The sequence below is a fragment of the Antechinus flavipes genome, chromosome 1, assembly GCF_016432865.1.
Source record: "Antechinus flavipes isolate AdamAnt ecotype Samford, QLD, Australia chromosome 1, AdamAnt_v2, whole genome shotgun sequence".
NCBI classification, from domain to species: Eukaryota; Metazoa; Chordata; class Mammalia; order Dasyuromorphia; family Dasyuridae; genus Antechinus; species Antechinus flavipes.
Genome location: NC_067398.1, coordinates 118525591 through 118669769, shown reverse-complemented (window position 1 = coordinate 118669769; position 144179 = coordinate 118525591). Strand labels below are relative to the sequence as shown.

The following is a 144179-nucleotide window of genomic DNA, read 5'->3' as shown; positions in this document are numbered from 1 at the left end:
CAAAAGAAATAAAGAAATAACCTGACTAACAAGAAAATAAAGAGGACTAAGGCAATTCATCAAGTTTGCCTAGTCTAATATTTGGATTAATGAATTTTAGCCAAATGTTTTGTATGATGAGTAGCAAGAAGCTACAGTTCTTTTTTTTTTTTACCCTTTTACTTAAATTTGCCAATTTACTTAGCATTTAAATAATATGTTTATTTATATTTATTATATTAGATATATAATTAAAAATAATATATAAATGCATATATACCAATATATATTTTATATGTATATGTATATATTTGAAAAAATAACTGAGTTGCTAGAATTCTATATTATAAATATATATTGTTTCCCCAAACAAATAGCTATCTCAGTGTAAATAAATGTGGACCTTTCCTTCAATTCTCTCACATTTATCTACAGTAGGAACCATTAACCCACTATATGACCTAAAAGAAAAAAAAAAAAATTTGACGTCTCCATGCTTTTGTCATCTGTAAAGTGGAAAATTTGTTCCCATTTCAAATGCTTGCCTTGAATACTTAGGGTACAATGAATAAGTCAAGGGTCCATATGAACTATGTAAGTCCAGGAGAAAGATATCTCTTTAGAGTTCCCAAATTCTTTGAACTTTGGGAAAATTAGTATTTTCCCAAAAATCCTCAGGGTGATGCTAGAGTAATTGTATAGGTGCCTGGAGAAGGTGGAGCTCATTACAAGAAAGAACATTCTTAACTATCTGGGGCTTGACTCTTTTTTTGTTGTTGTAATAAATTTATTTGATTTTCCATCCCTTGTTAGTTAGGTTCTTTTGAAAGGAAATGAAGGAAACTACCAAAAAACTAGAAACAAAGAAAATATAGGAGATGAAATGAAGCATATTTTTTAAATTATTAAATCTTCAAGATTTCACCTTCCAAGCTTCTTGGATTAAAAGGCTGGTCTAGGAAGAGGTCCTGACCTTCATATTGGGTTCTAAAGAGACAGAGTCTATACCACTGAAGTTATAGATTATAAGATTTGGAACTAGAAAGGATCTGGAAGGACATTGACTGAAGAGATCAAAGTGCATTCCAGAACCCAGCAGAGAAAACTTAGTGGAGGGGCCTCCTAAGATAGAAGAAGGCTGCATAGATTAACTGGGATGTCCTTTTTGCTAGCCCTGACTTTTATTTGGGTATAATTAGACTAAACTGAACATCCAGAACACACTTAAAAAGAGGGAAATCACAAAAAGCATCTTGAAAAATGTTTGGAATGATGAAGAGTGTGTGTGTGTGTGTGTGTGTGTGTGTGTGTGTGTGTGTGTGTGAGATAGGAGAGACTAGATGGGGGTGGGTGGGTTAGTACCATCCATTTTAGCTCAGATATGATGGAGATTTGTATCCTAATAATAAAAGGATCTAATATTTGTACTTAATGATTTTCAAAGCCCTGTCATTAACCTATTTCCTTTGATCATCACAACAAGTTTGCAAAATAAGTAAGGCAGGTATTATTGTTCCCATTTTATGGTCAAGAAAATTAAAGTTTTGAGGAGTAAAGTTACATGTCTACTAATCTGTACAATTACTGGAGTTTCAGATCTTTGGCTAATGAAGTCAGTTTCTTTCCCCCCTACTTTATTCCTGTTTTCCTTGTCATTTTTTAGTCATTATAGCTACACATCTGCTACAAAAAAGCTCTCCAAGCATCCAAGAGAATCTCCAGGCATGGGATTCAGGAGATCATCTTGATTTGATGTACTTTTAGTCTGCTTAGTTGTGGGGAAAAATGTATTCAGCAATAAGGAACCAAATTCAAAATAGCAAAAGGTACTCAGGCAACAAACACTCCTCCTTTCCCTCCAAAAGGGGCCATCGTGGAAGCAATGAACTTGAAAGGGGCAGGAAAGAGAACTTTTGAAAAATTTTGTTCCATACTTAATGAACAACAACAACAAAAAAAGAACAAACACTTCCACTTAGGAAGTAGAATAGAAAAGGAGAATTATGTGTGGAATCTGTTGTATATACTGTTGTTTTTTGTTTTTTGTTTTTTTTAAGTTCAATATAAAATAAATTCAACATGTTACTTTCAAAGCTTGTCTTTTTTCTCCTGAAGTTGTTTTTCTCCTCTCTCCTGAGTGTTCTTTAAAGTGCTTCAATGACCTTTTCTTTTTTTTCTTTCTTTCTTTTTTTGCACTGAGGAAATTGGAGTTAAGTGACTTGCCCAGGGTCACACAGCTAGGAAGAGGTAAGTGTCCGAGTTCAAATTTGAACTCAGGTCCTCTGCGCCACCTAGCTGCCCCTCTTTTCTTATTTCTTTTGATAATGTTATCAATGACTTTCTCTTCTCTCCCTCTCTCCACAAAAATAATAATAATAATAAAGGAAAATATAATAATCATGGCAAATAAGCAGTCAAGTTTCCTTCTTTATTCCATTACTTAGCTATTACTCACCAGGAGCACGCTTTTTATGGGTCCTCTGGAGACTCAAGGAGCTTTGGTAGTTCCCAAGTGTCGTTAGAAAAATATAAACTCTTTGACTTTTAAAGCTTTTAAAAATTTGGTTCCAATTTTTTTTTTTTTTTGCTTTCACTTTAATCTTTGGTTCATCATCTTCTGAGACTTCTTGAAACTTGCGTTTCTTAGGTAATGTTGGAAGAGTTGAGTCACCAGATGGATCATAAGTTTTTATTTCACTTTTATGGAGATACTTTTCTCCATCTTCCAGGCTGATTTCATGTTGTTCCTTCTTCACATATTTCATGTTCAGTCAAGCTGAATTCTTTACTGGCACCGTATATAACATTTTGTTCTTTCTCTGTGCCTTTTACCCAGGTTGTCCCCCCTTATCTGGAATGCTCTCCTTCCATATCACTGCTTTTTAGAATTCCTAGCTCCTTTCAAACACCAGCTCAAGTGCCATCTCCTATAAATGATTTTTCTGGATTCATTCAATTATGTTATTCAGTAATTTTTCCAATCATGTCTGACTCTTCATGACTGGGGTTTTCTTGGCAAATATACTGCAGAGATTTTCCATTTCCTTTTTAAATTCATTTTAAGCTGAGAAAACTGAGGTAAATATTTTTAAGTGAATTGCCCATGATCACACAGTAAGTTCTGAGGCTGGATTTGAATTCAGGTTTTCTTGACTTCAGGCTCATTGCTCCATCTACTGTGCCACCCTTCTCAATTATTAAAGCCCGTGTATATCTTGTCTTCTCCCCCTCCCCAAAAGTCTGTAAGCCCAATGAGGTCAATGACTGCTTAGTTTTTACTTTGTATCTCCAGAACCTAGCTTATTCCTGGCACACAGGAGGTACTTAATAAATGCTTGTTGAATGGAATTGAATAATGGGGTTCAGTAATTAAAAGAGATTTTTCCCGAAAATGAGAAACTTGGCACCCAGCACTGGCATAAAAGAACAAATCCCAGCTTCCTCCATTTCTGGGTACTATTTTAAAGCATGAAGACTCTATCAGTCCATTTGAAGAAAGTGAATTACTCTTTACTCTCTAGGGGCTCAGATAGAAGTCCTATCATTGCCTTGCTTTGGTAGGCTTGGAAGGGGAGTTGGTGGCCAACTTTCTGGAAATGCCAGAACTGAGATTCTCAGATTCCATCTAGGTAGAACAATGAGCCACTGAGGGTCCTCTCAGTAACCAGAACCGGTAGTAGCAGAAGTTGGATCTAGCAAGCTATCGCCTCCAAAGAGTAATTTGTTTGACCAAGCTCAACAACGATCCATTGACTATGACTTAATAGAAAGTGAACCTGAAGAAGGGTGGAGGGGGACTATTTTGTAGCAATGCCTCCTCCAAGGGAGATGGTAAAGAGGAGAGTATGTTTCTGGCTTGGGAAATAGTTCTACATAGGTCCTTGCTGTATATACCATCTCAGGAAATATCTCTTTGTGAAAACAAATTTTTGTTAACTGGTTAATATATATTGAGAAGATGCTACTAACTAGCACACTAGGTAGGAATTTGTGAGAGACCTTACTAGGAAAAAACCCAGACCTTTAAGGCTAGAACATTGGAGGAAGAAAGAGTAGCAGCACTTTAGAGAAATGACCAGCTAGTCCTAGTGTGGCAGGGAGAGTGATATTGTTGAACAGCTGTGAGTGATTTGGCTGTTTGGAAAGCTAAGGGCTTAGCATCTACTTTGAGTCCTGAATTCCTGGGTTTGGAAATCTATATGAATTGAATTAATCAGATGATTTGAAGATTTCTAATTCATTTGAATCTAGACAGCTCATTTCAGGAATCCATCAAGTTAAAATATGGATCATTTTGTAAGGCCTCAAGGATGAATCAGTTCATCTCAGTTTTACCAGAATATAAATGTCACTAGAAAAATTAGAATGTTATCTTATAAAGGGAAAATGTTGATATGCAGAGAATCTTTGATTAGAGTTTTTATCATCATGGCTGATAATATAATAGAGTTATTAGTGAAATATTATGCTTGCATATAATATTTAATAATCTTCAACATTTAAAACTTTAAAACTTAGATTGTATAATTTGCATAAGGACTTGTTGCTTTAAAATAATGTTTGAAAATCTTATACCTTTCTAAATTTAATTTTTTTAATGTATTGATATTTTTGTTTTTACATCAACTTTATTTTCCAAACATATCCCCTTCTTCCAGCCTGTAGCCAGAAAACTATCCAACCTAACAAAGAATGGGGAAAAAAAAGACTAAGGAAAAAAAAAAAAAAAAAAAGCATTGCATATCAGCTGTGTTAAATAATATGTGCAAAGTTCCACTTCTACAAAACAGGGAAAGAGGTACATTTCCTCATCTCTTCTACAGGGACAGACTTGGTCATTATAATTACATAGCATTCAGTTTCTTTCTTTTTTTTTCTTTAATCTTACCATTTATGTTGTTATAGTCATTGTGTGTTGTTTTTCTGGTTCTGCTTACTTCATTCACTCTCTATCAGTTCAAAAACACCTTACTTTTATTTATTTTTAAGAAGAGTGACTCACCCAGAATTACAGAGCAATTTCTGGCAAAATTAATAGGAACCGAACATCACCCTTTTTTGGAGAAATTTCAGAAAGGTCTTAGAGCTGCATGTGTTTGTTGAAAGAGAAAAACAATTTGCAGATGAGTGACAGGTACTGATTACATGTAGTTAGGAGAAAATGAAATTGAATTTTTTCTATTCAAGTCTGAGGCCAGGGGCAGAAACTACCTTTGGTCTTAAGAGCCAGGAATCTTCTACACTCTCAGCTCCAATCTCCCCTCCCAAAAGAAGGTGTGGAAATGGGATCAAAGGTAAAGAGAGAAGGTCCAATCCAGGTTAAAGGCAAACAGCAAAAAATAATAGTGTTAAAGAGACCAAATAGTGGTCCTACTTGTGGTCTCTCATCCATCTACATTCCAAGATCTCTATTCCTGAAGGAAGCCCAGGAGCTAAAAGTTATGGGATTCTAGGAACCTGATGTGGGATAAAACCACAAAACAAGAGATTCCTTTGGAAAGTTGATTTGTAGTATTCTGCATGTAACAGACACTTTATAAATGCTTTTTTAAAGTTGTTTTTCAGTCATGTCTGACTCTGTGATATTTAGCTGAAAGTTAAGGTATTTCTAAGGGCCCTTGATATATACTGAATTTTCCCAGTTCTTTCTTGCAGTGTGTTCAAACCCCATTTGCTACCAAGAAAGTTTCCTCCCCATTCAATATAGCCTAGGAGTTCTTAACTAATTTTTTTTTTTTTGTCAAAGAATCCTTGGAATTGTGTTTTTGATATATAAAATAAAATACAAAATACAATGGAAACCAAAGTTTGGTGAAAATAAAATTGTCTACTTTTTTCTCATCCAAATTCATAACACCCTGAAATCTATACAGATTCCTTGGAAATCTATAGGCTGAAGGTTAAGAACCTCTATTTAGCCAATATTGAAAGTAAAATCATAGTGCTTGAAAAGCTTAAACAATTTTCTTAAGATCCTGAAGACTTCAAGTGGAAGGGGTGAGATTTGAATCCAGGTCCTCTGACTCCACCCCGCAGTGTTCTTTCCATTACAGCATGTTGTTCCTTATCTTAAGCTTCCCTTCACTGAAGCCCACTAAATACTTGATTGATTCTTAATAGCATTCATCTAGTCAAGGTACTCATTACAATGAATTGGCCTTGCACAATGTCCCTTGATGAAGTACTTATGGTACATTAAAAAGTACAGAACATGAAAGAAAAATGATTAAGGTGAAGAGGGGAAGATATTTTAAAAGTTTAATTGTACATTTAGAAAAGAACTGAATCTGAAGTTTTAAAACTCAACATCTCCACAAGGAAAATTAATTAGACTCTCCCAAATTCCCAAAACTGCTCCACTGAATGTGTATCTAGTAATGTGCGTTTATTAGATGAACTTTGATGTGCTGCTATTTTTTAATCATATCTTATTCTTCTTAAGTATCACTGTGACCCCCACCACCAAAAAAATACTAGCATGGTGTGGTATAAGGAATAAAATAATTAAAATATGAGAAAATGAAATTTGAGGTTAACTCTACTTGTAAGATAATTAAACTAGCTCCCAAGAAAGCAAAGGTTTAAATCTGAAGATTATCTATAGGGTTTTTTTTTTTTTTTTTTTTTTTTTTAGATCAGACAATTGCTCTCACTAATTATCTCTGGTAAGGAGAGTACCCTTCAGCTCCCAGTAATTTCAGTAGCAAGATGGTTGGAATTGAAGAAAGATAATAAGAGACTGACTCTCAGGTGATTCTTTCTGGTCAGCATAAACCTTGAAGGGCCATTCTCTGAGGCACTAGTTGTATCTAGACAGCTTTTGAACCTCTCTCTTGGTCACTGAAAGGGCCTTTGGGGAAGCAAGGGATCAGGAAAGACAAAGAAAAAAAGGGAAAAAGAAAATGCCAGGCAAAATTATGACTAGCATGAGGCGACCTGATCTTTAAAGGCTCCAGGGAACTAATTTAAGTTAAAGGCTTCAGGTGGAGGTATTGTACAAGCTGAAAAACTCTCCCTGCTAGGTGAGCCGGCCCTTAACTGCCAAGTTGTTCACTGTTATCATCTGCTGGGCTGTTCTCTGCGGGTGCTCTTCTGCAGCCTGCTGGTATTTTGAGGAATTGCCTCTGCTATAGTGGATTTTTCCCTGTTCCTGTGAGAGGTTACCAGCTCCATTACTATGTAACCTCCTCTCAGTAAGCAGAAGACTTCAAGTCATATTTTGAGTCCTTTGACTCTATCTAAATTTGAACTCCACAAGTTCACTCTCTTATAAAATGCTTAAGTTCTTACTTGAAGTGAGAAAATACCATTCTTCTAATGGGGCCATATATATCATCATTCTGGGAATTTCATTTAGCAAGGTTGGAGTAGGAAGGTGGGACTAGTGACTTTATCACCATAGCTAGCATTTATATAGCTCTCTGTAAGATTTTCAAAGCACTTTACAAATATATTATTTGATCTTCACAGAGCAGCAGTAGGTATAGGTGCATGTTCAGAAAAGAGAGCAAATCTAAATTTCCTCTATACTGAGAATAAAACTTCAAATTTAACCTAGCTTCTGCACTAAGATAACCAATCACAGCACATATTAACCCACAAATTATTCAAGTAAACATGCTGGTAGTAGTAGTAGTAGTAGTAATGGCAGACTGTAGTCTGAACTGAAAACAAGTCAGTAATAAGAAATATGGATTTTATGTAATAGTCATCAGTAGGGAATCACAAGTTATAAAGCCAAAACAGAATTTAATTCATGAAAAAAATGTGTGGGCCAGTAAGATGAGGGTATTTATCTACAAGAATATTGTATAGGGAAGTAGCATCATATGAATGAGGATGAAATATGGGCCCAGCCTAAAAGCAAAGAACACTTTTAATGCTAACATCTATCTGACTACGTCAGTCTCTTTCTTATCTGTCCTTTTATTCCTTAATCTATTTGTTACCATGGATATGATACATTGTTCTCCTCTCCTACCTCTTCTCTCCCATCAGTTTCCAGGAACCTATCCTCTCTCAACCCTTCTTTTACTTTTGTTCAACCAGAAGAAAAGAAATGTAGTAGATAGTGTCTTCTGTGAAGAACAAATTAACATGCATTTCTTTCTCCTTCAATTTTTCTTCAAATTTGCCCTCCCCATTTAATTTTCTCTCGTATGATAACAACAGTTAAGAGCAGAAAGGAAGAGGAATATAAGGTTTTTCAATCTGAACTTTGGACAGTGAAGGCTAAGTTTCTTCCTACTCTAAATCTATGATCCCATAAGTACTAAATGCTTCATGAGAAGCTATTGCTCCAATATATGCATTATATATATGTTTTGACTTCATATAACTTTGTGTTAAAAATCAACATATTCATAAAAAAATTTAAAACTTTACTGATAGCCTATTATATATGTATAAAGAGATATGCTAGATTCTCAAGACTTCCCTCAAGGCTCAGGGGAGATAATACATACATAAAAGAAAAGGCAACCAATAATGATAAATGTCCTATGAGTGGTACAGATAAAAAGTACCAAAGATTTCAGATAGCAGACATTTCTTTCACTGTGATGATCAGAGGAGGATTCATAGAAGAGGTGTAATTTGTGCTAGACTTTGAGGTATAAAAATAGATTAATCAGAGATCCCATGATTGAACATCTTTCACAACCCTTTTAATGAAATTGCAGAATGAAAGGGACAGGTGCCAGAGATAAAAGATGCTAAAGTTTTTCTCCTTTGAGAATTGTACCTCATAAAGCCCATGAGACCCTAAGTGGCTCATGCCCTAATACTCTATTGACAGATCATAAAGGGAGCAAAATCAGGAGTGACCTATTCTCATATGGTAAAGTAAAAGTAAAGAAGTGTTTATATTTCACCACTTCATGTGGAGATTTAATGATAGCCTTTGGCTGCCTGAAGTTTTAGTTAGTCTGAGGGACTTTTAAAAAAGCAAACTAATAGCTTAGTGTTCACTTTCAAAAAAGACATATTAGCAATAAAAGAAAAATTCAGTTTTTGAGAGGGAATAATTTTCCCTTGGGTCTTTTCTAAGGCAGGCAAAGTTGGGAGGACTTTTTTCTTCTCATTACCTCATTCTCAGTAGCATCTTGTAGTAAAACAGTGTACAATAGAGAGCAGGCCCAGAGAGTCCAGCTAGAGAGGCAAGTTCAACTGCAGAGAGAGAGTAGGTCCAGGGAGTCTATGGTAGAACAATCCACTCAGCAAATATGCTGGAATAGTAAGGGAACATCACGAGAAGAAAATAAACATCTAGACCCTACAGTGCTGGAAGTGAAAACTGCCTTGACCAAGTATTAAGGATGTGTGCTCCTGGGCCAGGTTGTAGATTGTTCAATTTTCAGCACTGAGTATCTACACCTCAGAAATTGACAAACACTACAAATAATGACTTGATTTATGTTTTTTATTGTCTAGACTTAAGAAAATGTTGAAAAAATGTTAATAATTCACATTAAATTTAAAAATATGTTCTATCTATATTATTTTTCAGAGAATCTGTTGTTAAACATTCACCAGTTCACCTTTAATAATACCTTCGATGTGTGGCCATTCTTCCTACTATTGTGTGTATTTGTGGGAGAATGTGGCCCAGGTTTATGCAGAGCATATCTTGTAGCTTGTCCTATGCCATTTCAGTAAGTGCTCTTACTTTTAACCAATTGTATTAAGAATTTGTATTTGCGTTGGTAGGAGCCCTTGAGTTTTAGTTTTATAATGTGTAATACCCCTTCTCTGGAGTACTTCCATTAATTTACACTCACAGGTTAGGTCCCCAGGGAAAGGGGGGAGACTTCTTAAAGATCTGAACTACTTCACAAAACATTTATACTGATTTAAATCTATAACAACTATGTAATATGGTGCCCATTTTTCCTTAGCCCTACCAGCACAGAATTTTATTGTTTTTAATCTATCTCTGTATAAAGTATTATCTCAAAATTATTTCAATTTGCATTTAATTATTAATCAATTTTTTCAAGTGTTTTTGATCATTTTTGTTGCTTCTTTTGAGAACTGGCTATTCTTTTACACCCTTGATCTTTGATCCTTTAAGCACTTAGGGCTTGAGGAATTAATTTTATTCATATTTACATCAATTCGAAAGGCATAATTTTACATTTTCCTCTTTTAAAACTAAGAAAATCAACCACATACCTAAATACCTTTTTACTTTCTGAAGCTAGGGCTTGAACAGATAGAAATAAAAACAGAATAGCATAGTTTGCACATCAAACTCGACTTAACTAGTTCTTATAGCAAGATTATTAACATAGAATGAGTTCCAAATTTGTAACTGCTTTTTGAGTTTGAGGGGGTTTTTTGACATTAAAAATTAGACTTTCTGGGGCAGCTAGGTGGCACAGTGGCTAGAGCAGCAGCCCTGAAGTCAGGAAGGACCTGAGTTCAAATCTGACCGCAGACACTTAACACTTCCTAGCTGTGTGACCCTGGGCAAGTCACTTAACTCCAATTGCCTCAGCAAAAAAAAATTAGACTTTTTGTATATGTCTTCACAATACGTAACTAAAAATAATGAAAGCTATTTAAAAGGAGATAATTTTTTTTAAAAAAAGGATTCCCTAATAGTAAAAATTGTTATTGTTATTGTCGTTTGTCCTTTGTTCTCACAGATGACCATTTCATCAGGGAGGTGATGCCATGACATGCAAGTAAATTGAATTTCAATGAGGAAGGACTGTGCAAGGTCACCTGCCTCACTTTTCCCTCCAGAATCATCTGGTGCAGTGGCCAAATGTAGATCAGATATAGAATGTATCATCGAAAGAGATAGTGAGTTTCCCCATCCTTGGAGATCTACAAGTAAAATCTGAAAAGTCACTTGTTGGGAATATTGTAGAGATGACTCATTTTTCAGTTAGTAGATAGACTGGATCACTTCTCATATCCCTTCCAACCAGGGACCCAGAGAAAGTCACATTTCCATGCCCCAAGAGAATTTTCTAAGACTAATTGCAGGACAACCAATATTAATAGGGCAAAAATCCTTTTCAAGGACGATAATAGGTCTATTCAAAAATAAATCAGAGAATTTTAGCACCATTTCCAAGCCTAATAACTCAATTATTAATAAATCCTCATTATTTCCCCCCTAATCTGAAGACAATGTTAAGGAGAGACTGTTTATTCATATGTTGCCTTGTACTGTTATTTAAACATTTCATGTGTCTTTCTCATCTCCCTCAACTAGACTGTATGTCCTTGAAGGGCAGAAACAGAATCTCAGACTTTTCAATCCCTCAGAATGCCCAGTGCTGTGTTTAATAAACACATGGCTTACATTTTAAAATTAATTCTGATTCCCAAGTATATGCAGGCTGAATAAGGAGAACATGGTCAGATGGCTGTGACCATAATCCATCATCATGGAAAACAAATGCTCGTTAGCATAGCAATGTGACTGAGATTGTAGATTTCCATCACTTCCTCTGGGGTTCCAAATGCTATGTCTGTAATATTTTTACTTGCTAACTTTTCATTGTTTAGAGCTTGAGCCCTGGTTGTATTATAAAAATAACACAAACCCACTGAATATTAGCTGGGAAAAAGCTTATGGAAAAGTGCAATTGCTTCATTTTGCATATAGGGAACCTGGGATTCAGAGAAATAAAATCATTTTCCATATGTTCCACATTTCAAAGCAGGAGGATCAATCATATCTGTCTTGTGGTTATAGGCAAGCTAGTATGGCCAGAGGTATGCATAGTTAACCTAATGGATCATGGATAATGAGTTAGAAGGAATTTTATAGACCATGTAATCCAATCCTATCATTTTACAGATGAGGAAACTGAGGTCCAGAGAGATTTAGTCACTTGCTCAAGGTCATATAAGGAGAGAGACAAAGGTAACATTTGAACTTGGATCCGCTGACTATTATGGTCCCATCAGGACACTGAACGAATGGACTCATCCCTAGAAGAACATGGAACCAGGATACTTTAAATGGGGTGAAGAGGTGTTTCCCACTGTATCTGTCTGTTGAGCAAAAAAGGGCCCCTGAAAGACAGTAAGCTATCTGGATCAGAAGGCAAGAAGGGAAAAAAAGTCCTGAAAAGAATTTCTGACAAGTGAAAGAGTACCATAGACAAACTTCATAATGTTGTCTCAGACCAATCAATCATTGATCAATCAATATTTATCAAAGGTCTGTTTTGTGCCAGGTCCTAAGCAAGAGTCACTACTGAGTAGTCCTTTTAAGTAAAAATCCTCTTGATTCAGAACTTCCTGCTGTAGTTGACCTGAGAAAGCATTTAAAAAATAAAGTCTCAGTATGACATATTCCTGAGATATTCCATCTCCTTTCCAAATGATAAGTGTGAGACAGAACTATGTCCAAGCTGTATCACTGGTTCCTATGAATATCACACTGGAGATCTTTGGCTTCCTATCTAAAATACTCTTCAGACACTAAACTAAGACTTTTCTGAATTATTGCAAACTCCCACAAGCACAGAGTGCCAATGTTAGACATATTTTAGCTAAGTCGAATTGCTGTTCCTGGCTCAAAGCATCTAGAAAAGGCAGACAAAATGTAATTAATCCATGTGTACCAGAATAGTTCTTTCAGTTTTTTTTGTGTGTGATAAGAGTTAGAAATTAAAGAGATGCTCATTAATTGGAGAAAAACTGAATTATGGTACATGAATTTAATGCAATATTATTGTGCAGTAAGAAATGATGAAGGTGATAGTTTTAGAGAAACCTAGGAAGATAAGTGTGAACTGACACAAAGTGAACCAGGAGAATAATTTATATAACAACATTGTAATGAAAAATCACTTTAAAAGACCTAAGAACTCTTTGATCAACATAATGACCATCATTCAAGAGAAAAGATGAAGTAATACTACCTACATCATAATTGAAAGGAAATGAATTTAGGGTAGAGAATATATTTGGGGAAAAAAAAAAGGAGGGTCATGGACAATTTGGACATTTATTTTGCTTTACTATGTGCATTTGTTTAAAAGAGGTTTTTTTCCCTTATAAATTGAAGTGGGGCTGAAGAAAAAAATAAATGCTTATTAATTGATAAAAATAAAATAAATAAAATGTAATTAGTCTTCAAGAAGTTTGAGAAACACCAAATAGGTTTATATTTTTATTTAGGAGCTATATTGTACTCACTTTGCTCTTCAGTCCTAGGTTGGCCTTTACTGACATGTAAGAGATAAAAAAAAAATTATTCCTTCATTTGGATATTGTAGAAACTTTAAAATTACTTTCTGTGGTTAGATGTTCACCTAGTCTAAGGCTGAATAGAAGATTACAGCTATGGTAAGAAAAGCTACAATTTTTCCTTAAGGCAAATGGTGCAATGGATAGAGTGCTGGTTTTAGAAATAGGAATACATTTTCCTGAATTCAAATACAGTCTCATATTCTTACTAGCTGTGTCAGCCTGGGCAAGTCACTTGCCCTATTTATCTCAAGTTTCCTCATCTGTAAAATGAGCTGGAGAAGAAAATGGCAAATCACTCCAGTATCTTTGTCAAGAAAACTCCAATTGTCACAAACATGACTAAAATAGAAAAGTTGACTGATATCACTGATAAAGGATAAACTGTTAGTTATTCAGCAGAAAGATCCAAAACTACTTTCAAACAAACTTCAAACTTAAGTCTCTCAAGTTATCAGTTCCACATAAGAAGCCCTCCAGTTTGGCTCCTTTTCCTGACATTTGACATTATTCCCCTTCAAGATCTCTCTATTCCTCTGATTTCCCAGCTTTTCTCTATTCATAGTTTTCCATTTTCTATCTGGGTGCTTTTGAAGAGGAGGCCCTCCACATCTGATGGGCACCCACTTCTCACTTCCTCATTATACAATTGACTTCAAAACACAATTCAGACTTCTGATTTCCCCAAGTTAATAGTTTTCTCCCTCTTAAAATTACTTTTTATTGCTTTGTGCAGTCTTTGAATTTATTTACTCATGTACATGCCATTCCCTCCCCCTCCCCAGCAGAATGTAATCTCCTTGAAGTCAGGAATTAGTACATTTTCTTCTTCATATCCCAGAACCTAGTACATTGCCTAGCTCCAAAAAGAACACTTAAATGTTTATTAAATTGAATTATTAATTTATTATCAATTTATTAAATTGAAACCCCCAAGCTCCAAAATATTTGGTAGAATTGTCCAGTGAAAAAGACATCATTTGCTTCTGAGAAATGAGGAGACTTTTGTTCCAAAACAAAGCTTAAATGGGATGAATCAATAATTTTCATGACAATAACTGAAGAATATGACTTCTTGGGACTCAAAAAGTATCATGATTCAGTGGAAATAATGATGTCTCTTATATTAGGATTCAGTAGAACCACAATCCCATAGATGAAGAAGGATCCTTAGAGATCACTTAGTCTGAACCTTTCATTTTAGAGATGAGAAAACCAAGCCCCATAGAGATTAATTCAGGCTGAATTAGCCAAAGCATCCTAAAAACAGGCCAGTCTACTCAAAAGCACTTGGACCAACATGCCCCAAAGTGGCTTGGGAGTAGGTAGAAAGTGAGACAGTCGCAACCACTTCACAGAAGCCCAGATGTTCTTTCTTCCTTCGTGAAGCCCAAAGAGGTTCTGAGGATTAGTATTCCCTTTTAAACTCAGAAGTGTTTAGGAAAGCAGAATAAAAGGCAACTGTAATTTTCCATGCACCTCAAGTTTATACAAATCTCCTGCTGCTGGTAAATAAATTGGGATGCCACAACAATGCCAATGGATCATCCAAAATGGCTGGGGGGGGGGGGGGGGAGGGAGAGGGATCGGGAGTTTAAGATGACAACATCTATTTCTTGCTAAATCTTAAAGTCAGGAAAAGGCCATTTAGAGGGCTGAGCCACCTGGGGACCATATTACCTCAATAACAAAGTTATCTTGGCCTTTCTCATTTCTGGAAATTATTAGAAACATCCTCCATAGACTTCAGGTGACATTCAAATTATTTTAATTCAAAAAGCAAATACCAGCCTTTTCCACTGGAGTTGGGACAAAAGGTATTCCAGTATATGATATCAGACTGTCACAACTGACAGATTTTAACTTTTGTGGCAGGGTGGGCACAGATAAATGTGTGCAAATGTATTAAATTTTCTCTAACAGCATTGAGATCTCTGACCTTCAAATATAATTTTGAATAAATTGCTGTTTGGAAGTTAATTTTGAAGTTGCATATTTATCAGCCTTTAAATAATTGTTTCATTTGAGTTGGAAGGCCTTTGTGAATTTATTTTTTAGTAGAAAAGGGAGAGGGACTGGATCTGTAATTTCACTGGTATGCAAAAATTCCTTCTACCAATACAGATAAGCACATTTTCGGTAATGTACAGTCTTAAAGTTCCCTAGAGCACTGAGTAGTTGCCACTTGCCTGAGATTACACAGCCAATACACACCAAAGGCAGGACTGGAATTCAGGTTTTCCTACTTTCAGGTCAGCTCTTCTATCCACTGTGCAATGATGCCTCTCTTTGCTAGAGTACTGATACACATTTAGGATACTGGTTGCTTTGTGCAACTCTTTTCAGTTGTCCTAATCCTAATTACATCTCAACCACACAACAAAATAAAATGAGATTTAAAAGGAAAACACTTGCTATGTATGTCTGTCACTTAGAAGGTATTATGGCAGATTATAAAATATACTAGGAATGAAAATTAGGCTTTAAATTATACATGGATAACCTATACAGATTGTTTCCTGTCTTGGGGAGGAGGAAGTTAAAGGAGGGGAAAAAATTTGGAAAATCTTAAAAAAGTGAATGTTGAAAACTATCTTTACATGTATTTGGAAAAATAAGAGCGTATTAAGGAAAAAAATAGACTTTAATCCACTGATAAGAATAATATTTTCCTACTACTATCTCCTTTGAGGAAAGGTAATTTTTTCTTGGGAGGCAAATAAGTTTTTGCATAGTAAAATCTCTGATATGGTAAAAAGAGCAATAGATCGGAGGAGTTATGAGACTAAGGTTCAATCACCACTAATAAAGTATATGATCTTAGACAAGCTTCCTTTTCTGTGATATGACAATTATGGAATCAGTCACCACTAATAAACTGTATGATCTTGGACAAGCTTCCTTTCCTGTGATAGGACAATTATGGAATTATAGGATTATATTGCAAGCAGGAAGCAGTCTTAGAGTTTATCTATTTCCCCTCCTTCGTTTCCTTTAAGGAAGAGGATGGGGGAAGGTTTTGTTTTAATTTTTTAAATTAACAAACCTATTTTCTCTCCTTCCTGCCCCCCACATAATCAAGAAAAACAAATTCTCATTGACCCTGTTCAAAAAGTGTCTCATTCTGTACCCCAAATCTACTACCTCTGTCAGAAGATGGGCAGCTTACTCCATCACCAATTGTCTATTGATCATAATCTGGTCATCTTTACAGAGTTGTTACTGTTATACAAATTGCTCTACTCATTTTCCTCTTCAGTTTATAAGTCTTCAAGATTATTAATTTTCATAATTTTAATGTTATAATATGAACTGTTCTTCTGGTTCAATTCATGTAAGTCTCTCTATATTTCTTTGAAATCATGTTTTCCTCATTTCTTACAACACAAAAATGTTCCATCACATTCATATACAATTTATCCAATCCTTCTTCAATTGGTGAGCATCCCTTTAGTTTCCAGTGTTATTTTTTTTAAACCACCATAAAGAGATGCTACAAATATTTTTGCACATAAAGGACCTTTTCCTCTTTCTTTAATCTCTTCAGTTATAAGCCTACTAGTGGTATAGTTGAGTCAGCTTTGATGTCTAAGTCCAAGTTGCTTTCTGGAATGGTTGTACCAATTTACATGTCCACCAGAGCAGCATATCAATGTGCCTTTTTCTTTAGTATCCCTCTGACGTACTCATTTTTTAAATAATAACAATCTGGTGGGTATTAAATAGAAATAAGGTGAAGTGACTTGTCTGAAGTGAAAATTTCAGATATGAACCCAGATACTAGAATTACGTACTGTGTTATTTCCATTTTATTACCATAAACTTACCTAAATGGTCTCTAAGTTCTTTTCTAAGCTCTTAAATTTTAAGTCGATTTAATAAAAATGTTCAAAATGATAATTAATCTTGTTGTATGAAAGCATTTTATCATCTCTAATACAGGAAATGACCTCTAAAAATTAAAACAAAAATACCTTTAACTTTAATAATACTGACTCTGGACTGCAGAAACAGAGTTTGCTCAGAACTCCATAAGGATTAAAATAAAACTATGAAAATGTTTATTTTTCTGTTAGAAGATTGAACTGCAAAGTTGGTAGTGATCTTGTACACTGGGAAAGTTTTAGAATTCCTTGGTCATTTCTTAAGTTGCAACTTCTTTTCAAACTTCCTTTGTGTGTTATGTGCCAAGCTGGTGGCTCAAGAATTAAATTTAAAAGCCTACTAGATTTTTCAATCCCAGGAACAAATTGCTTAAAAGTATGCCAGAGGGAATAGCTAACTTAGAAATTAGTGAACCAAAAAGGGTGTCAGGTTCAAATCACAGCTCAGCCACTTTACAACTTGTTTGACTATTAGATAAGTCACACCATCTCTCTGAGGCTGTTTCCTCACCAACAAAATGATAAATTAGAAAAGTTTATCTCTAAAGATCCCTTCCAGCTTTAAATCTATAATCTGATTATTCTAAGTGTCTCATTAAAAATATTTTATCTTCTAGCACTTCAGTAAGTTCATCAAACATCATAATGCCTTTCTACTAAGAGGATGATGCAATCAATCAAAAGGGCTAGGATGCATTTTTCAGTTTCAAAGGATTTTGTATTTATCTATCCTCACATTATTAATATCTCAGCACACTAAGGGGTAGGTATGAGCAAAACTGTTTTCTAGGGATAAGTGTACTCTCTTCACCATGAAACAGAGCAAACTCTTAGATTCTTCAAATGGTTAATTTGAAGACCTCATTTCATAAAGTATGGTAAATGGAATTATTTCTTCCTCCTAAGGTCAGGTTTTTATATTTCAAAATCCCATCAAACACTATTGACCCCAAATTAAATTGTGATTGCATGCTAATAAAAATTAAAGTACACATTTACTTTTTTGTTTCTTGGCTTAAGTTAGAAAACAATATATTGTTGATGAAGATTTCATATATGGCAATTTCACTAAACATATGGAGAAAATCATAACAAAAGATCATGTTCCTGTTTTGCTCAGAAATTTTCAAATACTTGATTCAATGCACTTAAGATGCCTATAACTTAAAAGCAGTTCTAACTCAAAACATAGGCAAATATTGTAGCCTACAAAGATTTTAACTCTTTTAAAGAATATGTAATGAGCTTTAAATTTAACATATCTATCATGAGCCTGAATTGACTAATCTTTCCCTATATCACTACCACCACATCCCATGGAGTACTTAATCAGTTCAAAGCAGAACACTGGAAGGTCCTATGGATAAAAAATAGGATAGAGAGGAGGTAAGAAAATTAAATGTCAGTTTTTAACCATGTAAGGAATTTGGAAAAGGGAAAATGAAAAAGGCATGGATGGATCTTTAGGATCAGAAGACATAGAAAAACCAGTGAAAGATGAAAAAGCTAGAAGTTCCACACCTTTGGCTCAGATGTTACATCATTGGGCACATACCACAAGGAGTCAAAGACAGAAAATTCCCATGTACAACCAAGTATTACAGCAAAAAAATTAGAAACAACGTAGATGCCCACTGACTGAATAATGACCAAATAAGCTGTGGTACATCAATGTCATGGGATATTAGTATACATTAAGAAGCAATGAATATGAAGAATTCAAAGAAGTACGGGAAGATTTACATGAACCAATTTGGAATAAACAGAGTCAGTAAATTATTACACATGATGACAACATAGAACAACAAAACAAATCCTGCATAATCAATTATAATGACCAAGGTAAGTCTCAGGTATAGAAACTGCACCTCCTTCCCTTCTTTCCAAAGGTGAGGAATGATGGGTGGATGTATAACAATTTTTTTATAATATCAGAGACAGCTGATGTTTTGATTAGTTTTGCAGAACCATCATTTCCCTTGTCCCATTTCCTTTTATATTCTTTGTTACAAAGAATAGCTTGCTGGGTAGAGAAAAGGGCAAAGCTATATTCAGAAAACTAAGGTGATGTAATAATAGCTAGCTTTTATTTAGCACTTTGTAACATTTTATTTATATTATCTAATTTGACCCTCAAAATAAACCTAAAAATTATTTCCCCCCATTTTACAGATAAAGAAACTGAGGCCTAGAGAGATTAAATGATTTGCCAACAATTAGTAAGTGTCTGAGGCAAAATTCTAATTCAAGCCTTTCTGATTTTCCATTGTCATCTAGTTAATTTAATGTAAAATCAAAAAATTTCAAAGAAACATTTTTTAAAGAAAAAATGAGGAGGAAAAGCAAAGTAGGAATAAGCAGCCCTAAATAGAAAATTAAAATGTTGCCAACTTTGAACTAATAAACGTCAAATTCATTGTAACACATCAAAAACTGTTAAAGACCCAGAAAATTGCCATTTTGGTCCGTTATAGCAACCAATTCTAACAGGATAATTCTGTCGTGCACCTTAGACCTTCTAAGTATGAAAAGAAGGGATGACTTTCTTGAATAGAGACATCTCCTGTCTGTTTTTCCCCTTCCTGCAAAATATGGATTTTTGGAGAATGCAGTTCAAGATGGGTCTAAGCCCTACCTCTGAATCATTTGTTTTATTCAAACTGTGATTTGTTACTGACCTGCACATTTTCAAAGACCTGATAACATTTAGTTATAATAAACGTCTTTAATTCTGGCATCCTACTGCTTCCTTTTTCCTTCTTATTCTTTATCTTCTACCCTATCTTTTAGAAGCGAACAAAAACATCATTCTCATGTAAATCTAAAAGCAGCATATCAATAAAATTACACAGATACTGAATGTAAATCCAGAAAATCTTGTCTTAGCATAAAAACAGTCTCAGACATGACTAGAATCAATCCCTCTGACAGTCTAAAAAATATTCAATGTAGAAAACATTTTTGCTAAGAAATCACTTTACTTAATAAATTCTGAACCATCTGCTATTTGCTCCATCCTATTTTACAGTTGTCACTGTGCCCGGCGATAAAGTATAATATAAATGCACTTTTATTCAGCTCCCTTATTTCAAATTTCTTAACTAAAAAATTTAAGGAGCATGCAGTATTCATAATGCTACTAAAACATCAAGATGTAATAGAGCTATACCTTAACAAATTCTATCAACATCCTCTCTCTTTCCCATTTACCCATCTCTTTGACTAATACTTTAAACATTAATTTTAAAACCATATTGGGCATCTTGCTATTAGAAACAAAAAAAATAAGAGTCTCCTCCCCTAAGCCTCCTACTTGCCCCAAAGCTCTCCTTAACTCCAGCTAAGAAACAGAACTTAAAGCGTACTAAGATAAAGATGATTGGGTTGTTTAAAGAGAGAATTAGAAAACAGAACTGGAAAAGACCATGTGTTAAAATAATTTATTTCCCCTCTGTACATTTCTGACCCACACAAGCCAGAAATAAATCAAGAAAATGAGCTTTAGAGTATTTCACCCGTTTGAGAATTTCCATTCAACTGAGACAGCAAAAGTGTAATTCGGTCACTGAAATGTTTAAAAAAAATATATTAAACAAAAATGTTTATACAAGATAAAAATACTCATCCACGCTGCAAGAAATTGCAGATTCCATAGATGTGTTACATTTTAATAATTCCTTAAATCATTTTCAGTCCAGGTTTTGGTTTTGAATTCTAGAGACAAATCTGTTGAAGGCTTATCGGTTTTTACGTTTTTCTTTTTTACTCCGGGCACTGGCTGCATTACTTAGAGAGGATGTGGAAGGGGCTCTAGCATGGCCTGTAGCCTTCAGGTGTTCAAACAGTTTATTCCGAGATGAAAATTCACCATGGCAAGTTGTACATCGGATGGGAATATCATTCTAAAAGGAGGGAAAGAAGCAGAAATAAAAGCAGATAACCCAGAGACATTTTGTGTGTTTTATGTTAAGACTACATCAAAGTAGATTAGTTTCTGACACACTCAAGACTCAACTTTGATATTTCTAGAAAATACAAGATGCAACCTTCTCCACCACATTTAGAAGTTCTGCAAACATTCAAAAGATTACACCCATAGAGAAGAAAAAAACTTAACCCCAGGAAAATTAAGAATAGTGCTATTTGGATGCTTTTTTTTTTTTTTAATCAAGTTCTTTAAGTTTCACAGTGATTGAAATCACAAGCCATGAAGACCAATCCAGCACATTCAGCTTGATATAGAGAAATATGTCTTTGGCACATATTTAAACAATGGGCCCCAGGGCAGCACCAAAACTATCCTTATACTTAAACAACTAGCATTATTTAGAACATGGGGAATTATTTATGCACTAGACAAGATAAAACACCCAGTAAAGAAGGGCACCTTTTCTTTCCTCTGAAATTTCAAAGTTACTCAGATAACATTTATACTCATAAGGAAAACTCTTCAAATAAACACTGCCATCAAGAGGGTTTACAAAAGGTTTCTACCTACCATTATTTGTTGTTCATCAGACACTTTGATGGATTTTTTCAAATCCTTGGCTTTCTTTCCTTTGGGTTTTGGAATACTGAAAAGAAAATGGAAATATTTAACGTATTTGATTCAAACTGGGTATATTTTCATTATTTCACAGTCTTCAAGGAAGATAAAATTTAAAAGATTTATGCTTAATTAAACTTTTCCCCAAACATAAAAGTTAGTAGGAAATACATATATACTGTCATTTGAAATTGAAATTAAGTTTCTTAGAGATTTACTGTATCATTAAAGAAATAAAAATAGAAACTTAAAATTATTTAGAAAGCAAATCCCCAATATTTTTAGCACTTTTTTTTGGTCTTTGCAACTCTTATCTTTCAAAAAGCCTCCTCCCTTTTATTACCCACATTCAACTTTCGAACAAAAAATTACCTACCAATTCCCACTAGGCCCTTTCTGTTCTATATCCAACTCATGAACGCTCCTCTAATTCAATTATGCATTCTACTTTCTTGATTCATTTAGTGCCCTACAAAATGTAATGTGGGCAGGAATTGATTTTCTTGGAAACCCTAGTGCAAAACAGAGTCCTGCACATAATAGGTGTTTAATAAATGCTTGTTAAATAAACTGAAATGCCTCACTTATCTAAAAAGTTAGTCAGAAATCAAAACACACTTTGATTCATGGAAATACACAAATAAAAACAATGCATTTCACACCTTGAAAATTGGTAAAGATATGAAAGACAAAAATTGTAAATATAGAAAGGGCTAAGGAAAAACAAGCACTATTTGTGAATCTGTGAAATAGTCTATACATTCAGGAAAATCTGGAATTAACCCAAAAAATCACTAACTTGCATAATCCTTTTGTTTTAGCAATACCACTTATAGCCTTTTACTGAAAGAAAATCACTGAAGAAGGGAAACCTCTCATATGCACAACATTTAAAATGGAACTTTGTAATCAGTCCAAAAAAAACTTTACTATGTGCTAAGCCAAAGAACTACAATATAGGTACCTACTAATAGGTAGATGGCTGCACAAATTGTGGTATACAAATGTAATGGAATATTATTGTACACAAGAAATGAAAATTCAGAGAAATTTGGGAAGACTTGTATGAACTGATGCATAAATAAAGAAGAAAAATTTATCTAATGACCACAAAACTATACAGAAGGAGGTTCAAAAACTTGGATGAGAAAAACATTACATCTTCATTTTTGTTAACTTCTAACAAAAATTTAGCATTCCCTTCAAATTTTTAAAAATCATTCTGAAAAAAAATCCATAGGTTTCATTATACTGCCAAAGAGGGTTCACGACCTATAAGAACCCCTACTATAAAGGAAAATAAGACTTCAGAAATTAAAATGAATGCAATTTTTTTCAATTCTCAGCAGAGAACAACGATTCAGAAGCAACCACACACATTTGCTAAAAAGATTGAGGAATCACTGAAAAGTGACTTGATGTGGAAAAACAAAAAAACAAAAAAAGAAAGAAATCAACAATTTTTAAAAAGAAATAAGCAAGGCAATAGGGAATATTTGACTAGGAAAAAAGAAAGGCCAATCTATTGATAATCAATAGATAGCACATGTAACTATTAATATCCACACAATGTAAACGGGAAAGAGAAGGTCCCCAGAGCACTGAACAGACTTTCTGTAGATAATTTACAGGAAGATGTGGGCAAGAGAAAAGGAAGAAATGGATTGGTTTCTATTAAACATCTTTGTCAGGATCATCAAGCTTATATGGCATGCATTTTGAGTTCAAGACTATATGTGTCCAATTCAATTTGTATACTGTCCAGTAACCCACTCTCATATACCCCCACCGGAAGTGGCGGGGAACCCCGAAACTCTTTCTCTTTCTCTCTCTCTGACTTGGGGGTGAGCCATAAGGTAATGCACTTGAAAAGCTCCTTGAAGGAGAGATTCTCCTTGAACCCTGCCTCTGGGCAAGACCCACCCTAGGGAAAGTGGTTTCATTCAGTTATGTAGGTGGGACCTATTGAGTAGCTTATTGAATTGGAAATTAACCCAGAGACACTCATTCAACTCCAAGAGTTTCTCTTCTGATTCCAGCTCAAACTGCTCCCAGCCCCCACCAAGAACAACGCCTCCCCCCCACCCCCCTTTCTAGCCAAGGCTTCAATTATAAAAAGAGGCAACTTGAACCTCAGTCCTTGTAGAGGACCTAACATGCCATGCCAAGAAACTTCTCTCTCTCTCCTCGGCATAAGCTGCAACCCTCTGCCAGCTGAAATGATATTCTCTTTCAGCATTACCCCCTCTTTATCTTTATCTCTTTCTCACCTATTTCCCTAACAAGACTTTATACTTCTCTGTCAGGATTTCTCTGCTAGAAACTCTCTCTGCCAGGACTCTTCCACTAGAAACTTTATATCCCTCTGCTGGGACCTTGCCACCAAGGAATTCAGTCTTTCTACTCATGCATAGCAAAGGCTGACTTCCCAAGGCCAATAATAAACTTCTTTTGCCAGTCTAGCTTTTCAGTTTGCAAAGGACTTCTGCACTGCCAGAAGAGGTTCCCACAAGTCCCTGCCCTGCACTGAATCCTAGGGGGACATAACCCCGAACCTCTTCATTTGGTTCCTGACCTCTAGGAACCTCTAACCTCTTCATTTGGTTCCCTGAACCTGGAACTTATGGGATGGTAAATTTAAACTAAGAACAAAACCTCCGAGTTTCTTTGTAGATCTATGACTCCATGGAAGCAAAAATAAAATTATTTCAAACTAGTCCTGGTATGGGCTGGTTCAACCTTTCATTAAACATCCACCACATATACAGCATGGCTGGGTGGCAAAAGTCCTCACAGGTAGACTTAATATGAACATGATGTCAATGAGAAAAAAAAAAAAAAAACCAAGGCAAGACCTGAGTTACTACTGCTTATTTCGGAGTGAGGAACAGAGGTGGCATTTTTCTGCTGCAATTCCTATTGCTCTCTTCCTCTATCTAGGCACATGCTTACCTGCCTGATGAGGTTCTTAAGAAGGTGAGGAAACATTATTATTTCATGATAGAAAAGGGCCCTCAAACATTTGAGGTAACACAAAACAATTAACAAATTTAAGGGAAAAGCAGAGCTTACCTTTTTTCTGCTTTTTTGGGATCTTCAGACTGTTCATCAGCTTCGGAAACAATAACCTTTTCCTGGACACTATCTTCCAAGCTTTTGATGCTGCTCTCACTTGGACTGGTAGGTTCTTTTGATTCAAGAATCACTTCATCTATATTCTCCTCTTTACTGAAGTAGTCATCAAATTTCTATATAAACAAGAATGAACACCATTTTAATAGAATTAATATAAAGCAAGCTGTATAAGGGCAACTTTCTGATTATCTTCAAAACCCTCCTTCATTCAGAACTTTCAGCCTTAGCTTCTTCCTGCTCTTTTGACCTAGTACCTTTAACTAAGTGCTAATAAAAAGGGAGATTATTGAGTATTAAAGAAAAGTTACTGGAAAAGGAACTTTGGAGAGAGATAGTCAATTATATAGGACCCTGAATTGGACCATAACTGAGGATCTCAGTTTCCTATGATTAAGTTAGGCAAATACAAATAAATTTCTTTCCATTCTATTCCATGCTCAACTGAAAGCCACATGGTTTTATCAACAAAACAGGGGCAGCTAGGTGATGCAGTGAATAGAGCACCAGCTCTGACATCAGGAGGACCCGAATTCAAATGTGATCTCGGACCCTTGACACTTCCTAATTATGTGACCCTGGGCATCACTTAACCCCAATTGCCTCAACAAAAAAAGAAAAAGAAAAAAAAGGTAACATGTGATGCACAACAACAACACTATGATATGTAATAATATATAATGATACTGTCATGTTACTACTACTATCATGCATCACCTATAAAATTCCTATGTAAACACATTAAAATTTCCAAAACAAGAGACAAGATGGAATAATGAATAGAAAACTGGCACTGGAAGACCTGAGTTCAAGTGATGCCTCTGACATATATAGGTTGTGTGATTCCCTGGGAAAATAAGTGACTTTCAGTGTTCCTGGCAACACTATTAAGACCTAAATTGCCAAGAAGGTACTAATCTGTACTGAGAGATGGTATCCTCTACATAAATAAAATCACAAATCTTGTCCAAAAAGTAATTTGTTTATAATAGCAACTTTTTACGTTCTCTGATTCAATTTGAAAAAAACAAATAAAACTTTGCAAGGGAAAAGAAAATGACACTTTATTAAAAAGGCTACAGTAAAACAGGCCCACAATATACTGCTGATAGAATTCTGAATTGGTCCACAAATTCTGGAAAGCAATTTGGAATTATGCCCCCAAAGTCACCAAATTGCTCACCTTCTAACCCAGCAATATTGGGTATAATAATACATATAATAATTATATATAACATATATAATATACAACATAATAATAACCACCCCAAAGATATCAAAGATAGTGAAGAGAACAGAACCCACTAAATAATTTATTCAATAACACTTATAAACAAAAAATTTTGAAAGATTAGGAATTCTGATCAATACAGTGACCAATAACAATGATTCCAGAGGACAAGAAGGAAAGTTAACAAAGAAACATGCTACCCATTTCCTGATGGAGAGATAAAGAATTCATGGTGCAGAATGATACCTCATTTTTGGAAAAGGCTATTGTGGAAATCTGCTTTGCTTGACTACACACATTCATTATAATTTTTTTTTTTTTTTTGTGAAAGCAAAAACAAGATGTAAGAAATAGAAAAAATGTATGGCTCCATGTACAATTTTCTTTTAGTGTTCTAAATTGGTATAGAAAAATGATCATTTTATTTGATGTTTAAATTCAGAATTTTATTTTTAACAAAATGACTTCACGGGGTAGGTCAGATACTATTACCTTATTTTATAGGTAAGGAAACAAATTCAGTAAAGTCAAACATACTAAGCTATCGAGAGAATTGTATCTATAAACAAACAAGGACATATAACTTTCTGTGTAGTTCTACTATGAAAGATAAATATCTCAAGTGAAAACTAATCATAAAGAATATGGCATTCTATCTTTCCTGGAAAAGATGACCAAAAAACAAGCAACTAACATAATCTTTTAAACAAATAAGTTGTTGATCTTTAACCCAAGATTCTTGTACAGAAAGTTATTTTGAATGGATGCCCATCAGTTAGGGAATGGCTGAATAAGTTATGGCATATAACTGTAATGGAATATTAATATTCTATAATAAATGACAAGCAGACTGATTTCAGAAAAGCCTGGAAAGACTTACATGAACTAATGCTAAGGAAAGTGAGTAGAACCAAGAGAGAACACTGTACACAGCAACAAGATTTGATGATCAATTCTGATGGACGTGGCTCTTTTCAACAATGAGGTGATTCAAAGAAATTCCTATAGACATTTTGGAGAGAGCCATCCATATCCAGAGAAAATAATGGAGACCAAATGTGGATTAAAGCTTAAGACCAAATGTGGATTAAAGCACAGTATTTTTACCTTTTTTGGTGGTGGTGGTGTTTGTTTGCTTGGTTTTTTTTTCTTTTTTGATCTGATTTTTCTTGTGCAACATGACAAACATGGAAATATGTTTAGAACAAACGGCACATGTTTAACCTATATCAAATTGCTTGCTGTCTGGGTGGAAAGGAGGAGGGAAAAAAATTTGGAACACAGAGTATTGCAAAGGTGAATGTTGAAAACTGTCTTTGCATGTATTTAGAAAAATAAAAAACTATTCAAAAAAACTGTTCTCCTACCTCTGCTCAGCTCATTTTCTATTGGTTTCTATAAAGCTTCCCATGTTTCTCTGAAACTTACAGCACAATAATTCTCCAATGTATTTATAGACCCTAATTGGTTCAACCATTCCCCAACTGATTCCAATTCTTTGCAATTACAAAAAAACAAAACTATTGTAAATATTTTTGCGTGTTCATGAGTTTTTCCTCTTTCTTTTGTTTGAGGTATAGGACTAGTGGTGGTATTCCTGGTCACAGAATAGTTTAGTAACTTTGGAGGCACAGTTCCAAATTGCTTTCCAGAATGGCTGGACCAATTCACACACAGCATTACCAAGAGTATGTTAATATGCTGTTTCCTCCAGCATCTGCCATTTTCCTTTTTTGTCAATATAATAGGTATGAGGTAGAAGTTACTTTATTTACCCCTAATTATTAGTAACTTAAGATACTTTGAATTTCTTCCTTTGAAAACTATCTATCCATATCTTTTGACCACTTAACAACTGGAGAATGGCTTTTGTTCTTAGAAATTTGAACCTTATCTATCTTAGAAATAAGACCTTTATCTTAAAACAACAACAACAATCTTTCCTTTTTTCATCTTATTGTTATTGTTTCCTTTTTCATTTTAACTGCATTGGCTTTATGGGGGGAGGGGGGAACTTTTAAATTTTATTTACTCAAAATTGTCCATTTTTTTCTTCTGTGATTCTCTGTATCACTTGCTTGGTCAAAATCTCTTCCCTTATCTATAGACCCAAAAGATAACTAATGCTTTGCTCCTCTAATCTATGTGGCCTTTTATATCTAAGTTATATACTGATTTAGAACTAAAACAAATCTTAAAGTTAAAGGGACCAAAATTTCCTGAAGACCAAGGATTACCATAGGCTTCTAATCAAATGCCTACAAATCTTTTTTATGTAACATGCAACACAATTAAATATAAGAAAGATCTCTTCCTATGAGTCACCCCAAGAACAGCATTCTAAGCACACATGTTCATATATGCAAAAGGAAATCTCTTTAAATTTGAAAAAACAATAATATATTTGGGCCCCTTTGACTTTTTTTGTCAGTACTGAAAACCCATAACAAAAGGGTTTTTTTTAATCTATTCGAAAATTATAAATTATTTTGTATCAGCTAAACATCCTGAGTTTGATAGTAATGATACTTAATTTTAAAATTACTAAGACTTTTTTTTCAACATACCGGCACAGATTTCTGTTTCTTTTTCTTCTGTTTTTTTGAAAGTCTAAAAAGAAAATAAAAAAAAATAATGTCAAATACTTAATTATATGAAAATTTTAATAATTCCAAGTCAAAGGAAAACATTTATAACCTGAGAACAAAATATTTCCAGTATTATTCAACTTTAAAAAGATAAAAGGATTTTTACTTAAAAAAAAAAAAAATCACATGAGGGAATTTAAAATATTTAGTAATTCAAACTAAACTGCCAGTCTCCCAGAGGACCTATGATTAACTAAGAAGCAACAATTCTGATGTTTGTTTACCCACAAAGGAATATTTTTTACTTTTTAAAAATTGTAATTCAAGTAGAAATATGCTTCCATTTGGAAGATATATATCCCCACCTCATATTAGAGAGGAGGAAAATAAATTCTCAAAATTAGTACTATAAAACGACAACTTCTTTGAGATAATTCTACAAACAAATAAAATTTATCCCTAAACATTAACAACATTTATAGAAATTTTGAATGCTCAAAAGTACTTTTGCTTTGGTGTATCTTCTGTTTCTTCCTCTGCATCAGCATCCAATCCATTTTCATTTGCCTGTTGATGTACTGAAAAACCTTCCTCCTCCTCTTCCAATTGCTGTTTTAACAAAGCAACCATCTCTCGATGCTTCTTTGATTTTTCATGATTCCTCATGCTGAAAAAACATAAATGTGGTGTTATTAACTATGATGTAATTTATAAGGTGTAATTGTTATTACTAGTAAAGTGTTCTTATACATAGTGAAAACTAAATAATTCTTTTAAAGTGGTGGTGAAGATATCAGAAAGAGAAATGAAGCCCTAAGTTAGGATTGTTCAAGCACTGAAACACTGGAAAACTATGGATACAACAATGGCCTTGTTTTCTTGATTCCTCTAACCTCATTGTACCTCTTTCTTCTAGTCAACCTCCCTCCTTTTTAGTTCTTTTCTTTCTAGTTCTCTTCACTGTTCTGCCTTCTATTTAATGCTGCAATGTGACCTCAGTTCTGTCCTTTCTATCACTCCATTAACAAAAATTTACTCAGTACCTATTGTGTAAACAAAAACAATTCTGTGTGTTAGGGATATAAAACAGATAAAAAAGATATCTGCTTTGGTTAAAGAGATCATAATCTAAGAGGTCTAGGAAACACCATTCAAAGAAAAAATAAAGAAACTCTGCAAATGCCCAGTAGATTGTTATGAAAAAAAAAGCACTTTGTTCATCTTAAATTGCTATTTGTAAGGTAATTAGGTAAGGTAATTATGGCAGGATGCGTAGGACATCCAAAGAAGAATCAACTATTAATAATCTATAATTAAGAAAGAACACTAGACCTGGAGACAGAAAAACAAAATTGAATCTCAATTCTACCTATGTGACTTTGGGAAGTTATTCCATCTCTAAGCTTCAGTTTCCCCATGTGAAGAGAGAGTAGTACTTGTCCAATCTACCTTTTTAAGCTCAACTGTGAAGATTAAATGAAATAATTTACAGAATTCATCAAGTCCTTTTATAGATGTCAACTCTCATTATTACTATGGCTATTATTAAATAGGATTTATTAATATTACTATTAAATAGGATAAGAATTAAACCAGAATCAATAAAGAAAAGTTCTATTGACTGTAAGTCTAATTTGTCTAGCAATTGGTCCAAAACACATTTTTATGTTAAAACCCTTAGAAGTCCTTTTTATAAACGATGATTTTAAAGAATCTCAAAGTAGAAAAAACTTATTTTAATAAAAATTGGTGATATTGCCTAATTTTTTTAAAGTAATAAAAAATAGGAAACAAAGTTAACCACTTAAAAAAGGAAATTCACAAATTCAACTTACGCCTTTTCTGTCTTAAAGGATTTGTCACATGCTGGGCAGTACAAATCATCATAAATTTCAGCATCTTCACCCTCATCACTTAATTTACCTAAGAGAGAGAAACTTTCAGTAGCAATTCCAAAATGATCTAAACACAAAAAAACCCAGATGATCTTCAAAGTTATAATCCCTTAATAATGTTCTAACATAGAATTGAAATAGCAAATTGTTACTTTAATCTCCTAGAGGGATGTTTTCTCTTCTAACACCAAACAACTTTAATACACCTACATTTTTCTATTAGTGGAAAAAAATACAATAGTTCAAACCAAGAAAAACACTGGTCTTGAGAGGACCTCTTTAAAAGCAACTCTGCATTAACTGTGAATGTTTTTCATGTCATCCTATTAAAAAAAAAACCATATATTTAGTGTTCTTATTCTTCAGGTTCTGCAACACAGATAAAAACAACAACAACAACAACAACAACAACAAAAAAAATCAAAAGGGATGCTAATTATTTTTTCCCCAGGCTGAAGTTCTAGATAAGACAGAAGTTTAGAAAATCAAATACAATTTAAATGGCCTCACTGGAGAGTCAGATTTTTTCAACCTGAAGTTTATAGGTTTATACTTGGCTAGATTTCAATTAAACTTGCATACAACTGTGACTTACATGTTTTTGCATACAACTTTGCTAAGGCAATTAGGGTTAAGTGACTTGCCCAAGGTCACACAGCAAGGAAATGTTAAAAGTGTTACGTGTCTGAGGCCAGATTTGAACTCAGGTCCTCCTGACTTCAGGGCAAAAATTTCAATTTTTGAAGAGATTTAGTATTCAACATTTCATCATTATTAGACAGGTCAGAGATATACACTACATAAACCTGAGCTTCCTCCTTTACCTTTTAGAAATTTCCCCTATTCTCCAGGATGCTCCAGGTTGCAAAGCAGTTTTAAAAAATTACAATGTTACAATAGTTAGCATCCATGTATCCAGAAAGATCTTTAATGGGAGTGAGGATGTGGACTGTCTTATCCATGCTTCACAATTGTCAAAATGCATATACACTTTTATACACACACACACACACACACACACACACACACACACATACATCTATGCTTAACTGGATTCCTTTAAACAGAAATCCATTCTTCTAGCCATCCTGGATAAATAAGAATATGCAATATTATCCCTTTAAGGGAATTAGGTTAACAAGTATATACTAATACAAACAGATATTTTCATAGAACCTATGATTATTCAAATTAATTCCTCCTAGAATAGTCTAGAGGCAGCAGGACAAAGTTTCTTCAGTAATAATGTCAATGCATAAGCCCAAGTTTTGATGACTATATAATGTATAGTTCAGACTCTAGTGACACCCTAGAGGTAATATTCCTTTGAAACACTAACTCAAAGAGAAACTGCTCTATGATAAATAGCAGTGAAATATAATGGAAAAAAAACATTAATCTGAGTAGGGAAAGGGAGAAGGAATAAGCATTTATATGAGCTCCTACTATATGTCAGATACTGGGTTAAGGACTTTACAAATATCATCTCATTTGATCCTCACAGAAATTACTCTTCGAGATACATGCCGATATTGTCCCCATTTTACAGATGAGAAAATTAAAAGAAGCTAAGTGACGTGGCCAGAGTAACCCAGCCAGAAAGTATTTGAGACTTGATTTTAACTTGAGTCTTCCCGATTCCAAGCTCTATCCACTGTGTGGAAGGTAAGAAGTCTGAATTCTACAAACTCTGTGTGGTCCTGGGTAAGGTACTTTAAGTCTTTGGTCCTCAAGGTCTTTCTGGTTCTAAAATTCTGTAATTCTGTGAGAGAACATCACGTAACTCATAGACTAGCAACCTCTTACCTCTACATATAGTTATCTTTTGTGGCATACCATTTAATTTACAGGATGCATGTATGAATTGAGAGGCAATGTGGCAAAGTAAGTACAGAACCAACCTTGAAGCCAGGAAGAAGTAGGTACAAGTTTCACCTCTGTGACATACCACCTTCATGATTCCAAGAGATTTGCTTCAACTCTCAGGACTGCAGATAACTAGACCATAATTTCAATTGAAAAAAGTGTGTCAGCTTGCACTAGTAGAGGGAATTTAATCACTTGGGAATGCCCTTTACTAGCGAAATCTGAGATGCTTTCCCTAATCCTATGTATAACATTATATATATACATATTATATGTATACATCTTGAAACCTACCCATCACAAGTATTTTCACAAGGCCTAAACAGGCTGGGATAGTTCAGATCTCAGATGTTAGATGGTTTTGCTCAGCTAACTCATGCTGCTGGGCTTTTGTGACAAAAATAAAGGCGGGGGGACAGCTAGGTAGCACAGTGGATAGAGCACCAGTCTTGAAGTCTGGAGGACCTGAGTTCAAATCTGACCTCAGCCACTTAACACTTCCTGGCTGTGTGATCCTGGGCAAGTCACTTAACCCTAAGTGCCCTCAGCAAAAAAAAAAAAGAAAAAAAAAAAGAAAAGGTTGGATATAAACTTTCTCATAAAGGTGTGCTTTGCCTTTAAAATTGCCTATCACATAGGGACACCAAAAAAATAGGTTTACCATCCTGTCCCTCCTTTGTCTCTTGTTCATCCATTTCTTCTTCACCAGATCCATCTCCAAACTCCTTTTCATATTGTGCTTCCATTTCCCTGAGCTCCTTCTCGATGTCAGCCATTGTCATCCAGCTCTGCTCTTTGTACTGTTCTGCCAATCTTAAATACACAGAATGTAATATCTTAGTCATATCACCCTGAGGGGGAGAAAAAACCCCTACCAAACTATATACTTCTTGCTTCTGTTTCCCATAATTTCTAAGATTAGAAAATGCAAAAGACTGCTCCACTGGAAATGTGTTTCTCACTTGCCAGCTATTATGTTGGCAGGCAAAGAGCCACCACGTCATGAGCTTTCTGCCCAGCTACTGTTGTCTACTAAGGCATGTAGAAATTATCTAAGGATGTGAGAAAAGTTGTTACAGTGATGAAATCACTGAATTCTTCAAATAGTGATGAAAACTGTATGTTTTCAAATAACTATTATCTATGTTTGACTTCTAACTGTGGGAAATTCGTTTTAAGAAAGCTATGTCAACAGTGAATCCACTGATTTTGTCTCAACTTTCTAACAACAAAACTTTGTAGAAACTAAAAACAACTGAATGTTCAGTATATATTATGGATCCACTTTATAATTACAAATTTTCTTTTTAGTCTCTCATGTGATGTCACTGCAATATAGAGTTCCTTGGGGAGGAAATTCCCTCTACTCATGTAAATGGGCATCTGCTCTATAATTTAACAAGTCTCAGAGATCCTGCAGGGTTACACAATAAGTAAATGGCAGAAGAAAAACCTGAACCTATGATATGCTTATTTAAAGCCAGCTATTCACTATGCTACTCTGCCTCTAGATCAAAAATAGATTTTTACTTTACATAAAAAAATCTTAAAATAAATCCCAAGTCATCCATAAAGACCAATGAGGCAAAATAACACCAACATAATTTTTTTTCTACTTTGATATCAAATGGAAAAAGATCTGCTGTCAAAGAAACAGAAAACAGACATGTATAAATCTTACAAAATTGGACCCAAAGAGAAGCCATCATATTCACATTAAATTCCTTGCTATTTTTTAAAATAAATGGCAAAAACGTTCACGCCAAAGCCATACTTGGCCTGTTTTAGCTTCTGCTTCCTCCTCATCTCCTCTGCTTTGCGGGCCTTTTCTGCATTCTGTTCTTCCACCAGTTTTCGATGAGCCTGAACCCTTCGGTCTCTTTTCCGAATAAAAGCGACGAGCTGACGGACTAGCTCATTCTTCTCCTTCCGCGCTTTGTCTCTGGTCTTCTTGTTTTCTTTTTCCATCGCTCGCTTTTCCCAGCGGTTAGAAGCCTGTCGGGTGTCATACTCTTCCTTCCAAGCAAACGTCTTCTGAGTGCAGAAGCTCTGCCAATAAGCATAGAAGGGGTGCACCACCTAGAGAGAGAAGAAACAAACGTTCTCCTGGATAAGGGAGGCAGAAGGAGGAATTATTGGAGGAATTATTCTTGAGACAAGGAAGGAAAACATCATGAAAATCTTTAGCAAACAATGCTTCAGCGGCAAAAAGAAGACACTGAAACACGATGACAGAAAACAAGAAAGTAGATATAGCAGAAAAACAGAAAATACCTTAAAATATCCATTATAAAAGCAACACTCTAAAATAGTGAGCAATGGGTTTTTTTAAAGGCCTTTTTACCGTATCATAGTCACTCTGGGAATCTCCAAATGTTGGGAATTCTTCAATGTCATCCTCGGCCATAGATTCTAATTCTTCCTTCACAATCATTTCAAAAACATTACGATACACTGTATAGAAGCCCTGAAACATAAAACAGTTGCTACTAGGACACAAAATCTGTATTTGTTTTTCTATTCCAGCTACAGAACAAGATCATTATTATATTCACATGAAAAACATCACTACAATTCCAAAATAAAAAAATCAATACCTATCCCAGCTTCCAAAGCCCATAAAAGTATGTCTGATATAGTCTAACTATACCCTGGATCTAGGGCATAATTAATGCTTCATTATCCAAGCGTAAGATGATTTTGATTATGTTTGTTTATCACTGTCTGAAAACTTAAAATATTCAAGCAATTTTTTTTTCCATTTGCCAAATGGAACTAATTTTATTCTCTTTCTATAACAGCATCCCTAAAACATTTCTATAGACTATTTCTACAGCAATGCTTGGTGTGAAATGAAGACATTAAGCTGAAATGTCTGCTTTACCTTTTCATCATCTCCATACCCAGAATAACAGGTGACAGTAAAATACTGTAGCAGATCTAAGCTGTCATCTTGATAATCTCCATCAGCTCCTCCTTTAAGCAGAGCCTCCCTATGATTATCATACCTAAAGAAATATAACAATATCACTTAAGCAGGGTAAAGAGGAATTTCAAAATGCTCTACTTTGGAAAAGCCAAAATATTATTACATTGATATTTTGTCTAAGACATAATAAAAAATGTTACAGAAAAACAGGGATATCTAAAGACTTTGCAATTTTCCCTTAAATCATATTAATGATGACAAGAAAATGAATTTAACTTCATATTAACTTTCATTAAATTTTTGCTTTCAGTTGAAGTTTATAATAAAGCAGGGTAATTTCGATGTTAAAAATAAATACCTACTGCCCCTTGCTGATGGTGCTTAAAAAAACCAAAGGAGGCAATAAGGCCTGGGCTCTTTCACTGCTTTCTATGGCAAGCATTACCTCCTAAGGCAGGTAGAAAGGGTGGCCATCCTTTTCAAACTCAATCCAAGTTTTTAATCAAGACTTAGAATACACTAAGCACAGTACTAAACACTGGGGATACAAAAAAAGGCAAAAAAAAAAAGAGAAAGAGAGAGAGAGAGCGCGCTTCTGCCCTCAAGGAACTCCTATTTTAGCTCTTCAGTCATTCTTATCATCCAGAAGCAACCCTGGTCACTGACACCAATCAAGAGAGTTGCCTGGGTTCTCTCCTCAGAGGCTGGAATCATATATCTAGTTCTATTGGGGGAAGAGGGAGAAGAATAGGATAAAGAGGGGAACAGAAGTTTCCTTCCAGGGAAGGGTCTATAACCTGGGATTTTGTACCCTTTGGCGTAAGAATACCCCAAGAGGTTTTCTAATACAACTCCTTCATTTTAGAGATGAAACTAGAGGCCAGTCAGATTCATTAACTTGTCTAAGGGTTACACTGAGAAACAGTAGCAAAACTTGCCCCATATCTTCCAACAAACAGGCAGAACTCTTTCCACTACCCCATATTACCTAAAAATTTTCTGTAGGAACCTATTTCCAATTTTTCTTAATGAAGTCAACAAAATTTTCTTAAATGCCAACTCTGCTGAAACATTCTATTATGCAAAAAAAAAAAAAAATCTATGTTAAAGAGTACTGTCAGCTCTTTGTAAATGAAATATTTTACACATCCTTGGGACATAACAATGTCATACAGCAATCTATTTTACAAAAGTTCCTTCATGTCAAGGAGCTAAGACCAAAAACTCCACCAAAAATTTTAATTTAGCTAAAAAATTTATCAAATTACTCCTTTGTTCTAATAGAGGGAATAGAGCCCCATCTAGAGAAGAAGGCTTTGTAAAGCCCAGTTTTTTCATATAAAGTAGTTTTATGTATAAAATTATGAACATAAAAACCATCTTTTTTTTCAAGTATTTGTTTTTTATATATGCTTCCAGGTTTTTTGTTTGAACCTAGCAACCTTGCACTACACCTTACCTAACGGCTCATGAATTTGTTTTTACACACACACACACACACACACAAACTCTTTTTGCTAAATGTATTTCAATATGATGGGTTTCCTATGTAATTTTATACACATAAAAAATAATTTTAAGAAGGAGTCCACATATTTTACTAGGTCAAAATGGTCTACAACACAAAAAAATGGTGAAGAACGCCTGCCACATACAAGGGCAAGCAAAGTGACCTCGGCAAATGAGAAGTCACTATAGAATATAGAATAACTACGAATAGTTATTCATACTGAATAGCCGTTAACAACGAATGGAAGCAAACCTAAAACTATGTACCATGTTTTAATATACTAGATGCAATATAAAGATATTTTTAAAAGATTCTTTTACTGATAATTCTATATATTATACATATGTATCATTAATTATACACATACATACAGTGCATGCATTCATGAAAATATCTTATTATTTACCATGCTCTTTCCTGAGGATCACTCAGCACATCATACGCTGCCTGGATTAATTTGAATTGTTCGGCTGCTTCTGCTGCATTATCCAAATTTTTATCTGTGAAAGAAATTCACAAAAATTTAAACATCTAAAGAATAGGAACTAAAATCTATTTAAGAAACATTAATTATTTACTAGGTGCAAGGCAAAGCATTAGGTGCTGGCTTAGGCTTCTAAAGGGCTTTTCCTCCTACAAATATCAAAAGTCAGAATAACTTGCTTAAAGAATCTATATCCATTTAAGGGCATTCAAATTTCAAGAGGTTCATTAAGACTCAGTATGATGTAGCCTTCCCTATCTAGCACATAATCTAATGAAAAACTAACTTTATACATATTTTTACTTATTTCAAAAGACCTATGATTTTGTTAGTCCGGTGTTCCCTCCATTCACGTTGACTGCTGCACTATAGTAGACAGGCTTCATGAACTGCTGGGGTTAAATTTCTCTCTCCACAGTTATCTAGGTCCTTCCCTGAATGATAAATTCACTATCATCACTAAGTTTAAATTCAGTCCTTTGATGATTAGAAAAACCTATAAAAACTTGTGCCCATATTAGCATGATCTTCATATCTATCAAGTCCAAAAGATAATTGGGATTCTGTGAACATGATTTATTAATATTTAATACCTGTATTTTTTTAGTTTTTTATTGACAAAACATATACATGGGTAATTTTTCAACACTGACCCTTGCAAAGCTTTCTGTTCCAACTTTTCCTCTTCTTCCACCCACCCCTTCCCCTAGATGGCAAGTAGTCCAATACATGATAAATATGTCAGAGTATATGTTAATAAAATTGGTTTCCTTGGTAATCCTATAGATTTAATGTTATGCATTTAAAAACATTATTTTGTAAAAGAATCTCTAAGTTTCACCAGAATGCCAAAGGGTTCCATGCCACCTACAAAAAAATTAAGGACCTTTGGACTAACCCTTAAAGTACATTCTTCACAAATTGTGAGTCAGCTAGCCCAACAAACAGCATCCTTCTTTTACAGCTAAGAAAATAGTGTCTGTCTGTCTGTCTCTCTCTCTTTCTCTTTTTGCTGAGGCAATCAGGGTTAAGTGACTTGCCCAGGGTCACATAGCTAGAAACCATCAAGTGTCTGAGGCCAGGTTTGACTTTAGGGCTGGTGCTCTATCCATGTGTCACCTACCTGCCCCAGAAAATACAGTCTCAAAGAGATAAAGCCATTTATCCAAAGTTACAGAGCTAAGAACAGAAACCAGAATTCATGATTCCAAGTCCATTATTATTTTGATATACCTTGCCAGGTTTATCTCCCTATCACAATTATTATATCAGTCCTTGAGTATAATTTTTACAAAGGTCCAAATATATGACAATTCAGTATGCCTTAAAAGGATGCTTTATTTAACGTTAAATCATCTTGTACATTGCTCACATTACCTGTTATTTTCCTCTCCAAAAGAAATTTACCAAAAAAATCTTAGTGCACGGAGGCAATCTACTTCCATTCACTATACTTCCCTAATGATAGAAAACAATAAAATCTCTGCCTCCCTTAAAGAAAAATATTCCATGTCTAAGGAATTCCAAAAGTACTGGTTACACTGAAACATATTTTGTTCTATAATGTCAAAAGAAACTATTATAAGTCTTGGAGCACTAATATCAGTCTCTCCTCTCCCAACATTCCGTACCTCAATGAAGAACTCTTGTCTCTTAGATGCCACTGGAGAGTTCAGAGTGCAAACGGAAGTCTGCTCAAAACCAAATCATAATATTTCAAGTATTGTAATTTGCATCAATCCTTTATAATAAAATGTTTTCTCGATCTAAAGAGGCCCACCAACATCTTAGTACTAAACCCTCTCATATTTCGGGAAATCCCTGATCTCTGCAAAAGCAGGACTAAGCTTTACCTTCCTTAATTTCACTAAGTATATAGAAAACAATTTTGAATTATGCAAGAAAATTAATTACACTATCCCCTGATTTGGCAACCTCACTATTAGGTACACAACCCAAGGAAGTCAAAGATAAAAAAAAATGCTCCAGCAAAATATTCAAAACACCATCTTTTTTTGGTAGCAAAGAACTAGAAGCAAAAGGGGCATCTAGCAAAGTGAGGAATGAAGGAATATGTATTTACTTAGCATTTACTATGTGTCAGGTACCAGACTAAGAACTTTTGTGTCTGTTTTTCACAAGTATTGCATATGATCTTCACAACTCTGCACGATAGGTGCAATTACTATTCCCACTTTACAGTTGAGGAAACTGAGGCAAACAGAGGTTAAGTACCCAGGGTCACATTGCTATTAAATGTCTAAGGAAGCCAGACTTAAGTTGGAATCTTTCTGATTCCAGGTCCAGTGCTCTATCAGTGAGGCAAAGTTGCAAAGAGGGAATGGCTAAAAACAGAAAAAGGAAAAAAATACAACCCAAGAATATAATCATGCACTAAGAAATGACAAATGTTCAGAGAAATATGAGAAGGCTTGTATGAACTAAATCACAGAGATAAGCAGAATCAAAAGAATAAGACAATATTAAAAATAAATAAATAGATACTAGCTAATAAAACACAGCTCCTCCCTCAGAAGATACAATCAGGGAATTACTAGGAATAGTGCATACTCTATCAGATGCAATTACTGAACTAGATGTTTCTGCTTAATTGTTTTCATTTTTCACAAGGACCGAGATTGAAATGACTGCAAAATAATGACAAAAGGCATCAAAATTGAATAAATACAACTAATTTTTCAAAGTCAAACTTCTATTACATGAAAAACTAGAAGTTTGGTCATATACTTGGAGTGAGTGATTTTATAATCTGGGAATAGGTATAAAAGGGAAATTTTGTGGGAGGCAGGAGGAAGACGCTGGACACAAAAAATAACTGAAGACAACACCTCAAATTTCCTATATCCTAAGGCTTAGACAAATTCTGGCCCAGGTGGGATCTGAAGGAATCTGAGTAGGAATAACCAGCAGTTCTGGCCATCCCTAGTCTGAAGACCCTCTGGAAGGCTAGGAATCTTCCAGAGATCACAAAATAGATTCACAGCATCCAGAACAACCACCAATCTACCTTGACCTTCCTATAGAGTAGAATTCCATCCAAATCTGTTGTTTGTCCTTTGTTCCAGAAAAGAGGACCATGACATCAGGGAGGTGAAACCATGACATGCAAGTGAATTGGATTTAAGTGATGGAAGACTGTGCAAAGTCACCTGCCTCACTTTCCCCTCCAGCATCTAAGTCCAATGGCAAGATACAGATCAGAATGATTAGAGATGGTCCCATGTAGTGTGAGATCTTGGCCTTTTTAAGCTAAAGTCTTACAAGTCTCAATTTGACTAAGGTTGCACCCCTTCAGTGATCAAGGCTAAGCAGCAACTGAGGCAAAGAATCTCTTCTTTCACCTAGTCCAAAAAAAAAAAGACTAAGTAAATCTGGGAGAGGAAGACCCTCAGGGTTTATGAGACAAAACAGAAATGATTGCTATTTACATTCACTGTCAATCAGGATCCAAATCCAAACAGGTTAATCAACAATATATGTTAATATAAATTGGGATCCATGTATACCTAAGCATTCAGTAAGGAACATTTTCCACAAAGATGCATTTTTTCATCTGTACTGGTTATGATTTTATTTCTCACTTTATAAATAAATTCTTACATAAATTATTTAATCCCTCTGGCACTCTTTTTCTATAATAACTGTAAATTCAAATAAATAATGAATATAATAAATTATGTAAATTATAAAGGACTATATAAATGCATGGCATGATGATAATGGTGTTGGTGATAGTGAAGATGATAAGGATTTAGTTATGGCAGTTACACATAGAGGCAACAATCAGATCTTTATGATAAGCTGTCTCCAGACTCATAAACTTTACATTTTAGTTAAATTTAAATCCTGTAAACTTGAAGACCATGACAAATTTTGGCTACAGAACCACAGAATCAGGAAAACTTGGTTTCAGGCCCATCTCTGAAGGTTCTCAACTTCCTTGGTGATTCTCAAAGACTCAAGAAGCTGCAGATCTGGATTGGTGGAAAGAATCCCCTGAACCAGGAACTCCCTATATTAATAAGACCTATTTAAAAAATCTTTTGTTACAATTCAAAGAACCTTAGAGTTCAAATCAACTATTCCAACTTCACAGTCAGTGTAGGAACTGAAATCTATTAACACCTTTAACATTTGTGGATTGGTTCAACCATTCTGCAATTTGGAAATTATACCCTAAAAAACACTAACCTGTACAAATCTTTTGTCCCAGGAATACTATTATAAAGCACAAATGCCACAGAAATAAAGATGGTGGGAAAGGATCCATATGGCCAAGATTATTTCTTTTCTTTTCTTTTCTTTTTTTTTTGCTGAGGCAATTGGGGTTAAGTGACTTGCCCAGGGTCACACATTTGAGAAGAGTTAAGGGACTGAAGCCAGATTTGACCTCAGATCCTCCTGATTTCAGGGCTAGTGTTCTATCTACTGCATCACATGGCTGTCCCCCAAGATTATTTCTAAAAGCATTTTTTGTAGTAGTAAAGAACTAGGAACCAAACAGTTGATCATTATTTGGGGAATCGATAAATAAATTATGGTATAAGAATGCAATGTGACTGATTCAGAGATAGATAGAAAGATTTTTATGAACTAAGGCACAGTGATATAAACAGAACCAGCACATTTATGCAAAGACAATAATATGAAGAAAAACAATATTAAAAGACCTACAAACTAATCAAAGCAACAAATAAAAATTACTTCAAAAGATTGACAGTTATCTGTACCTACCACCTCTTGATGGAGATATATCCTCTTATATATGGCTTATGTGATGATTTGTTTTGTTGAATTCTACATATCTGTTAGAAGGTTGGGCTTCCACTCAGGGAAGTGGGATAAGGGCAGGGGGTTTAATGTGAGCTGATAAAACAGAAATACACATCTTAGATGCAAAAAAAAAAAAAAAATGTTCAGAAGGGAACACAATAATTCTATTACTTTTGCTAAATAATACATAATATATTATATTATATTACATTATATATGTAGATATTTCTTAAAAAACAAAATATACGTAAGTTTCATTTTCTACATAAGTTGAAATATCTGGTTCTTGATGTTGCTGATGTTGTTTGCAGTATTCAAATGATGCTACTGGCTCATCCAGAGCTCTCATTCATCCTGAACTTATACAATTGATGTTTTAAGCCTATATTCAGGACTACATTTTTTGCTGTTAAATTGCAACTTGTTGTTTTTCAATCTCACATTTCTATTCATGAATATCACAGTATATTTTGACTCTGTCATTCAATGAATTAGTTATCACTAATAGCTTATATGATACACAACTTTGGTAAACACAACCTATGCTTTCATTTAGACCGTTAATTAAAACATTGAACAGGGCAAAGGTACCTTTTTTCAAATTAATAGAAACTTCTATTTTGAATATCAAAGGATGTAAAGATATCACCAAAAACTGAAATTTCTAACATTTCATTTGAGATAATAAAGAACAATTATTATCAATTATATAAAAATAAATTTGGGGCAGCTAAGTGGTACAGTTGGTAAAACATCAGCCCTGAAGTCAGGAAGACCTGAGTTCAAATCTGCCCTCAGACACTTAACACTTCCTAGCTGTGTAACCGTGGGCAAGTCACTTAACCCCAATTGTCTCAGCAAAAAAATTAATATATAAATAAATTTAAATTTAAATGACAAAGTTGAATATTGGATAAAATTAACAATCAACTTTTAAGAAAAAAGCTCTTTTGATGATTTGTATATGTATATACAATGCAATATATACAATACAATAATATGATTATTGACTTATCTGTTTTAGGGATTTTTATTATTGTAGTTAGGGAGAGAGAATTCATGAAAGCTAAAGCTGGAAAAACCTTCAAATGTAACCTCTCAAAACCAAGTTTAATCTCTTACTAATGCTTCTTTTTAAAACTAACACTTCAATTTGCAGTGTTTGGTTTTACATTTCACTAAACTACTTTGGTACAGAATAATTCTGTTTAGAATAACTACATATAACTAGCTATCAAAAAAATCACTGGTGAATTAGACACAAAAAAATATGTACCACTAACCTAACAAAAGATTCCTAAGTGATAAAGTTACAAAATCATGCTGCAAAGTTGGAAATTATTCCATTTAAGATATCCCTGGTTAATAAATGTGCCATCCTGAAAGACTGCTGGTATTGTCACATTGTTCAAACTTTGAAAATACTCATCCAGTATGTTTTATTCTCTTCCTATCTCCCCATACCACACCTAGCACATACAAGCTCAATAAACATGACAAATATCTTACATCAAAGGAGTTAATATTCAACTGTTATCATAAATCCACAAATAAAAAGTTTAAATAACTTAAATAAAACAAATCACTGGAATGGGTGTGGGGTTGGAGCTGGTGTCTAAAATATTTCACACAAAACCTACAAAGAAGCCATGTTTTTTAGACATTTCACTTTAACACCTTACTATTGATTAGATATCCCAAAAACCTTATCAGTTTGAAGAATACCATGTGTCAACTGAAAAATTGGTAAGCAAACTTGGTTAAAGACATTTCACTACAGGTGGAAAAATGAAGAAGTTGGAGCTGGGAATATACATCCACGTGGCTAAAATTAAAAGCATCTTGTATTTTGGAAATAGGAGGCCCTAAGAGACAAAGGAGTATATTTTTGAAAGTTGTACTCTGAAAAGGAAGCTCCTGTACACGGTTCTCAGCAAAGATCATCACAGATTTAGAGGCTAACAGTCTGGTTTGAGAGATGAGGAGACTTGGGCACAGAAGATACTCTGTACTAGCTGACCCAGCTAGGGTCAGATATGATACCCGGGTCAGAAGCTCTTGGGCTTCCTGACAAGCAGCAAGGAGCCATCAATTGCAGACTAGCCAGGAGGGAGGGGCGGCAAGCCTGCACCTACACAAACGTGTTAAAGCTGAGGATCTCCCCTAGCCCAGCCTTTCCCCTGACCCTTCTTCTTCCCCTCTGAGTCTAGCAGCAAGAAATACTCTTATAATATAAATTACATGTTATGTATATAGCTTGCTTTAAAGTTTATCTGTTGGGGGTTGCATTCTACCTATAGAGAAACCAGAAAGGGCAGAGCGACTTAAGAGAGGGAGAAAGGTGGCAGAGGGATGGTCTGGAGGGGGCACTTGGCAGAATGGAGAGGAAGAGGATAATGGAGAGAGAAGGGGGTCGGTTCCTACCTGGGAGTGGAGGGGATCAAGTGACCCTGGGGATAAAGTGGGAATGGGAGCATTCAGGAAGGGGAGAAACCTGTCCCCGGGAGTGGAGCCCCAAACTGTATGGGAAGGGGGGGAGGGGGAGCTTGTCTAGACTGCGGAGGGAAAAAGCGCTCTCTGGGGACGGGGGCTGGATGGGGGATGGGGCATTGATCCCGGTCGGACTAGGCGGTTGGCCCAGTCGGAGTCGGGCCCCGGGGCCGGTAGTTACCCGGGTGCCATTTCAAGGCCAGTCTCCGATAGGCCTTCTTCAGCTCCTCCTCGCTGGCGTCGCGCCGCACCCCCAGCGCCTCGTAGTGACACTTCATGCCGGGGCCGGGGGCCCAGCGGGAGGTTGCGTCCTGCTTCTCTGGCCTCCGGAATAGCAGCGGCGGCAGCTACCTAGGGAGCGAGCGAAGAAGAAGCCGAAGCCGGGGCCGGAGCCGGCGGCGGCACCACATGGGGAGGGGGCGGGGCCTGTCCCGGAAGGACCCCGAAGGCCCGGTCTGTCCGGAGCAGGGCCTTAGACTGGCTCAAGATCAGAGGGTGGGGGCGGGATGGTGGGCGGGGCCTAGGTTACAGAGGAGGGGCCTAAGAGGAAGGGGCGGGGCCGGTAGAGGTGAGAAGCAGAGCCGGAAGGAGGCAGAGCAAAGTCTAGAGAAATTGGCTCGAATTAGGGAGCGAGATCTAGAAGGGAGGTGGGGCCTTCTCAAAACATGTTAGAACAAATCTTAGAGGAGAGTTGCTCAGAATAGAGAGCAAGACCCAAATGTAAGGGCGGGACCTAGCTAGGAGAGGGCGGGGCAAATCCCGGAGGCCGGGGGAGAAGGGGAGGTCGGGTATGAGTGTGCAGGTGTGCAGGAGCGGGGCAGAACCTGGTAGACTTGTCCTCAGACCTCGAGGATACAAAAAGAAAAGAAAAAGACAATTTTCCCTAGTTTCAGGCAACTCACATATAACAAACAAGGGAGACAACAGTGGAAGTTTCAGCTATGTCAGATATCATGATCTTTAGGGTTCAAGTCATCAAGCATTTATTAAGTATCTAGGACATGACAGGTACTTTATCTGTGCTAAGTGCTGAAGATACAAAGAAAGGGGGAGAGGAAAGCAACAACAACAGCAACAACCCCTACTTTTAAGGAACTCACAGAGGGAGATATGAAAATAAACAAGCTGGATAACGGATAAATTGGGGAGGGGGTGTCTGAAAGGGAAGGGACTGAGAAAAAGGACTGCAAAAGGTTTCGGGTATAATGTGAGACTTTTTAGCTGAAACCTGAAGAACCAGGAAAGCCAGAAAGCAGGGATGGGAAGCATTCAGCAAAGCAGATGGTAATGCATATTCTTTAATGTCATTTACAATGACAAAAAAAAAAAAGTATTAGTTTTTGAGGCTGAATCATTTGATAGTGCCAAGGACTTTGATGGTGAGACTTTCTTTTCTAAGTCTTCAGTATCTCTGCCAAGAGCACCAAAGCAGCTAATGCTAGGCTACATCTTACCAAAGATGCTTCAAGAGCTGATGGGTTCAAAAGGACAAAGTAGAACTATTGGTCTGGCAGTGGGGATGTGCTGCTGCTCCCTGAGCTCTCAGATTTACCCGCCAGTTGGTGATAGAGGTAACAAGAAGCAGATGCGCCCCTTCTGCATAGCGATTAGTCCCCTCAGTGATGGCTGTGGGATAGTTAGGGAGAAAAGTCAAGCAGAGATGAGTTCAGATTCTCTTAAACACTTTCTAGTAGGTATCCTAGGCAAGTCACTTAATCTCTTCCTTTCCCAAGCTATAGAATGGGGATAATAATAGCACCTGTCTCAGACTTGTTTATTTGTAAAGCCCCTAGCACATAGTAGGAGCTTAGTAAATGCTTGTTCCCTTTCCCTTTTTTCCTCTCTACAGAACCTGGAATAGAAGCTGAGCTAGTGATCTTGTGAGGGGTGAGGGGTAGAGGATGTCAGGGAGAGGCTGCTATTCTCAAGACTCTTGAATTTAGTCATACACTATCTCTATCAAAGTATGGGGGAAGTGGAGGTGCCAGGTTTAATTTGCCCCTGCATATGCTGCCAAAGAAATCTCTAGGTGGTGGTGGGAGGATTAGAAGATTTTAGAAGATTGCAGTTGAGCTGAGCCTTGAAGGAATCTAAGGATTATGCAGATAAAGAGGGAATATATTCCAGTTTAAATTGTGCCTAAACCGTTTTATTATCTGTTCAGAATTAGTATTTATCTCAAGATCCAAAATGATGACAATTTGAGGGCAAAAAGAGGCAGAGCATTACTGATGTTTCTTCACTGAGTTCTGGGTCAGCAGGTCCCCATAGAAAACGGTTCCAGTTGACAAGATGTGGTAACCAGGATTCATGAAGGGAAAGCTGAAACCAGATTGCAGGAGATGTAGGTAGCTGCAATCCAAGTCTCTCTCCAGAGTTGCTTAAAAACAATGCAAAAACTTTCTGTTGTTGTATGCTTGCATTTTTGTTTTTCTTCCCAGGTTATTTTTACCTTCTTTCTAAATCTGATTTTTCTTATGCAACAAGATAATTGTATAAACATGTATACATATATTGCATTTAACATATACTTCAACATGTTTAACATGTATGGGACTGTCTGCCATCTAGGGGAGGGGGTGGAAGGAAGGAGGGGAAAAATTGGAACAGAACTTTTTGCAAGAGTCAACGTTGAAAAATTACCCATGCATATGTTTTGTCAATAAAAAGCCATTAAAAAAAAAAAAAAAAGAGCAAAAACCAGTGCTACAGCGGTGACCAGATGAGGCAAGTTTTGTTCAGAAATCCTTGGCCATAAGAATATGAACATACAATTTTCAGATGAAGAAATTGAAACTATTTGTAGCCACATGAAAAGGTGCTCCAAATCACTATTGATCAGAAATGCAAATTAAGACAACTCTGAGATACCACTACACACCTGTCAGATTGGCTAAAATGACAGGAAAAGAGGAATGTTGGAAGGGATGTGGGAAAACTGGGACACTGATACATTGTTGGTGGAGTTGTGAACACATACAGCCATTCTGGAAAGCAATTTGGAACTATGCTCAAAAAGTTATCAAACTGTGCATACCCTTTGATCCAGCAGTGTTTCTACTGGGCTTATAGATCTTAAAGGAACCATGTGCAAAAATGTTTGTGGCAGCTTTTTTTGTAGTGGCTAGAAACTGGAAACTGAGTAGATGCCCATCAATTGGAGAATGGCTAGTAGATGCCCATCAATTGGAGAAGGCTGAATAAGTTATGGTATATGAATGCTATGGAATATTATTGTTCTGTAAAAAATGACCAGCAGGATGATTTCAAGAGAGGCCTGGAGAGACTTACATGAGCAGATGTAAAGTCTGGCCTAGCTCCCTGGAGGCCTTAGGATCAGTCAGAGTCAGGATAAGCAAAAGTCCTTGGTCTTTAGGGGGAGAAATGAAGGAGATGGACAAAACTGCCAAGAGTTTTACCAAGGATCCCTCCTTGATTCTAGAGTCCAGAATCTCCACACTTTTCTCCTCCTCATCCTAAGGCCAAGTGAAGTTCTCTTGCCTCTCTCATTCCACCCCCAATCCTTCCTAGGATTATCTGTATACACCAAACATCGAGCCAGCATGGAACAGTGAGAAGGGCCATTTTTCCAAACATATGCTAACAGAATCATTGTCCTATAGGTAATTAGCCTTAAGTGCTTGGTTGTCTGATTCAAGCACATCTTTATAAGCAAAACCAGGAGATTATTAAACTTGGCAACAAGACTATACAATGATTCTCTGGAGAAAATGTAATGGAGACAGAAAGGAATACACTTTCTTTTCAGCAGTTCATGGAACCTATACAAAAATTGACCATATATTAGGACATAAAAACCTCAAACTCAAATGCAGTAAGGCAGAAATAGTAAATGCATCCTTTTCAGACCACGATGCAATGAAAATTACATTCAACAAAAAACCAGGGGGAAATAGACCAAAAAATAATTGGAAACTAAATAATCTCATGCTAAAGAATGATTGGGTGAAACAGCAAATCATAGACATAATAACTTCACACAAGAAAACGATAATAATGAGACATCATACCAAAATGTAGGGGATGCAGCCAAAGCGGTAATAAGGGGAAATTTCATATCTCTAGAGGCCTATTTGTATAAAATAGAGAAAGAGAAGATCAATGAATTGGGTTTGCAACTAAAAATGCTAGAAAAGAAACAAATTAAAAACCCCCAGTCAAACACTAAACTTGAAATTCTAAAAATAAAAGGAGAGATCAATAAAATTGAAAGTAAAACTATTGAAATGATTAATAAAACTAAGAGTTGGTTCTATGAAAAAACCAACAAAATAGACAAACCCTTAGTAAATCTGATTTAAAAAAGGAAAGAGGAAAATCAAATTGTTAGTCTTAAAAATGAAAAGGGAGAACTCACCAGTAATGAAGAGGAAATTAGAGCAATAATTAGGAGTTACTTTGCTCAACTTTATGCCAATAAATTTGACAACTTAAATGAAATAGAAAAATACCTCCAAAAATATAGTTTGCCCAAACTAACAGAGGAAGAAGTAAATATCCTAAACAGTCCCATCTCAGAAAAAGAAATAGAACAAACTATCAATCAACTCCCTAAGAAAAAATCCCCAGGACCAGATGGATTTACATGTGAATTCTACCAAACATTTAAAGAACAATTAACTCCAATGCTAAATAAACTATTTGAAAAAATAGGGATCGAAGGATTCCTACCAAACTCCTTTTATGACACAGACATGGTACTGATACCTAAACCAGGTAGGCTGAAAACAGAGAAAGAAAATTATAGACCAATCTCCCTAATGAACATTGATGCTAAAATCTTAAATAAAATATTAGCAAAAAGATTACAGAAAATCATCCCCAGGATAATACACTATGACCAAGTAGGATTTATACCAGGAATGCAGGGCTGGTTCAATATTAGGAAAACTATTAGTATAAGTGACTATATCAATAACCAAACAAACAAAAACCATATGATCATCTCAATAGATGCAGAAAAAGCATTTGATAAAATCCAACATCCATTCCTAATAAAAACACTTGAGAGCATAGGAATAAATGGACTTTTCCTTAAAATAGTCAGGAGCATATATTTAAAACCATCAGTAAGCAGCATATGCAATGGAGAAAAACTGGAACCTTTCCCAGTAAGATCTGGAGTGAAGCAAGGTTGCCCTCTATCACCATTATTATTTAATATCGTATTAGAAACACTAGCCTCGGCAATAAGAGTCGAGAAAGATATTAAAGAAATTAGAGTAGGCAATGAAGAAACCAAACTATCACTCTTTGCAGATGATATGATGGTATACCTAGAGAACCCCAGAGATTCTACTAAAAAGCTATTAGAAATAATTCATAATTTTAGCAAAGTAGCTGGTTACAAAATAAATCCCCATAAATCCTCAGCATTTTTATACATCTCCAACAAAACTCAACAGCAAGAAATACAAAGAGAAATTCCATTCAGAATAACTGTTGATACCATAAAATATTTGGGAATCTATCTACCAAAAGAAAGTCAGGAATTATATGAGCAAAATTATAAAAAAGTCTCCACACAAATAAAGTCAGACTTAAATAATTGGAAAAATATTAAGTGCTCTTGGATCGGCCGAGCGAACATAATAAAGATGACAATACTCCCTAAACTAATCTATTTATTTAGTGCTATACCAATCAGACTTCCAAGAAAATATTTTAATGATCTAGAAAAAATAACAACAAAATTCATATGGAACAATAAAAAGTCGAGAATCTCAAGGGAATTAATGAAAAAAAAATCAAATGAAGGTGGCCTAGCTGTACCTGATCTAAAATTATATTATAAAGCAGCAGTCACCAAAACCATTTGGTATTGGCTAAGAAATAGATTAGTGGATCAGTGGAAAAGGTTAGGTTCACAAGACAGAATAGTCAACTATAGCAATCTAGTGTTTGACAAACCCAAAGCCCCTAACTTCTGGGAAAAGAATTCATTATTTGATAAAAACTGCTGGGATAATTGGAAATTAGTATGGCAGAAATTAGGCATGGACCCACACCTAACACCATATACCAAGATAAGATCAAAATGGGTCCATGACCTAGGCATAAAGAACGAGATTATAAATAAATTAGAGGAACATAGAATAGTTTATCTCTCAGACATGTGGAGGAGAAAGAAATTTGTGACCAAAGATGAACTAGAGACCATTACTGATCACAAAATAGAAAATTTTGATTACATCAAATTAAAAAGCCTTTGTACAAACAAAACTAATGCAAACAAGATTAGAAGGGAAGCAACAAACTGGGAAAACATCTTCACAGTTAAAGGTTCTGATAAAGGCCTCATTTCCAAAATATATAGAGAACTGACTCAAATTTATAAGAAATCAAGCCATTCTCCAATTGATAAATGGTCAAAGGATATGAACAGACAATTTTCAGAGGATGAAATTGAAACTATTACCACTCATATGAAAAAGTGTTCCAAATCATTATTGATCAGAGAAATGCAAATTAAGACAAATCTGAGATAACACTACACACCTGTCAGATTGGCTAAGATGACAGGAAAAAATAATGATGAATGTTGGAGGGGATGCGGGAAAACTGGAACACTAATGCATTGTTGGTGGAGTTGTGAACGAATCCAACCATTCTGGAGAGCAATCTGGAATTATGCCCAAAAAATTACCAAATTGTGCATACCCTTTGATCCAGCAGTGTTTCTATTGGGCTTATATCCCAAAGAAATACTAAAGAAGGGAAAGGGACCTGTATGTGCCAAAATGTTTGTAGCAGCCCTATTTGTAGTGGCTAGAAACTGGAAAATGAATGGATGCCCATCAATTGGAGAATGGCTGGGTAAATTGTGGTATATGAATGTTATGGAATATTATTGTTCTGTAAGAAATGACCAGCAGGATGAATACAGAGAGGACTGGCGAGACTTACATGAACTGATGCTAAGTGAAATGAGCAGAACCAGGAGATCATTTTACACTTCGACAACGATATTGTATGAGGACATATTTTGATGGAAGTGGATTTCTTTGACAAAGAGACCTAAGTTTCAATTGATAAATGACGGACATAAGCAGCTACACCCAAAGAACGAACACTGGGAAACAAATGTGAACTATCTGCATTTTTGTTTTTCTTCCCGGGTTATTTATACCTTCTGAATCCAATTCTCCCTATGCAACAAGAGAACTGTTCAGTTCTGCAAACATATATTGTATCTAGGATATACTGCAACATATTCAACATATAAAGGACTGCTTGCCATCTAGGGGAGGGGGTGGAGGGAGGGAGGGAAAAAAAAATCGGAACAGAAACGAGTGCAAGGAATAATGTTGTCATTATAAAGTAATCATTAAATTAAAAAAAATGTTAAGTGTAAAAAAAAAAAAAAGACTATACAATGATTAATTATGATGGGCGTGGCTCTCTTCAACAATGAGATGATCCAAACCAGTTCCACTTGTTCAGTGATGAAGAGAGCCACCTACACCCAGAGAGAGAACCATGGAACAGAGTGTGGAACACAATAGCATTCTCACTTTTTCTGTTGTTATTTGCTTGCACTTTATTTTCTTCCTCAGTTTTTCCTTTTCTTCCTTCTTGATCTGATTTTTCTTGCGTAACAAGATTAACTATATAAACTATATTTATATAGTTAATATGCATACATATATTGGATCTAATATGTATTTCAACATATTTAACATGTATTGGACTACCTGCCAGCTAGGGGAAAGGACGGGAGGAAGGAGGGGAAAATTTTCAACAAAAGGTTATGTGAAGGTCAATGTTGGAAAAATTACCTATGCATATACTTTGTAAATAAAAATCTTTAATAAAAAAAAATCTTTGGCTATACCCAAAGATGAGTAGGGTAGTTGAAAAAGAATCTCATCTTTAGAGAAACAATCAAATTAAGGATTACAGATAATCTAAAAACTGTGATTTTTAATATTCTTTATATATCTCTACTATTTTGGCATTATTACTGCAAAATTAGAAGAGAGTATCACAGAACTAAGGCCATTTCCTTTGGCTGACACATTTCCATAGCCAAAAAATTAATCACCAAATGGTTTGCCTAGTGGTGATGAGGAAATGTATAAATAAAATCCATAGATGCTGATCAAGTATTTTCAAAGAACTAGAAAGTGATGGGCCCAGAAAGCTATTAAGGCAATGTAAATAAAATTTAAACCCAATTATGCAAAATAGCCAAATATATTTTTGCTGTTCATATGATTTAATATTTACATAAGGGGACTAAACAAGACCTTTCCTCAGTTTGATGAACATATTTTTCCCCATGTAACATGACTGTACTCACTGACATCTATTTAAAAGGACAAAGAAAACTCGATTAGTGTCCTGTAACTGAAGTTGCCTCCAAAATGACTGGTTAACTGGAATTCTTAGGAGGGCCATCCCTTCATGCCAGAGTATAAGTAAACACGCCACTCTCACCCTTTGTCCTTTTCCTTTTTTCTACATTTCCTTTGTGTCTTTGGGGGAGGGGGAAAGAAGTGAAGAACTGCAGAGGGGGTAAGAGCAGGTGGATATTTTTTTTCTCCATTTCCCCATGCTAAGAGCAATTAATGGTGTCTCAGGGTAAAAGAAGATATGTGTTTTTCCATACTGCCTGAGTTTAGAGTTCCTTAGAGTAAACATTCCCAGATTAAAACAGGACAATAACTGGAACAGTATGTGAATGTTTTATGTGCTTTCTGTTTCTTTTCTATGGGGTGAAATAAAGGCTATTCTCTATCATTAAACATTTGTGACCTTGAGGGCTTGTGTGGAAAGTGGAGACCCTATTTTCCACGATTATGGAAATCTAGACATTAGCATAGAGGTCCCCCCAAAAAAAAATTACTTTGGGAAAAAACAAACCAAAAAATGACTATTTGGATCAGTCTCCAAATTCTGGGTTCACATGGACCAAGCCTCATTTCAGTTGGTTAGCCAAAAGGAACTGAAATTGTACTATCAATGGGATACCTCCTTCACATTCTAGAGAAATTCCTCTCTCATCACACATGCCCTCCCAATTTCATAGTGTCACTCTGATTTAGAATTTTCCCAAAAGGTAAACACACTTTTAAGAAGGAGACCCCTTTCCCACTGGAACTTCACTTTCCAAATAATCTCGGGGAAAATGGTATCTCAGATCTCTTATATTTTGACAGTACAGCTCAAAACCAGGTCCCCAACCTCCCTAAGATAAGATTATTCATAATGCCCAAGACTGCCTGCCCAAGAAATCTCCCTCATCTGTCTAAAATAAAGGTTCTTAAGTGGGTTGCAACTATATGGGGTGACATAAGTGAATGTAAGGGTCTCAAAAAATTTGGCAACAGTAAAAAGTTTCTAAATGCTCTGCCTCCTGCAGTATCTAATGAACTTTAGCCAAGATGTAATTCCTTAAAAAATAAACAAGCATATCCATTTCATTAGTATGCGAATTGGCCTTCATCTTTAATAAATGATAAAATCAAATGTAAACCAAAGAATTGTTTTAAAATAAATTTTTTATGATTATCAGTAAATGTTTGATTTGTGTATCTTTTATATACCTATATACCCAGGGTCGCATAAAAATTTCTTAGGTAAAAAGTGGTAGTGAGTGCAAAGTTTAAGAAGCCCTGATCAAGAAGACTAGATTCTGGGATTCAGCACCCAAGAAATAAAGATTTGTCCCCTACCAATGCACACACACAAACCACCAGGACATCCCTACATGTCTCTATTTTTGATGTTGCTCCACCTGCTGCCATCCCTTGAGCTAACAATGCCCAGACTTGAGAATTCTACTACTAAGCCAAATGGGCAAGTACATATCTGCTTCTGCCCTGGACAGCATTAATTTCTCTTGGGGTTGGGGAAAGGAGAAATTTATTCACCCAAAACCATCATACCTTATACTCCAAAAGAAAGGTACAAGGGAAAAACTGGGGGGAAAAAAGACAAAAGAATGAGAATGGCTTTCTTTTTTTATAGGCTGGTACAAAGAGGTAGTTTCTGACCAAAGCCTATTATTATGAATTGCAAATGGGATACTGCCACTAATTAAAGATTAATCAGAATTTTTTTTTTTTTTTTTTTTTTTTAAAACATAGTACTGATAGGCATGCCCAATGGCAGGGAGGAATGCTCAGGAAATTGACTAGGGAATTCCTTGGATCAATTTCCTTAATATTTAAAAACATAAAACTCAAAATCAACACAGGAAATTCTCTCTCACATTAAAGGATACTTGAATAATTATAACGTAGTTTTTCAAACAGTTGCTATATAAAATTTAATATCAAAGCTATTAACAGTAAATGACTAAAATTAAGACATGAAAACTGTTCAAGGAAATTTTCCATTCAAAAACATATGCTGCATATTTCTTATATTTATCTATTTGTCTGTTTATTCTTTTTAAATTCTTATCTTATTTTTTCCTATACTTATCTTTCCTTTTTTTCAACTTTGACATATCACTTTTGACCACTTTCCCCTCCAGGATACCCTCTTCTGAGTTTTGTTACTATTGGTTCAATTTGTTGACTACTACTGTCCTTTGGGTTTTATTGTCATGTCCTCTTCCAAACAGATTTTTAAAACACACAAATGCAGATGGGAAATCCAAGAAAAAGCTAGTGAGACACTTTTCTAGCCCAGAGATTCTATCACAATATGGAGACAAAAAAATTCTGTAAATATCTGGGATAAAGTTTGGCCAAGAATGGTCATGCAATATACTCCAACACAAAAAGAGGCTGTGCAACAGGAAGTTCCCAGATCCATAAAATGGTCACAGCAGAGTGCATGAACAGCAACCTTGTGGCTCACCATACAATTCTAAGTCAAAGATTCAAGGCTCAGGAGTGGCATTTTGGAGTAGAGAGTTGCCATAGGTTACAAGTTGAAAGCAGGAAGTTCAAAAACTTTTCTCCCCTTATATTACCACCACCCTCATAGAAGCCCTCATCCACTCATGCTTGCACTCTGCACTAGCCTGCAAAAGGTGAGTATGATTGGGGGAGGGAGGGCCATGCCCCGGTCACCTCATCTCCTCCCTCCAATCTATCCTCCATTCAACCTCAGGGATTTTCCTTAAGCAAAGATCTGACCACGTCATCCCCCTACTCAATAAATTCTAATGGTTCCCTATAATTTCCAGGATCAAATCAAAATCATTTGGCATTCAAAGTCCTTCATAACCTAGCTCTCTCCCTACATTTCCAGAATATTCAGATTTTACTCAATGCCTCACTCTCCTAGAGTAGTGACATGGGCCTCCTGGCTGTTCTTGGCTGCAACCATTTTCTCATGTTCCCCCAAGACTTGAATGCTCTTCCTCCTCATCTTTGCTCCTGGCTTCCCGGGTCTCAATTAAAATCTCATATTCTAAAAGAAGTCTTTCCTAACCTTTCTTAATTCTATCTTCTTCCTTATTTTTCCTGTGTATATAGATTGTTTGTTCATATGATTGCCTGTTTTCTCCCTCATTAGACTGTAAACATGAATTTTTACTTTTTGTATCCCCAGAACTTAGCAATATGGCTGAGCCTAGAATAGGGTCTCAGTTCATTTCTAGTCCAATCTGAAACCTGTAAAGTAATACCCAGAAGAAAAATCCCAGCACAACACTGCACTTCTGTGGCATGGAATCCACAGAACCTTCTAGCTGGTTGACAGTAGCTGAGTCTAGTGTCTACTATTGCTCAGATACAAACAAAATCAAGAACTTGCAGGGCTTCAAGGAAGAGTTAAAAGATTTTCCCTTTTCACTTTGAAAGTGCCGAAAGCACTGGTACCAGATTATCTTGGAAATCATGGAATAACACAACACTTAATATCCCCAAAATGCAGCAAGAGAATCAGTCCTTATCTTCCCTACAAAAGTTCACAGAGCTTAGCCCTGACTACAAATCTTGTCAAGAAATAAGCTATAAGACCAGGCAAACAAAAAATCCCACAATAAAAACTTATTATGGTTACAGTTATGAGTTCAAGGAACACATCTTTCATCCCCTAAATGACTTTCAAACATTTCCAACAGCACTTTAAAGGAAACAATCTCTTGGAAATAAATTCAGCTAAAAATCCTAAAAGATGAAGCAATAATTGTGTTGTGTATGTGTATGTGTTTGGGTGCTTTGAGAGCTAAACAGTGCCAAGGTAGATAGATAATTTTAAAACCATCAGGAACATACATCAGCACAAAGATCAACCATAATTTCCAAAGAATAAATGAGATATGTACGCAGCTGCTAAAAGAATGAAGCAGTGTGTGTGTATACACACATGCACACACACATACATTTTAAAATTTTTTCTTATATTCTTCTCCTCTCCCACACAAAGATCCAGACATTCTGATCTTCTTTGTTGCTTCTCCTGGACTCTAATCCTTGAAATGCCTGACTTCCTAGTCCTAAAATCTAGTTCATGTGCAATATTTTTAACAGTTTTTTCCTGGTTCCCTACCTACTAGAATACCCCTTTTCTAAGTTTCCTTCCATCTCATTTGTATTTGCCATATATCTTTTGATTGATATATGTAACCTTCCCTCACAAATACCCCAAAAGCTGGGATTGGTTTTGCTTTTGCTTTGTATTCCCCTGTGTTTTAATGTACTGACTGCCACATAATAAGCACTTAATAAATGCCTGCTGAATAACCAATAAATTAAGCATCTTTAGTGCTATAAAATGTGTTTGAATCTTAAGTCAGCTTTATAACATTAAAAAACATTGCCTTAATGTTATGCAATTATAAGTTTTAAAATGTTTTAGTTACTACTAAATTAATTCTGAATTATCCAAAAACATCTTAAAAAAAAATAAATATACCGTTGGATTCTTGTCCACTTTTTATTGTAAAAGTGAGATGAACAAAATCTTCCATGAAACACTTTTAGCCCTATATTTGTTCATCAGTCTACTACAAAAGTATCAAAGTCCTGATAAAAAACGTATTTACATAATGAATGCAAAATAAATACAAAACAATGGAAAACATTTGTTTTCCACTGATTCACTCTGCTTTCTTAGTCTTCAAAGCTTTCTGCATCATTTTTCTTTGTCTTTTGTATATCTTTTTCTTTCTTTTTTTCAAACTGACTTTGGGTTCTGGTTTCACATACAGTATTTCCACTGGCTTTTCTTCAGCTGGTGTCTTAAAGACATCATCAGTAGGATCTTCTGGAATAACAGTTCTTTCTTCTTTCTTCTTGAGCCTCTGTACATCTTTGACTTGTTGTCTTTCCTTGTATTTTGCAGCTGTGGCCATTCTCACTATACGCCGATGCTAGAAACAAAAATGAAAAGTCAAGGACTAAAATAAGAGACTGTTTTGGAATTATAATTACTTCACAGAATAGAACAAAGGATTACAAATTAAATACCAATTATCTCAAGAAAATCACTGAAATAAAGCTCTAATACAACAAGAACTGTTAAAACTAAATCCCAAACCCAGATTACCATATTTGGTGACTGGTAGTGTGGATTTTCATATAAGGTTGGTCCTCCAAAACTGCCTTGGAAAATCTTTATGAGATTTAAAACAAAACGAGGTCCAATTTCTACAAGAGCAGCATCTTCTTCTATGATCTATAATAGAGATAGAGATTTCTGAATTTGTTTCTAATATCCTCTCTATAAATAAGGGCTATAGTCACATCACAATTACGTCCAGCAGCTGTTATGATCTAATTTTATTTCATTACATTTAAATATGGCATCTAACAAATGACAAGCAATATGATGGAGTGGATAAGAGCTGCCACGGGGAAAGAAAGATGTAGTAAAGACTTATATGTGACTATGTCACTCCAAACAAATCACTTAAGTTCTCAGGCCCCATAGAAGTCACATGTATCATTAACTGGTAATAATATGTAGCTACTTTGCAATTATAAAATTCATTATACACATTATTTTAATTAATCTTCACAAAGACCTTATAAAAGGGGTAGTGTAAGCACTATAACTATTTACAAATTGGGAAAATGAAGCTCAGAGGGGTTAAAAGAATTACCTAACATCACAAAACTATTAACTATAGACCTGGGGACTTGAAATTTTACAATTCACTCAAGACTGGACCTAAGTTTCCTCAATGGCAAAGAGATTAGGTGAGAGGGGAGGAATACTTTGAGGTATTCAACTACATGACCTCTTATGGTTCTTTCTAACAACAAATCTACTATCTTATGTAGTGGATGAACCAGAATCTGGGACCTCATACTCAAAAGCTAATGCTCCTTCCAGTAAACCACACAAACTTCCTGGTAAGATAAGGATCTAGTTTCAAAAATACTTTGAGTAACTTTTTTTTTTTTTTTTTTTTAGTTTTTATTTAGCTTACCTGATAATTACGAAACCAGATCCTATTATCCATAATGGTGAAGGTAAACACATGATCAACAAATGGTTGGCTCTTGGGATGGTATTGTGGAGTACAAAAAATCTATTGAAGAAATACATGTATTTATGTATATATACATACAAACATAAATACATATATGGCAAACATACATAAATTATGCGAAAGTCTAATTCAAATTTACATTGTTTTAATTTGATATACTAACAGCTATGTTTAACATGTTCATTAAAAATAAATGTATTCTCCCCTTTAACTATAAAAGTGGGAGGCTATGTGTATGAAATATTATCTATACTGTCAATTGAGGTTGATTGATATCTTGGTTGGTTTTCCAGAATTATTTATTTTTATTATTTTAACTTTTGTTGCAACAAAACTCTTTGGACTAAGGAATGTGAGGAAGAGAGGAGAGAGAAAGCTTCCTAAATGAATATAACAATCCCCCCAAAATAAACTTTTTTTTCTTTAAACAGAATTCAATTCATCATACATTTCTAAAAATTTACCTGAATAAGGAGTTCTTTTATCAAAGAATAATGCGGAGATTCATCAAAAGTCTATAAAAGCAACAACATTATTATTGGCCAACAAATAATAATTTATAATAGTCACAATAAAATATGCCATGTGAAATAAAAAAACAACAGTTGTCATACAAAAAACATAGAACTTACAGGATCAAAAGACAGAAGAGGCCGTGAACCTCTCAAACAGTTTCCAGTCATCTTTAACTCTGCCAAAGTATGAACTACAATGGATTTTGAAAAAACAGATTTAGATTTATCATACCTAATCCAAAAATATTTCAAACAACATATCAGTAAAGGCTTCATTATTATATCAACTTACTATTTTGAACTAAAAACTTAGCTGATGGCCCTTGAGGTGAATTTGAAAGCCTGAAAACAAAGAAATTATTTAAGAAATTAGGGGGAAAAAATACAAAATACTCACTAAATAATTGATGCTAAGAGAAATAAAATACATTTTAATATCTTGTAGTTTATTATCTTATTAAAAAAAACCCTGACAACTCTTTCATTTTTTGTGGAAAACAAAAATGGCAGATTAAAACAGTACTAATGAAATTACTTGAAATTTGGATTTCTATACATTTCTATATTTCTGTGGTATGTGCACCAAAATTTTAAATTGAATAATTCTACTGTTTATGCAATACATTCTCTTACCACATATAGAGATCTTGTTTTTTCTTGGCTTCAAAATAGATGCACTTATTGCAGTTCTTTATTTCACAGACCTAAATGAAATAAATAATGGGAAATAAAGTTGATCTAAACTATCTAGTAAATTTGACAAAAATTCTTTTCATAAATGTTCAGTAGATGCTCAAATGAAGCAGTCATCAACAAGCACACATAATATGCACCAAGTGGTAGGGATACAAAGAAAAAATTAACTTAAAACTCTGTTGAAAAGAAATACCATTTATGTCCAAATAGTTATAAAAACTACAAAGTGGTGGTGGGGGGGGGGAGGGGGGAAAGGGGGGCAGTTTGTATCATAAAGAAAGGTTCATGAAGTGGCTGAGATGTGAAGGAATCAAGGGATTTCTAATAGTTCTGTTTCAGGTGAGGAAGGAGTACATCCAATGAGAGGGGAAATGGGGGTAGGTGGCCTATGTAAAACTCAAAACCAGAAGAACATTATCTTGTTTAGAGAACAACAAGGAAGCTAATCAGGCTGGACTATTGAATCACAAAAACAAACCTTGAAAAGCAGAGGGAAGGGGTTAAGCGGAACTAGAACAAGCAACAAACCTGGTTCTTTTCTTAGAATTAATCTGAAAAAGTAACTAAACACTCTATCTCATTTTCATTCCTTTCCTCTCTCACAGGCTAACAGGACTCCTGTCTTCTAACATGAAGATAGCTACCTTCTGCTTTGACTTTAGCTCTAAGTTTATCTAGTGATGAACTCAAACCTCAATATCCAGGAATTTTTAGTTCTGTTTACAAATCACAAAAACTAAGAACATGAAAAGAGAAAATATTTTAGGGCTATAAAAAAGTGAATTCTCATATATCTCTTTGGTTAAAACAGAGTGAGTATGGAGAAGCCCAGTATCAGAGTAAGTGATGGAAGAGAAATAAGTCTGGAGATTCCCCTGCTGAACAGTATAATCCAAACAGCATTATCACTTCCTTTCATAAAGTAGAGACAAAGGTCATGAAGACAATTATTATTTTTTGTTACTTTGAGAGTGAATAAGGCAGTCATGTTGTTCTCTGTTGCCATTTAGTTCTTTTTCTTGACTTCAAGTCCAAAAAATACCAGACTTTTTTTCTGTCCAGCGAATGCCTGAGTCATATGCCCTCCTCTATTCTTTTAGAAGGCTTCAGTTCACCTGCTACTTTCTGGGAGAAGTCTTTTCTGAACCTGAGAGAGAGCTATTAATACACTCCTTATTTCAATTACACTGAAGTTATCCAATTGTCCTATCTTCTCAATATAATGTTAAGTTCCTCCAAAGTAAAATTTGTTTTTCATTTTCTCTGTGTATCCCCAATTCAGTGCACTTAATAAATGCTTGTTGAATTGCATTAAACACTAAAATAAAGATTAAAAACTTTAAATCATGCTACATTTAATAATGTAGCTTAGCAAAATCCTTAACATATGACAGACAGAATTGAATAAAATCCCAGAGACTAAAATATTTCCTCATGTTTAAAAAACATAAACAATGTAAACTAGATTCACTCATTAACTCTTACTTTAAATATCTTGTCTCAAAAATGATCACCAAATAGATTTCTTAGATTACACTTTTAGTACATAATGTGGCTTCAAAACATAGGCTAAAAACATGGATCCTTCCCAAGGTCTACAGTCTTAAAAAAAAACATATAATTAAAAGATAATTTGAAAGTAAGTCCTAATGCAATTCACTCGTTAATTCAAGTTTAATACTCTTAATATAAATTTCTTAGTTTCAAGGAATGCTATATATATAAAAACAGCTAAGTGGTGCAGTGGAGAAAGCAAGAGGCCTAAATTCTAGTTAGGTTTCAGACACTTGCTAGCTATATGACTCTGGGCAAGACATAACCTCTGCCTCAGTTTCCTCAATTGTAAAATGGGAATAATCTCCCAAGGATGATGAGGATGAAATGACACAATAACTTCAAAGCATATAATAAGCACTATTTAATAAATGCCTGTTTACTTCCAAAATCCACTAAGTATTCAAACATCTACATACCATATATCCCTTTATTTTTTCAAGTAAGTTAAATCAAGTATCATCTTAATATCTTTAATCAAAATTTCTAAAGGACGTTTAAAAGAATTCTACATTTGTCTCTTTTTTAAATTACCTCATTAATTACAAACAACTTGTCTTTCCGGTCCATTTTGTTATCTGATAAAAGAAAAAAAAGTAAACAAAAATTAATAACTTCCAAAACAATTTGAAATATCCCAACAAAAAATTATTCTATAAAGATCACATCCACAGAAATCAATTTAAATGCAACAAAAAATATTAATCTTCACACCTAATGCTTATATAAACATTTTGCCAATATATTCAAATGGGTTCAAATTTCAGATGTTCTCCAATAATGCAGATGGCAACAAGTAGTTCACTTTGTGTGACTCCTATCCATGTTAAAGGAGAGCTGTCTCATGCCCTCCCTCCCTAGCAACTCCTTTCCAGTAGAGTACTCTGGCTGTTCACCTATCAACTTCATCACGTTACCAACTCATCTTCTCTTACTACATCTTTTATTCTTCTTAACTACAAATAAGTTAACTCCCTACTCATACTCACACTGTATCTCTCCACTGCTTCTTTCCATATTCATTTTTAATCCTCCAGATGTTGTATTCCATGTTACTGCCACATGGAAACTCTGGTAGAATGCCAGTTTTTTAAAAGATTATCCTTTTATAGAATTATTGATTTTGAAATGGAAAAGACTTTAAGAAGCCAACCAAACTCTTTCATGTAATAAATGAACCCCAGAAGCCTATTAGGAGCAACACGAAAATTAAGCCACTCTGGAAACCATGCAAGACCAAGAATTAAAGAATGGCAGCTGGAATTATGTGGAGAAATAGTCCCACAGGCCTTGAGCACATTACAGTATTATAGGGCAATATAACATTTCATATTCACATTAACATAATTTGGATATGATAGCAGCTGACTGACATATAGACAAAATTTTGGGCCAAAACAACCTGAGTTCAAATCCACCCTCAAACACACTAGCTATGTGACCCAAACAACTCATTTAATCTGCCTGCCTCAGCTTTTTCATTTGTCAAATAAAGTTGTTGTGATGATGAAATAACTGCAAAATGTTTAGCATAATGCCAGCTATAGAGTAGGTATTATAAAAATACTAGCTATTACAGTGATGATCTTGAGCCATCAAGAAAAATTTAAACTGTGTTCAGTAATTCTTTTTTAAGTAAGAAGAAAGCATATAAATCCATTTTAGAAAGATTTATATCAATAGAAATGAAGATGAACATGATCTGGGTACTTGAAAGATTATATTTTTGAAGTGCTTTATTCCCTAATAATGCCACCAAATAACCAGCGCTAGTCATACAGAAGAGATTGTCCTAATTACAGGAACTATTACTCTCTGTAGAAATATAATTATACAAACATCTTCAAATAACTATTTCCAACATAAAGTTTCAAAAGTATTCAATAAGAAGAGATGGCTTAAAGGAAAAACCAACCTGCTTTAGAATGTGGCATCAATGTTCTTAAATCTTGCATTAAGTGTCTTGTTCTGAAATTTATTCCCCTCGATGAGAAGATAAGAACCCTCTCCTTATTCTTCCATTTACCCTAGAAGAAAAATAATTTTGAGACATACAAACTTTAAAAAGGTATTGAACATATACCCCTAAGAACTAAATCTCAAATTTAACTAGACTGATATTATTTATTATGCCTGTTGACACACTTTAAACATTTATGTTATAATTATATTTCTTAGTATTTATTTAAGTGGGAAAAGACCAAAGAGGTCATTTTACAGGGACCTACTTTAATAGAAAAGAGAATTCATAATTATATTAACATGTTAAAATATGCCAAATACTTTCTCACAATACCTTGTGAAATCAGAACTAAAAGTATAATCCCTTTTTTACTAATGAGATCAAATGATACTACAGTTGCACAGATACCAAGTGATTGAACTGGAATTCAAAGTCAAGTCTTCTGATATTAAGACCTGTAGTACTATATAAACAGATGGTAAAGTGTGACTGGATTATCTATTCATATACTGCATATAAGATTTTAATGTAAATATGAAGTGATGCTTTATTTAGAATTGATGACACCTCCCCAGGCTGCATTTGTAAATTTTTTATTATTATTATGAATGACAAATACAATCCCTATTACATATATATTTCTTTAAAGTAGATAACAAGTTAAATATAGTAGATCCAAAACTGTCTTGCTTATCTTTATCTCCCTGATGCTCTCTTCAGTATTCTTTAATATTTGATTAATAATTCTTTTCTGTGGCAACACTCACTATTTCCCTTTTCCGTAGGCTTCCTCATGTCAATGATCCTTCTATGTAACAAAAAAGCACTGTCAGGATCAAGTGAATCTTAAAAAAAAATTTTTTTTAAATCACATTCTATAACTATTCCAGCAACTATATGTCCAGGAATGGGAAGCAAGATTCAAAAGTTTCTAGAATTGTGGTCAATCACTGCACTGATTAAGTCTTTCAAAGTTATTTTCCTTAACAGTGTTAGTTATATAAATTGTTTTCCTAGTTTTGCTCAATTCATTCTCCAATCAGTTCATAAAAATATTCCTAGATTTCTGTGAAAGTTTTCCTGTGTACATTTCTCTTAACACAATGATAATACATTATTCTAAATTGTAGAGAGTCAGAACTCTGGAGAAGCATACTTGAAACTTGATAAGACAATGGTTATCTAGTTTAGCCTGGTGATTAATAGTTCTCTAGTTCAGTACATGTACTTAGTACTTAATATTGTTCTACAAGATTGACACCTACAACGATATAATTACAATAAGAGTATATAAAAGCCAATAAGGACTGGACAAGACAATTCACTCCTTCTCCCACCACCTTGGTGGCTGTCCTGTCCTTCATTTCTACACTGAGACTAAAGCCTGTCTGAAGGACTCCAGAAAACTAGCCCAGGGCCCTAGGCAAGGAGACAGACGGTAAAGAAGATAATAATTTGGACTTTATCCCTGGTTATTCTCGTGGTGATTACTCTGCTGAAAGGAAAGCTGGTCCCAAGAAGTCAAGAAAGCTAACCAGAACATTACACTAAATGATAATCTGTTAAGTCCTTCCTCAATCAATGAATGGGCATTTCCTTAGTTTTTTGGTCTTTGTTAAAACAAAGTCAAGCTTCAAGTTTTAATCTTCTTCACTGTTACGTATTACAGTTCTGCAAGGCATCCCAATAACTCAACAAAAACAATTAAAAGGCTACTATGCTGTGCAAAGTAAAGGAAGGAAGGAAGGAAGGAAGGAAGGAAGGAAGGAAGGAAGGAAGGAAGGAAGGAAAAAGAAAAGAAAAGAAAAGAAAAGAAAAGAAAAGAAAAGAAAAGAAAAGAAAAGAAAAGAAAAGAAAAGAAAAGAAAAAAAAGAAAAGAAAAGAAAAGAAAAGAAAAGAAAAGAAAAGAAAAGAAAAGAAAATGAAAAGAAAAGAAAAGAAAAAGAAAAAAGGCCTTGCCTCTAAGGTGTTGAGAAGGCCAAGCAAGTGAAATAGAAGTTTGTTGTCTAAGAAGGAGCCAAAATAAATAAAAGGAAATTAATTTCAACTGTTAGAATCCCTTTAATACTTAAAAAGTTATCAGTCAAGTGTGTGTATGCTTTCTATTTGTTAAATTAAGAAGCACAGGCTTAAATTCTAGAAATAAAGGAAAAATGCTCTTTTGTTGATCCCTTTATAACAAATACATTAGAGCACTTTATTTATTTCATAAACCCCCAAGAATGGTTGAAAAGGGGTGGAAATTGGTAAAGCAATTTCCTTCCCAGGCAGTTTTCCTGGTCTTTTTGAAGACAATAACTATACCCTTCTCTCAAAACTACTCAAGCACTCTATATTTTTATTAGGAAAACTAAAATGTTAGTACATGTGTCATTGATTCCTCAAAGCCTATTGGCTTCTCATGAGAGTAGAGAAAACATCTTAAACTTTTTATCTCATTTAGCTACTAACAGTTCTCAGCACACAAAAGGCTTTAAATGGGGAGAAAGGGGGAGAGGAGAGGAGAGGAAAAGGCATATGATAAAGCAGAACTATTTTAGTGTATGTAACTGATCAAGATACCATTTATCATTTATTTCTTGGCCTGTTCTCAGCACTCACTCTCTTTACTCTTCGTTTTCTCAGCATTTGTGGTACCACAAAATTTCAGCATTCCTGTTAAATCCCCTTCACTTACTCTTCCCTTCCCAAGTTTTATTCTAGGACTCTTTCCTTTTCATTCATTATAAAACATTTATCGAGCACTTATGTCAGGTTATAGGGATTATGTCAGGTATATGTCTTTTATCATGCACTATGTCAGGTATAGGAATATGAAGCTAAGAGCTGAATAGTGCTTACATTCTGTATCAAGATATGCCATGTGTGTACAGAAAAGTGAACATAACATGTATATAAAGGAGATACTTAATAATTACTGGTGGGAGTATTATAGACTCAGAGGATTGGATGGACATCTAGGACATCTGGCACTTGAGAGCATCCACTCATGGGAAGTGGTCTGGAAAAGGTGTAAGGCAGGAAGTAGAATACATCACATGTGGAGAACAACAAAAAAGCTAAGCTGGCTAGAACACAGCGGACATAAAGGGGAACACGGGCTTAAACCAGGGTGAAAGAACTTCAAACGAAAAAACAGTAGGGCATGCCAGTTTGGCTGGAATGTGGAGTAAGATTGTAAGGGACTTTAAACATCACAACAGAGTTTTCATTTTATCCTAGAGGTAAGAGGGAGCCACTGGAGCTTTTTAAGCAGAAGAGTAAACAAGCCTATGTCTTCATTATAATAATTTGGAATTTATGTGGAGAATGTGTTGAAGATGAGAAAGCCTGAGCTATCAATTTAGGAACCACAGCAATGCTCTAATAAGGAGTTAAGGAATATCTGAACTAAGGTGACAAGCATATAAGTAAAGAGAAGGGGTGGCTACAAAAAATATTGTAAAAACAGAATTGTTGAGACTTTGCAAATAGAAGGCAAGTACTATTTTGTCTTTATACTCAGTGCCCAGAATGGTTATTCAAAAAATAATAGGGGGGCTCAATAAATGCTTGAGGATTGATGACTAAGTCTTCAGTCTTTTAAACTTCTTGAATGTCCATCTGGTTACACCTCAAACTAAAGTACCTCATCTCCTTTCTCTCAAAGGAATTCCTCTTATCTTCTTTTGTTTAATGTTGCTATATATTTCTAGCACTAAACTTTTAAGAATTTTTTACTCCTTTTAGTCCATAGGCTTCTAAATCCAAATTGTTCATTTTTTTCCCTTTACTTCCATACCTTCCATTATATTCTCAGTGCCAATACCCAGATTATTTCAATAATTTCTTAACTGTTTACATTGCCTTTAGATTTCCCACTCTTCGATATATTCTCAACACACGATGGCCAGTTTAATTTTCCCAAGGTGCTTCTTTGTCCCCATCACTTCCCTGGTGCTTCATAGTTTACCAAGTCCATGCCCCTTAACTCCTGACAATCTAACTCCAAACTACCTAGCCTGATTCAATTACTCTCCACCATGAATTCTATTTTCCCCAAAACCATATATAACCCCATTTTCACTTTGATCATATCTCCTCCACTTAAAATGTTGCTCTTCTTCACCCATGGAAATCCTAACCATCCTTTCAATTCCAATTTAAATACACCTTCATTCGCCTCCTCTGGTCTTCCAACAGGAGCAATTCCTTCCCTGTAGATTCCAATTAGTTACACTCCTCAACGAGCTAAAGTTCCAGTCAAACTGGCATCTATTTCCCACACAACACATTCCATCTCTCATCCTTGAACCATTGCAGTCTGTCCCCATCTAAAATGCCCTCTCCTCCCCACCTAACCTGGAAGTATCTAGTTCAGGGTTCAATTCGAATGCCACAAATGAATTCTTCCAGATGTTAGATTCTCCTTCACCCTAAACGAATTTAAATTCTCAATTGATTTTTATCCCTAACACCTAGTGCAACATCTAGGACATAGAAGGCACTTGATAAATGCTTGTTGAATGAAGAACAATAGAAATTTGGACTTACTTTGTCTCAAGAAACCAAAGTCAAGCTAAAACCTTAGAGAAGGTTCAGATAAGGCGTGCACAGCAGAACTACCATTAAAAAAAAAAAAAAAGAGTACCTCTGCCTGTAACCTATCTCAGAAAAGAGAGCATTGGACCTAGAATCAGGAAGACATGAATTCGAATTCTGCCTCAAACACCAGCTGGGTATCACTGGACAAATCCCTTCACCTTTGCCCCAATTTCAATTCAATAATACTTACCTTCTAGGATTGCTCTGAGAATAAAGTGAGATGGTTGTACAGTTATCGTTATTATTATTAAACAAACTTGAGAAAAAGGCAACAGCAAGAACGAGCCTTGGAGAAGGGGAATTCACACGAAAGGAAGGACCAAAGGAAGGTAGGAATAGTTAACACCCCTTGTTCCCCTCAAGTCCCAGCTTCGGCAAGAAGTCTTTCCTAGCGCTCCCTTCCCTGAGCCCAGCGCCTTCATTCGGAGACCGTCCCCAATCAACCTGCACCCGGGGACCGGCACGTTGTCTCCCCATCCAGACTCGGAGATCCTGGAGAGCAAGGGATTATCTTATAAATACAGGCGCGTTTTTCCATCCCCAGCGCTTAGCACATCCCCTGACGCACAGCAGGCGCTTAGTAAATGCTGGTTGACTGGCCCAGCTGGCCCTGAAATTGGGCTGAGAAAACCTTCCCAGTCCGTTCGACGGTGACAACCACGTGCTCGGGTCGACGTGGGCCCGGCCTGACTGTGGAGGCTAGCGGGAGCCGAGAGCTACCCCGCACCGAGGATCCTCACATCGCTGTACCCTCCTGGGTAGAACGCCGGGGTCGGAGTCATGCGAGAACCCACGCTCCCATGGGAGACCCTGGGCTGCCGTCCTTACCTTGGAGACAGGACCCGGGATGCGATACTCCTCCTCCTCCTCTGTTTTCTTTGGGGCTGGAGGGAGCGGTTTGGCGGGTGCTCCGGCATTTTTTCCTTTTCCCTTCGGCCTCTTAGCCTCAGGACCCCCTCCTCCTTGCCGCTTCCTCTTGACAGCCGCCATCTTGCCCGGAATCCTCCTTTTCCTGCGTGCACGCTGCACACTACAAGTTGCCTATTCCGCCTTCCGCTCCGAGCCGCCTTGCCTCTCTCTCCTCTTTCCCGTCTCTATGGTTCCAAAAAGTTTGTCTGAGAAGGAAGTTACTTTACGGCTGTCGCACTGTGTTGTCGTGAGTTTGAGCAAGCGCGGTCACATCAAACCAAGATTCCGACTTCTCTGGTCTGGCTCAGCAGCTGATAGAAGAGCTTCCTTCCAGGCTTACAGCGGGAAAAACGGTGACGTTTGAGACGTTCCTGGGCATTGAGGAGAGCCGAGACTGTTCAGGACCTTGCGAAGGCTGTGTGGGGCTGGAATCGATTCCGACCCTACAAACGGCTGCGCTAGTTAGACACTGAGCTAGGGGCTGGAACTGCAAAGACAAAAAAAGAACGGGAGGTAGAAATAATACTTAGACGAGTAATTAGACGATGAAGGGAGGAGGAAGCACCCACCATTGGAAGGTATCAGGAGAAACTTCCTTAGGAGGGATCATCTGAGCCGAGCCTTGAAGGAAGAAGTTAGGACTTGTAAGACTCGAGCTTTTCTATCTCCTTTCGGTTTGGGGGAGGGATGTAGAGACGGGTGGTAAGTGTAGATAAAGTAAACTATAACTTTTATTTATTTATTTATTTTTTACCTTTTACAAAGTCCTAGCGTGCAAAATTTGGAGCGCCCATATAAATACGCTTTATTTTGTAGCTGCCAAATCTCTCTGGGACTTGAAATAATAGTTATAGTAACTGGCATTATGTAGCGCTTTTAGGTTATCAAAGCAGTTTACAGACATCGTCTGATGTCTGCAATAATAATAACCTGGAAGTTGGAGATAACCTTATTTTATACTGATGAGGAAACTAAAGCAAAGATCACGTGACTTGCCCAGGGTCTTCCAACTAGGAGGGTCTAACTGATTCCAGGTCCAGTGCTTCACCCACACTGGACAACCTAAATACCTCTACTTTATATGTAAAATGCGGTGTTTGGACCAAGTGATCTCTAGAAATCATTCCAGCCCTTAATCCGTTGTTCTTTTTACTGGGAGTGGGCAGAACTATCCCGGAATCCTGGCTTTGACACAGCTGAAGTTGATTAGGGTCTAGTCACTTTCCCATCCCACTCCCTATAGTCTTTTGTATAATAGTTAACACTATTGTCAGGTAAGTTGGAGTAGTAGGGCATAGAGGACTAGGTTTGGAAATTATTCAAGGCTTCCTTTAGAAACACATTAGCTAAGTAACACGGGAAAGTCATTTAAATTTTCAGTGCTCCAAGCAGCTTTCTACAATTATAAATTATAGACCAGTTGTCTGCTTCTCTAGAGTGAGTTTATACACCAAAACTTCCTTATTCTAATGAATTCACAAATCTGACCCTCACACACTTAAAAAAAAAAAAAAAAAAAATCTAGGTTGTGATTGTAAATGGGAATCCTGTGAAACTATTTTATAATATGAAGTTATAGATACATGATTCTTAGAATAGCACTATATGGGTAGTTTGGGGCATTTTTCAGGAAATATTCTCTGAAAAAGTGACTCCCAACTTTAATGGCAGAACTCACATTTGAATCCAAGCCTCTTAGTTTCTAATCCAGTAATGTTTCCATTGTACAGATTTTTTACGTGCACTTACAGGGGGGGTGGAAAGAAATCTAAATAGTTTTGCTTAGGAGAATACACTGTGCTAAGAAAATCCAAAATTGATTTTTTTTTAAGTCTTTTTTTTGGGTAATACAACTAAAGCAAATTTTTTTCTGAAGTCACTGGATTCAAATTAACATTTATCCTTATCATTTATCTTTTTTATAGGTGGCTAAGGCAAACAGCCAGTGGCTAATCCCAGTTTAAATTTGGACCATCCAGTGGAAATAACCTTATGTGAAACAGAAAATGCCCCTTTCTACACAATTTGAAGGTGGGAATAGCCAGTGCATTTTAGTTGCCATCCTTGACAATGTAAGGAATTTTTCAAATATATTAAAAGCCATTCATTTCAGAGACCATGCAACCTGTTTTGCAACAACAAATGGAATCAAGGTTACAGTAGAAAATGCAAAATGTCTGCAAGCAAATGCATTCATTCAGGTATGGAGACATACATACTATTCCACTTTTCTTTGTGCATGTATTGGAATGATAATCTGTTAAATTATGATTTAGGAAAGAGCACTATACTTGGAGCCCTAAGTCCAGAGTTTGAGGCCTAACTCCACCCCTTGCCAGCTAGTCATTTTGTCTCTTTGCTTTAATTTATTCACGTTTAAAATTAGGGATTTGATTTGATGGCCTTCAAAATCCCTTTTAGATCCTCATCTGTGATCTATAAAATGAGGATATTGGACTTAGTGATTTTTAGATCTCTTCCAGCACCTAATTGTAGGAATTCTACATAATATTCATAGATCAGAATTTACAGTTAACCAAAAGGATTATGCAGACAATTTCCTTGTCCTGTATTGTTGTTTGAAGCACTTTTCGAAATATCTAGTTTTTAGGTAAAGTATTTTCGTTTTTATAGAAATTTTGTTTATGACAGATTTTGTAGTATATAGACTGATAGCTAGGAGAGGTGAGGTGTATTGGGGTTTATCGATTATAGAACAGGCTCCTCTAGGAGGGTCTAGGGCACCGCCAAGTCCTTTGAGTTTTAAGCAGTGTCTTGTAGTTCTCTGGCGAATAGTTTTGTTGTTAAACTACCTAAAGATCATTTGATATACCCCTGATTTAGTGGTTAGAGTGGTTAGATGATTTGCTGAAGGTTTTCTCAATAGTGAGTGGCAGAGCCAAGCTGATCTACTTTCAGATACTTAGAAGTGAAATCTTTAGAACTATATGCAAAATAGTTTAATACATTAGTATAAAAGACTATATCTTCACCGCTTCTTTTTTTTACAGGCTGGAATATTTCAAGAGTTTATTGTTCGGGAAGAATCTATAACATTTCGGATCAATTTAACGGTCCTTCTAGACTGCTTGACTATTTTTGGTTCAACTCCTTTGCCAGGTATATTAGTGTTACTGCCATGATATAACATGAAGGCACTCTCAAGAATTCACTAATTTAAGAGTGATATTTAGAATTAGTTTTAATTTAATTTTGAATTAGTTTAATTAATTATTTCAGGAATTCGTTAATCAGAAGTCAAGAGTGATTTTTAAAATTTTAGAATATTTTTGAAAACTATCAAATGTTTTTATGACCCATTTCAAATTTTGCAGAGATAATTACAGTCCTTTTTAATATATTAGACACTCAGGAATTAAAACTGAAATAAACAAAAGACTTGAAAATGGCCAAGGTTTAACTTATGGGAATTATTTGAGTAGCTTAATTGTAGCTACATTGTTGTTATAATGTACTTGTTAACATTATTTTTAAATATGTTTATGGTTTAAATAAAAAAAGACAACCTTGTAATAATTTAATACATTTTTCTGCACTTTGAACTTTAAAAGTATAACCCTCTACTTAGGTTTTGAAATTTTAAAGAAATCCTAAAAATGTAAAATGTCATAGTTCTTTTGATGTAGATGTGAATTCATAAAAACCCTTCAGAATCATTTTAGTCCCTCCCTGGAACTCTTCTTGGCCAGTGAATATTTTAGCTCCATAGTAGCTTAGCATTATTATTACAATAGCCCTGTAGAGGGTTGGGCATGGGATTTTGTAATTAAATGAAAATTCTATTGTATTACAAATATGCATTTAGCTTAAGACTTTTCAACAAAAGCTGGTCATGGTTGACTAGTCAATGTTAGGACTCCCCACTCTTGAATAATTCCATTGGTTCCTGGGAATTTTTATGGTCAAATTGATCAAGTTTAGAGTGGTCTAGATCTAGTGGTGATCTAGAGGTTAGTGGCTATAAGTGAGTTATTAAAAATCCCCTTTAAATCAGCCGCAGGTTTTAGGAGTGAAAGAATTCACTCATTCCCAAATATTAGTTGCAAAATGAAAGTTTATTGTTAGCTAGAAATCAGTTTAACCAGAGACTGACTTCTATAGTGGCAGATCTTTGGAAATGGACTTTTGCACTGAGAATATAGTTCTCAATGGAAAGAAAGTCCTGGCAGTAAAGAGGGCTGTCAAGGTCCATCTGCAAAGATTTTAGTTGATGGAAGCTTATTATATTGGGTGTCTTAGTGAGGGTTGAAAAGCCCGAACAGATCAGAACCAGTGAGGGCTGGACAACCCAAGCAAGTCAGAATGGGGGCTGGGACAAGCTCGGATCTCCTATTGGAATTCAAAGGGATGCTTTTTGATCAGGATTTGTAATTGGATAAAAGGCTCTGGCATCCTGGAAAGACAACTTGTCTGGGGAGAATATGTCTTAGCCAGGAGAATTTAGAAATCTGAAAGGAATCACAGATCAATAGATGATACAGTTTCTTAAAGGCACCACAATCTGCTTCAAAATGGCTTTTCATTTCATAGGTAGCCATTATTAACAATGTCATTAGTGACTTAGACTGCCAGCATCACTATCTTTCAGTGATCAATTACGTTAGGACCTCTAGCACCTTTGTATCAGCACTCTTTTAGTAGAATTGTGATTATGACTTCTGGAAGATGAAAAGTAGCTTCTGTAAATGAAATTTAAAAACCCTTTTATATTGCATAATTTTGGGTGCTACAGTATCATACTTATATAATGCTTATAAATCATGTGCACATATATTTGAAGTCAAGGAATAATTTAGGAATTTCAAAAATAGAGATTTTTTAAAGTACTTTTTTTCTTGTCATTGTTGCTATTTCTGGGATTTTTAATGGACTAGACTATTAGAGTAATATAAACTAATTTCATCAGTTTATAGAACTCCCCATGAGGAACTTCTACCAATGCAGATTAGTACCCTTTCTGTCACTTACATTCTTAGAGATATTGAGAGGTTAAACAATCACACAGGATTACACATCCAATATATGACAAAGGTGAACTAAGCCTGCCTTCCAGGTGCCCTATTCACTGTTCCATAATGTCTCTAGCAAAAAAAAAAAAAAAAAAAAAAAGCAAACACATTATAAGAGTCTGGGAAGATGGCAGAGTAGGTTGGTAAATTTTAAGCTCTTCAGATTTCCTCCACCTTACACCTCAGGGAGAACATAGACTGGCGAAAAATCAAGAAGACTTGTGGCAAAACTGGGCTTCTCATAGAACCAGAAAAGATCTGAAGCTTCCTGAGGCTAGGGATTAATCTGTCTCAAATGCAAACACCTCCTAGCTGGCTCCATCGAAACACCTAGTGGGGACCCTCGGGGAATAAAAAAATTTATAAGGAAGTAAAAAAATGGACATTCATGAATATAATTTCTTCTACTAATATGTATACTTTCTGGATCTGATCATTTGTTATATATTTTGAATCTTCTCTGATGTTCTGCTGGGCATATGATGGTATCCTCTTTTGTTTTTGTTTATTTTGTATTTCTTTTCTTTTTTTTCTTATTCTTATTTTTTTTAATAAAATTAAATTTATAAATGAACATTACAATGTCTGCTAGACATAAATAAAGTCTATAACTTAAATGAGTTTTACTTGTGATCTGAATAAAAGTTAAACCTAAAAGCAAAAAGGTTAGCTTGGAGTACTTATTGATTATTAATTTATTTCTCTTCAGGAACTTCAACCGCACTTAAGATGTGTTATCAAGGTTATGGGAACCCTTTGACACTCTTTCTAGAAGAAGGTGGAGTAGTGACAGTGTGCAAAATTAATACCCAAGAGCCTGAAGATACACTGGATTTTGATTTCTGCAGCACAAATGTTATTAATAAGATTATTCTTCAGTCAGAAGGCCTGCGTGAAGCCTTTGCTGAATTAGACATGAGCAGTGAGGTCCTGCAAATTACCATGTCACCAGAAAAACCTTATTTCAGGTACCCCAAATTGATATTTTATTTTTGATCATCCCTTTGCATTCTTTTTTGCTACCTCTTCTCCAATTAATTAATTAGCATATATGAGCATGGACCTAACCACTTATTCACTGTTTCTGTTATTTAATACCTTCTTTGAGGTATCATGCTAACAGAGTAGCAACACTTAGTAATTTAATTGATGCTAATGTAATTATTTACGTACTTCAATTCATTTATGATTGATGATGACTATTGAAAATTAGGGTGCCCTTGCTCTAGAGAAATGTTGTATTATATATTCTTTTGTTTCATTTTAGTGCAATGAATACGCAAAAAAGTGGTCCTTTGTATACGCAGTTTTCAGCAAATATTTCTATGGCTATTGCATAGTATTACGTAGTACTCTGCTAGATACTGCTACGTACTTCGAGGAATGAATACCTTGTATCTTCAATCTATAAACTTACACTTTAGTTGAGAGAGATATGGAAGAGTAAAAAGTTTATAGTAACTTAATATAGACTTCATAAATCCTTAGAGCAGTGGATAGAGGACTGGGCCTGGAGTTTGGAAGAACTGAGTTCAAATGCCCTTTAGACGCCTACTAGCTATGTGAGCCGAGACAAGTCATTTAACTGTTTGCCTCAGTTTTGTCATCTGTCAAGTGAGCTGAAGAAGGAAATGACAAACCATTCCAATATCTTTGTCAAGAAAACCCGAAGTAGGATCATACAGTGTCAAACATGAATGATCAGAAAAAGCGGGATGCCAAAGAGAGCAAGGATTTGGTTAACATGAGATAAGGGAATGTTTTTCAGAGAGACTTCCTAGATTAGAAAATTTGCAATACTATTGAAAATCAGAAATATAGTAGCTACTCTTGTTTTATTGAACTAGTGGTTCCATATTTAGAACTGGTTTAGAGGAAAACCAAATATTTTAATATACCTTTCCTATTTTAAGCATTATAAAGTAAAATGTCAGCTACTTAAAACTAGTTCTCAGATCATTTTTAGGACAGTTAAAGTTTCTCACAGCATTATGCAAATATGTTACAATCTAAAGAAGAATATAGTAATACTTCACTTAATTCAAAACTTAATTTATTGACCAGAACTCATTGTTAACTACAGGCAGAAAGTGAAATTCCAAAGTCTTAAGTAAAATTTCCTAAGGAACCTTTTAGCACCATTTCTGGGATTATACTCCTCATGTACTGGGGCTTGTCAGGGAATCTCTTCTTAAGGAGGGTACAGATGGAGAGGTGGTATCAAGCAAATTGACCAATTCAGTCTTCAAGTTTACCTCTCCTAAAATGCTTTTTTCCCCCTCCTGTTCAAATCCTACTGTTTCCTTTTCAAAATTCATTTTCAAATCCAGCTCCCCCATGAAATCTTCTCTAATTTCTACAGCTCCCATTGACTTTTTTTCTGAATTCCTTCAATACTCTTAGTTTCCATGAAACAGTTAAGCATTCAATTACTATTTTGTGATTTATTCTCCATTTGTTTAATGTGTGCTAGTTTTGTGTCTTTCTAGATCATAAGCTACTTGAATGCATGGGGCTGTTTATGTTTATTCCATGCTCTGTATAGTGCTTAAGCAAATAGGAAGAATCCAGTGAGTATTTATTTATGGACAAACATTGCTTGTTTGAGAACCACCAAGCTGCAGAATTTCAGAGTAAAATAAAATACATCAGGCTTAGAGACGAGGTTGGTTACAGATAATGATACAATAGCCTTAGGAAAAAAATTGATATATGTAGACTCTTGGTGACAAAAGTAATGTACTAGTGAGTTTTGAGCCAAGGTCCTTCCATTTATCAGTTTCTTTATTCTTCAGTGGAGGGATAAGGACATTTTCATTATGTTTGTGTTAAGGATACAATAGTAATAAAATCTTTTGACTTAGTTTCTTTTATAAAGGTCCATTGCATTTGGTAATCTTATGTTTTAGGTTATCCACTTTTGGAAATTCGGGAAGCTCACACCTTGACTATCCCAAAGATTCTGATTTGATGGAAGCATTTCATTGTAATCAGACCCAAACTAACAGGTCAGTTTTTAGTATACATTGTGCCGTAGTTTATACTGTTGGCAGTGGTGGTTTTTAAAAAAATTAAGGTGTTGGGGGAGGAAGTTTGAAAGGGCAGTGATTTAGCAGAAACTTATTTTGATAAGTTAAAAAAAAGATAACTTTTTTAAGTAAATTTTTTAAGGCTAGAAATAGCATTGCCATTAAAAAAAAAAATCTCAGTATTTTGGCAGCATATGTGTGAGGTGAAGGTTAAAGAAATCAAGAGAAAATAGTATTCAATTAAGTAATTTATTTCTTAAGGATATTAATAGTTTTGTTAGTTTTTTATTTATTTCTTCATTTGGAGTTAAAGATAATTTTGTCATGTTTAAATAAGTAAATAATAGTTTCTTATTTTCCTGCAGATACAAGATTTCTTTGCTGAAACCATCTACAAAGGCTTTAGCCCTATCATGTAAGGTGTCTATTCGCACTGATAACCGGGGATTCCTCTCTTTACAGTATATGATTAAGAATGAAGATGGACAGATATGTTTTGTGGAATATTACTGTTGCCCTGATGAGGATGTTAATGATTCAGAGCCCTAATAATGTCTGGGCATCTCCTTTCTCACACATAGTCTAGCCTTTAATTTTGTTTCCCTTTGTACAGTACTATTGCTCACCTATTGTGGGAATTCCCAAGGACAGGACAAAAATTTAGGATTGGGAAATTGATAACAAGTGGCAGGACAGTATAACCTCTATAGATACATTATTTTCCCACAAAGATGAGTCTTCAAAAAGCTGTCATTTAACCATTTTAAGTTCATGAGAGAGTATAAGCAATAATAAACATTGATCCAAACAATGATATTTCAAAATAGGAGTCTCTGAGAAATCCAGAATCTGAAGCATAAATATTACCATTTCTGAAATGTTGTTTATTATTATAGTGAGCAAATTCATGTTTATGGCAAGCCTATTTATCCAAGATTAATTTGAATTGGACAAAATACTTTTTAAGGAATGCTCTATATATTTAAAAATAATATAAAATAATGATGCACTTGTTTACCTGAATTTGTCATAGGTGGAACTGGACTATCTATGGGGCTTGAGAATGATAATTAGCACTCAAAAAAGTCTTTAAAATAAATATAAAAATTCTCTGAACAAGCTAGAATGTTATTTTTAAAAATTCCTTTTTACTGGTATCCCTTGTTTCACCTATATTTCCTACAGTGTTCCTTCTCATCCATTCCCATAGAGAGAAAAAATAATTTCAGCAAAACTACACAATATATTGCAAGTAAGACACATGTAGCAGTCTATACCAGTGTACCACATTTCTGCAAAAAAGCTGGGGAAAGTATTTTCATATTGTATCTGATGCCATTCTCAGTTGTTATAATTAGCAGTTTTCAGTTTCAGTTGAATTGCCAACATGAATTTAAGACTCATAATCATTACTTTCTTCATGATATCCTAACTTCCCAATTCAGTTTAAAAATATACATTGGGTGCCTCTTGTGTGCTTAGTTTTGTCTCTTTCTAAGCTCAGTCATTTTCTTTAATGTCAGCTTCAGTGATTTTCTTTAAGAGGTAGCATTGGATAGTAGAAAGAATACTGGACTTGGAGTTAAAGAGACTTGAGTTTGAATCCAGAGCCTTTGCTACTGAGCTATGATCCTAATCAGGTTCTTTCCATTTGCAGAAACTGTTTCCTCATCTATAAAATGGGGCAAAGACATATTTGTACCTTTTTTCCCAAAGGTGGTTTTGAGAAAAATTCTTTACAAGCTTTAGTTATATCCCAGGATTTATATTCATTAAAATACTTTTGTCACAGCTATTTTATATATTTTAAGTAAAACTATAAATTTATGTGACTCGTTTTTGTAGAAAATTAATAAAACTAAAGAGGTTTCTTCCTCTGATGTCTATATAAAAGTATAGCATATGTTGAGGGGAATGAATGAGTCTAATATTGTTGCACTATATTTTTGATAAACAAAATATTGAGAATAGTACAGGAAAAAGTAAGATCCATTCTCCAATTGATAAATGGTTAAAGGATAGCCAGTTTTCAGATGAAATCAAAGCTATCTATAGTCATATAAAAATATTCTAAATCACTAGTGATTAGAGAAAGGCAAATTAAATAACTCTGAGGTACCATCTCATACCTATCAGAAATGATAAATCTGGAGGGAATGAGGGGAAAGAGATACACTAATGAACTATTAGTGGAATAGTGAGCTGGTCCAGCCATTCTGGAGAATAATTTGGAACTGTGATCAAAGGGCTATAGAGCTTTCCATGCTTTTTGATCCAACAGTGCCATTACTGGGGACATATCCTAAAAAGATCAAAGGAAAAGCAAAAGGACCTGTATGTACAAGGATGTTTGTAGCATCTCTTTGTAGTAGCTAGTTGGAATTGAGGGGATGGATTCTCATTGATTGGGAAACGGCAGAACAAGTTGTGCTTTGGTTATAATGGAGTACTTTTGTGCTATGGGAAATGATGAGGAATGATTTTAGAGGGGCAGATCAGGACTGATATGGGCTATTGCAAAATGAGGTGGGAAGAAAAAGAAATTGTTATACATAGCAACAGCAGGATTTTGCTGTTGATCATCTGTGAAGAATTTGGTTACAAAAACGGGACAGTATCAGAAGACTCATGATTTGAAAGATGCTATGTATCTCCAGAGAGAAAAGTGGTAAACTCTAAATGCAGATTGAAGTGTAGTCTTCTTACTATTTTTCTTACTTTTTTTTTATTGCTATATGGCTAATATGGAAATATGTTTTGCATGATTTTACATGTCTTATTAGTGAATAGGGGAGGAAGGGTGGGAAAAAATTTTAATCTCTAGGTTTAAAAAGAACATTGAAAACAAATAAATAATGAGATTTTAAAGAAGACAATTTTCAAAGGCTTGTCAGGCCAATTTCTGCATAATTTAAAAACATTACTCTTGTTCATTTAAAAATATATATATTTTGTTTTAATCAACCAAGATCTACTTTCTCATCCTCCTATTCCAACCGTCTCTTCCTCCCCTACCCATAATGAAAATGATTTTTTTTAATTACACAGTTAATCAAAAAGCTTCCTATGTTGACCATGTCCAAAACAGTATTTCATTTTTTGTTCTGACTCCCTCATTTATCCATCAAGAAGTGAGCAATATTTTTCATTATTAATTTTCTGAAATCCTGATTCATTAAAAGCTAATACAGGATCAGCACAATATTACATTATATTTATATAACATCATTCATTTATCAAATTCACCATTTGTGGATACTCCCTCAGATTCTGATTCTTTTCTACCTCAAGAAAAATCTTCAATACTTTTGTATGATCTTTGTTAAAGTTTCTTTTACTAATACTCCTTTTACCCTCTTCTCTCTTAATTCCTCCTCTCTATCCCCCCTCCCACCACTTTCCTTATTTTCTTGTTGAATGAAAATGTATTTGTACTTAATTCTTTATATGTGTGTTCTTTTAATCAGCTCACATGAGAGTAGAATTCAAATGTCAACCACTCTCTCTCCACACTTCTTTATTTGTATAGTTGTCTACTTTTGTATACTCTTGATTATGTGAGATGATTTTTCCTATCCTTCCTTTCACTCCATCCCAGCCCAACCTCTTCTCCTCCTTTTCCATTCTTAAAATCAAGACATAATAAGAACCATTCCCAGGTCTCTTCTAATTGGGCTTCTTATATGAATCCTAATGATGAATTCAGAGGAGGTGCATGTATCTCCCCATTCTGAATGAAAGTTTATCCTTGCTTATTCTTTTATCATTGTTCATTCATGTTTACCTATTAATGTTTTTCTACTCTTATATTTGAACTTGAGAGTTTCTCCGTAGCTCTGTTCCTTTCATCAGGAATTCTAGGAAGTTCTTTATTTCATTAAAAGATCATTTTTTACCCTGAGACATTATATTCACTTATGCTGGGGGTAAATTGTTCTTAATGTTAACCCATATATCCTTTTCTTTTTAGAATATATTCCAAACTCTTTGCTTCTTTATAGTGGTTATTGACAAATTATAGGAGATCCTGTGTACTTGGATTCCTTCTGACTGATTGCAGTGTTATATTTTTTTGTTTGTTTATTTTATTTTTTGTTTTTGACATGGAAATTCTGAATTTGGCAGTTATGTGCCTGGAAGTTTTCATTTTGGGATTTTAGGCAGTGACTGTAGATTTTTTCTGTTTTCACTTTGCCCTTAGGTCTGGGGAATTGAGGAAGTTTTCTTTCATTCTTTTTTTACAAAGCAATTGGGATTAAGTGACTTCCCTAAGGTCACAAAGCTAGAATGTGTCAAGCATCTCAATTCAGATTTGAACTCAGGTCCTCCTGACTCCAGATCTAGTGCTCTATCCACTGTGCCATTTGGCTGTTTATGGAACGCTTTCTCTTAAGATTTCTTGAAATAGTACATTTTGATCATGGTGTTTTTATAATCCAATGATTCTTAAACTTTTTTTCTCCTAGATTTACCAGATCAGGTATTTTTGCCAAAAGTCATATGTATTTGCCTTTTGATTTTGTTTTAATATTTCTTGTTTTGTGAAGTCATTAGCTTCTAATTGGTTCATACTAATTTTCTGGAAGTCTGCTTCTTAGACAAGATTTTTTTTACCACTTGTGTCAAGCTGTTAATTCTCTTTCCAATTCTTCAAAAACCGTTATTTTTCCTTTTTTTTTTCTCAAGTACTCTCATTTCATTTATAAAAACATTTTAAAATCTTTAAAAAAAAACTTCATTTTATTTCTTCTAAGAATTCTAGTAGAGTTTGTACTCAAGCTTTGTTTTTCTCTGAGACATTACTTATGTTTTGGAGTCAGTGATAGAGTTCTTTTGTTTGTCCAGGCTTTTTCTCAGTTTTAGAACTTATGAGAGTTGCTTCCATAATCAATGATTAAAACCAAATACAATGGGAATAAATTTTTAGCATTATGAAATTCCATTCATATGATGAGATTATATTTTAGTTTTGTCACTAAAACATTAATCTTATTTCTTCTAGTCTATTTTTTGACTTTAGACTTGATGTTAAGTCCAGGCTCTGCCACACTTCTGGAGAGAAAGTCTGGGCTAGTCTTATCACTGTTTTCTTGTGGTATCATTAAGTATCTTATGTTATTCTTATATAAGATCTCATGGACAAGCTGTAACCTGAAACCTTTCAGTGTGACTGCAGTTTGGATCTGTGCAAAAATAGACTGCTATTGGACTCTCTCCTGTTGGGTGACTGCCTGGAAAGTTCAGTAGGCTCAGAGTGACAAAATTGTAAACTCCCTTTGATCTCAAACTCCTGCTTTGATTATTCTAGGCTAGAAAAAGTTCTAGGAATGAGACCCTGTTCTAGGCTTAGGGTCTAAGTCTCACTTCTAAGGCAGTTGGCTACAAGACTTCTTCCTTTCTCCTCACATAACCCAGGGTTTCCCTATCCAGGAACATCAGTGCCCTCACAGATTTTTTTCTCCATCAGTCTTACATCTGTGACCAGGAGCTGAGTAGTGAGTGATAAGACTGCCAGCTCATACCTACTCTTGTTGGAGTGCCCCAGTATGGGCCTGATGATGTCAGGAGATGGGTTTAGAACTTCTTGCCCTGGAGCACAGCTCTCCCTTATCATTGAAGTATCTGCAGGTAGTTCCCACAATGTCCAAAGACTAGCTATCTCTCTGTGTTGTGGACCTGAGTTGGACAAAGGAATCACTAAGACTTTCTGAATCTTTCTATCAGGATTTAGTGTGATGCATTTTGTAGTTTTGTTTGTAGTAGTTTGGGACCTGGAGCTTAGTCCCATTGCTTCCTACACCGCCACTATTTTAACTGTGCCTCCATTAATTTCTATAAACAATAATTAACAATTCTGATGAATTTTGATTTTTCTCTGAAAGATAAATGTGGAACAATAGTTGAAATAGCATTTAGAAAACTTGGGTTCAAATAGCCTTTCTACTAGCTCTGGACAAATCTTGATTTTGTCACTTAATGTGACAATACTTAATACTTGGACAAGTCACTTAATGTGTGTGTCAATAATCCAGTGACCTTCGCCCTTATTCCTCTCACTAAATCTACATGTCTTCTGACTTCCAAGTGTTTTCATTAGTAGTCAGAATCAGGACCTGAAATATGGGCAGCTCGGTGATGTAGGAGTCAGAAACACCTAAGTTCAAATGTAGTCTTATATACTAGCCTTGTAACCCTGGGCAAGACCACCTATTTCTCTCAGTTCATCTGTAAGATGGGGACACATGGAGAAATAGCAAATTACTACAGTACTTTTGTCTGTAGAGTCACATAGAGTTCAAATATGGCTAAATAGGAGGGCAAGTCTTCCTCCTATTCTTCCCCAGCATCCTTCAAGTCTTACCTTCTGGAGAAGTCTTAATCTTAGTGCTTTCTCTGAGACTACCTCCAATTTGTCCTGTGTATATCTTTATTTGCACATAATTGTCTCCATTAGGCTCTTTTGAGAGTGAGGATAACTTTTTGTCCTTTTTTGTGTCTCTTGCATATGGCACATGGTAGATAGCTGATTGAGTAACTTGGCATGCAAGTGAAATGGCGAGACTGGGGAACAGAAGGTGCAAAGTAGGAAATGAGCATTACAAGCCAGGGTGGGGACTTAAAACTCCCCCCCCCCCCAATAGAATAGTAAATGTGTTTCATTTTTGTCTTCATATCCATAATAGTTAATACTGTAAATGTTTGTCAAATTGAACTGAAATCTTTAGGTTATTTTAATAGCTCATCAAAACAATAAAATTGGGAGGAATACTAAAAGAAACTGAGGCCAAAAAGAAAAAGGAGTTATGTTGAACAATTTAAATAAGATCACATAAAAGATCTAGCAGGCCGCTACTGGATTTATATGCCAAAGAAATCATAAGAAAAAGGACCCACATGTGCACATATTTGTAGTAACTTTGTTGTGGCAAAGATTTGGAAAATGAGTAGATGCCCATCTCATGGGGAAATGGCTGAATAAGTTATGGCATACGAAGGTACTGAAACAGTATTGTTCTATATTAAAAAAAAAAAAAAGTGAACATGTGGATTTTAGAAAAGCCTGAAAAAATTTACTTGAACTGATGCTGAGTAAAGCTGGCAGAGCCAGGAAAACATTGTACACAACAATAACAAGATTGAATGGTGATAAACTTGATATGATAGACTTGGTTCTTCTCAGCAATTCAATGATCCAAGGCACTCCCAATAAACTTTGGATGCCATTCACATGCAGAAAGAAAACTATGGAGATCAACACATACTATTTCACCTTTTTTTTTCCTCTCATGGTTTTTCCCTTTTGTTTTGATTTTACATTCCCAACATGACTCATGGAAATATGTAAAAAATAAATGTACACATATAACCTAAAAAAGATTATGTCAAAAAAAAAAAAAAAGCAACAATTCAAAAACTGCCACTTTCTTTTCCTGTGCCGTTTTTCTTTTTTTTTGTTAAAAGACTATTTTCTAGAAAAAGACTTTGATGCAACATTACTAAGTCAAGCTAATTTTGTCTAGTTGAGATTTTAAGTCAGGGCAGAGACTTTATATTTCCAAAATGAAGGTATTTTATTTTTATGATCATAAGTCATGGCATTATAAAATGTCTCGTCAATAGTACATACAAATATTTACAATAAATATCTCAGATACCAACAACAAAAAGCATAACAGAAGAAACAAGTACCCAGGGAAAAATAACTATAACTATAAATAATAAGGTATATATAAAAGTCCAAAAATTTGCTTCATCAAGTTAAAGACCAGACAGATAGTATGTAGCAGGTATTTTAAAGGCAACATTCTTTGATGCTTTGAAGAAAAGGTTTTCCATGGAGTGCTTAATAGAATCCAATGTCTTTCTCCTATGATATCAACTATTGTTATACAGAGCATGAGACCCAGAAGTTATCAACAAAATTTGATTTATTTCTGTCTTTCTTGTCTATTTTCCCTTTCAATGATACCAGAAGACCTAGAAGAAAGGAAGAAACAATTAGTGCATTTATTTAGCTATTACCTTCTATTTCTTTTAGTCATAAGCCCCATTTCCTTCCCAATAATTAATATTTGCTTGACCATACCAGGAGAAATTTCATCATGCCAGTATTAAAATGAACAGAGACAAAAATATTAATCACCAGAGCCAATTTTTTTTTAACAGACCGCATAAATCACATAAGAGTCTTTTGTCTTTTCTTTACAAAGGATAGGTTCCTGGAATAATGAATCTTTTACTTGCCATAGATTTCAGATGAGAAACAGGTTGTCTAATTCACTTGTATTGTTTACATTTCCAGAAGTTTTATAGGGAAAGGAATTGGGAGAGGAGGTCCTAACAGTGATTTGCACAAACATGCACAAATGGTAGTTGAATGGTTTTCAAAGGTAGTCTTTTCAGAAGCAGAGAGAAAGGAAAGCTAGGTGGCTCATAAGTAATAAAAATACACATAACGAAATCAGTTTTCTCACTTATGATAACCCTTGGAAGCTAAATTTCCTTATTTGCTTCTGTGTAAAGAAGTAAGCCATTAAGGCTTGAAGTATTATTTTCATATGCTCATCTTCCAAATTATATGAATAATACAATGTGAGATCTATGTATATACATTCTAGTTACAACTTTGTTAATTAGCACCCATCCTGGATTGTGTTGGTATGCCAAGTCCGTTGCCATCTGTTTTTATTAGTGATTTCATAATAAGTATTTGAGACATTGCAGCCTCCATTTGGTATGTGCTTGGGATTACAGAGCCAAGCAATAGTTTCCTATAAGGGATAAATCAGTGGAGAAAAACCAGTGACTTTCTCCTCCTTCCACCCTTTCACCACTTGGTGACAGTATCCTCTTCTGAGAAGCCTTTCATATTTTTAGAGTAAGATTGCTGCTAATATTTTTTTTTCCATCAACTTTTATCTACAGCTATATGACAGAGATTATCTTTTCATAGGATCCCACAAGACTGTTAAGCTTTAATTCACATTGTAAGATTATAAGCAATATAGCATCCTTATTTTAACAGTCACCGGTCTGATTCTCCTTTTTTAATGCACCAAAGGTACAATTAGGGCATGGCGATAGAATGAGATCTTTAGGAGAAAAAAATAAAGATAATTAAGATGATGTTCAAGTCATGGTGATCAGATAAAATTATTTTTTATGAGGTAATATTTATTCATAAAGATTTAATTAATATTGCTTTGTCAGAACCTGGGAATAGGGCCAAAGTTTTTTGAGTTTATTTTTTTTAAACTATCTCCTCACCAAACAAAATTTAAAAAAAAAAAACTTGTACTTTTAACTTGAGAATGAGACACTCTTATTTTAAAATTCAATTGTATAGTCTGTATAGTAAAATAATCCTGAATTCTAGGGATCCTCCTATTTGTCAGAATTTAAAATTATCATTCATCTTCACAATTAAGCTAGGGTTCTTTTAACATTTTTGGAGAATCAATGTCTTTGGGCAGTTAGATGAAGCCTTCTCAGAATATTTTTAAGTAATTGAAAAGAATGCTAAATTTCAGTTAGAGGCTCGTGACAAAAAAGATGTTTTCTTATTTCTTCACCCAAGCTCATGAATCCCCCCCGTCTTGGGTCACCCCTAATAAAATAAAGTCTGGCTCTTTACTGAATTTGTTGGTAATCCAAGGAGGAAAAAAAGGAGTAAAACTGAGAAATAAATATAAAGACCACCGGATTTGGAAGGATCTCCAAAATTCACTTTATAGACATCTCCTGATCCCCTAATAAGATTTGTTGCTCTCTAACATGTGAGCTGGAACCAATTTCTGCTCCCAAGATACAATTAAATTTTAAATGTTAGCTTTATATTTAAGAAATTATATTACAAATGAGAGTGCAATGTTTTGTAGATTGTCTGGACTTAAGTGGTGGAGATAATAAAGAAAATTTTATTTAAAAGGATATGATAGGTACCCTTTTTTTTCCTTCTGGAGAGCCAATTGTTAAGTTATCAGCATACTTCTGCCTATATCTGTAATGATCCTCATTCACTTTCATCTATCAATATACTACCTTTCTTTCAAAGTCCAGCTCAAGATGATTCCACCTTAATAAATCTTCCCCATCCCACTAAAACAAAAGTGATTCTCTTTCTCCTTTCTTCTTCCCTCAGTTTCCCTCAACCTCTCTTTTCAAAACAGATAGCACTTTGTTTTTACCTCCTTTGCTATATTATTGGTTACTTGTAGTATTGGCTTCTTTCCCCCATAGGATCATAAACTTCAGGAGGGTATTTCCTTTCTCCTTTTCACTCCCAAATCCACATTATGCATATGGTGTTTGTTAAATGAATTGCAAACCAGCCAAATCAGATTTGTCTTAAAGTTCCCTAGCATAGTCCAGAAAATCTCTCTTGGCAGCCTTTTTTTCCAAGGAGCCAAAGTATTCTGGAAAAACTGGGGAGAAGGGGACATTAGAAAAATGTTAAGGTAGAAAGAAGTCCTATATTTGAGTAAATTGTGCTGTCCACACACAAATAGGAAAAATAGGGACAAGTTTTGGGAGATGTATAATTTGCCTTTCTCCAATTCTGTGGCACTTCTCTCATCATCCTCTACAATATTTCAGAAATCATGACATCTTAGCACTACTGGAGGTAATTAGTCTAGACCTAAAAATTTGAACTTGAAGGCAGCTGGTTTGCTCCCTTTTCTCCTTCAGCCTCTGTTTGGAAACCTCAGGTAAAGAACTAGGGATCTCATAAGTCAGCTCTTGCCATTTTCAGAAAGCTTTCGCTGTTGGAAACTCATGTTGAATCTAAATTTGCCCTCTCAATAACTTCTTGATACTATCTAGAGAACCAAATAGAGTAAGTGATCACTTTTCCATGTGAGGGAATTTCAAATTCTTAAGAAATAGCTATATTCCTTCTTTCCTCAACTAATGTTTTTGATTAATACCTTTCATCAGCCTAATTGCTCTCCTTGGGAAAGACTATAGTATGTCAATGATCCTCTTAAAACGATACATAGAACTGAACACAATTATCCATGTATATAGTCTTACCATGGCAGAATAAAACCACACTAATATAATCCCTTCTTTCTGGATCTTCTATTTTTATTAAGACATAGACTGAACCTACATTTCAGATTGCATAAGGTTTTTTTGTTTTGGTTTTGGGATTTGGTTTTTGTTTTGGTTTGCAATTACAACATATCAGGTTTTTCAAAAGAATTGTTATGCCTGTCCTGTCCTTTTTTATTTTATTCTGTTATTATTCCAATAGAAGTTTCATCTTGTTAAAATTCAGCCCATTGTTCTATTGTTTTACTAAGAGCAATTTAAGTTCTGTTTCTGTCATCTGGTGACTTAGCTATCTCCCCTTTCTCGCCTTCAGATTACCTGAAAATTTGATAATCAGACATGTTTTCATCCAAATAACTTAAGTTTTGAAAAGCCCCAAATCAAAGCGTGAACCTTGAAGCATCATCACTAGAGATTTCCTTCCAGCTTGACATTATTACATTAATCAGCAGTTTGGGGACATAAAAATCTTCCTGACTATACCACTGTAGAACCTATATTTCTTTGGTCCAAAAAGATTATCATAAAAAAAAATCCAACTATTATGTATCTTTTGTTGATGTGCAGATGCACTATGTTTACAGCATTCCCCTGATTTCCCAGTCTCAGTTCCCAGTTTGTCAAAGGAAAATGAGGCTAATTTAACATGACTTTTTTTTCTTAAGAAACATGTGCTGGCAACTAAGGGTTGGCAAATTCATTTAATATTTCATTCTAAAATGTTATTGGTTATTACCATCAATCCTATCAATTTCTTTCCTTTATGAAAATTTGTTCGTCTCACATCTATTCTCTTTCCCATTCTATTATTTCATAAAGATTACTGCTTTTATTTCAACAGTCACACTTGAAAGACATTAAATATCTTGAACTGATGTTCCATAAGTAGCCTTAAATTCAATATATCCAAAACTAAGCTCATATATAAATGTTGGAGGGAATGCGGGAAAAAACTGGAATACTAAATTAATTGAGTTGTAAACTGATTCAGCCATCCTGAAGAGCAGTTTGGAACTATGTCCAAAAGGCTATAAAACTCTGCAGTTTTTGATCCAGCAGTACCCCTACTGACTTTATCCTAGAGAACAGAAGGACAGGGGGGAAAGACCTAGATATATAAAAATATTTATAGCAGCTCTTTTTGTGGTAGCTAAAAATTGGAAATTGGGATGGCCCATCAGTTGGGTAATGGCTGAACAAGTTGTGATATATGATATATGATTAAGGTGGAAAATTATTGTGCTATAAAGAAAGGACAGGCAGGATGACTTCAGAAAAACCTGAAAAGATGTATCTGAACTGATACTAAAAGAATATTGTGCACAGCAATAATAGTATTGTGCAATGAAGAATTGTGAATGATGGTTATTCTCAGAAATATAACGATCCAAGATAAATTCTGTCCACATCCAGAGAAAGAACTAATGTCTGAATTCTGACTGAAACATATTATTTTTCACTTTTTCTTTCTCATCTTTTTGAATAAATAACGAATGGGAAATTGTTACATGATTGTGCATATATAACATAGCTTGTTTACCATTTTAGGGAATGAAGAAGGGAGGGATCAAATTTGGAACTCAAATCCCCCCTCCCCCCAAAAAATGTTTATTGTTAGGAGGGATAAAATATTTTTTTAAAAGAAAAAACAATTTACACACAAACCTTAAAACTTCCTTGTCTTTTCTCCAAAACTCTTTTCTTTTCCTAATGTCTCTATTATTATCAAAGGTACCACACCATCTTTCACTTACCCAGGATCAAAACTTGATGTAATCCATGACTACTCAGCCTCCGATGCAATGGTCAAGGTCCCATCATTCCTAACCAAAACATCTTTTGTATACAAAATCTTTTCTGATACTACCAAATTGCCAGTGTCCAGGACCTCAGCATGCACCTCATGCTTGGTCTGTTCTCCTTGCCTCAAGTTTCTCCTTTCTCTTTTACATCCTCTATCATTTCCTCACTTCAAATGGCGATTCTCCTGTGCCTCAAATGCTCTCCCTCTTCATCTCTCTGCCTCCCAAGCTTCTCTTCATCTCAATTAAAGTCCCATTTTCTGAAAGACACCTTTTTTCCATTCCTCTTTAAATTCACAGGCTTTCCTTCTGAGACTGCCCCAAATGGGGTCACAGAAGGTCAGTATTGAAAATCAACTAGCAATATAAGAATGCTAGATCACATGATCTCCAAGTTCCGTTTCAACTCCAGATGATCCTATGAATCATTATACTGTTCTGTAGGATCATTTTTGAAATTCTTTACCTAATTTTTATCAGATATACATGCCACATCAAAAGAAATTTCAACTGCCCTTAAACTCCCCAGTAATTGTTATTTTACAGAAACAAATGAATAGAAAATGAATGATTTAAATTCTTGTTCACAGTAGCCTTGAATTCTCCACAAAGTAAATTGCTGTTCAAATCTAAAATAGTAGCAAATGCTGTGTTTAGGAGTTGAGTAACTTTTTTTTTCTAATACCACTGAACCTTAATTCACAGAATCAGCATTTCCCAGTCCTGACCATTAGAAACTGTTCTGAGTTCTGAAATTCTTTTGACAGTAGCCTAGAATGAGTAACATTGTCTCAGGAGAGGGTGAGGGGAGAGAATGGTGGGTTTTAAATATGAAACTGATTAAAATTATATCCTTGAGGGAGCAGTAGGAATAAGAAAGCACAAAATCATGTCAGAAAAATGAGCCAGGTTCCCAGGGATCTGGCATTCATTATTTCAGTTAGATGCTGAAGCTGGGAAAAAAAAATTCTTTTGTTCATTCTTGACATTTGTGTATTGGCAAGTTTTCTTTGCTCAGCAGTTCTTAAGTAGTAAGAGACTGGCTTGTTTCAGAAGACAAAAAAATTCCTAAAAACTTTTACTGAGACTTTTTTCTTCTATTGCAGAGATTGTAAATGTCTTCATGTAAGAGGTCTTATATCCTCATGAATCCTTCCCATTTTAGGAGGAGAGATCATATCCTCCAAGACAGAGAACAATTCCTGTAGATAGAGTTAATATTAAATAGCTCTTGTGACTCTTTTCCACATCACAAGGATGAAGGAAAAATGGAATGAAAAGCAACCTAGAGCTACTAAGAAAAATGACTTGCTACATCATGTGTAAAGTAAGCTAAATCGACTTTTTACTCAAGTCTCAAAAGCCATCAGTTGTATGGGATTCTCCTCAATTGTATTCGGGCTGGGGGGGATGGGAAGGAGAGGGAAAGAAACAGAGAGAGAAGGATGGATGGAGAGAGAGAGGAGAGAAGAGAAGAGAGGAAGAAAAAGAAGAGAGAAAAAATGGAGAAAAGAGAAAGAGAATAAACCATGCCAACCCCAATTCAGGTTTCTGAAGGGAGAATGAGCCTCCGCGAAAAAGCTGAACGTGAGAAACTGGCAGTCTCCATGTCCCTATCCCTAGCTTCTTCAGAAGTTTTTCTTTACATATTAGGCTAATACCATTGGCTCTTTCTCATCGAAGACAGAAAGGGGAAAAGGGAAGAGGTGACATTCAAATCTTCCATTCTTTCATTCACCATCAGTTCTAGGGGAAGAAAGATCTTTGCATTAATAATTAAAGTAAAGTTTTGGTCTTTCTAGGATGACAATTTGGTCACATAGAATATAGCTAGGTGGTGGTGCAGTAGAATAGAATGCTGGACCTGGGAAAATCTTGAGTTCACGTGAAGTTCACCCTCATACGCTTACCAGTCATGTAACCCTGGGGGGGGCAAGTCACTTAACCCTGTTTACCGCAGTTTCTTCATCTGTAAAGTGAACTGGAGAAGAAAATGGCAAACCACTCCAGTATCTCTGCCAAGAAAACCCCAGATGGGGTCACAAAGAGTCAGACACAACCAAAATAATTGAACAACAACAATCAATGTATTGATTGGTATATGAGGTAGTATGAGAAATCCATGTTTGGCAAAAACATGGGTACTTCAAGAACAACCATGTTAATGAGGAGAAATGGTGAGATCCGTAGCTGAAACAACTGCAAAACAGCACTACCTTTTGTTTCAAGGACCAAAGCAGAACAAGGCAAACTGAATTCAGCTTTCATTAAGAGCAGCTTCCTCCAAGCTTTTTAAGAGCAAACTTCTTGAAAAGGATAAGCAAAGGATAGTGCCACAAAATCAGGCACCTAAGATGCTAATCCTTAGAACAGACGGGGCAGCCCACAGCTAAAATTTTGTTGACTCCAACTTGCTTTTTTTTTTTTTTTTTAACTCAATGGATTAATGATCTCATTGTTCTTATTAATTTGTCTTTATCATGATTTCATTTTACTATTAGCTCATTCTTCTCATCTTTTCTGTGGAGTTCAGCTAGAAATGGCCTGAATCAGATCACTGCCCTGATATTTTTCTTTATATTTAGTATTCTGTGGACTATTGTGCAAGTAGCTAAAATGACTGTGGGTTTTGCTACTAAATGAGAATATTGGGATGTCAGGCTCCCTTCCATAAGCTTAATAACAACATCTTCAGGGCAACCCCAGCATTAGACAATATAAACAGGGATGACGTGTTTTATTCTGTTCTTAAAATGATTTTGATTTCTACTATTCTATGTATTTTAAGAGTTTTTCATTTTATAAAGTTGGGAGATCTTAAGTATTTGCGATGGGAACATTTATTAACATGTTCTTAAGTTTTTGTGACATGTTACACTCAAGCAGTTATGGACACCACTTTTGTCACTGATCGTGCTAATTCCCTGTACAAGTTCATTTGTTGAATTCTCAAATAGAAGTCATAGTAATGGAAAGCTATAACTGGGGTCAGAAGATTCATCTTCCTGAGTTCAAACCTGGCCTCAGACATTTACTAAAAATTTTGGGACCCTGAGCAAGTTACTTAATCCTGTTTACCAAAGGAAATGGCAGCTCATTCCAGTGTTTTTGCCAACAAAATTCCAAAGGCGGTCATGAAGAGGCAGACACAATTGAAATGACTGAACATTAATAACAAGAATAGTAATTTGTAGTACAGGAAGTCATTATAGCAAAGATAGTGAGCTTCTGACATGTAATTCTAGTCAAGAGACCATATCTTGCCAAGTATTTATTTGGGTAGATAATTTTTTGCAACTTGTGATAAATTATAACTCTTTTATTTTTTTTTTTTGGGGGGGGGGGTGCACAGTCTTAGATGTTCAATATATCCAAAGTCCTTATTGGCAACCATTCTATAATTCCCATGGCAGTGGCCCTGTCTAGAATCATCATCCTAACCCTCTCCATTTCTATAAATAAATTCATATGACTTGGCCAGTTGTTCAGTTGCTTCTTTGTCGATATATTATCTGAGTCTGTGTGGTGGTTGACCATAGAAAGCTGCTTCATTCCTCTTTGGGATCTTAACTCATTTCATTGGTTCCCTTTAGAGCAAATCAGTTTCAATTGCAATCAAACAAACCCTATAAAATGCAAACTTATTGTTGGCCCTTCCTATTGCTATCTTTTGGTTCTAGAATCATTTCTGTGTTTTTAACTTGTTTTTTAATATTTGAGAATATTTGCCAATTCTGTTCCTTTTTATCAGGGAGTGCTCATCTCTCTGTGTGGGTCTTGGGATAATGAGGTTTGTTAGTGGTTTATTAATATATGGGGTTTTGTTTGGATAGTTTCTAAATTTGTAGTTATCTACATGACTATTTTCGAAACAAATTAAGGTCAATATTGTACAGATATCAGCTGTTTTCAATGTGTTCTTCCAATTGAAATATCATTATTCTTATCATTATCACCATCATCATCAATTTCCGAAATTCAGATTCTCAGTCTGGTGACAAAGATATAAAGTCAAGAACAGGGTTTCTAAGTATCACAGACCTAAAGATTTGTACTTGAAGGGACCAGAAATCTGGTTAACTGTTTACTCTTAACATTGAGATATAATTATATGGTTTTAAAATAGGAGACATTCTAGTTATACTCACTATGCATGATCCTACTAGAAAGAATAGTTGTAGGAGGGAAGAAGGAAAGACTAGAAATATTCTCATGTCATTTCTAGACCTCTACACCAATCCCTGATTCCCTTATTGATAATGTTATTTAAAAAAAAAAAAGGCGGGGGACAGGGGGAGAAGAAGGGGATACCCGCTTGGTTTCCATTTTGTGAAAAATCTACCTGCTAGGAACTGGACTGATACCATGAAAAGTGCTACTTGTATTCCTCAAAGACGTCATCTTCAGCCTTCAAAAAAACAAAACAAAACAAATGACAGTACTAAAAAAGGTAGAGAAGACTACTAAAACTCCAAATTTCAAGAAATGTTTTGCTTTTGTCTTCCTTAAATATGTAAACTTGAGAAACTCTACAGTCATAAATCTTATTTTTTTTTAAATGCTCTCAATTATTCTGTTTCTCCATAGGGCAGATTTCAAGATCATAATATGAGAACCAAATGAGATGAGAACCTCATTTTACAAATGAGGAAATTGAGACTCGGAGAAATTAAATGATCTGCCCAAGTCATACAGGTACTAAGTGGCAGAATTGGGATTTAAATCCAGGTCTCTTGGACTCCAAAGACTGCTCTTTCCTCTATAACTTGCTATCTCATGTCAGCTAAGAATTTATTTTTTAAGGAGCAGCTATAGTGCAAAGTACCATGAGGACTTTATAAGTGCCAACTGGTAAATAATAGCGTTTTTTTTTCATGTTCTAGATTTAGATTTAATAACTTTATGTGTGTGTATATATATATATATATAAAACCTCTAGTAATTTAAAAGGGTTTTATTGTACTAGTATATTGATAGCAATGACTAACAAGTGACTTAATTAATTTGAGGGGATTAACTATAATAAGATGTGAAGTAGATGGCCTGAATATTGCCAGAAAACTAGACTCACCTCTGTAGCAAGGTCAACAGTTTTTGTGTCTCTCTGGTTTTTTTGTGATCTGTTCCATAAATAAGTATTTGAATTTCCAAACACTGTGGGTAAATAAACAAAATGGGGGGAAAATTGTCAGATAGCTATTATCCTCATATGCAAACCTAACTTATCGTGGGTCAGAAAAATTGAGATACTATGTTCTTGAAAATTCAGCAACTTGCTCTATTGCTGATTCTCTTTTAGAAAAAAAAACAGTAATATTCATATGGAGAACTCTGAAACCACCATTTACATCTATGTACCACTGAACCAAAGACTGCAGAATAATATGGGAATAAGTTATAGCATCATTCAAGAACAAATGCAGTTGTAGCAGGAATAATTTTTACATAGATTACAAAATACAAGAGCCACACCTGAAATCTGTATATTATTTTCAAATTCATAAAGTGTTGACTCTTAAGATACATTTCCATTTGATGAAAATACTGTTACCTTAAAAGTAGAAGCTAAAAAGTATATGTATATATATATATTTTTTTTTATTCTTCATCTATATATCCCACTATTTTTCACCTGACTCTTCAAAAGCAACACATTGAGCAGGCAATTAATGCACAAGAGGAAGGGTGTTGATGAGTAACATATCTCCAACCTTCTGCAGAATTGTAAAGAATATAATATATTATCTCTGTCCACTCACCTCTGTATCATTTCCCACCACTCATTGCCTCCCCAAGGTCTTTTCCCCTTTAATAGTACTTATAGTTCCAAAAGTAATTTTAAGGGGACCTCAACTGTCCCACCTGAGAACTTGATAAACCCAATGAAAAATTACATAAGGAAAAAATTAAGGAAGTAGAATAGAATATTAAAATAATTAGATATTACAGATCTTTGGAGAAAATTGAATAATAACAAAAAATAATACATTTTTCCCCTCAGTAGGTACTATTTTTTTTATCATATATTGATCATATATTAGGACATAAAAAAACAAAATCAAATATAGAAAGGCAGAAATATTAAATGTTTCTTCTTATGGATCATAATACAATAAAAAGTACATTCAATAAAGGGCAATGGAAAGTTTAAAAAATAATTGAACACTAAATGATTTAATCCTAATGAATAAGTGCATCAAATATAAAATCATAGAATTAATCAACAATTTCATTAAAGAGAATGACAACAATGAGACAGAATACCAAAATTTATGGGATACGATCAAAGCAATACTTAGGAGAAATTTTATTTCTCTAAATTCTTACATTAATGAATTGGGTATGTAACTAACTGAAAACCAAAGGTGAGATTATTAAAAATGAAGGCAAGAAAGCTATTGAGCAAATAAAATTAGGATTCTCTTGAAAAAAATTTAAAAAATAAAAAAAAAACTAGTAAAGTAGATTAGCCATTGGTTAATCTGTTTTTTTTTTTTTAAAGAAAGAAAAAAACAAATAAAAAATTAAAAGGGTAGAATTAGCATCAATAAAGAAAGCTATCAGGAAATATTTTACCTATTATATGCCAATAAATTTGACAATCTGAGCAAAATTGATAAACATTTACAAAACTTTATATTATCCAAATTAACGAATGAAGAAATATGCCATTAAAAAAACAAAGAAGCCATTAATGAACTCCAAAGAAAAAATCCACAGAGCCATGTAAGTTCACAATGAAATCTACCAAGAAGAAGTCTTAAATCAAAGTCCTTTTATAACACAAATATAGTGCTAATACCTAAACTGTCGAAGAGTTAAAACAGAGAAAAAATTTCCCTACTGAATACTGATGTAAAAACTCTGAATAAAATACTAGTAACACACCAAGGGAATTTTGATAGATTAATAAAGCACACCTCATTGGAATTTTTGGCATTACACAGGTAAGGAAGATTTTTTTTCAGGACAGAAAAATAAAAGCCCATAAAATCATATCTCATAAGCTATAGCCTCTACTGCCTTTTCTGTACAATGAAGCTATATAAATAAGAAGCATAGAAACTTTACATTGGGTTAGTGACTTCAAAGCAAGGATTTGTGTATTTTTGGCATAAACTTTACTACTATCTTTGTCATAGTTAATTGAAATTAGGAAGTAGACTGATTTTCTTTTAAGAGAGGAATATCCCATGGTTCCAGAAGTGAACTTCTGGATTTCTGGCATGATTTTTGAGAAGTTAACTATTCTACTTGAGTATTGATTTGAGAAAATTAATTAGTATTCTCAAAAAAAAAAAAAAACCATGAAAAGGAGCAGTAAAACTCTTCATTATGGGTCACTCTAATCTCTGTCCTCCTTGAGCAAAGGAGGCGAAGTAGAGTACCAGGCCTAGAGTCAAGACAATTCATTTCCCTGCTTTCAATTCTGGCCTCAGACACTTACTGGTTGTGTGTCAAGTCACTTAAACCATGTTTGCCTTAGTTTCTTTATCTGTGAAATGAGTTGGATAAGGAAATGGCAAATCACTTCAGGATCTTTGCCAAGAAAACCCCAAATGGGGTAATGAGTTGGAATATGACTGAAAAATGACTAAACAACAGATCTCTTGCTTAAAAAGTTGTTCAAAATAAACCAAATTTGTTTAAAAAAAACAAAACAAAGTTTAATTTTCAGTGTGTTAGCTAGTGATTGCTTTACCTTTCTTTTAAAACATAACTTATACCAGAGTACACATCTAGAAAAGCTTCTCAGCAAATTACAATATAATTTTGCAATTAATGGGGCTCCCTCATGAATTCTTCTTTCCCCCTATTGAGATACTGGCACTTTGAACAAACATTATCATTACTTGAAACAATACTGAAATTTGTTTTTGTAAATCAATTTTTGGTGGATTAGCTCTATAAAATATATAAAGGGAACAGACTTTTGAGGAAGCCTTGGAGTGAATATTTTTTGTAAAAAGAAAGCTCTTTGTAATGTAAGGACCACTTGATTTTGAATAATTTTATGGAATTTTTTTCAATGTAAAGGACTATAATATACTTCGGATATGATTTTTGTCTGTCAGTAGTAAAGAAAAAGTGAAAATATATGGACTACCCTCTCAAAATCAGTCATGAAGTAATATTACCATCAGGAATGTGTACTGAAGAGTCTTTAAAGTTGGCCTGAGACTTCTGGCAAGATGCTTGAACAAGAGGTGTTATCAAACTCCAGTTTACTTTCATCACTTCTAAATAGTAAGAAAGAAAGAAATAATCTAAAAAAAAAATAGGGTAAAGTAAAGAAATTTCTTTTAAGGGAAAATCCACATAAAATACAACAAAGAAACTGGAGAAAATATCAATAAAAAAATTCCTAATAACTAAGAAAAAAATACCATGGACTAAAGAACTCATGATAAATTTCCAAAAGAGAATAATCGCACAAGGACAACAACTAAAAAAGAGGGAAAGGAATGAAACAAACCTAAGTCCCAGAATGGGTGAAAAGTTTAATTAAAGGAATGAAATTAGATTTTGTTGTTGTTGTTTGCTGAGGCAATTGGGGTTAAGTGACTTGCCTAGGGTCACACAGCTAGGAAGTGTCAAGTGTCTGAGGCCAGATTTGAACTCAGATCCTTCTGACTTCAGAGCTGATGATCTATCCACTACATCACCTACCTGCCCCTAGAGTTCTTTAAGAGATGTTAAATATATAGGTACTTAATTGTATTGCACCTAAGTAATTTAAAATAATGAAATGCAAAGAGTTTTAGATACTAAGATAATAATTATTGGTGACTTCAATGTGTCTATTTAAGAGCCAGGTAAATCCAAATAGAAAGAAACAATAAGTTGTAATAAGATGGAAAAATAACTATGAAATATTTTTGGAAATTATGGAAATGGAATCTTAAAAATACCCATTTCAGCACTGTGTAGTACTTTTAAAAATACAGATCATGTGCTAACATAGAAATAACTTGTAAATACATTAAGACAGAAATAGTAAGATCATCCTTTAGAAACAAGACAATGAAATTGTAATTAATAAGGAAAATGTAAATTATTTCTCTATTAGATAAAAGATATGAACAGAAAGGCTTCAATAGAAGGAATCCAAGCTATCAACAGCCAAATGATAAATGCCCTAAATCATCAAGAATAAGAGAAATTCAAACGAAAATAATTGTGAGGTTTTACTTCATGCCCAATTCAGTAGGTCAAAATAAAAAATTTTTGTTGGACCTATGAATTAGTCATTCATTCTAGAATGAAAGCATATTGGAACTGTTCTGTTTCTCTTCCCACCCCACCCCACTCTCCCAAAAAAAACCATACAACACTACAGAACATATACTCTTTGACTTAACAATACCTACCACTTTTATATCTGTACCCTAAAGCTCAAAAGGGAAAAAGACCTATATGTATGAAAAATATAACATTTTTGGTGCTATCAAAGAACTGCAAATTGAAGGGAGGAGTACCTATATCAAATGGGGAATAGCTAAACAAATTATATTATTTTCAAGTCACAGAATATTATTGAACTATAAGAAATGACAAAGGGAAGGATTAAAAAAAAATTTAAGTGGGGAAATTTATGACTGAAGAGGAAAGCCATAAGAAAATAAAAAATGAATATACTACTAAATATAAGGCAAAAATGGGTATTTAAATTAAATGAATGAATATTTACATTCAATATAACCAATAACAAAATGAGAATCTTTTCAAGAATAACAAGTCCTGAAGTTAAAAAAATAAAAACTTAATCCACATAATATCATTACACATGATTACATCAATAGGCAAAAAAATCCAACAAAATGCAACATTCATTTGTGACAAAAACACAAAAAGTCACAAGAATGAAAGGACCTTTACCTAATATGATTGAGAGGATCTATCTATAACCAAGAGCTAGCTTTATTTTCATTGTAAACTTTCCTAGATTCTCCACTGTTGCTGCTGTTGTTGTTTTGATATTATGCTTGAAATGCTAGTTATAAATCAATGGAATAATTATGGGCAAAGGGAAAAAGGCAGCATTGTGTAGTAAGTACCAGCTTCAGAGCTAGGAAGACACTACGTCCAAGCCCCACATGTGATCCAAATTAAGCTCTGTTTCTTGGTAAGGTCACTTTAATTCTCTTCACTCCCAGTAAATCTCTTAAGACTAATAATTGCAGAGAAAGTACTGATCCCGAACTGATATAAAAGGAATTTCATTACTAATGAAATTACAGGTCTAGTTACATTCCTCTAAACAGGAGGCAAAATTATCTCTACCTGAAGATGATATGTTTTCCTTCTGCATAGTCCTGTTTTGATGCCTCATTAGGGTTTGAATCTGATCCCAGCAGTGCAAATTCTAACAAGTTCTTTTCCCCTCACTCTAGTTTCCTTTTGTGTTCTGTTCCCTTCTCCCAATTCAATCATAGGTAAGATCCTTTAGGGCAGGCACTGTCTGCCCATAGTAGGCATTTAATAACTACCGATTGAAAAAGATTTTGAATATTGTTTGTGAGCAACAGACTGAATTTGATTTTCAGGATCAGCTTAACTGAATGAGCCAGAGCTCACTACCAGAAAGCTACATACTTAGTAATGTTTTTTGGTTTTTGTTTGCTGAGGTAAATGTATTTGTCTGAGGCAAATGGCAAGTAATGTATTTTTAATTTATGACGGCCCATAAACAAATAAAAATGCAAAATAATCTTCATTCTTATATGACCATATCACTTTTGTGATGACAATGAAGAGGGGAGTGGCAGAAAATAATGTAGAAGTTATTAAACATAACATTTTTAATGTTATCCATCTATAAACGTTGATTTGGCTATTACTTTAAATGTGAGTTCTTATTTAATGAAAAATGAGTTATGCACAATAATAAGGGTAATTAAATAATATAAATCTAGTGTGAAGTGAACCAGGATCTCCTTGGAAAGACAGATGATTAGGTGGTGTTGGTTTTATCATTCTGGAAGGCAGCAAGAAATAGCATTTCAGGAAACATTTTGTCATCTCGTTTTGCAGTGCACATGATTAAGTGTTTGCAAAAAAAAAAAAACACAAAAAACTTCAAATGGAGTTAAGTAACTTGCCACCAACACATAGCCAATGAGTGAGGTCAAATTCGAACTCAGATTTTCCTGACTTCAGCCCTGGCATTATATCTACTATGCCACCTAGCTGCTTGACCATGAAATTAAAGAATGTAATTTTTTTTTTTTATCTTTGTATCTCCTTCCATTAGGCACAATAGTAATTTAAAATGTGTGTTTAACACAATGCCTTCCTCTTCTCAAAGTCCAGAAGGCCCTTTTGACTTCTTTAAGAGTTAGTTTATTACTTACACCAGTTATTTGGGACCTATAAATGCCAGTCACCAAGAAAATTGAACACATCAGTGATAGCACCACCACCTTCTTAGTCATATAAAACCTCAGTATCATTTTTTGACTCTCCTAACATTCCTCCCCCACACATCAATCAGTTGAAAAGTGCATGGATTCTACCATGACATTGTCTATGGTACTTTATACCCACTTCCTCCTTCTTCCATTCTCACTGTATCTACCCTAACTCAGGTCTTCATTATGTGAACTATCACACAACAACCTTCCAACTGGTACCTTGCCTCCATTCTCACTTTTCCAATCTATTGTTCATCCCACTACTGGAATAATACTCATTCTAATTCACAGGTCTGATCAAATTACTATCTAAAATATATTCAGAGGCTCCTACAGCATTAGAATACAACATGGTCTTTAGCCTGATGTTCAAGCTCTTCAAAACAGGGCTCCACATAGGGAAATGAGGCAAGAGCACAATAAATAAAATTAAAGGATAGGGTGAGGGTGGAATTAGTAGCAAGGCTCATTTCTTAATAACAGGGTTGACATGTGCTAGAGCTGGTTCATACTGTTCAGATAGCAGATTAAGTTCTCTTGTGAAAATTTTACACCTGAGAAGTGCTCACAAATAAGGGTTTGATTTATAATTTATTCATTGTCTAGGCTTAAAAAAGTGATAGAGAATATCAATATAGCTTAAAATTTATTCATAGATTATTATTATTTTATTATGATGATATACACTATATAATAATATTATTTATTATTTATAGATTAAATTTAAAATTGTGTCATTTTCCCCAAGAGCCAGAATGTTAAAGCAAATGTTAAACATTTGCCAACATACTTCTGGGTTCATATCTATAGGATAGGAATAGATATCTATTGTTATAAAGGTTAAAGGATATACAGATAGTAAGAAATGGTAATATCGACTAAACTATACAATGGAATAGCCATTATGTTGTTATGCCATGTACCAATAGGACAACTAGGTTTTGTTCTTTCCTAGAGCTAAATTCACATAAAGTAATATCATATTATCCTTCACAGAACAACACTCTCATTCATGCTGAATATTCTACTTCATCCTAATGCTCTTTTCCTTCACTACCATCAAGGTCATGAGCTATTTCAGAGCCCCAGGCTCATCTTTTAAAATTCCTAGAGAAGGTGAAAGAACTATATAAAACCCAAGGGAATAAAGTTGAAAAAATAACTGAAAGATAGCATCTATACTCCATTAACCTTCTGGATGACCATTTTCATAGAAATTTCCCCATTATTATCAATTCTGTTGTCTATGAGGTACAACTCCCCGCCACAGCCTAAGGTTCATTCCAAATTCCATTGCTCAATGACATCATGCCAAATAAAGAACTGTTTCTAGAGCTTATATACATCTTTAGTCCACAAAGAAAAAACTCAAAACAAAGCCATACTTTGAATTTCTAAGTCTGCTGAAGATAGATATTTTATTTAGTACTAGTACAGGATTTAGTAATTTTCTCCTTTGTAAAATGAGAGTATTATACACTTCAAAATAATGTTGTTGGCTAAATTGTTTTGTAAACTTCAAAGCCCTAAAAATGTATTATCTTATGCATATAAAGACCCCTGGAAAACATCTAGTCTGATCTCCTTTGTTTCGGAGGGTGGATGTAGTAGTGGTAGATCTAAAAAGAAGATCCCAGTGTCAAAGAAACTAAAATCCTCTCACAGAGGTCCTCAAACTTTTTAAATAGGGGGCCAGTTCACTGTCCCTCAGACTGTTGGAGGAAAAACAAAAACTTTGTTTTGTGGGTCTTAAATAAAGAAACTTCATAGCCCTGGGTGAGGGGGATAAACATCCTCAGCTGCGGTATCTGGCCCGCAGGTAGTTTGAGGACCCTTGGAGCCTACACCAAAGAAAACTTGTATCCCCAATCTGAGCTCCAAGTATGTCAGAAAGATGTTGCCCTAGCCATTTTGACTTGAAACTGGGGGAATAAAAATATAATATTAAGAAGGCCTACTTGTGACAAAATCATTGAAACTTAAACTGTTCAAGATAAAAAAGCATAAGTAAAGTGTTCAGTAAGCCTCAAAAAAAAAAAAAAAAAAAAAGAAAAGAAAAGAAATCTAAGACATCAGCTATGAAAAACCTGCTTTATCTGTTCTATCAGTTCCTTACTTCTGCTCATTGACCAAACTCCAAGCCTACTCTGTCTGCTGATACAGGACCTAGTTTTGAATCCTGGCCATGCCATTTATTGTCTCATCTTGGGCAAATCACTTAATCTCTTTGGGCCTTAGTTTTCTTCTGCCAGTAAGTTTATTATCTTAACTAATCCATACCTCCATTTGCCTTTATAGCAGTTATACCTTTTTTTGAACCCTAAGGATTCCTGGGACATAAACGGGAATGACTTTATTGTAACTGATCTGAGTAACCTCAGTCAGACTATTTAGGATTCACCCTGTTTTTCCAGAGCTAAGACTCAGCAAGAAAATTATATCCTGAGTTTGATATAACATCAATCCTTTTCTTTCACCTTCTGGATGAATTGATGGTCCCTGGACTCCAGCAATCACCAACAGATCCAGACATGAAGATTTGCTATGAAGGGACCTTTTGTTACTAGAAAATCTTGCCTCACTATGCTGTTATGCCTCACTACTGTTGCTATACTATATTGTTTCACTCTATCACCAAGTATATATCAATGGTTTTCCACTGGGTGTGGGGGTGGGAGGGTGGAAATGTGTCTTGATCCCCTCATCCTTGCTTGCAAATCATTTCTCTCACTTTGAAATTAAACTTCTATTTCAATCCTGATTCTTCCTATCTCTAGACTGCTCTATCAGCTCCAGCCATTCACAAATTAGAAGTCAATTCCTTCTAGTTAACATCTCCTGTTTAGTCTCCCTGTTTTTTTCTTCTATTCCACCTTCCTCTGTGGAATTTGTAAATGGTGAGAATTATTAGCTCTTTCCTGAAAATTCTTGGATTTGCAGGATTAGGAGAGATGAAAGGGAAAGAAAATTATTACCTCCTTTTCCTTTTCTATGAAGGAGACACTACATCTACCTACTAAAAATAAAAGTTACTCAATCTCTTTTTGATAGGTCCCCAAAACTATCATGTTCCAAGGGTACTCATTCTTCCATTAGGATTTTCTTCAGTGGGGGAAGGGGGAAATTTAAATTTTGCCATCACCAAAGGTCAAAGGGACACGAACAACCTTGAAAAAAAAAAAATCCACTTAGAGGTTTGTGCTACATCTTAATCAAAGTTGTACTGATAGATACAGATATGTACTGATAACAAAACAAAACTGGTAATAACCTTCTTTAGCAGTTGGGTGGTCTTTCTTATTTCTCCCTTGGCTAGGCAGATGCTGCCCAGAATATAGAAAGTTTCCGCCACTTTCTCACTATAGTCACCATAGCTCATCAATTGGGACTTCAGTGAGTTCTTCAGAAGTTTATAAGCCTCCTAGAAAATGAAAACAAGCCATTAGTTTAATAAATTAATTCAATTAATTTATCCCTCAGGCTCTACTGAAGGCATAATTAAGATCCCAGAGAAAGGGCTAGTCTCTCATGCTTCTCAAGGATCCGGAATGGCCTTTGTTATTCCCAAAGAATAGAAATTCTCCCAAGTAAAAAAACAAAAACCAAAAAACTTTAGAGTCTTGTGGGGGAAATTCAAATGAAATCCTATAGGAGATATATGATTCCTTTTGTTTCCCTAATTAATATTCAAGGCCAGTTTTCGGAGTTCTATAATTTTGCCAAAGTTTATTTGAAGAGGTTTGAACCATTAGAAAAGGAATAAAATTGGAAGAGAATTCCTTTTAAAAACAAACCTGGGGTGCGTGGGGAGGGGAGAAGGCGGGGCAGCTAGATGGTGCAGTGGAGAGAGCATCAGCCCTGAAGTCAGAAGGACCTGAGTTCAAATGTGACCTCAGACATTTAACACTTCCTAGTTATGTGATCCTGAGCAAGTCACTTAACCCAAAATTGCCTCAGGGAAGGGGGGGGGGAAAAACCCTGAGTCAGGAGTATCATCAAATGTTGAAATTATCTTGAACATATCTGCTTGCATGCAATTGGTGGCAGGGTGTGAGGGTGGAAATGTGTCTTGATCCCCTCCCTCCTTGCTTGCAAATCATTTTGCAAATCATGCAAGGGCATGATATTCTGAATTACTTTCATCTATTGTAAGATTTCAAAGTAGAAGGAATTTATAGGTCATCTACTTCAACATTTCATTTTAAAGATGAATAGTGTCCTGAAAGATTTTGAGTGATTGTCCAAAATCCTTGTCACAAGTGCCAAGAAAAGAATCAGCATTTAATCCTTTGTCCTTTGGTTCCAAAGACAAAGCTCTTACTACTGTGCTAACACTCTGATTCTTATCCCATCTTTCAATCTCATCACATCACCAATTCTAGACCAGGAAAATCTCATCTAGCTAGAGAGAAATGAACATCAAAAGCTACAATGTTGATTTTTTCATTGCCAATAAGGGCTAACCTCTGCTATAGACCAGCTGTGCAACCCCCAACCAAAATTTCCTCAAATTTTGGGGCTTCATTTTTTTCAAATATAAAACAAAGCTGACTTCATCAACCTGTCTTCATTGCCTTTGTCATTGTTTATCCTCTCGTTCTTCAGAGAATGTCACTCCTAAGAGAATGTCATTATCCTAAGGATAATGTGGCTAACTTATAAAATTTTGTTTCCTTTTTCCCATTAAAAACAAATTTTTGTCAGTTTTCACACAATAGTGGTGGAGGTAGAAATGGAAAAGGTAAACAATATTTTTACATTTCAAAGTTAGGGTGACAATGAATTTCCCCTCAATGCAATTTTCCTTGAATTTAATAAAGTAGATGTTGAGTTCTTTCAGAGTCTCTGATGTTTCTCACAGAGGAAGAAGGAAGATGAAAAGTTGGTTAGTTTAGGTCAGTCACATGAGATCTCATGATTGGAAGCTTTCTTGCTCAATAAAATCTGCCTTGAATGCAAGAAAAAGGTCAAAAGTTCAGTTCTTCCAGGCAAACTTTCTGAGATGATACCCATGAGCCTTTTAAGTGAAAAGGTCAACAATAAAATGCATTCTTTGTGTTCATTTTTCCTTTGAGAACTACCACTATTGGTTAAGAGGAAGTTGAGTTGATTTGAGGCACACAAGAACCTAAGAATAAAGCTGAACCTAGATCAATGGTTGGTGGTTGTTCTTCATTCTTTAAGAGGATCACTATGTTGGAGTCAAAGTACAGTATATTTCTGACTATGACCGATCAAACCAATATGAACTTAAAATAAGCCTGTACACCACAGGTTGGGCAAAATAATCTATATGAACATTTTGAGTAGAGATATTCCCAGATGTGTATATCTCATATTTCTTTTGAGCTACTACAATTCTACTTTACTCCTAGAACATACATAGCACCTTCTCCAATGAGAGCACACTATGCTGGGTGGTCCTTTCCCAGTGTCTCTCATGTTGTAAATCAGTTCCAAAATCTTCAGAGAGACTTTGAAAGTATCCTTATAACACTTCTTCTGACTACTATGTGAGCATTTGTCTTGTGTAAGTCATCTATAAAATAGTCTTTGGGGCATTTAAACAAAGTGACTAGCACATTGGAATTGCATTGTCTGCAGCAATGCTTGATAAAATAAACAGAAGAACATCATCCCAAAGCAAGTATAGGATTTATTTTTAATAGAGTTGAAGAAAATATTAGAGAATTCTCTAGTCTGAAATGATTTGCTGAAGGTTTCACAGGTAGTTAAGTGGGGAAAATCCAGATTCAAATCCAGGTCTTCAGATCTAAATCCAGTGCTATCCTGATTATACCAAAACTATGTGCTTGACTGAAAATTTACTTTTGAAGAATCTTACACCTCTCAAAAAGGATACTAATCTGCCATCTTAAGCAAAACCAGACTTGAATTCCAGTCCTGGTTTTGCCACAAATCAACTGTATGAATTTCAAGGAGTCACTAAATCTCTCTGGGCCTCAGTTTCCCATCAATGAAATGAAATTTATAATAATATTTCAAGTTCTAAAATTCAATGAGTCTATTTGGTAGCTGTCTGCTTACTAAAATACCTTACTTTATATAAAAACCTCACTTTAAGCAACCAAAACAAGGAATTATGGATGAAACTCAAGCAAATGATGATCTCCCTAAGCTCCTTTTCAATTTTCTTATTTTTCATTTATTCACATTCTGACTTGAATTAACACTCTTATTGTATCACCATTAGATTTTAAGCCTCATGAAATAAGTGATATATTTTATGATCTTTATTATCATCATGCCTTGTTTGTTTCACTGAATTAAATTTAGGGAGTAATTATTTGCCTTTCAAAGAGATTCATGACAGGGGTTCCTTTGATAGTGGATGTTCTAGGGCATTTTAAACAAGATTCATATTATAAAGGAGATTCAATATGCTATAAATTTTTTTAAAGACTTCAAATAAAAAGTGCATTTTCATTTCATTATTTAGTTTCTGTTTCACAACAGGAGAAGCAGGCTCATCTCTTCACTGTTCCTTTTTCTGTATGTATATTAGAACACCAATGTTGTTCATAATCTTTTCTCAGCAAAGATATGGAGTGGTTTGTCATTTCCTTCTCCAGTGGATTAAGGCAAACAGAGAATAAATGTTTACCCAGAGTCACATGGCTAGTTAAGTGAGATCAAATTTGAATTCAGGTCTTCTTCCAATGCCAAGTCCAGTGCTCTAACCACTGTGCCACATAATACTTCTTTATTATTTACATACTGTTTAAAGACAATAAACAGTAAAAGTGCTACTAATTTATTTTCAAATTGCTCTATCTACTGGTTCTTTTCTCAGGTCTTTTCCTTCTTATTGTCTCCAGCTTTTTATGTTGTTGATCACACTTTGTAGCCTAAGACCCCATGTTTTAGGTCTCTGCTTTAGAGTCTCAGTGGTAAAATGTAATGTTTAAAGCTATTTTCATTAGGTTTCTGGGTAAGATAAATACATTCAGAGCTAAGGTGCAATCTTAGTGCTCTTCTTCCCATTGAAGTCTCTGCCAGACCTAGGAAACTTCTAGTTTTTGTTTTTATTTTTCACAAGTTCTGCCTTTTCTTCTTGCTCACTTCATTAACAATTGAGAAAAGATTCAAAACCAAACTAAATAAAAATCTATTTGTAAGCATGCATAGTCATCATGAATAGTTCAAGCAAAACAAATTCCAACATTGCCACATCCAAAAGAATTACACTGTAATCTGCGTGCTGTACAGATCTGTATGTTGAATCTATCACCTATCAGATGGATACAGTTTTCTGGAATTATGATTGCTTATTGTAATGATCCAAATTTTTCAGTCTTTCAGAGAAGTTTGTCTTTACAGAGTTGTTATTCTATAAATTGTTCTACAAATCTATAAACTTGAGTGCATTAGTTTCTGATTCTTTGCCACAGACAGAGCTGTTATAAGTATAGTTATACATATAAGTCCTTTTCACCTTTCTTTGATCTCTTTGAAATATAGAACTACTAATATTCTCACCGATTCAAAAAAGATGAATAATTTAATAGCATTTTAAGCAGTTTAATTACATGTTCTGGTTTTTTAGGAAAATTTTTTTAAGACTCCAAAATGGGCACATTTTAGGGACCCTCCAGATCAGTGTTTCAGATTTATTTTTCAATCTCAAGCCTGTCTAGTTATCATATTATTTAGTTAATAGTTCATCTTTATATCCTCTATTCTCCAGTATGTTATATATATATATATATATAATATATATATATATATATATATATATATATATATATATATATATATTTTGTAAAGTTCTTGTAAATTCTTGTGGACTTAAAATCTTTAATAAACTAGACTGATAGGACAGAGAAATATAATCTGTACAATAGCATCAAAGAACAAATTTATTCTAAATTTAAGACAATTTAAACTTACAGATTTATCATCATATTTTTAATCCAAACAAGATTAGGATAAAGATGGGCTATGTTGTCTTCTGTTGACAGGCCAGACCAAATTGGAGATGATTTTCTTGTTCACTCACTATCTCTTCTTAAAGACCATTTCCTAAATCTGAGAGGTTTTGATCTATATGTCAATGAACAAATTACCCACACCAGTGATACAATATATCTTTAGAGTATTGTAATTAAGGGGCAGCTAAGTGGCACAATAGATAAAGCGTATCAGACCTGGAGTCAGGAAAATCTGAGTTCAAATCCAGCCTCAGACACTTACCAGCTGTGTGACCCTGGGGGCAAGTCACTTAACCCTGATTGCCTCAGTTTCCTCATCTGTCAAATGAGCTGGAGAAGGAAATGGCAAACCATTCCAGTATTTTTGCCAAGAAAACTCCAATGGGGTCACAAAAAGTCTGATGTAACTGAACAACAATGAAAAAAATTGTAATTAAAGCAGCTGTCTCACACAATAGTGCCTAACATATTCTTATTTTTGGTTTTGTGACAAATGAAAAATGGTAATTGTAAATGAAAAAACAAATAGTGAGCGCTCTAGATCTAGATGGTTGAAGCTTTCATCAGTGGCAGGAAGAACATTTATTACTCCCTACCAAAAAAGATGATCATTTTAATTATACCTATAATCATAATAAACTAACACTTTTCTAGATTTGTAACATCAAACCACTCTTCATCTTACTAGTGCAGATCATAAACCTTCATGCCTTCATACCTACATTATCCTTGTCCATGTTCTCCCTTAAATCCTTCTCAAAAAGAATTCATCCAAGGACTTGTCATCATTGATTTCATCATATTCTTTAAAAATCTAGCTTTCCACTAGATCTTTTTACATTTTGTAGATATTCCAATGAAGTTTTCAGATAGTTCATCTGTTTTCCTCCATTCTCAACACTTATCTTGAGGATCTTCTTTCCTGTCACAGAGTTCTTCAATGTAATTCCAGATTCCACATTTTCCATATTTCTTAGGAGATATGTTACAGCTGATTTGTGCTCATTATATGTTTTTTCATCAATGTTTAGGTTACAGGCAAGTTTGATTCTTCAGATATTGTGGTATTCCAAGATTTACAACTAAACAGCATTTGTATTTTAAACACACACACACACACACACACACACACACACACACACACATACACCCAAGAAAAGTTCTTGAATGTGGGCTTATAGATATGAAGATAGGTTCTTGAATGTGGGCTGACAGATATGCTTGCTTTGTATTAATTTTGCCTTTTTGTTATGAGGGAACGTTCAGAGAAGTAGTAGGAAGAGTATATTGGGAAATGACTAATATAAAAAAGGCATCAGTAAAAATTTTTTGAAATTGGAGTTTTGTTTTATTTTGGATCACTAAACACTATGCATTTTTCCAAATTCAATCCATGATCTCTTACTTATAGTCATATCCATCCAAATTCATTGTCCATTTGCAATATCTGTTCTCAATATATTTATTAATATACTAACTTAATAGATTGGCCATCGAATTGCATGCCATGATCTGGACAATAGACCATTTACATTTTTTTTTCCCTGTATAGATAGATAAGGAACTATATGTAGATAGATAACTTCTTTTAATGGATCATAGAGAGCTTATTTAGGAGGTCCTGTAATACTGAGATTTGTTGAAATCAAAATAATATTATCCAATCAAATAGAAGGATTTGGAGGACCCTCAATACTGAGAAGGAAACTTTATTCCATATGTCTCTTGCCTCTCTACCTCTCTAGAGCTATATATAGTTTCCCAATGGCTGAATAAAGATGATCCTAGGTAAAAGGCAATCCTAGAAAAACCAAGCCCTATAGCAAGGTCTAATATCTGGAAAGGTTTTCAATAAGATTTCTGATATCACAATTTGTTTTTCAGGACTATCTGAGCTATATATATAAGCAGCAGTTTAAACACTAGAGGATAAATGCCTTGTCCTTAGAAACTATGTCACAAAATGATTCTTAATACTGTGGAATGCCCCTTTTAAATCTCGTAGGACTGATTTTGGAGTAATAGAAGCAGAAGATATTAAGAATCAGTTTTTAGATTGCCTAAAAATGAGAATTTTTTACCATAATAGGTATTCTAGAAATAAAATCTTTAAAGACCAACAAATAGATATATTATATTGGAAGAACTGAGCCACATTAGTCATTATCAATATTCTTACAATTAATCTAACCAAAAGACACAGTTAAATAGAAGAATGGATCATAGGTTTTTCTTGAAAGGGATGAACAAATGATTTGTCATTATTGATTTCATCATATTCTTAAAAGCAACAGAGACATTTGACTGTTTTGTCATTTGATGTTTATGGCAAGAAAAAAAATGACCACAAGATGACTGTAGTTTATGTTTTAGGAACATTTTTTTTAATTCTCATAATTGAAAATGATATATGCTTTAAAGGATGAAGAGGCAGGAAAATTCTATAAAGAAGGTGAAAAGATCTTCCAAATTAAGTCGACATATTTTTCATGGTGATTTCACATGAGAAGGTGGGGACCAGCAAGAATTATAAAAAATATGTTGAGAAATTTGGTTCATATTTGAAAGACAAAAGTTCTACACCTGTGAGCTTTCATCTGAAAGATAACTGAACAGTGACAAACAACATGGTAAGCACTAAACTTCATCATTTAAAAAAATGAAACTGGACATCTTTACAGGAAATGACTTGTTAATTAATGAGGAAATCAGATTAGAATTAAGCATCTGTATACTGTCAGAATAATCACTTGTTACAATAAAGACCAAAATCAATAGCAAATTAAGATAAAGGCTAAAAAAGAAGATTGATTATATAATTCTATAAAAAAAAAGCAAAATTATTTATATGATTACTACTATTTACCTGTAAAAGTTTAATATTAGCAAACATTTTTATCTTTTTTCCAGAGAGATAAGGAAGCCAAAAGCTAATGCTAGTTTGGGGAAGAGGGGAGGGGAGGAATATACCTCATTTGTAAAAACAATATAAAACATGGCAGAAAATACAAACATATCACCACTTCATAAAAAACCAAATAAACATGTCAAAACCATCAAATGTTTTATATTCGAAGACTGTAAGATCCAAATAAGTCATATATCATTCCCCAAAACATTGATAAACCAGGAAGAAGACAATAGAAAAAAAATAATAAATTGTTCAATGATTTTATAGTGAACCATTTTTAGTAACAAAGAAGCCATGCCATGTAAACTTAAAATCTCAGTCACTCGTATATTAGAGAAAGAAGCTGAACTAGCATTAAAGAAGATTAGATAAAGGAGGCAGAGCCAAGATGGCAAAGACAGGGATTTGCCTGAGCTCTACTCCAAACTTCACTCCAAATTCTAGAGCATTAGAACCCACCAAAAGATGGAATGAAATAATTTTCCAGTCCAGGACAACTTGGAAGGTTAGCAGACACCAGAGTAAGAGTGGAGCACAGCCCCAGCAAATAAGAAACAGGCCTTGGGAGCCACTGAATCAGCAGCAGCAATGGTGTCTTCCAAAGCTTCTAGGCCACACAATGATAAAGGGGTCAAAAAACTGATCAGAAGGAGATTACAGGGGGTTCTTTGTGCTGACACTGAGGCAGACTCTTGTTGCTTTATCCATATTTAGACCTATGTTGTCCTGGGTGGCAGTCCTAGGGCAAGCAGCATCACTAGCACACCAGAGCTTGAAACCACAGTGGAGCAGACTCTCCATGCAGTTCCAAGACAGAAAAGAGTACTTGTGGTTACTCGAAGACCAGAGCACATGCCAGAAAGTAATAAAGACACTTCTCCTTAAATCATACCACTTTAGAGAAACTGAAAACTTACAGGTTCCTAGAACTATCTCTAAAAACAGCTGCACAAAATCCATAAAAGCTTGGGACAGTACCTTCCACCCTGGAAGCAGAGCCTTACTTTAACAAAGAATTAAAATTCAAGTCATAGATTTGTAAAATAAACAACAGAAAAAGATTCTGACCAGAGAAAGTTACTGTGGTGACAAGGAAGATCAAAACACACACTCAGAAGATAACAAAGTCAAAATTCCTTCATCCAAAGCCTCTATGAAAAATATGATTTGGTCTCAGGCCATGGAAGAATAAGAGAGATAGAGGGAAAATTGGAAAGAGAAATGAGAGTGATGCAAGAAATTCTTGAAAAACAAGTCAACAGGTTGGGTGTTTGAGAAACAAAAACATAGTGAAGAAAATATCTTGAAAAAAGATGGATAAGGAAAAGCAATTTTATCAGACCAAGTAAATAACAAGGAAATTCATAGGAGAGGTTGGCATTCTCTTGAAACACTGAGGAACATTTTTATAAGGGGAAGATAACAGGAATAGAAGGGGAGTTAGAAGGAAGGGGGGGTTAAAAAAAAAAAAAACTATGGTCAAAAACAAAAGTCTGAGGAAACATCAATGACTGATGATCCATTTTGCCACTTTTCTCATCTTCATAAAATCTTGATAAAATGATCTTTATAGGTTTTGATGTATATCTTTCAATTTAATTAAAAACCATTAATCAAGTGATTATATTGCAAAGAATTCATCCACTGAGGATACAAAGATTTTTTTTTAAATGATCCCTGCCTTCATAGAACTTGCATTCTACTGAACAGAAACAATAGATGGAAATAGGAAGGCTTCTGCAAATAAATCTCTACAACAGACCACACCTTCATACAGTTGACTGTAAAGTGAAGAGAATGCAAATATTCTTCTATTGTTTAAACTTTTTTTTTTTTTAAGATATTTGACTTGGTAGAAGCAAAATGAAGCCTTTTAAAAAAAGAATCTCTTCAAGCATATTGTAATCATTCAAAATTCCTTGATAAATACAGCCACAGATAAAATTCTGTTCAGTGACCCTATGGGTTATTAATTTCAAAATGTAAAACAGGTATGCTAACCAAACATATTTGCTATGTCACTGACAGATGCCTTATATTCTCCTTAATTATAAACCTTAGTTAATAACATTTGAAACCTTAAAAGTCAAAATTGCCCCATGAAATTTTAAATATGCACATGAAAAATCATGTGACACTTATTACAAATTATAATCACTGTTTTACAGTAGAGGTTTTAATAACAGTAAAAGTTACTATACTATCTTTTATTCATGAAAGGGTATAAGTTACCATACTATCTTTTATTCATGGAAGGGTAACCAAGGATACTTTTCTAATTCCTTTATCCACTTGAAAAATATCACATAGAACTTCTATGCTATGTTATGCTATTAATTCCCCTTGACACTAAAAGATCCTATAAGTTCTTTTTGCCCTGGTTAGAATTTAGAGAAAACTTCCAAAAAATAGCATCTTACTGAAAAAGACTTATGTCTACCCAAAAAAGAGCTCTAAAGATGATGGAGAAGGATTTACTGGAAAATGAAGGATTTTTGTTTGTACAACTGTATGCCTCTCCTTACTAATTTGATTGCTTCCAGCTCAAACAAAAAAAAAACACATGAGGTAGATCCTTGGTCACTTTCCTTTCTATGCCTCGCTCCCATCTTCATTCTCTCTTCTCTGTCTCTTAGGCACCCAATGCATTCAAGCTGTCTTTTTAGTGTTCTAAAATTCCTAGAGACCCAGTCAAGCTTCATCTGCCTGTCCAGAATCACCCCACACTTGGAAATTACTTGGACCTCCTTCCTTTATTGGCCCCACTCCTCAGTCCAACTGCTCTTCTCTTGGGACAGGTTAACTGTTGGGAGAGATACAGGGCTTTAACTAAAATGGAGAGATGACTAATAGTCTGAATCAACTCTCCCAGAGATATTTGCATTTTAAAAGAGAAAGTCCATTTCAATTCTAGATTATTGAATTTGTTGCTGGAACTGAAGTGAATTAATGGTGATAAATAATTAAAAGGTTCTCCTCCCCCTTTCCTCTACCCACCATTATCATACCACCACTCCCTTCCACCTCTAAAATTCTGGAATCCTAGGGAGAGCAAAACCTGCAGCTACTTTTTCATACTTACCTGTTTTTCTCCAATTTGGAGAAGCCATTTGCTGAATTCCTCAGTGGCACACATTGTGTGATAATTATCTGGGCCCAGTGCAGCTTGGTATGCCTTGAGACTGCTTGTAAAATATAGTTCAGCAGCATCTGAAAAGAAATGGAGTAATTGTTTGGGAAGATATTCCACTCAAGTTTTCAAGAGATCATGACAAAAGATTTTTACTATAAGGAAAACTCATGCATGGGGATTCTCATAATCCAGAGATCCGTCAGAGCACAAGTATATGGAATCCTTAATTGTCAAGATTAATTGTCAAAGGTTAATCCTTTAAGTAAAGTTAACATCAATATTAAACTATCATCTAGAATTATTGTAAAGGGACAATTCTGGCTTAAGTTTAAACCTAAAATAAAATTACCCAACCAAATTTTCATTATGCGAAAAATTATAATTATCCAACTCAACAGAAATGAACTTTTCCATTCTTTAAAAAAAAAAACACAAATGCATAATATTCATAAATACACTAAGTTTCACAGAATAATAAAGACAGTAAACACAACACAGACATAAGTTAACATAGTTAGCACATAATAGTATGTGTGCATAAAAGTGAAGGGAAAAAAGGGTGGATTCACTGGAAAACTATAGTAAGTTTCATGGGGTGAAACATTTCCTTTACCTTCCCATCCTCAAGTATATTTACTAAAATAAATAATAGTGAAAATGCAAAGATGTCTCTTCCATTGCCTTAAAAAAGTTCATTCTTGGGGCAGCTAGGTGGCATTATGGATAGAGCACCAGTGCTGAGTCAGGAAGACCCAAGTTCAACTCTGATCTCAGACACATAACACTTCCTAGCTGTGTGACCCTGGGGGAAGTCATTTAATCCCAATTGCCTCAGCAAAAAAAATAAATAAATAAATAAAAAATACATTCTTCACAAAGTTTAATATCACACACACACACACACACACACACACATATATATATATATATATATATTTTTTTAATACAAGTCCAGATGGAGTTCAATTACTACAAGTGTATTCCCCCTCCCATTTCAAAATGATACTATAGGCAAACACCTTGGATTAGTTTACAGTGTAGGGACATAGAAGGCAGTATTTTTAATTTTTATCACCAAACTCCTTGACCTACTCCTCCAAAATAAAATTCATAGTTGTGCAGAATTAAATTATCTCCCATTGACAATCTGATTATTGTTGAATGCCAAAGAAAATGAAAGGAACAGAAATCAAAGAATTAGAATATAATGAGTAATTAATACCTACCTACAGTGATTTTTCACTGCTATACACTTTTTTGTTTTTTGCTTGCAAAGTATGCACTACCCAAATGCCCTTATTACTGTTTCTGAATACATGGTGTGCTTATGGTGTTTCAGCAACATAAAATTGGCAACAATTTTTTTCAAGTTCTAGATTTGAGTAATTTAAAAATATGCTTAAATTCAACTACTTACGGCTTTCCTTCTCAAATGATATTTCATCCGGTTTCCTTGGAAAATGTTTAGATACAATAATATCTGTCTAAAACTTTATTCTTATTCTATTTTAAGTATTATTTATAACCAAATATAATGCACACATGCTTATAAGAAGGAAATTTTCCAAAAGGTGAATATTGTCCTCTTACTTTAATGAATGTGTTATATTTGGGCAATTATGCTAAATATAAACCCATCTCACCTACATACCCCTGTGTTGTGGTTCTCCAGATGTGGCATAAGCTTTAGCTAGCAAGAACCCTGTCTTAGCAGCTTCAGCACTGAGTTCTTTGTAAGAAGCCACGCAGATAGAATGAGCCTGGAATAAAAATACATATATTAATTTATTATTTAAAGGAAAGCACCCAAGTAATAATGTTTCCATATTTTTTAAAATTGTAATAAAATCTATAATACAATAAAGTCTAGACTTTTGACTTAACTGATAACACTAAGAAGGACAAAGAAATAATTTGAAGGATTAAAGAAAAAGGTAAACTACCTAATCCAAACACATCCATAATGAAAAGCAACCTAAATCTATTAAAGTTTTTTTTTTTTTTTTTTTTTTTTTTTTTTGCTATAGTTAACTTATTTTGCGATAGTTAGCAAAAATACACAATGATTTCTCCTTTCTCGGAATTCCAATTGTATTCACCGCTATGTGGCTTCTCTGTGTTTCTAAGTTTTCTGCAAATGGCATTAGTCTTCTATTGATGATGTCCCGATAACTATAATGGATAAGTTTTCCCTGCTCAATGCTTCTCAATGTCCTCTAGTTATTTCATGTGCTTGTTTAAATTCCCAGGTAAGTCTGTAATTCCTTGAGACTATGAGGTACTATTGCCCTGAATTTATCCCTCACAAAGCCTAAGGATAATGAGCATTTATTCATTCAACCAATTATCTACTGAATGCCTACTACACTCAAGGAATGCTGTTAATTGTTGTTCTTATATATAATAGGCAATCATTAAATCATTGTAAATTGACTGATTTTAATTACACAGGAACTTTTTTGGACCATAAGCTATTTTATTAGCCAAAAAGTTCTCAGCCAAGGATAACCTATATCCCACATGTTCACATTTGCCATCATCCAAAAAAAAAAAAAAAAAAAAAGAAGGAAACACAGAAAATCCTTTTCCGAATTGGTGATAAGGCATCAATGAGAGTCTGTCTCCTTTATTAAATCATGAATTTGTGCCAGACTCAAGAAAATAGGCTTTATTACAAATATTAGTGTCATGAGATGAGTGAGAGGCAGTTAAATGGTTGTAAATAAGAGCACTGGGTCTGGATTCAGGAAAATCTGAGCTCAGACACTTATTATTAGCTAGATGACTCTTGGGCAAGTTATTTAACTTCCTCATCTAAAATGAGGATAATTACAACACCTAAGATCAAATGAGATAATATTTGTAAAGTACTTAGCATAGTGCCTTAATAAATACTAATCCCTTTCCTCTCTCTGAAGAACTTTCCTGGGGCCCACCAAAGATCAATGGATTACAGTTTCAGAATAGATTGGCATAAAATGTAAATAAAGATGACATTTTATCTATATGTGTGTATGTGTGTAAGTGTGTGTATATATATATATGTGTGTATATATATATACACATATATATATGTGTGTGTATATATATGTGTATATATATATATGTCTATATATATATATACACACATATATATATGTAAACTATGAATTAATCCTCTTCCTCTTTCCAGAAGTTATGGTGGTGGTGGTGGTGGTAGTGATGTTAAAGAAGGATTATGCCTTTCATGTGTTGGGATAATTAGTTTGAATGTTTTTTATTATACCTTTTGAACTAAATATTTCTGTGTAAAAAAGCTGGCTTATTAAAGGTAAATAGAACTGGAGAGCAGGGCATCTACCCTCTGCAGTTGTGGGAACACCCATCAGCGGGGACTAGTGCCATTTATAGAAAGCTTAGAAATCCCCAGAAACTGCCTAAAAACTGCAATTAGGTTGCACAGTTAGCACCAGAAGCCAAGGAAAACTCATCTTCCTGAATTTAAATCTGACCATAGGTATTTAACAAGTTCTGTGACCCTGGACAAGTTACTTAATCCTGTTTGCCTCCGTTTTTTCATCTGTAAAATGAACCAGAAAAGGAAAATGGCACACTACCTTCAGTATCTCTGCCAAGAAAATCCTGAATGAGTCATGAAGAGTCAGACATGATTGAAATGACTCTATCCCTGTAAAAGTACTAGGGAATCTGAGGGGAAAAGCTAAATGTAATCTACCTGGCTTCCCAGGTAGTAAATATATAAAAGTTCCTAAACTTTTTTCATGGGGAAGTCTCTATTTCTTTCCAAGGTTTTTTTCTTTCTGGAATGTGGTCAAATTAGGTAACACTAGATTTCAAATTTTACCTCAGAAACTTATTAGCTTTTAAAAGTCATTTAACTTCTGCCCTAATTCCACTCTAGTATCTTTGCCAATAAAACCCCACAGAGAATATGGTCCACAGGGTTATGAAGAGTCGGACATGACTGAACATGATGTTATGCCGTGTGCTTTTATAGAAATTATCTCATTTGGAGTTGTGATTCTATAATCATGAGACCTGGATTAAATCCTGTTTCTGACACCACCTATGTAGTCTTCGATAAATCATTTATCCTGGGCCTTCGTTTCTTCATCTGTGAGATGAAGGTTGTAACTAGATGGTACCTGATTGTCCTTTTGATGTCTCTACAGTGACTCTGCAATTAAACTAAATCTGTTCAGGTAGCATTTTCACACTAGGCTTTATCCTGAAACCATCCACTCGATTCAGTTAATCAAAGAGAAATTGATGGAAGGATCCCTTCTCGACAGGCTTTGGACTTTAAGTCACATTATCAGAATAAAGAAAATTCAGATTTGGGACTTGTCATATCAGAATAAAGACCATTTTACTCTTGTGTTTTTATGTAGATTTCAAGCTTTCTTAGTGTGAAGGCCAAGTGATAAGAACCAAGTGTTGTAACTAATTCACTTACCTGCAGCAAGTGTTCTATAGCTCGGTCATGGTTTTTCCTGAGCTGTTCAACCTGTGCAGCTTCCTGATACAGGCTGATCAGTTCTGATGCGGAATCACCCTTGGATGAGATAACATGGGTGATTGCTTTTTCAAAGTAATTCACAGACAAGTTCAATCGGTGAAGTTGCAAAGCAGCCCTGCCCAGACAATAGAGGGGGAAAGACACATGCCACAAATTAAGAAGTTCCATGGGAAGTAATAGTCCTACATTTGTCCAGAGTTTATGGCCTTTGTCAGACTCACCAAAGAGAGCAGAGAAAGGCTCGAAAGTTGTATACAGAGGTACAATTACCATTGATAAATTACTCATGACACAGAAGCATTATTGCTCAACTATTTGTTGTACTCTGGGCCTTAGACCTTAGTCAATGGGAACTATATTTCTCCAGCATAATAAGTATATAGGAAGTACAAGTTACCCATACAATGAACCTTGCCAGGGTGCACTGCTCAGCTTGGCTAAGAGAAAGACTAAAATGGCTCTCATAATTTAACTGTTCCACTCAATTCAATGCCTATTTATTTATTCATTGGCATATATTTATTAAGAGTTTATTAATGTATAAGGTACTCCCCCCCTCCTCTTTTCCAGGCACTAAGACTTAAAAAGCAGTCCCAATCATCAAGGAGGAACCTACCACACCTTCTTACCAATATTATGACAATAGCTAGCATTTATATAACTCTTTAAGTTTTAAAAGCAATTTAATTAGCATTTGATTTTTTAATTTTATTCCACTGAAAGTGTGACTACTGGTAGACAAAGTACTTAAATGCCTAAAACAATACATGAGGATAGGGGCAAGGAAGCATATCATCAAAGGTCCTTAGATATCATTTTTGAAAACAAATGTGGCTAGGCTTTTTAGGTTTCAGAGGTTGGGCGATCTTAGAGATCATCTAGAGCCTAACTCTCTTATTTTATAGATATGGAAATTGTCACAGGTAAATTAGCTGATTTGTCCAATATCACACACTTAGAAAGTGGAAGATTTAGGAAACCAAATTATCTTCTACAACATCAAATCCACTGAACTTTACAAAATTCTATTCACAAGTATATCATATAATACAGGATAGGCCCTAGGTCCAAAGCCTTTATTCAGTAATTATTAATAATAGCTTGGTACAGTCCCAGAGTTCAAATCCAGCCTCAGATACTTACTAGTTGTGTGACCCTAGGCAAGTCACTTAACCCTGGTTTGCCTTAGTTTCCTCAACTGTCAATTGAGCTAGAGGAAATGACAAACCACCTAAGTAGCTTTGCCAAGAAAACCCCAAATGGGATACAAAAAGTAGGACATGATTAAAATGAATGGAACAACAATATATATAATGGGATATAATTTTAAAGCTTCCTGAAGTACACCTTGTCTTGTTCCAGTTCTAAACCCATATTTAAATTAAGATATGTTGTTGGTTTACGAAGGTTCGTGAGGAGATTTTACTACAAATTAAAGGCTACCTAGATAGACAGAACCTTATCAATCAAGTCTCACAAATAAGCAGAGATTCTTTTACCTATTTTTTTAAAAGGGAGTAAAAATTAGCCCATATCATTTTTGTTAGTAGATCATCCTATTAGTTTTCCTACATAACAATAGCATATGTACAGCAGACAAATTTAGGCAACCTCTGGGCTCAGTTTAATTTAGTTCTGAGCATTTGAGTGCTTTCAAAATTTCCCAGCTGATTCGGCTCTCCTTAGTTTCTTCTTGCCTGGAGAGAATAGGTAGAGATGCTGCATTTATTTTATTTTCTACTCATTCATTTGCTTTCTGTTACAAGTACCTTAAGACTTTGGGAAACAGATCTGATGAAAGCATTTGAAAATGAAAAATCCAGGGATAGAGGGAATACTCTTCTTTTTATCTGACAGACTGGTTGGTCTTGTTCTCTTTGAGAATAACCTATAAATGTCAAAAGAATCTCCTCATTCAACTGTACTGGGGCCCCACTTGTCCCTTCACACTATTCCATGAATTGCATTTTCTTTTTCTCTTTTGGGGGGATTATTTTGGGTTAAGTGACTTGCCCAAGGTCACACAGCTAATAAGTATCTGAGACCAGATTTGAGCTCAGATGCTCCTGATTCCAGGGCCAGTGTTCTAGGCACTAAGTTATATGCAAACTTAACCTACCTTAAATTGAATAATAAGGTATATTAACTTCCATCTTAATTAAATGCATTTGGGGGGAAGGGTATGGTATCTAGCAATAGAATGGTAGAAAAATCACTGTAAATCAGGGACTTGAATTCAAATCTTGCCTCTGTCATTTTGAAGCTTTATGCACTTGGCCAATCCATCTCTTTAAACCTCAGATCATAAAAATAAGCAGGTCCAATTGTAACCTGCAAAGTTCCTTCTAGTTCTAAACCATCTGACTATGATAAAGTTCTTTCTTCATCTACTAGTATTAATTTAACAACAAAAGAGAAAGGGAATTTAGAAAAAAAGTCTGTTCCAAAATAAGTCTGAGTTATTAGTTTTCTTAATTTATTATAGGAGATGTTTTATTTTTGCTCCATGAAGATAGCATGGAATGATTATGCACAATATGGGCCCCCAACCAAAACCCCCAAATTTCTCTAAATCTTGTGTTTACCTGCCCAAAGCAATTATAAGGTCTTTTTCAGAGACTTTTAAATCTCTAACTGTGGCTCCATCATGACATTCCCACAGTTCCTCCATGCTCTTCTCAGATTTCTGAAGATTGTAATAAGCTTCCTTACCAGTGCAACAGTTGAGGAAAATTAAAAGAATAAGAACATTTGAGAAGCAAACAAAATGCTTCAGTTATCTATTGGGTCAACAGGGGAAATTTTGAAAATGACCACTTCCTAGGCTTCTCCATTCTCCATTCTTAAGGAAGAAATCTTTAGTAGGCAAAGGCATTGGGCTTCCTTTGATGGCTACCTAAAACAGGCATTAGCAGGTAGGAGCTTAAAGGAGAGTGAAAGGAAATCATTAACTTTAAGGGAAAAAATCTACTTATGTTTCCTTTAAAGGATTTACACTATATACTGACAAATGTTTATTACTCCTAAATTTGTTTCTATGAACTATAAGGAAAAGAGATCCAAAGTTGATGAATAAAATTCTTATAGATTCTAAATAAGCTCTAAGTAAAAAAGAATCTAATTTCTATCAAATACTTTTAGTATTTTGGGTTGTTGGAGGTGGTAGAAGAAAAAAATCCCCCCCAAAAAAAAAATCCCAAATATTCTTTTATTTCCTTCATTTTTTTTCTGCCTTTTAAAGATCCTGTGTTGAGGATACCATGGAAGGTTGCACATTTAATATGAGTAGAGTTGTTTACAGTGTACATGTTTGAAATTATGACCTGGGGAAAGGACCAAAGAATGGTAATAAAGTACATGGACTCAGAATTACAAAATTCAGTATTATCTCAAATATTTCATGTCCCCAGCAAATGTTGTGACATTAAATAGTAGTTCCAATCACAGACACTTGGAGGAAAGAGGCAGGAATTTTGCTGAGTATAAATTGACTTGGCTTTTTTAAACTCTGGCTTCAAAGTCAATATTAGGGATAAATTTACCAAAAAACACATACATACATACGTGTGTGCATATACATATGCATATATACAGATATCATCATGATAATTAAGCTTCCCTTAAATGACAATCTACCCCCAATCAATCCTTTCTAAATACAGATATCATCATGATAAACAAGCTTCCCTTAAATGACAACCCACCCCCCAATCAATCCTTCCTAGACCAGTGCCAAAGCTAATCTTCACTCTACGTGGGGCTCTTTGATTTGAAAGGACATCATAGCAGCAAGAGGGATCCAAAGAACTTTCAATCAAATATACTTGGGAAGGACTCATCGTGGTAACAACTTGACACAAAATTTTAATTTGGTGACTGGTCCTTAATTCTAATGATTCTGGGATAGAGAAAGCAATGCAAAAATTGAGGAAAATTGATGTCTTGGATCAAAACTAGAATACTTTGAGATTCAAACTCCCATTTGTCTCTTCCCACCATGTCCCCTTGTCCTCTTCTGGATCTGCAGTTCTCAGAGGAAACAACTGAAAGTAAAACCCTCACAGAAATAAAGTGATTGATTTGATTCCATTATCCCCCAGTTGAATTTTAAGAACATTATTAGAAATGAAAGGATATTGGTTCTGCATAAGGTCCGACATTCCCAAAGTATAGTATAATGTCACCAATGTGCCAAGGATCTCTTTCTTATCCAAATCTGAGATTGCTGAGCCCTTCCAGGTCAGTAGGGAATTCTTTGCAGACTCAGCATGTTGCTTGGCCTGAACAGGGAGTTCTAGAGTAAGAGTAGGTGAGAGAAAACAAGGGAAAGAGTAGAAAACCAAGAATATTCTTCAATTAAAAAAATTCCATTTATAAGAGTAAGAGAAGAGGCAATAGTAATAGTAAGGCATAAAACAGTGGTCTCCAAACATTTTAGATTACACATAATTATCAGTAAACAATTTTTAAGCACCTTCCTCAATGTAATATAGTTATAAATTATATGCTCGTATTATTCTACTAACTTCAGTTTATTTCAATACTTGGTTATCATGGTAGAAAAATATGCCTCATAAGAAAAATAGCTCCAAATAGAAGTATGTTATTACTGATGATTATTAAATTATATTAACTTAAATTATTAAATCATGATACTTATATTTCAATCTTGTCTAGGAATTATGCAAATATGGCTAGCCAATTTCTATCTTTGTAATCAGTTATTATAAACTAACTTGAAAACATTTCATTTTATATTTTTGACAGAATTTTTCAAAATCTATTGCAATTCTTCATTTGGAAGATTTTTAAGCAGGTCAGAAAATTCTTTCCCCAAGTTTTTTTAGAGTAGGCAAATATGAGAGTTTTCACTGGTGAAACACCATTTTTGACAACAAAAATCACCTAACATTGGAAATATTTCCAAACTTTCATTTTTCAAAATGCTCTCTCCAAACTATGGGTTTCTTTAAAAAGCAGTTGCTTTCTTACTAATTATTAAAACATCATCTATATCTGCTAGTCCTTAACATACAGGGAACAACAATACAGGAATAACAAATATATGTAACATCAAAAGTGTCCTCTCTTCTCCCACCCCATTGCTATGGAATTCTAATGAAATATAACCTCAGATATATAGGTATATAAAATAGGTATACAAATCAAATATTTACTAATAATAAATCATAATTATCATGACCCCCCCCATTTAGTTATGAAACTCCACCTGGGATTGTGAAATCAGAATTTAAGAATCTTGGTTCCAAGCAATGGCGTATAAAAGTCAATCAAAATAAATAGAGACAAGAGAGAGAATGACATGTATGAGGAATAGAAAGGCCAGGTTTTGTTTTAATTTTAATAGCATCTTATTTTTCCAATTCCATTTAAAGATAGTTTTCAACATTCATTTTTATAGGATTTTGAATTCCAAATTTGTTTTCCCTCCCCCCTCTTGGTAATTCCAAGCAATGGAGTATGAAAGTCAATCAAAATACACAGAGACAAGAGAGAGAATGACATGTGTGAGGAATAGAAAGGCCAGGTTTTGTTTTAATTTTAATAGCATCTTATTTTTCCAATTTCATTTAAAGATAGTTTTCAACTTTCATTTTTATAAGATTTTGAATTCCAAATTTGTTTTCCCTCCTCCCTCTTGGTAATCTGAGATAGGTTATATGTGTTCAATCATTTTTGATGTTTCCATATGAGTCTTGTTGGGGGCAAAACTTGGAACAAAAGGGAAAAATACATGAGGAAGAAAAAACAACAAAAATAGTGAAAATAATATGATTCAATCTGCATTCAATCTCCATAGTTCTTTCCCTGGATACAGATAGCATTCTCCATCCCAAATCTATTGAGATTGTCTTGAATCACTGTATTGCTGAAAAGAGCTAAATCTATCATAGTTGATCATCACACAAACTTGCTGGACTATGTACAATGTTTTCCTGGTCCTGTTCACTTCACTCAGTATCAGTTCATGTAACTCAGTCTTTTCTGAAATCAGCTTGTTCGTCATTTCTTATAGAACAGTATTATTCCATTACATTCACATACCATAATTTATTCCACAATTGCTGTGTATCCACTCAATTTCCTTTCTTTGCCACCATAAAAAGAGTTGCTACAAATATTTTTGCACATTGGGTCCCTCTCCCCCCTCTTTTATGATATCTATAGGATACAGATCTAGTAGTGGTATTGCAAAAGGTCTGTACAGTTTGATAGCCCTTTGGGTATGGTTCCAAATTGCTCTCCAAAATGGCTAGATAAGTTTACAATTCCACCAACAATGCATTAGTGTCCCAATTTTCCTGCAGTCCTCTCCAATATTTATCATTATCTTTTTCTGTCATCTTAGCCAATCTGATAGATGTGATGATGTACTTGAAAGTTGCTTTTATTTGCATTTCTTTGATCAGTAGTAATTTGGGACTTTTTATGTGACTATATAGATGGCTTTAATTTCTTCATCTGAAAACATGAAAATTCATATCCTTTAACCATTCATCAATTGGGATAATGATTCCTTATAAATGGCTCAGTTCTCTATATATTTTAGAAATGAGGCCTTTATTTGAAACACTAGCTGTAAAAATTGTTTTCCAGCACTTTCTGTTCCCTTTCTAAACTTGTCTGAAGTAGTTTATGCAAAGAAATCCTTATAAATTTAATATAATCAAAATTACCCTTTCTGCATTTCATAATGTTCCCTATTTCTTATATGATTATCAATTCCTCCCTTCTCCAAAGATCTGATGGTGAACTATCCCTTGCTCTACTAATTTGCTTATAGTATCATCCTTTATATCTAAATCATTTACCCATTTTGATCTTATCTAGGAGTAGGGTATGTATGAGATGTTGGTCCATGTCTAGTTTCTGCCATAATATTTTCCAGTTTTCCCAGTGGTTTTTGTCAATTGTGAGTTATCTCGGAAACTAGAATGTTTGGGTTTATCAATTAGTCATTGACTACTGAATCTTTTGTACTCAACCTATTCCACTCATCCACCACTCTATTTCTTTTTATTTTATTTTATTTTATTTTTTGCTTTTTGCTGAGGCAATTGGGGTTAAGTGACTTGCCTAGGGTCACACAGCAAGTAAGTATTAAGTGTCTGAGACCAGATTTTAACTCAGGTCCTTCTGACTTCAGGGCTGGTGCTCTGTCACTTTTCTACCTAGCTGCCCCTACACCACTCTAATTCTTAGTGAGTACTCAAATGGTTTCGTGCCACTTTATAATACAGCTTTAGATCTGGTACATCTAGAGCACTATCCTTTGCATTTTTTCATTAATTTTCTTGAAATTCTTGACCTTTTGTTTTCCCAGATGAATTCTGTTAATTTTTCTAAATTCTATAACACAATGTCAGTTTGATTGATATGACACTGAATAAGTAGATTAATTTAGGTAGAATTGTCATTTTTATTATATCTGTGTGGCTACCCATTAATTAAACAATTAATATTTTTCCAATTGTGTAAATCTGACTTTATTTCCATGAAAAGTGTTTTGTAATTTGTAATTTGTTTATGTAGTTCTTCCTGTCTTTGTCTTGGCAGGTAAACTCCCAAACATTTTATATTGTCTATAATTATTTTCAAATGGAATTTCTCTTTTTATCTCTTGCTGCTGAACTTTGTTGGTAACATATAGAAATGCTGATTGCTTTATGTGAATTTATTTTATGTACTGAAATTTTCCTAAAGTTGTTAATTGTTTAGTTTTTTAGTTGATAAATATACCATCATAGCATCTATAGAATGATAGTTTTGTTTTCTCATTGCCTACTTTAATTCTTTCAATTTCTTTTTCTTCTCTTATTGCTAAAGCTAATATTTATAGTATAATATTGAATAATAGTGGTGGTGATAATGGGCATCCTTGTGTCACTCCTGTTCTTACAGGGAATGCTTCTTGCTTATTATTCCCTATTACATATAATGTTTGCTGGTGGTTTTACTTAGATGCTTGCTTATCATTTTAAAGAAAACTCCATTATTCCTGTGCCCGCTAATATTTTTAAAGGAAAGGATACTGCATTTTGTCAAAAAGCTTTCTCTTGTATCTATATTGAGATAATCATATGATTTGTTGGTTTTGTTATTGACATGACATGGTCAATTATGCCAGTAGTTTTCCTCATATTGAACTAGTCCTGCATTCCTGATATGACTTCTACTTTTTTACTCATACTGTATTATCCTGATGATAAATTGCTACAATATCTTTGCAAATATTTAATTTTTTGTATTAAATACTCATTAGGGAGAATGGTCTATAATTTTCTTTCTCTGTTTTGGTTCTTCCTGCTTTAGGTATCAGCACCATACTTATGTCATAAAAAGGAATTCAGCAGAACTCTTCCTTTGCCTAATTTTCCCAAATAATTTATCTAGTATTGAAATTAATTGGTCTTTAACTGTTTGGTAACAGGTCCTTGGATCTAGTCTGCTGCAGGCATTTCAACTTTATCTAGAGATAAAGGACAGAAAACTGTCCTGTGACTTGGCTGGTAGAGGAAACCCCTTTAAGGAAACATTCTCTATCAATGTGTGTTGCACCTTCTCTGTGATTTATAAGGGTACCTAAGTTGTGTAATGGATAGAGCATCTGCCCTTATGTCCAGAAGACCTAAGTTCAAATTCTAACTCAGACACTCAACTAGTTGTGTGAACCTGGGCAAGTCAGTTAACTCTCAGCTTCAGTTCTTCATCTGTAAAATGAATTGGAGAAGGAAATAGCAGATCCCTCCAGTAGCTTTGCCCACACTACCCAAAATGGGATCACAGAGCGTCGAATACCAACTGAAAATGATTGAACAACATTATCACAGTACAATTTATAAAATGAGAAGTTAAATGATTGATTCTGGATGTATTAGGTAAGACTTCAACTAAGATCATCCTGAGGATAAAACTTAATAATGTATTTACTGTGCATATTTTTGTGGGGGGAGCATAATTTTTTTTCTTTTTTGCTAGCAGAAAGTCAAAGAGATGGTTGTATAAAAGCTACTATGCATAGTGAATTGATAAAACTTGCAAAATTATTTGATATAGGCTGAAATGATGTAATAAAGAAACTGAGGAAAAAGTAGAGAATTGATTCTAGAATTGCAAGTATGACTTAAAGAGGTATTTGTAGAAATTTTGAAAGTAATAGGGAATTTAGGAAGAAGAATGGGTTGGATTTTGGGGAAAAGATAATAAATTATATTTTGGACATCCTCTGCAACTGATGTTGGTGTATAAACCATTACTATTTTCATGGCAGCTTTTTTTTCCTTACAAAAGCTTATCAGAAACAATGCACTATGTGATGATGAAGTATCCTATGAAATTATGTTTCTTAATACTTGTAGAAGCATAAAAACCCAGACAAACTCAACCCTACCAACTTCTTTATTTGCTTTTTCAAGGACAGTCTGTAAATGATCCTTTCATTTAATATTTTCCTTGAGTTTTTGAAGGCTAAGCCAGCCAACTGCAAGTTCTAACAAGTTCCACCATGATGCAAAGATCTTAACAACAAATGGTGACAGACTATCATTGCTTTTCCAAGATTACTCTAAATATGAAAAGACTTATCACCAATAAGCTGGCCACTAGATGATTGGTCCTTTCATCATGGCAATGCCTAAAATACCACATGGCCTTCAGACCTATAGCCACCTTCCACTTCTACAGTGACTTTCTAAAGTGACCACACCAAAAAGTAAATAAAAGCTAACAAAATATGCTAGTAAATCAATTTTTAGTTCAGTAATCAAGATCAATTTAATTGTTGGTACTGTCAATGTGAGATCATTATTTGTCTATCTAGAGCAACTACATCATAGCAATGTTGACATTCTTATTATAAATGAAATCAGAAGGCAAAAAGAAAGTTGAAGCCAACCATGTCAGTGCCTTCCTCAAGAAGCCTGACTGGCATCCTACTGTCTTTGTTATTTAGGACCTTGACAATCTGGCACCAACCTGTATTTCCATCCTGATTTTACATTATTCCTCCTAAGATACTTTTTGTTCTAGTTGAACTGGCCTTCATTAGCTAATACCACATGCAAATTTTTCAATTTTTTGCCTTCATAATTTTTTCTGGGCATTATCTCATACTTAAGAATCCTCTTCTTCCTCATTTCTGCCTCTTGAATCTTTGATGTCCTTCAGATCCTCAACTCAACTGCTACCTCCTACATACATAAAACCCATTTTATCCTTCAATCCATATTATCCTTTTCATCAAAACTGTTTTATGCTGATATTTTAATCCCCCTCCCAGTAAGAATGTAAACTTCTTGAGGGCAGAAACTGTTTCTTTTTTGTCTTTGTATTCTTTGCATATGTGTTTAATAAATGCTTGTTGAATGTATAAATAAATGAATGAGGAAATAGAAGACAAATTCTGTGAAAATTTGGATAAATCACTGAAAATTTATTGTGTACTTTAATAATAATTTATTTTGGTATAAGTAATTATGTTGTAAAAAAATAAAGCGGCCAAAGTATACAAAGAAGGTTACAAGGAATTTTCCAAAATGAGGATCAGAAGGTGCTAGACAAGTTAAGCAATAAAAAAAATTCCTCAAAAACAAACAAAACAAACAAACAACATTGGTTATATCTTTTCCCTCTGAGGCAATTAGGATTAAGTGACTTGCCCAGAGTCACACAGCTAGGCAATGTTAAGTGTCTGAGGTCAAATTTGAACTCAGGTCTTCCTGACTTCAGGGCTGGTGCTAACCTGGTTATATCTTAACACTCATTCCATGTGGAAGTCCTTTTCAAATCAATCTCTGTACAGATAGTCAGATTTCCAATAGAAATAACAGAGTAAAGATTGAAGTTAATTGGCAAGTAAAAGAAAGAATATAAATATGAAGATATGAAATGCAATTAAAACAACTAAACTTGACTAACTTAAACAAGCTCTTGACACAAAGATGGGAAATGGCTAAAAGAATCAATAACACAGACAACCATAATTTCATAAAGATATTAAATTAGCCAGAAACACATGACGTTTCCTTGCCAATCAAAGAGCCATGGCAGTCCAAAGGCAATAACACAAGTTTAGAATATCAATTCATTTATAAAATTTTATGTTGGATGATTGTGACTGATAAATTATTTTATTAAAATGAGAAAAGAGAGAAAGAAAAACAAGATGACTGAAAATGTGATGAGAAACATTACAAGAAACCAGTTCATATGGAGTGTATTTAAGGATAAAATTGGGAGGACAATAAGCAGATGAAAATGAGTGGTAATCTGTACCTACCATCAGTGAGATCTTAGAGCCAGCAAAATATTAAAGTTAGCCAAGTACCAAACATTAGGTGGGATTGTTTACCAATATACAGAATCTGTAAAGTATATATATATATATACACACATATATATATGTATATATATATACATATATATATATAAAATATTTCCTTCAGTATTCATTTCTTATATATCAGGATTATATGTTTACTCCAGAGAGAAATAAAGGACCAATGATTGGAAGAGAGGCAGATTATAGCTTCATATAAAGAAGAGCTGTTCAACAATTATTGTCCAATAATGGAATAAGTGACCATACTTCATAACGTAGTGAACAATCCATAATAGATGATGTTAAGCAGACATTAGATGACCACTCACCTGGGGAGACTAGGAGAGGATCCAAGCAGTAGTTAAAGAGGTAGATTAGAAAACTGTTTTCCAACTTGGAGATTCTATAATTTGCTAATTATATTTTTCATGTTTTCATGTTAAACCTACCAAAATATAAGTTCTATTAAGGCTGGATCATTTCTTATATTCCTTATGTGTTGTACATTATCTTTAATATAGTGTTCACAATATTCTAAATACGCGAAAAATTCTTGCTTTACTAAGTCATTGACTTTAGCAAGCAAAAGATTATAAATGTGGCTTTCCTTTCAAGTTTTCTCTATTTAGCAATGAAGTGAAAATGAAAGCAAGACAACCCTAGATGGCAGCATTGCCTCACAAGTTCATGGTTTATGCATTTTTGAGAGTTAAAAATATATTTAAATATATCAAAGAAATCGATTTTCCCTTCTCTATTTCTCCCAGTTTTCTTTCTCTTCCTACCCTATCAACTTCTTCCAACAGTTGGGAGTTGAGGAGAGACTGTAAAAAATCCTCAGAACAACTTACAAATGCTCATGAATATATGCAACACAATGTTTCAAGGAAAAAGAAAATTCTGTTTTGGGTGCCCCTCCCACAAAAGAATCCTTTTCTAGGCTGAAACTTCTGCCCTATTCAACAGGATGTCATTACCTGGGCATTCTTACCACTAAATAGTGAGCATATTCCACTTGAGTTTGGAAGAATGCCCTGAACTTTAGAGTCAAAAGACTCAGAGCATGTCACTAAAGTATCATTCTTTCGTTTAGTATTATCATTCCACAAGCTAGAAGCATTCCCAATAAGATCAAGGGTTAAATAATGTTGCCCATTATACTACTACTATTCAATATTGTGCTGGAAATGTTAAACTTTAGCAATATAAGAAGAAAGAAATTGAAGGAATTAAAAGTAAGAATTGAGGAAACAATTTTTGCAAGTGATATGATAATATATTTAGGGAATCCTAGAGAATCAACTAAAAAGCTACTAGAAACAACAATTTTTAATAAAGTTGCAATATATAACAGAAACCCACATAAATTATCAGCATTTCTTTATGTTATCAACAAAGCCCAGCAAACAAGAGGTAGAAAGAGAAATCCCATTTAAAATAACTACAGACAATATAAAATATTTGGAAGTCTATCTGCCAAGACAAAGCCAAGAACTATGAACACAGTTACAAAATACTTTTCACAAAATAAAGTTAGATCTAAACAATTGGAAAAATATCAATTGTTCATGGATAGGCCATGCTAACCTAATAAAAGTGACAACTCTACCTAACTTAATCTACTTATTCAGTGCCATAGTAAACTGCCAAAACAATTACTTTATAGAAGCTAGAAAAAAAATACAAAATTAATCTGGAAGAGCAAAAGGTCAAGCATATCAAAGTTAATTTAAAAAATGCAAAGGAAAGTGGCTTAGTCATACCAGACTTCAAACTATATTATAAGCAACTCTCATCAAAATTATTTGTTACTAAGAAATAGAGTAGTGGAGATCAGTGGAATAGATTAGGTATACAAGACACAGTAGTTAATGACAATAGTAATCTAGTTTTTGATAAATTCCAATTTTCTGAATACTGTCACTATTTGACAAAAATTGCTAGGAAAAATTGAAAAACAGTTATGGCAGAAATTAGGCATCGACCAAAAAGATGCCCTGTACCAAGATAAGGTTGCAATGGGTATATGATTTACACATAAAAGATATACTGGAGTGATGTGTTAGATAGGGAAGGATGTATATTTGAAAAATGCTGCAAAAGTGAAAATGGCAGGTGCTTTGGCAATAGTGTGTGAATGGGAGTGAGTTGAGAAAATATGAGAGAGGAATCCAGGATGACTCCTAGAGGTTGTGAGTCTGAGGGACTAGGAAGATGGTGTTGCCCTCAACAATAATAGGGAAGATAGGAATGGGGGAGAGTTTGAGAAAAAGATAATGAGTTCTTTTTTGTACATATTGAGTTTCAGATGTATACTAGATAACCAGTTCAAGATATCTGAAAGACAGTTAGAGATGTCAGACTTGACATCAGCAGAGAATTTGGGGAGGGATAGGTAGAACTGAGAATTATTAGCATAGATATGATAATTAAATTATGGGAGCTGATGCAATGACCAAGTGAAGTAGTATAAAAGGAGAAGAGAAATGAAGAGGTAAAAAAGAAGAGAAGAGGGTCCAGGACAGAATCCTGAGGGATACTGTAGTTAGAAGGTGTGATCTGGGGGCGTATGTAGCAAAGGATACAGAGAAGCAGCAATAAGATAGGTAAAAAGAAAACCAAGAGAGAAAAGAGTATTATCAAGGAGGAAAGTGATCAGTGGTGGCTGAAACTGGAGAGGTCAAGGAGAATGAGAATTGAGAAAAGGCCACTGGATCTGGCAACTAAGAGATCACTGTTAACTTTGGAGAGAGCATTTTTAGTAGAATAGTAAGATCAGAAGCTAAATTACAAAGGATTAAGAGTGAAATGTAAGTGTATGCACTGATTGTAGATGATATTTTTTAAGTTTAGCTACAAAGGACAGAAGAGGAAAAGGATGATAAAGTTGAGGGTTTTTTTAGGGTAGGGGACACATTTGTAAGTAGTAGGAAAAGAGTCAGTAGACAAGGAAAGCAAAATAAGTGAAAGAGGCGATAGCAGAAGGAGCACTCTGTTGGAGGAAACAGGATGAAATGGGATCACTTGATCAGGTAGAAGGACTAGCCTTGGTAAGGAGTAAGACAACCTCGTCAAGTGATAATAATTATGAAGGAGAAGAGACTAGCAGAAGGGATGATGTGATGGGAGTCATGGAAGAGGAGGAAGAGAAAAGAAAGGGAGAATTCATGGTGAATATATCCTTGATTTTTTTTTTTTTTTTTGGTAAAAAATGAGACAAGGTTCTCAACCAAGAGACTGGGGGAAGAGGAGCCATGGGAGTTTGAGGAAGAATGAAAAAATTTGGAAAGTTTCCGTGGAGAATGGAAAAGGCAAGTTGCTAAAGGAAGTATATTAGAGTTTCCTGGCAGAGTGAGAACCCAGTTGAGATAATATAATGTAAATTTGTAGTGGACTTAGAACAGTTCTTTTTTTTTTTTTTTTTTTTTTTTCTGTCTTTGTTCAGCAGCACATCTATAGGAATGAAGATGATGAATGGTGGGAATATCCAAGGCTGAGGCTTGGCTCTATTTTAGTCCTAGTGTTTCTTTAGTTTCAAGCCTAACTTTACATCTTTTAACTTTAGTACTTTAATGACTGGGATCCTTGAACTTTCCTCTCCCAACCTCTCCCAGAGATTGAAATCCCATCCCTGAAATTATGTGTCTACCTATTATCATACTTCCCTGATGCCAATTGCTACTCTGTTCAAATCTCTGCCTGTTGACAAGTCTGCAAGGCAATGACTACCTTACTCAAATGTACACTTATAATGGGAACTCTCAAATGCCATCTTAATGGATTTCTTTCTATTGTCTCCTTCTGAGACATTCTCAGATCTCCTGGCCTTCCTTTGAGGGTTTACCTGGTCTTCAGTCCAGGTATCAGTCATATGCATTCTGATCCATCTTATAAACTGCAATTATGACATTGAATAACATTGAATGACTGAGAATACCTCTCAGAGTCAGATATCCATAAGCCAAGTTGGTTAATGCTTGGGCATATCTCCAGTGTTCTGTTCCAAAAACAATTCGGGAAAATGTAACACAGCGAATCAGTTCCTGGTTTGCCTGGCAGTTCTGAAAATAGCAAAAAAGAAACTATTATGTTTATTGTAAAAAGGGAAATTGCCTACTTAGCAGCCCTCTCATTTCAATAATGTCTGGCAACATTCAACTTAAATTATCTTCTTTACTACTAATTGTGAAGTGAGGACAAGGTGAAGAGCTTTTTGCCCCTGTGGAACAAATGCATTCATTGTTCTCCCCCTTCAATCCAAGTGGTTCATGGCTTTAAAGAAAATTAAATGGACTGAAAAATGCAATCATATATAACAGTATATATTTCTGTGTCTTGGTATTCTGAAAGCAACCAGGAGTAGGAGAAGGAAGATCTGGTATATGTTAATCTATAACATAGACTGACCTAAACCTTTCTGCATAAAAAGTTATGTTTTTATTGTTTCTGCCTCATGTACAAGTGGTTTAATAGGTAAGATGACCCTATTTTCCTTGGTGCTATGCTAACCTAGTTAATAAGCAAAATAGATAAGATGACCCTATTTTCCTTGGTGCTATGCTAACCTAGTTAATAAGCAAAATAGGTAAGATGACCCTATTTTCCTTGGTGCTATGCTAACCTAGTTAATAAGCAAATTAAATAAACGGCTAGGAAAAAGGTCTTTCAGCTAAACTAAAAGTCTTTATGAAATAAAAATAAAATGACCTGTAATTCATCCTAAATTCTAAGTTTTTGTGTGAGTAATATTTTACCTTAAAAAGTCAAAATTATACAACATGAAACATGGATATTTTTCTAACTCTGGAGATTTCAACCCCAAAATTGTGAAATCTTAGAAGATTCAAAGTAAGGACAAGAACAATTTACTCTTTTCCTTTACCTTGTCTTGAGAGGGATCTGGATCTATTTATTGTTAATACTTGACCAAGAAAATATATTGAGATAGTGTAAGGTAATGCTGAATAATATCCCCTCATCTGTAAAATGATTATGTTGACTTAAATGATCTCTAAGATCTCTTTCAAAAGAGCTTCAGCTTCAGCTTTAGCCATCAAAGACCCAGACCTCTAACTGCTGCCCTCTACTTCCCTGGTTCTGACTTCTTGACCTGATTAACTTGACCATAATCAAAATGAACAGAGATATGAGAAGATGAAAGATTAAAATACTGAAAGAAATTTTTAAAAAACTGAAAATTTGTTTTTGAGTTTGGTGAGGGAGAATACAAACATCCTCAGTAATTCTATAGCATGGACACAATTAAATAACTATGAACACTATACTAAAATTTTATAATGTAAATATGAAAAGCTAGTAAGACTTATTTTTATTTACCTTTTTTGCCTTAATCAGAGACTCAGCTTTTCTCTGTGACTTGTTTAATTTCTCCTTCGGAACAGACATATAATCTGCATTCCTTGCTACCTTGTCAGTTTCATTTTCTTTGTCTTCACTATCTCCAAATTCATCACTAGGATTTGATTCACTCCTCTGCTCAGCAACCAATGTTCTGGTTTCCTTTTCCCTAATAATAACATACAGTTTATTTCTGGGAGATGCTGATTCAGAATTTAGCTCTTATATATGATATAAATTGGATTGTTTAAACTGAAGAACGAAGCATTTCATAGTAAATAGGGTTATTTAGCCACATAAAATACAATTTGTAGTCTAATTTAAGGAAGTATTTTATATAATGAAGAAAGCATTAATACTTATTAGCTGTGTAACCTTGAACAAATTACTTCCCTTCTCTGGCCGTAGTTCCCCATGAACAATTATTGACGATTTTAAAACTCCTTCTAGTTCTAAGTCCTATTATTTTATGAAAGCTAAATGATCTAGATGTAGGAAAAATTGGGAAAATGAAAGAAAAGTATATCTTCTAAAGCAGGGTAGTAGAAAGAAAGACATTTGGTCTTTACCATTTAAATAACCATATAATCTCTTTGCTTTAGCAGTAAGAGATAAAGGTTCTAAAGAAATCCTGGGTGGGGGGGGAGGGGGACATTTTATAGCAGTAGCCAAGATAATTATTTAAAATTCTTCATAAGTTGATTTGACAATAGGTCTTGATATGTTTATTCATCTAAACCAAGGATTTTCAAAGTGATTATGTCAATAATAGACCTTTAGTTGGTCTGCACTTTTGTTTCTGGCATAAAGTAATCACTTGTTATATTCAACAAAAATAAATCATTTTCAATGGTGTCCCAACCATAAAATATTATGTTCTTCTATAAATTGAGGCCACTTTTGTTAAGAGTTGGGAAGCAGGAATTTAAATGAAATGAGTATTGGCCAATGAGCTACAAAAACCATTGAAAATTTCTTTACTTCCAAAAAAAAGTTCTACATAGTAATAAGAGTTGGAGTAGGACACAAATATTATCCACTGACCAAGTAGAAATCCCCAAAAGTCTGATATAGAAAGAAAAAGAATCCATATTAGACTTTGGAGGGTTAAGAGAGATACCAACAGTTCAAAGAAAAACTTTGTCTCCACAATCTGAAGGAAACTAATAGATAGTTTTATATATATCGTAAACAATCAAGGTAAAAAAGGGGAGATGGACCTGAAAATTATATAACAGATTTCTGAGTTATGCTCAGTGATCACTGGAAGATCATGGGATAACAGAGAAGTTCTTTAGGACTAAAGAGCAAATGTCCCACTACTTTATGAAGGGAAATGAGTCAAGTCTATAAAATATAGGTCCAGGAACTTGACTTCAATATCTGCTAAAATTTTATATTGTGTGAGAAGAGATATGGCAGTTAACATCTTGAAAAGGAAATAAGTTTTCATAATGAGATAGCATGGCTTCATTGGGGATAGACAGATTATGCCACACTAACGTTATTCCATAGTATAACTAGACTCAAACAAAGCAGGATGTTGTTCGCCTGGATTTCAGCAAAGCATTTGAATTCAGTAGAATATTATTCTTGTGGAGAGGTGTGGGCTAGATAATGGGCTGCTAGGTAGCTCTGGAAATGGATGAGTGACCAGAAAGCCAAAGAATCACTTAAGTTTCAAAGTTAGCTGGGAGGAATGTCTCTAATGAGATGTCCAAGGGATCTTTCTTTGTCGTTGTTCCGTTTAAGTAGGATCTTAGTAGTCAATCAGTATAGGGGTTGTTAAATACATGGGCCCTTCAAAGCCACACATAGCTTATGACACTCCTGAGAGTAGGCTGAAGCAGATTAAAATGTAAACGGTAAATATTTAACAAAAATTAAAATATAATAAAGCATAAATATTAACATTAGCAAATTTCTGTTAGTATGTAATCTGTAGCTTAATGACCCTGTTCTGTTTCTATTTTAGTTTGACACCACTTGATCTAGTCTATCCTCCCTCTCTCCCTCTTTCCCCCCCTTCTCCCCCCCCCCCCCCCCCAGCCTTCTTCCCCGGCTTTATACCTCTCTCTTCAGCTTATAGATGAGGGAACTGAGAGGCCAAAGGGATTTAAGTTACTTGTCCAAAGTCACATAGGTAGCAATAATCAGGAGTCACATTTGAACCTGGGATCTCCTGACTCCAGAGTCAGTTTTCTTTCCACTGTACTACAATGGTTCAGGATATAACTACTGTGAAGAAACTTTGGTTCTTCCATTGACGTTTTTACTTTGGTCACAAATTTCAGATACCTGGACCAACCAAAACTTTAATGTTGGTACCAGTGGGGTTCATTAGGTAGAATAAAGAATAGAAGAGTTTTAAATAGATTCATAACATCTATTATTGATAAAAAAATACTCTCACCAAAGATTTTTCATGAGTGGGAGGTCCCATTCCATGTCTCCTGAATTATTGTGGCTACAAAGGTCTGTTCTGCTTACATGTGGAAACAGGAGTCCCAGATTGTGTTGCTGACCTCAGTAGGGATGTAGATAGGGCAAGATTTCATCTTCATCCTACAGAGAAGCACAACTGATTAAAATAAAGATCTGGTCATGAGATGTGCAGAAGCCCCCTCTATTCTCTTACTGTTGAGTGTAGATGATTATCAGTTGAAAGAGAGACAGTGCAGCTCTACAGAGAGTGAGTTTTATATGTATACATATATTATTTCACATATATATAATTATATATAATATATAACTACACTATATGTAATATAATTATACATATGACTATATAATTGTATATATAATTATATATACTATGTAACTATAGCTATGTGACTACAATTATTTAAAATATAATTATGACTAAGTATAATTGTGTATATAATATTATATATATTCAAGTATACTTTTTGCAAGAGCATAAAATTTAAAAGGCTAGTAGGTACAACTCCTTTTAATTAAAATCCATTTTGATTTTTTTTCTTATTCATAGCCTTCGTAGTTTTTGTGTTAAAGCCCAGCATACTTAAAAGCTCATGAATCATCCACAATCATGGAAATACCCAAATCAGCCATTGCATTGGTTGACTTGGAACTGTAGAAAGACTATATAAAACTGAAATACATAAATATATCCATTATTTTTCTGTGGATGATTACCCAGTTGAACAGGGAGGAGAACATAGCAGAACTACAAGCTAGAAAGGACTTGAGATCATCTAGTCCAACTCATTTTTCTTCTGAGTCACAAAGAAATGCAGTGACTTGGCCAGGGACACATAGAGAAATAGCAGAGTTAGGACTTTATTTTATCTTATTTATTTCATTTCCGTTATTTATTTCAATTCCATTACTTATAATGGAATTGAAACTCAGTCTGTTTTGCCGTTTGTTAGCAACTCTTCTGGATACAGTAGACATGGTTAAAAATTAGGTTTGAACATTGAACACTTCTCTGTAGAGGGGTGGATATGGAATGCGGTATCTACACTGTCAGATTTAGTCATTGTGTCTGCTTATTTTGCTTATTTAATAGGAACTAAGCAAGGGAACTCTCTCCTTCTCTACTAAACTGGGGCTCTTGCCATGGAGCCAGGTGTATTTGTTCTAGTCTCTCTTTGTGGGATCTGTACTTCACCGAGATGACATAGTAACTCCTGGTTGTTTACCAAATGTTGGGATGACAGTCAAGATAAAACAGACCTCCCAGTCCGGAGGAGCTGTTCACATGGTGAGCTATAAAAGGAACAAGGAGAAACACTTTCTTTCTTTCAGGACTATTCCAGCTGCTGAACATGTAAGACCTGAGCAATAGATTTAAATTTGGTTTTGTAGATTTTTCCATAATTACCACTGTGGCTGGGGGGACAATGAGTCAAAGTTTTACCTCTGGATGAAATGAGACCATGCAAAATCCAGTGGAAGAGTCCTTTCTGGGAAAAAGGAACCCTCCTGGCCACACTTAAATGTTTTTCTTTTTGATAAAGGTGTGTGTGTGTGTGTGTGTGTGTGTGTGTGTGTGTGTGTGTGTGCAGAGAATTGGTCACAACATAAACAAACTTACTAAAACTAAAAATGAGATTTCAGTATAATTATTCAAATTTATCGATCAAATTAAGCTTCACAGAGTGATTTTCTCATAAGCCTACAGAGGAGGGTTAGTACAAGTATTATCCTCATTTTATGGATGAAGTTGTTGAAGTTCAATAAGGAACCCTGTGCTTGGTCCCCTTGCTCATGATTCAACATTTAGAAAGTGTCCAAAGCAGGATTTGAACTCAGGTCTCTTGACTTCAGGTCAATGCACATTCCATTGTGCCATGCGGCCCTCTAACCATAATAATAATAAATTCTGACTACTCAGATGAAGTCAATCACAGATACTTGAGTAACATATGACTCAAGGACATTTGATTAATAATTTGTGATTTCTTCCTTATGGGAAAAACTCATCTGTATAATTGAGGAATTGACTTACCTAATGTCTTAAGTGTGTCAGAGGTAGGATTTTAACCCAATTCTTCCTAACTCCCAAGTCCAGCATTCCATTTACTGAAACCATATTGCCTTTCCTTTTCCCACATAACCTCGGAGAATGTTAAATCTGGCCTATTCATCACTCATTATCATTTAGTGTGAAGACTTGGGTTTGAGTTGCAATGCTTTGTGGGCAAGTGACCAACAGCAAGCCTCTCTGAGTGTCAGTTTTATAATCTGTAAAAGGGGGATAATTAATAACAACAACAACAACAATAATGGAGTTAGATTAGATGCTCTAAAGTTCCTTCCAGATCAAAATTCTGTGATTCCATTACTTACCTCAGGTTTTTTGTTTTTTTTTTTTTGGAGGGGGGAGAGTAAAGGGAAGTAATTTGTAAATCTTACTATATTACACAAATGTGAGCTGTTATAGTTATTATGTTATAATAATTATGATCTTGAATATCCCATTCCAGTTCTTCATGAAGTTTCAAGATGAGAGAGACAGAGACAGAAAGGCAGAGACAGAGATCAAGAAGGGACCCAGTGATGAACATATGTCAAACAGGAACCAACCTTTTTGCCCCAGGGTCCACCAGGTTGGATACTAGGGTGATGAATGTATTGACCACAGCAACCGCTGAAGGCCAACCACTAAGTTATAAAGTGGCCACAGCGGTGAGAGGTGCTCTCACCCTGAGGAAATTTTTAAGTATTTGAGGTATAAGTAATTCTAATAAAACTAGAAGTAATATTAACTCTCAGAAGCCATAAGCTGGGAGAGGCAGCACAGAGTAGTGGACAATGGAGTGAAACATGTAGGCTGGATCCGAAGTTAGCAAGCCCTAGGTTCAAATTCTGCCTCTAACACTTACCTGTCGGGTCAGTTTCCTCACTGGTAAAATGGTGATAAGAATAATACTTATAGTACCTACCCCATAGTCCTGTTGTGAGTTATGAGGTGTAATGTTTAAAAAAAGAGGCTTTATAGCACTACAGAAACGTCAGTTATGATGATGGTCTCTTTTATGCTGCATGATGAAATCATAAATGACCTTGAAAATCCCTCCAGGAAACTACACTTTGGGGAGAGAGGGAGGTGAGAGAGAGGTTTCAGTCTCGTTTGTCTTTCCCTGAAGTTGCTTTATTGTTCCTCAGTCCTGTTTCCGGATGGGGTTCTTCCAAGGTGGGAGTACTGAGGAAGACCCCGAGCGGGAGGGATTCCACCTTTCCTGATCGGCTCTGGGTCGGGGTGGGGGTGGGGGGGCACTGATTACCTGATTGAGCCAGTGGAAACACAAAAAAAAATCCTCCTTCCTGGCTCCAAGGATACAGGAAGGTGGGAGGAGGGGAGAAAGCCGCTTGCTTAAGGGACAACCTGGTTTTCCGTGGGAATGTCAGGGCACTTTGCAACCAGGACAGCGCTTCCTACGCCGGGCTGCGGAATGGGAGCTGCGGGGAACTAGCGACCCTTCTTCTCCTACTGTCTTCAGCCCGGCGCGCCACACAATGGGACAGAATGCCGCGACTGCTGCAGCCGGGATACTCCGTGCTCAGGAAAAAACAGAACGCGGCCTTGGCGGTTGCCACGGCAACCGAAGGGATGCCCGCGCGCAGGGAACTGGGCCGCTGCTCCTAAACTCTCTGAGTGCAGCAGAATGGGGAGGAAGCAGAGAAGGATTGGGCCTAATGCCAGCCGCTGGAAGAGAGTAGGGCGCGCCCCACTTTCCGCCCTTTCCTGTCCCTTGACCGCTTCTCTGGGTGGGGTGCGGGAATGACGCGAGCAAGCACAAATCATCCTTCCCTTTGGAAACCGTGGTCACTCTTTCCAAATCCCCGGAACTCCTCCAAAAAAAGCCCCTTGTGTGGGAGCAAAAAAAGGGAGGACTATGTGCATTGGTAGAAAATAAGAGTGAGCAAAGTAGGCGCGCCTGATGGTAGTAACCACTCCCTACTTTTAACAATCCGCATTCAATCCATTCCTAACGAAATTCAGGTTCTAGATTGTCCCTCACGCACTCACAAAAAATAGCACTAATTCCAACTGATATCGGTTCATAATGGCGCTTGCATTGTAAAGGTTAAAACCGGTCACGTTTATCTGGAGAATTGCTTTTCAAGCATCATTTCATTTGATTGTTAAAACATGTGGCACATTATTTCCATTTTACAGAGGGAGGGAACTACAAGGCAAGTTTAAAAATCTGCCAGTCCTGTGGTAAAAGTCAGCCCAAGCCTACTGACTCCCAGATCTAGCTCTTTTCCTTCCACCAAAGACTGTCTTGAGAAGGCAGTGAATTAATACAAAGGAATGTATTGCTAATAGGGGAAATTTCACATTTTAGTGGGGATGATTTAAAGAAATCCCGGAAGAGAGTGCTTTTTGACCTCACTCATAACATATGACTCACCGTCATAGCAAGCACTTCTTCCTCCGTTTGGGAACGGTAGCCCTGGCCCTGAGTAACCAATGCAAGAAAGAGTAATAACTATCTCCAGTCAATGAACATTTGTTAAGTGACTACTGTGAACCAAACACTGTGCAAAGTGCTAGAGATATATAAAACACAGTATGTCTTTCCTCAAGAGACTTACAATGTAAAGGGCAAAAACAACACATCAGCCTCTAAAAGGAATTGCTGGGTTAGTTAAGTGGAGTTACAATCCAATTGGACGCCATCAAGTTCCTTGGCCTTGTGTGTGGCTAGCTCTGACAAAAAGTGATTTGGTGCTCTGCATTAACTTCTCTGTGTTCTTTATCTGTAAAAAGAAAGGGTGTTTTCATTCATTTCAGATTTGGGGTTTATGTACTTTTTAGCCATGTCAGCTAAGTGTACTGTAAGAGTGATTTTTCCCCCACTTATTTTCCCAATTACATGTAAAGATAGGGTTCAAGATTTTTTTTTCCCTGAGGCAATTGGGGTTAAGTGACTTGCCTAGGGTCACACAGCTAGAAAGTGTTGTCTG

At 34.9% G+C, this 144179-nt stretch overlaps 4 protein-coding genes across 9 annotated transcripts; 1 reads left to right on the top strand and 3 right to left on the bottom strand.

The window, feature by feature from the left end:
- Positions 1 to 20507: 20507 nt before the first annotated feature.
- Positions 20508 to 45022, bottom strand: DNAJC21 (DnaJ heat shock protein family (Hsp40) member C21). The gene is made up of 12 exons (XM_051989660.1): positions 44728 to 45022; positions 37185 to 37278; positions 35224 to 35347; positions 34684 to 34806; positions 34114 to 34418; positions 33001 to 33152; positions 30414 to 30501; positions 29084 to 29245; positions 28558 to 28600; positions 24700 to 24875; positions 21580 to 21655; positions 20508 to 20983 (listed from the first exon to the last, which is right to left on the bottom strand). The coding sequence occupies exons 1-12, from the start codon at positions 44822 to 44824 to the stop codon at positions 20819 to 20821; spliced, it is 1605 nt and encodes a 534-aa protein (XP_051845620.1). The 5' UTR covers positions 44825 to 45022; the 3' UTR covers positions 20508 to 20818.
- A 12371-nt stretch (positions 45023 to 57393) lies between these two features.
- On the bottom strand, positions 57394 to 69329 carry BRIX1 (biogenesis of ribosomes BRX1). Its single transcript, XM_051989625.1, has 10 exons — positions 69109 to 69329; positions 63649 to 63760; positions 62268 to 62311; positions 60117 to 60187; positions 59776 to 59825; positions 59601 to 59674; positions 59433 to 59483; positions 58906 to 59007; positions 58020 to 58148; positions 57394 to 57843 (listed from the first exon to the last, which is right to left on the bottom strand). The coding sequence occupies exons 1-10, from the start codon at positions 69268 to 69270 to the stop codon at positions 57571 to 57573; spliced, it is 1068 nt and encodes a 355-aa protein (XP_051845585.1). The 5' UTR covers positions 69271 to 69329; the 3' UTR covers positions 57394 to 57570.
- Positions 69330 to 69404: 75 nt separating this feature from the next.
- Positions 69405 to 78367, top strand: RAD1 (RAD1 checkpoint DNA exonuclease). 3 transcript variants are annotated; one of them, XM_051989643.1, is made up of 6 exons: positions 69405 to 69542; positions 71115 to 71390; positions 72201 to 72309; positions 74929 to 75187; positions 77129 to 77227; positions 77614 to 78367. In XM_051989643.1, exons 2-6 carry the CDS (start codon positions 71196 to 71198, stop codon positions 77795 to 77797), a joined length of 846 nt encoding a protein of 281 aa, XP_051845603.1. In that variant the 5' UTR covers positions 69405 to 69542; positions 71115 to 71195; the 3' UTR covers positions 77798 to 78367. The 3 variants fall into 3 exon arrangements, with proteins under 3 accessions (XP_051845603.1, XP_051845595.1, XP_051845611.1); XM_051989635.1 differs by having other exon boundaries at positions 69405 to 69833; XM_051989651.1 differs by having other exon boundaries at positions 69405 to 69891.
- A 3369-nt stretch (positions 78368 to 81736) lies between these two features.
- On the bottom strand, positions 81737 to 143176 carry TTC23L (tetratricopeptide repeat domain 23 like). Of its 4 annotated transcripts, XM_051989599.1 has the most exons (13): positions 142490 to 143166; positions 139224 to 139298; positions 136713 to 136902; positions 135313 to 135436; positions 124172 to 124328; positions 122620 to 122748; positions 119972 to 120149; positions 117167 to 117275; positions 115465 to 115592; positions 104791 to 104940; positions 95177 to 95259; positions 94448 to 94513; positions 81737 to 85225 (listed from the first exon to the last, which is right to left on the bottom strand). In XM_051989599.1, exons 2-13 carry the CDS (start codon positions 139295 to 139297, stop codon positions 85177 to 85179), a joined length of 1437 nt encoding a protein of 478 aa, XP_051845559.1. In that variant the 5' UTR covers position 139298; positions 142490 to 143166; the 3' UTR covers positions 81737 to 85176. The 4 variants fall into 4 exon arrangements, 3 of the variants coding, with proteins under 3 accessions (XP_051845559.1, XP_051845568.1, XP_051845580.1); XM_051989608.1 differs by lacking the exon at positions 142490 to 143166 and having other exon boundaries at positions 81745 to 85225; positions 139147 to 139298; XR_007952462.1 differs by lacking the exons at positions 81737 to 85225; positions 94448 to 94513 and adding an exon at positions 98244 to 98345 and having other exon boundaries at positions 142490 to 143170.
- Positions 143177 to 144179: the final 1003 nt, after the last annotated feature.

What these genes read in the sequence shown, in the direction of transcription:
- BRIX1 (XM_051989625.1), bottom strand. Translation starts at nt 69,270, where the DNA reads ATGGCGGCTGTCAAGAGGAAGCGGCAAGGAGGAGGGGGTCCTGAGGCT. An exon ending in CTCTTCTGTCTTTTGATCCT is followed by an intron (nt 59,484 to 59,600) that starts GTAAGTTCTATG and finishes TTGCTTTTATAG; the next exon opens with ACTTTTGATGAATCTCCGCA. An exon ending in TCTGGTTTCGTAATTATCAG is followed by an intron (nt 58,149 to 58,905) that starts GTAAGCTAAATA and finishes TCTCTATTATAG; the next exon opens with ATCATAGAAGAAGATGCTGC.
- TTC23L (XM_051989599.1), bottom strand. Translation starts at nt 139,297, where the DNA reads ATGAAGATGAAATCTTGCCCTATCTACATCCCTACTGAGGTCAGCAAC. An exon ending in TGGATATCTGACTCTGAGAG is followed by an intron (nt 124,329 to 135,312) that starts GTATTCTCAGTC and finishes CTCTTACTCTAG; the next exon opens with AACTCCCTGTTCAGGCCAAG. An exon ending in CCACCCAACTGCTAAAGAAG is followed by an intron (nt 95,260 to 104,790) that starts GTTATTACCAGT and finishes ATTTACCCACAG; the next exon opens with TGTTTGGAAATTCAAATACT.
- DNAJC21 (XM_051989660.1), bottom strand. Translation starts at nt 44,824, where the DNA reads ATGAAGTGTCACTACGAGGCGCTGGGGGTGCGGCGCGACGCCAGCGAG. An exon ending in GGCCTTGAAATGGCACCCGG is followed by an intron (nt 37,279 to 44,727) that starts GTAACTACCGGC and finishes TTTCTTTCACAG; the next exon opens with ATAAAAATTTGGATAATGCA. An exon ending in GAAGATACACCAAAGCAAAA is followed by an intron (nt 28,601 to 29,083) that starts GTACTTTTGAGC and finishes TTTTCTTTTTAG; the next exon opens with ACTTTCAAAAAAACAGAAGA.
- RAD1 (XM_051989643.1), top strand. Translation starts at nt 71,196, where the DNA reads ATGCCCCTTTCTACACAATTTGAAGGTGGGAATAGCCAGTGCATTTTA. An exon ending in AAGCAAATGCATTCATTCAG is followed by an intron (nt 71,391 to 72,200) that starts GTATGGAGACAT and finishes TTTTTTTTACAG; the next exon opens with GCTGGAATATTTCAAGAGTT. An exon ending in CCAGAAAAACCTTATTTCAG is followed by an intron (nt 75,188 to 77,128) that starts GTACCCCAAATT and finishes CTTATGTTTTAG; the next exon opens with GTTATCCACTTTTGGAAATT.